Genomic DNA, 121,896 nt, shown 5'->3' on the forward strand with positions numbered 1-121,896 from the left:
GAAACTGGTATGACATGAAATTTCTGGGTGTGGCCATAGAAATAGCCCAGCAGTTAAGGTGCTTACTTTGCACACAGCTGACCCAAATTTGATCCCAGGTACCCCATATGGTCCCTTGAGCCCCAGCCAGGACTTTCATTTTTGAGTGCAGAGGAAGAGCTGTTTCCTTTGTAAGACTTTCAGGTCTCTAACTTGCAGAGGTCTTCTGTTATAACTGAGTACACAACTAACAAATGAAAACACACAGTCCCTGAAAACCTCTTCCTCTCTAATCAATGAATAGAGCACATTTATTCATTCATCAAAGGTGCTGCAGCTGGGCCAATGGTTACAAGAGCTGAACACCATCTCTTGATGTCGACTCACTCAGCCCCACAAGGCAGAGAAACACTCAACTAGACAGCACTCTCCTCAGCATGGCTGCGGTTGGATGTGAGAATTAGTTCTCACACCTCACTTTGAGGTAGTCACCTCTCTTCCTGCTTCTTACTAGACAAGTCAAGCTTCTAACAACCCGCATTTCCCAACTGCATGCAGTAGAAAAAAAATTAGCAACAATTGTTAACGATGCTTCTCTGACACTCTTCCTTTCCCATCCTTCATCACTTATGAACTTGCAGAAAGCGTTTCTTACCTGCAGGAGCCTGTGATGGGGTGCAGGAGGCCTGGGCTTCGTTTATGAATCTCACTTCAGCGTAAGTGATCTCTGTCGTCATATTGAGGAGAGACGCTCTGCTCTCTTCACACCAGCCTCCCTGTCACTCTGAGAGCAACTGAAAGCAGCTCTGCAGGACCACTGCGGTCCCACCAATCACACAGGCTCAGAAGAATCACATGACACCTAAAACCCTCAGCCAAAGGTGTGATCCCCAAGACCAAGACAGCAAAAGTCAGAGCCCTTAAACTCAGAAGAAAAATGTAATAAAATAGGAACTTGGAAATCAAGTAGAAGATACGGGAAGAAAAAGAAACGAGGAACTTTTTATATTTTGAATCATGGTTTTATTCCCCAACATTACATAAGTTGCAGCTCGGGCATTGGTGAAGACGGGGTGCAGTGGCTAGTGGGGTGTCCCCCACTGCCCTGAACACCCTCGGGAGGACAAGGGCTGTCCCCTGTGAGGACCCTCCACTTGCCCTCCTGTTGGTGGCGGGTGGAACCAGGTCCCTCCTTGGGGCTCCCACAGGCCACAGTCTTGTGTCTGGGCTGACACGAGGGGACACAGGAAACGGACACTTACGCGTCCCTGCAGAAGCCCTGGCACAGGGCCGCTGCGAGGTTCCTGCAGAGGGGCAGGGCTTGGGGAATACTTGGGGGGGGGGGCAGGCCACTGGTCTGTACCCACTGAGGACTCTGGAGACATTGGGACTAAAAATGGGGCTTGGGGTGCGAGGCCATAGGAAAACAGAAGAGTCAAGGGATCCCGGGGTCTTTCTTTTCTCATGGGCAGCCCCGAGGGTGCAGGTTCCGGCGGGCCTGTGCCAGCTGGGCCTTGGGGTCACTCCTGCCACTAGTCCAGCTGGCACCGGGCGCCGGACTCCGCATCTGGCTGTGCCGCTGCTCCAGCCACTCCTGCATCTGCAGCTGCAGCTGCTGGACCAGTTGCTGACCCGGCTGGAGGAGGCTGCGCAGGTGGTTCTGCCAGGGGCTGGGGTGGGGGTCCCCAGGGGTCGTCCGCTTGAGATGATGCAATATTTGCTGCTGGACTTGAGGGTTGTTCATGAGGTTGGATGTCATGAAAAAGGAAAAAGAAGAGGGTCTAAGAAATTTTCTCGGTGGATCACCCGTAGGAATTTGCATTTTAAAACTGAAGACCTGTCTGCCCAATAAAAATATGACCATAGACTTAAATCAATCACTGTGTCACTGTCATATTGTTGCTCATCGATTTGCTTGAGCGGGCACCAGTCAATACTTAAGTTTAAAATTATACTACACTGGAGGATTACATAGGTAAATCAGGAAAGACAAAACGCTCCCGAAGTATTCCATGTACTTAAACTTATAATTCACATTAGTAAATAGTTGTTACTGGTTGCATGGAAATTGCTGTTCTGGCTTGTACGTGTTCTGTGTCATATTTATAGAAGTAGCTATAAATACACTTTCAATAATATTTTTTTAAAATCAGATAGATTTTGTAAAAGTTCCAAAGTTCCATCAAAACCCTCCATGGAGGCTGGATCAATAGCACAAAATTAGGGTATTTGTCTTGCACTCCCTGGGTTCGATGCCAAACATCCTATATGGTCCCCTGAGCACCACCTGGGGTAATTCCTGAGTGCAGAGCCAAACGTAACCACTGTGCATTGCCAGGTTTCACCCTAGAAGAAATAAATAAAAACAACAAAACACAAATAAAAACACTCCAGGGGTTGGAGAGAGTAGTGGGTAGGGCCCTTGCCTTTAGGCATACAGGAGACCTGGATCCCATTTCCCGTGTCCTGTGAGATACCTAGAACACAGCCAGGAGACATTCCTGATACAGAGCCAGGAGAAAGCCCTGAGCACCAGTAGGTGTGGTCCAAAAACCAAATAAGTAACGCTCCAAGTTTTAAAAAGCATGAGTATTAAAAATATTTTAAATAGATATTTTCTATACTTATCTTTAAAGAACACTGTATTAAAGGTTATTATCAAGATAGTTGTGGTCAGGCATTTAAAATGTTTAAAATGTTTAGCATAATACAGTAATACAACTTGCAAAATTTAGGTGGTGTCAGGAAATAAATTCAAGTGTTTGAGAAATTTTGAAGACAAAAACGATCTCATTTAGCCCTTGATCTCTAAAAGCTACGGTGTTTGGGGCCAGAAGATGCTATAGTGGGTAGGGTGTTTGCCTTGCACAAGGCCAACCGGGGTTCTTTCCCCAGTATCCCATATGGTCCCCGTACTCCTGAGCACAGAGCCAAGATTAACTTCTGATCATGGCTTGGTGTGACCCCACCAAAAATAAAGCAAAGATAAAATAAAATAAAAAAGGAGGGTGTTTCTATGGAGGTCACCAGAGGAAAAGGGAAGGGAGAATGAACCGAATAAGCAGAGAGAGTCATTTGAATCGCATGGGGGCTCTAAACCTTGGTGGGTGTGTTAAAGTTCACACAAACATAGCGATGAGAAGCTCAATTTTAGAAATTTTAAATGATTGTGAACTACTTGTAAATCAATAACATTTTCATTTAGATAATGTAAAAAACTCAAGCATCTGTGGGTCTGTGCACCCAAACAAGTTGGAAGACCAACCCTTACACGTGCTTGTTGATGCTGTGTGCCCCTACCGTGTGTCACTCGTAAGAGAATAGAGGACCAAGAAGAAACAGCTACAGTCAACCTTTTTTCCTGCTTCTAATAGTCAGCATCCCTTCATGTACCCAGAACACAGATTTGAGATGAGATGGTTCTTTTTTCTCTTTTTTTGGCTTTTTGGGTCACACCCAGCAATGCTCAATGCTGACTCCTGGCTCTGCACTCAGGAATCACTCCTGGCGCTGCTCTGGGGACCATATGGGATGTTGGGAATCAAACCTGGGTCAGTGGTATGCAAGGCAAATGCCCTCCCCGCTGTGCTACACTCCAGCCCCGAGATCAGATGGCTCATGACACTGCTCCTCGGGGCCCATTTCACCCTTGAGTTGAACATTAACTTTATCATAAACCTTCTCTCACTTCCTAACTCTAAACTAACCCTAACCTGAACCCTAGCCCTAGACATGTCCATCATCTCCCAAAGGGAGCGTTCTCTCTCAGAGATTAGAGGAAGCGGCAACTCTAAATTTCCCTGCTCTCATCTCCAGCCTCCCCCACCAACCCACAACAGAAAATTATGTAGATTTTTTTCCAGAAAAATGTAATCCTCTCAGAATGGAGGAGGGCTGTCGAGATAGTCCATGTGCTAAGGGCATGCTTTGCAAGCAGGACACCCAGATTTCATATCTGGAACTACTGGGGGCCCCGACACAGACAACTGCAACCACCAAACACAGCCAGGAGTAGCCAGTGATAAAAGAAGAAAACTCAGAATGGAGAAGGAGATCAACTAATAGCTGCGTAGGAATTTTTTTCCCCCTAGGCCAGAAGGAAACATCAAAAATTTAATTCTCCATCTGGAATCTCTCCACAGTACACCCTAGATTTCACTCTTTCCAGATGTTTATTATTCAACTCCCACACTTACTACCTCCTTTCCTTTCATCAAACAAACGCACACATACACACATACACACAAGCACACACACATACCCCTCATTTCATTTTATATTTTAGTGTATTGAAAATTCAACAATGCCTCAACAATAATACCTTTAATTCCAATCAAACACAAAGATTTCATTCAAGTTTTCTCCCTTACTTCTCAGTCCCTTCTGTGATCAGTGCAATCTTGATTTTTAAAAAATTTTAATAGTGAATCAGTGTGAGGTACAGTTACAAACTTATGAACTTTCATGTTTGCATTTTGTTTACATCCCTCCACCAGTGCCCATTCTCCTCCACCAATGTTTCCAGTATCCCTCCCACACTCCCACTCCAACACCCACAACCCCACCCTGTCTCTGTGGCAAGGCATTCACTGTTGATCTCTCTCCTCTTGGATGTTGTAGTTTGCAATAGAGGTATTGAGTGGCCATCATGTTTGATCTATAGTCTACTTTTGGCACGCAGCTTTCAACCCGAGTGGGTACTCTCAACATTGTCTACTAAGGGTTCCCTTCTCTATCTGAGCTGCCTTTTCCCCCAGCATATGAGGCAAGATTGCAGGCTGTGGGTCAGACCTCCTGGTTCTTATCTCTGCTACTCTTGGGTGTTAGTCTCCCATTCTGCTACTTTATATTCCACAAATGAGTTTGATCTTTCTATGTATGTGTCTCTCTTTCTGACTCATTTCACTCAACATGATACTTTCCATGTTGATCCACTTATGTGCAAAGTTCATGACTTCATCTTTTCTAATAGCTGCATAGTATTCCATTGTTAGATGTACCAAAGTTTCTTTAAATATTCATCTGTTTTTGGCCACTCTGGGTTTTTCAAGATTTGGGCTATTGTAAACAGTGCTGCAATGAATATATAAATGCAGATGTCATTTCTACTATACCTTTTTGACTCTTGGGATATATTCCCAGGAGTGGTATTGTTAGGTCAAATGGGAGCTCAATTTCTAATTTTTTGAGAATCGTTCATATTGTTTTCCAAAAGGGCTGAACCAGTTGGCATTCCCACCAGCACTGAAGGAGAGTCCTTTTCTCCCCACAACCACGCCAACACTGGTTGCTTTTGATTTTTTGTGTGTGGGCCAGTCTCTGTCGTGTGAGATGATATCTCATTGTTGTTTTGATTTGCATCTCCCTGATGATTCGAGATGTAGACCTTTTACTTATATGTCTCTGAGCCATTCGGATTTCTTCTTTGAGACAGTTTCTGTTCATTTCATCACCCCAGTTTTTTATCCGGTTGCCAGTTTTCTTCTTGTAGAGTTCAACCAGTGCCTTGTATAACTTTGATACCAACCCCTTATCGGATGGGCATTGGATGAATATCCTTTCCCATTCTGCAAACTGTCTTTGTACTTTGGTGACTGTTTCTTTTGAGGTGCAGAAGCTTCTTAGTTTAAGATAGTCCCATTTGTTTATCTCTGTTTTCATTTTCTTGGCCAGCGGTGTGTCATCTTTGAAGATACCGTTGGCTTCAAACGTCATGGAGGATTTTGCCGACCTTGTCTTCAATGTACCTTATGAATTCCAGTCTGATGTTGAGATCTCTAATCCATTATTCTAAATACCACATGTAAATGCAATGTTTTAAGGGGGAAATGCCCAAATCAACCTTGGGCCAAGAGCACAGGGAACAGAAACACTGGAGGGGAGAGAAAGAATAGGCCAGAGGAGGAGATTAAGGTACAAAGGGGTGGTAAGGAATGACAGAGCCAAATATTGAAACCACGGGGTCAACCACACTAAAATCAATATTTCAACAACCAAAGTTAGAAAGGTGCCTGACAAGAGGGCAGGCTGGGGGTGCGGAGAGAGTATGGGAGTGAACGTGGGCACACTGGTTGAGGAGGGATGGAATTTGCCCCTGGTGGGAAATCGGTGCTGCTACACTGTATGTCTAAAACTCAACTATGAGTAACTTTGTAAATCACACTGTTTAATAAAATAAGGAGAAGGAAAAGAAAAGGTACTAATAAAGAACTTGATTGCCACCACTACCCCACAACAAAAAACCTCTGGTTTCTGATGCCTTTTGGGTAGAAATGTTCTGGTTTTAAAAGTCTTCCTTGACTTTCCCTGCCTGTTCTAGGACCCTTGTGGTGAGACCAACCAATCCCAGAAGCCCCTATTGCAGCTCAGGAACTATTTTCATTTCATCTCAGTCTTTATAACTGATATTTAAAAATAGCCTATGCTATAATAATACTAAAACAATAGTAAAATATCTGAGGAATACTAGTCTATCCATCACCCAAAATATGAATGGGTACTGGGTCAATCCTAAAGCTTTATTTCCATTGACATGCATTATTTTTCAAATGTTTCATCATGTGATTTCAGTCCCGAAAGGCCATGTACCTCAGAAAAAACAAAATCAACAGTTGGGATTATTTTTCTATTGATCAATCCATACAGAGAGCATTGAAGATAGTGAACTATAAAATGTAATCACAGTCAACTCCTGAGAAATTAGACAAAAGTTAGGAGACTCAAGTTCACTCCAATTGTCGATGAAAGGTTCTGCGATATGGAGTCTTCACTGAAAAGTGTTCAAAAATTGTTGATTTTTTAAAATTAATCAATGAAGATATAGGTACACTGATAAGTGAATACTGCTGAAGGCTTCTTGTAGATCCCTTATAAGAGATGCTCAAAAGTAAATTAGCTCTCCCATAAGGAACAAAGACAACTCTACCACAGGTTCATGGAGAATGTTCTATTCATAAATAGATCTTCAACATCTCACAAATTGAATACCAATGATGATCACAAGGGATATTATTCCAGCCCCAGTGGTACATGCGGTGATCAAAATACAACACAACATAATGATCATTGTCATTCCTGGGTTGACCTCGGCGCCAGAACCTGAAAAAGGAGAACAGGGTAAGTATGTCTCTCATACTGTCTTTGAAAAGAGACAGTGAAGCAAGTGCTGCCATAAAATGTTATGGAGGTCAGGTCAGAGACACACAAATCATTGCTTCCCCCCTCCTCACACATTGTACATCCATCTGTGCTGGCATTTCCCCTGAAAGTAGGGGTGCCATCACTCAAAGCTGCCCCATCGCATTGTGTCAGACACCCTCCCTGCAGACCTGCCTCTCTCTATCCATGCCTGCACACTGATTCCATGGGCTCCTATAGTGATCAAAAACTTTATCCTGCTCAGGTTGATAGTGTGGTATTTTTAATTAACCACTTTTGAGGAATGAGACCTGTTTAAAATATCTTTGATTCGATGCTTCTAGACTCTGCACAAGGCTGAGTCATCCAGGGCATCCCGGAGAGGCCTGTGTGAGGCCAGCGCCCACTCAGAGTCCCCGCAGCACTCTCCATGGTCATCACCATGATCCTGGCTGGACTCCACTACTCGGGTGAGCCTCATCCAGAAATGAGTCCACGGGAAGAGCTCAGGTCTGTAGATTATGTGACTGAAATCTCCAGGCTTTCATAGATTTGGGGATGGGTTATCTCCCCTCACCTCACTATTCCTCTGGAAGCCCTGGAAGTCACACACACATGGCCCAAACCTACTGCCCAGTTAAAAATATAACTCCAGCTGTATCACCCCATCAAAAATCTTGGATGTCCTGAAGTTCTTGTGGCTCTGCAACATCTCAAATTCTATTGCGCTGATAAACCAAGAGTAGCACACTAGATTGGATGGGATGTACTGTAGAAGGCAACCAATCTTGATGAATAAAATATAAAAAGGAGGCTTAACCTGAATCAGTTATCTCTTATACAAGTAATCTCTTATAGTAATCTCTTATACAATAACTTAATGGCTCCATGGTGAGATACAACAATCTTCACTAAATTTCTTCTAAGGAAATATTTATGAACATTCTGTTAGCAAGCTATGATAGCAAGCAATATAAAATGAATTATCAAGGGACTGCTTGCACGTTCCCCTGGAGATCTCTCCTGCCCGCGGAGAGACAACAGTGGAAAGCGCTCCTAATTGGGTGGATTCTGTGAGGGTCCCGACCTGAAATAAGACTAGTGAGGTTAGTAAACAGGGGGCCCAAGACGACACATGCCGATCAAGGGCAACTTTATTAACTGCCATGCTGGTTTTATACTTTTCTTAGCAGGGGGTTGGTACATGAGTTGTCAATCATCAGGGAAGTGTCTTCTCAGACCAAATAAGGAAAGGTTCGGGGTGTGTTAGGTGGGCTTACAACATTCTTCAAGAGTAGACTGAGAAATAGTGGGGAGAGGGAGGCAAGGGTTTATCTGGCAGGAGCATCTGGCAGGAGGAATGCACAAGGTTTTTAGTGTAGAGGAAGGTATTCTACTTTAGGGCTTTATGGTTTCTCTCAGTTAACTGCCCTGGGGTACTTTTACCTCTTGAGTTTGGCTATTTCCTTTGTCACAAGGGCACCTTTGCCTCAGGTCATGCAAAGCTGGTAATGGAATTTTCCGGTTTGTCCAGGGTAAACGTTTCTGGGTCCTCTTTCGTTCAGGGTCCTGAGTAGTCCCCAACAACCGCTAAGTAGCTGAAGGGTGGTTGGAAAAGTAGGAGTCAGTGGTGGAGGGCAAGTGTAACGGTGGTGGGATTGGTGTTGGAATATTAGTGCCCACAATAAAATCATCATAAACAATTTAGTATGCCAGAATGTTTATAGAAAGTTTATGAGAAAAAACAAAAATTTTCTCAAACAAATAAAATTCCATTTCTTAGAATAAATATTTCATATTCTACTATGAATTCTATTATGTATCTATCATCATCATTTTCACTGTCATCCCGTTGCTCATTGATTTGCTCGAGCAGGCACCAGTAACGTCTCCATTTGTGAGATTTGCTGTTACTGTTTTTGGCATATCAAATACTATTATCCAAGATTATTATATCTTCTTCTGTTCTTAATCTAAAAAAATTGAACTAGAGTCTATCCCTATACACTTCACATAGTTCCTATGAGTCTCTAAAGTATTAACTAATTTAATTGTACTTGAGGATCTAAGAGTAGATTGTTTTTGTTTTTGTTTTTGTTTTGCTTTTGGAGTCACACCCAGAATTGCTCAAGAGTTATTCCTGGCTTTTCCCTCAGGAATGATTCCTATAAGTGCTTGGGGGACCTTATGGGTTGCTAGGAATAGATCCAGGTTTTGTAGTAGGGAGGAAGTGTGCAAGTGTGCAAACACCCTATATGCTGTACTATCTCTCTGGACTAACAGTATTTTTAACTAAATAAATATAAGATACTTAGGACTATCAGAATTTAGCTTATTGCTTTAGGGCAGGGATTAAATTTTAAGAATGGCTTTGATTTTTCTTGACATGAACTCTATTATATTTGAGTATGTAAATTTCACAAGCACAGGCTTTCATATCAAATAGACCTGGGTTGGATGACCCTCATTGCCACTACAGAAAACCTTTCCTGTGTTATCTAAACTCTTTAAATTTAGTGCTCTCATTTCTATAAAGAGAAAGAGAAAATGATTCTCTATAGACCTCTTGAGGTGATTCGTAGCAGAATGCAAATTCCAACATGCAAACTAATGTCCAGAAGTCCTGAGTGAGCCCTACTGTTTGAAAAGCTGCTAGTGGGAGCACCCTCAAGTCCCTACAGTCTGCAGGACTCAGGATCCCCTTACCAAATTCAATAATTAATACTTACGTGGCACTGTGATTGTATGGAGTCTCATTAACCAATTCCCAGTGACCATTCTTCAGACTGACAGCCCCAAATAATAATCACGACCACTAACCACATTCTTGTTAATAAAGTCCTAGGAAAGAATAGAAGTGAGTGAGAGTTTATGTAGCATTCCCTTCGATTTGCATTCTTTAATGCCTTAGAGGAAAAAAGACCAAAATGAAAGGGTCCATGAAAAGGCACTCAGGGTCCGGCCTGGAGGTCTAGGTCTTCTGTGACTGAACAAAACAGGATCAAAGGCATCTCTTGGGAAGATGGTGTTTGTGTTAGGTGTTCAGGCCTCTCTATAGTGCTCTACAGACAGGGCAGTTTATAAACAACTGAAATAGTTATGCAGACTGATGTCCCTGATGAGAAGAACAGTATGATCAGGAAAAGAGCCTGTTCCCACTTGAAAACTAAAAGGAATTTGGAGCAAAGTCCATTAGAGAAATTCAATGCCCACTCATAGGGCAGAGATTTCTGTCCATGCTCACATGGACACCCATCCCCACTTCCTCAGTAGGAGATGAGAGTTTGCAAAGCTCTAGAGAAGAAATTTTTCATATAAATTCTCCTTCCTATGATAACTTCTAAAGTTATTTCACTTCGTCTTCGTCGCTATTTACTTCTTTCCTAGTTCCCTTCATGGCTGTTCTCAATTGATCATTTATTGCTTGTTTTCTCCTTCTGCTTGTTGTTATGACATTTTATTAGTGCTTGGAGACAATAAGAGCCAGGCCTCCCTACTCCACCAGCGGTTCTCAGGTGGCTACAAAATGCTGGAGGTCGAGCTTAAGGCTGGTGCACCAAAAGCAGGTCAGCTGACCGTAGATTAATCTCTCTGCTAGGAGCAACCTGGCACAGGGCACAGGGCACATGGCCAGAGATAGCCCCATTTAAACAGCAATAATTTATAAATTGTTTGTAGGTTCATATATTTAAGTGACAATTTATGTTCAAATATACCCATCTTCCCACTCAAGTCTCCACATTGAACTCTAAATACCCCACTGTATGGATGGGGGCGATTTAAATGGAACCAGAAGAAGGTGTACAATGCAAAGACTTAGATGTCCAATACCATCTATTGTATCCAAACCTTGTGCCTCGGCAGCAACACCCCCGACCATGAGAACTTCCTCCCAAGAAGGAGGGGGACAGCGCTGTCAGGACTGTGACTCCCACGTTGACCAGAAAGTACCTGCTCCTCCTTGCTGTCAACCACCAGCAGATGCGCCTGCATCCCCGCACAGTGCTTCTCGCTGTCAGTCCAGTTTGTTTTATCTCAGAAGAAAAGAAGTAGCAATTTGAGGGAAATACTTTCATTCTACGGGCAGCAGGTCCAGGATTTCCCTGTGTTGACACTTGGCCATATTAGTACAATATAAGACAGGATGTTTTTATAGTTTGGGGATCAAACCCGGCAGTTTTCAGGGGCTACTCCTAGTTCAGTGCTCAGGAGTGCACCTTGGTGGTCCTGAGCGGATGACACTTGCTGTCAGAAATAAAACTGTGGTTCACCACATACAAGTGCCATAACCACTGTACTCTCACCAAAGGCAAGTAATTTTAAAGAAGGTGCATTGTTTAAAGAGTGAAAAAGATCTTGTAGAATCACAGTACTTATGTATTCAGAATCTGTATCCATCACGCATCCTTAGGTTAAGCACACCTGCATCAGGCAGTAAGAAACATTTCCCCATGTCCTTGCTTGTGCGCAGCCAGTAAATATAGCTGTGATTAAAATATTCTTAATTAATTAAATAAGGATTAATTTTTAAATTAGTTAATCACCGTGAGCATACAGTTACAGATTTACATATTTTCGTGCTTGTGTTCCCTTCACACAATGTTCGAGGACACATCCATCCACCAGTGTCCATTCTCCAACAAGCATGAACCCAGTATCCCTCCACTCCCCAATCCTATTCCCCCCACCCTACCCCGCCTCTGTGGCAGGGTATTCCCTTTTGTTCTCTCTCTCCTTTTGGGTGTTGTGGTTTGCAATAGGGGGATTGAGTGGCCATCATGTTCGGTCTCTAGTCTACTTTCAGCACGCGTCTTCCTTCCCATTCGGGATTTCTGACCACATTTTACTCGGTGTTCCCTTCTCTATCAGAGCTGCCTTTTCCCCCAGCATGTGAGGCCAGCTTACAAACCATGGAGACAACCTCCTGGTACTTATTTCTACTATTCTTGGGTATTAGTCTCCTACTCTGGTATTTTATATTCCACAGATGAGTGCGATCTCTCTATGTCTATCTCTCTCTTTCTGACTCATCTCACTTAGCATGATATTTTCCATGTTGATCCACTTATATTTAAAGTTCATGACTTCATCTTTTCTAACAGTTGCATAGTATTCCATTGTATAGATGTACCAATTTTTTTAAGATGCACCAAAGTTTCTTTAACCAGTCATCTCTTCTCAGGCACTGTTTTTTTTTCCAGATTCTGAATATTGTGAACAGTACTGCAATGAAAATACAAGTGCAGATGTCCTTTCGACTATACTTTTTTGCTTCTCCAGGATATATTCCCAGCAGTGGTATTGCTGGGTCAAATGGGAGCTCAATTTCTAATTTTTTGAGAATCATACATATTGTTTGCCAAAAGGGCTGAATCGGTCGGCATTCCAACCAGCAGTGTAGAAGAGTCGCTTTCTCCCCACATCCTCTCCAACAGCAGTTGCTTTTGTGCTTTGGGTTGTGTGCCAGTCTCTGTGGTGTGAGGGGGTATCTTATGATTGTTTGGATCTGCATCTCCCTAATGATTAGTGACGCGGAGCATTTATTCATGTGCCATTTGGCCATTCGTACGACCAAAATATTTTTAAAAGGCCCGGACTTGGCAGCTAGGGAGAGTAGTACAGCAGGTAGGGTGTTTTCCTGTACTCGACGACACAAATTCAATGCTCAGTATCACAAGTGGTCTCCCAAGCCCCACCAGGAGTGATCCTAGAGTGTAGTGCCAGCAGAAGTCCTGAGAACCAGAGTCCGTGCACAGGGGGAAAAACATTAATAAAAAGAAAAAGAGATTCAGACTCTCAGAAGAAAATGAAGAAGTGTCCCATTTTCAGTGGAAAATTACTCTTCATACTAAGAACCGTGAAATCCTCAAAATTGCTATGGTTTTGTATTGTATTCCCTTAAAACACATATGCAAAAACTGTGATCCTTTTTGACTATGTTTGGGGGCAGAGCCATTAAAACATAATTTTGATTAAATAGAGTCAGAATAGAGCAGAGACTGGCAAGCTCCCCGTTGCGTATTCGATCGCCAAAAAACAGTAACAACGATGGGTCTCATTCCCCTGATTCTGAAAGAGCCTCCAATGTGGCACTAGTGGGAAGGACGAGTAAGGAGAGGCTGCTAAAATCTCAGGGCTAGGACGAATGGAGACGTTACTGGGATGAACAACGGGATGAGAGTGATACAGTGATACAGCATCAGAACAATGAGACCTTTTCACCCAGTAAAACTTTGACCTTTCAATAACAGAAACATACATCAAAAATGTTTCTTCCTCTCTTTCCTACCCTCACTCCCTCTTCTTGTCCCTCTCCCACTCTCCCTCCTTCTAGTTCTCGATTCCTCCATCTCCTTTTCCCTCTCTCCTCCTTCCTCTCTCTGACCTCCTTTTCCTCTTTTTCCTTTTCTCTTCTTTTTCCTCTCTCCCACTCTCCTTCTGCCCTCTCCCCACCTATGGAAAGATGAGAAGTCATTTAAAGGCAAGGCAAAAAAAAATCCAGCTATCTGAGAGCCCGAGACCCCTTCCTCAACAGAAACCAATCCTGCTGGCACCTTGACTTCAGTCTTCCAGCCTCCAAGATTAAAAGAAACAAATATCTATTGTTTAAGGTGTCAGGCTGGTGTCATTGCAACCCAAAATGACATTGTGTTCTCATTTTGGTACCTTCAAAAGTAGAAAAAACTAAAATGAAACGGTATATCAGAGCTTTCAACTCTATCCAATAAGTATGATGTGTATTCTCTAAGAAACCATTTGAATGCATGAAATCTTTGTGTTTTCTTAAAATACAACTGATTTTGATCTTTCTTGAGGAAGTCAGTTATAACAAATGTTGAGGGGTGAATTATAGTGAATATAGAGTACAGAGAGAAGTGAAGACTAAAGGAATCCAATGGAGTTATAGTACAATGGGCAGGCACTTGCCTTCCATGTGGCTGACTTGGGTTTTGCACATGACACCTTATAATATACTCAGAGAATCACCAAGGAGTATCCCTAAATGCAAAACCACGGTTAAGACTTGAGCACGGCCAGGTGTGGCAAAACAGAGAAGGAATCCAAAAGCTATCAATCACTTTTTCACAGATTAATTAAAAATATAGGCGCACAAAACAATTAAGGCCTGATATGGATGTATACTTAAAACTATTATGAAACAGCTCTTAAATATGCTATACCCATGAATCTTACTGGAACTATTGATATGTGTGGGAAATGTACACTGGTGAAGGGATGGGTGTTGGAATACTCTATAATGAAACTGGTCACGAACAATTTTGTCACTGTTTATTTCGCAATGATTTAATTCTTTAAAAATTTAATAAAAAACATGCTATGACAGTGGAAATAAGGGCCAGGAGAAATTCTCCATGGTTTCTGGCCAGAACATGGGTAGGCTCTAGAATAGTATAGTCCACAACTCAATTACACGCATATTTGTTCTTACCTAGTTTGGTCAGAAACTTATATAAATGATATATAGTTCCATATCATTAACAATTATTTTCATTTTTAATAACTATATGTACATTAGTTCTAGGAGTACAGTCATTGGTTCTACTAGTATAGTGAGCAATTCAATGATATGCATATTAGTTCTTACCTTTCATGGTCAAGCTTTCTTTCTTACATTCCAAAATTGCATGAGTCAGATCCTGTGTAAACTCTTCTTCTTGAACGAGTTTAGAATATTTTTGGAAAAAAACTAGAAAGAGAATAGCACCGGTCATTTTCCTGGTACTTCTAAGGCTTTTCTTTTTACTGTTACTTTCTTGAATGAAATCCATAGTACACAATTGCTCCAATAGAAGGATGCTAACTGTGGAACAAAATACCCCATTGCCCAGCATTCAACACATTCTACTCCTACACATGTTGAAGCTACAGACTTTTTTTTCAGAACGGGATGAAAGATGCTATAACAATTCTTGTAGAATATATCTGAAGGCAATTATCCAACCTCACCTTCAATGATCAGTGGGTAATATGTATGCAAATGCCAAATCTTGGATAACCAAGAGGTTAGAAATGATTAAACATTTCTATCTGAGGATGTAAAATCATATCTTTGGGGAAGTAAATCATCAATTCTGAGGTCTGGGTTACCTGTAGAAAGAGAACACTTTTCAAAAGAATCTAACAAGGAGGGAAGAGTATGTTTCTTTATCCTTTCCCTTCCTTCTGTCCCAACTGTCACTCCTCTGCACACCAGTACACTCAAGTCTCTCACAATTTGGGACAAAACTATTTCCCTCTCTAAGTGGTGAAGTTTCTTGTTTTCTTCCTCAACTCTCATTACATCCCTGATCAACCAATGCTAACTTCCACTTCCATCACTGCACTCTTGTAATGTCCCAAGCACAATCCTGGGACACTTCTAACAGCATTTTTCTTGGACCTCTTGCAATTCTTTTTTGGAATATAAAGCTGTTCACAATAACTTAATTACATTCAACATTCCAACACCATTCCCACAACCATTACACCTTCCCACCACCTTTATTTCAAATTTTCCCAACTACCACCCATGCCTGCTCCAAGAACAGGCTTGAAATATTTTATTTTGTATTGCTTGTTATGTCTAATGTTCGTGCCCAACCAGATCATGAAGATAAGTCCTTGGACGTGTCCTGCAAGCAGGAAGCAGATCCAGGACCTCACTTCGCACTAAGTGGGCGAGCCTAAGCTTGTGAGTCCGATTGATAAGGAAAAGGCCAACTGACCCTCTGTGGCCAGCAAGTTCTCGCAGCACAAAGAAGCAGCTTCCCCTTCTCACGTGTCTCAGACCTAGTCAACCTTTAGATGGAAACATCCTCTTCTGTTTCTCACCTCGGTGTGGAAGTCGTGAATTATAGAGCCTGGTGCTAGACCATGTTTTCCTCCTCAGAAATTGCATCAGATCATGTTTCCTTTACTGGAAACTCTGTTTGCCTCCTAAATGGGCAAAACAATGCATACTTTGATACACGCTAATCCTGTACCTCCGGTTCCTTGATTTGATTCTTCCTACTCTGTTGAATTATACTGGACGTGATTATAATAAACCAGAAAATGAAAGGAGGCTGAGAAGGCTACTCTTGGTCAGAAGATCTGAGCGGGTCCAGTGAGTCTACGTGAAAAATGATTTCTTTCGCTTTCCTTGTCTCAGCGCCTCAGGCTGCCTAACCGAACTTTCATCCAACAGTATAATTCGCTAATGAGAAAAAACGTTTCCTTAGAAAAAAGCATGTGAATATTGTTGTATCTCATCTTGGAGCCACTAAGCCCTTGTATAAAAGATTGCTCACATGTAGTTCCACAGGTTGAACCTTGTGTACTTTTTTTTAAAATTAATTTATTTTTTAATTAGTGAGTCACAGTGAGGGTACAGTTACAGATTCACAGATTTTTGTTCTTTTTTTTCCCTTATGCAATGTTTAAGAGCCCATCCCTCCACCAGTGTCCATTCTCCACGCACCTTCTGTGCTTTTATGTTTGTTTGTTTTGTTTTGTTTTATTGAGATTGGTTGCTTTCTACTTTATCGCCACCTAATGTGATGTGTTACTCCTGGTACAGCAATAGTACAGAGTATAAGATGTTGTGCAGCTCAGTTGCAGCCTCACACTCTAGGAATTCTAACATTTGGAAGAGGGTGATACAGCTAGAGTTACATTTTTAACTGGATGGGGACTTTGCATCTCTGCAAAGATGCAAAGAGATGACTAGAGGCATCTCTGCAGCTTGCTGATGATCTCTTCCAAAATTCAGTTGTGAGTGTCTGGATCATGGCCGATAATGAGGTTCTATGGCACCAGAGGCAGTTCGTGGGCATGACTGCCGGGTTCCCAGAAGAACAGGGAGATGGGAGAGGTCACCTATTCCCAATTCTGTGAGAGCCTGGATATTTCAGACTTATATCATTCTTGAACTCAGTTCCTTACACTTCATTCTCGGGACACCACTGTTTCCTGGCTTTGCCCCTCCTTCCTTTCTGATGACATCATTCTAATAACACCAAACATTGGCCAAGCGGCATGAATGCTGGCTGACTTTATCTGTGAGTGTGGAAAGATCGGACTGCAGCTGAATCTCACGAAGACAAAGTTTATGAAAAACGGACTAGTTCCTGACATTCCATTTGCTCTCAATGGAATGAACATCTCCAAATGCAGCAGTTTTGTGTACCTAGGTCAAAAACTCAACATTTTGAAATACTGGCACCTGAACTGCACAGGAGGAAGAGAGCAGCATGAAATGCCTTCAAGTGGGTCAAAGAAATAGCTAAGAGGTTGAAGAACATCTGGCTCCGGGCACATCTCTTCGATTCCCATTATTCCTCCTGCACTAAGATACATCTCAGAGACCTGGGCCCTATGAAAAGAGTATGAGGACGCTATTCATATCTCCCAAAGAGGAATCGAAAGAGCTATGCTTGGAGTATCACACTTCACTCAAGTGAGAGAAGGAATCTGGAGCTCGGACCTCTGTCAACAATTGAGAATCAGGGACGCTGTCTTGTTTGCCAAGGAGTTGAAAATCAGATGGGCAGGATACTTAATGCATGATTTGAAGACGACTGCTGGACTAGAGCTGTTACGAACTGGATTCCACAGGACATCAAAAGAACACGTGGCCACCCACCTACGAGATGGTCAGACTTCGTCAGACCTCGGATGGAGGATGGATGGTTTGTGTCTCTTCGTGTTCGTAGAGTGAGCTGACGCTATTGCACTACACTAGCACATGACAGGGATGATTGGAGACGTTACTGGTGCCCTCTTGAGTAAATGGATGAGTAACAGGAAGTCATGTGTCAAGTGACCAAGTGATCCTTCCTGATGCTTTTTCATCTAAATAGTCTTCTTGCCTCCTTTAAAAATTTAATATTCCTCACAATTCTTGCTGATGCTTCTTTAATTATTTTACACTCCTCTTTATCTATCCTTCTTTCAATTGTAAATTTCTTATCCTCCCTCTCATTGAAAGCCTCTCCATGTGTGATAGCATGAGTACCCACGGTTTCCTCTTTAATATAGAATCATTCCAAAATCCAGACTTCCTTTTCAAAATCTGGTCAATATGTCTCCCACGAGATTGGAACACATGATGTCCAAGAGTCAACAAAAATCAATGTACCCAAAATTTAAATCACCATCCTGACTGATAAACCTGCTACCTGTGAATATCTCCATTATTGAGTTATCAGGTGATAATACCTGAGCTGTGCAGTAGATAGACTGTCCCTTGAGACCCACCGGAGTGATCCCTGAGCACAGAGTGAGGGGTAAGCCCTAAACACTTCTGGGTGTGGCCCCGAAGATTTTTAAAAATTTTAAAGCCAGGATATGCATGTTGCAGATAGCAGGATATGGATGTCCACCTCTTTGCAACTGACTTTACAACATTTATGTTGATAGGGAAAAAAGGAATAAGGTAAAAATTCAATAGAAAACTCTGCCCGAAATATTTTTGCCCATTTTCTTTTCTTCATGGTCATTCCAAAGTATGTGCCTGCACTTTGAAAGGCCTGAACAACTCTAGTAAGGAGTACACATTTGTCCTCATTTACCCAAGCAGTCTAACGCAAACAGTGATGCCCTGTAAGTGTTACTTTAAAACACAAAATTGTGCATGTACATATATACTTTACTTTCTCCAAAGAAAGTTGGTGTCCTTATTTCACAACAGAGTAACTAAATTCAAATAAAGCACCATGTTTCCAATGGTGCCTGTGTGTACTGTTTCCCCTGGAGAAGACTTCAGCTTTTTGGTTAAATCCATTGTCTAAAGGATGCTATCTCTTCAGGTAAGGGAGATATTCCTTCCCGATTCTATTAACTACTTACTGATAACAGTGATTGAAAATGAGATTTTCAGGAGCAGAAGAATCACCAATGCAGCAAGAAGCAGTTTGAGGCACCCCGAGTTAGTTGGGGGAGGGCGAGTCTTCTCATTGGGAGCTGCACGAGAAATCAAATTAGGTTCATCAGTAATACAGTCAGGCCAGTCCTTCCTCTTCTCCCTTTTCGAGATTGGTGAATTAACACAGACAGTATGACATTAAAAAAAAAAAAGTTACTAATAGCATTCATTGTAGAAACCTAGGAAAACATGTAAGAGCATGAGTTCCTACCATTAAGGATTACTGTTTTTAATATATTGATATGAATAATTTAACATGAAATAGTTATACATTGTTTAAATGTAATATATTTAAATGTGTTATAACTGAAATATTTAATATTTAAATAATACATATTTTAATAGCAACATTTTATAAAATATCTGGATCACCATATATTATTTGACGACCTACTATTTTTAACACATGGTATGTAATTCTTATTTTTATTGATTCACAATACATAGAATTTCTGGGGATTCAAGGACAGTAGATACAAGGTGCAGGTAGATTGCCCCAGAGCTCGAAGCCTGCTTCATGAGTTGAGGGGAGAAGGCAGATGGACTAAACAAGGGATCACTAAGAAAATGATGGCTGGAGGAACCATTTGGAATGGGAGATGCATGCTGAAAGTAGATAATGGACAAAACATGATGACCTCTCAGTGTCTGTGTCTCAAGCCATAATGCCCCAATGTAGAGAGAGAGAGGGTATGGGGAATATTGTCTGCCATGGAGGCAGGGGGAGGGTGGAAAAGTGGGGGTAAACCCAGGGTATTGGTGGTGGGGAATGTGCACTGGTGGAGGGATGGGTGTTTGATCATTGTGAGATTGTAACCCAAACATGAAAGCTTGTAACTATCTCATGGTGATTCAATAAAATTTCTAATTTAAAATTTAAAAAAAATTAAAAAAAAGAATTTCCGGGGCTTGCTTTCACATTCCTATATGTGTATAAGTCTTGTCGTACCTACCACCAAAGTTCTACACTTTGCCAGAAAGATTCTTCTAACCTTTCCTCGCACCTCTGCAATTAATCAAGTTTCCAACAAGACTCTTCAAAGAGTTAGTTTTATTGTTGTATTTATTTATTTGTTTGTTTGTTTATTTATTTATTTATTGTGCGGTAGGTTTTGTTCCTTTCTTTCCCTTTGTTGTTGGTTGCTATAACAGGAAATGCCCACCTAGTTGCAATGCTACACACTTTCGCTGTGCTGCTCTCCAGGGGTTACACATGCCTGAAGAGCTGTAACACGCTTGGCGTTGGTACACAGACTCTTCTGTGGCACCACGAGTCATGAACAGTGATGCAGCCAGAATCACACTTGGCATGTGGGTCAGGGATGGGGATCGAACTCTTGACCTCATGCGTTCAAGGGAAGCACTCTACCACTGAATTAGCCCAGTCCCGGTTCTCTTGGGTTTTTTAAGTTCATTTGCTTTTATGATTTATATTCCACAAGTAAGTGCAATGGTCCAGTAAATGTATTTCAGTTTCTAATTTCACTTAGCATAATCACCTCAAGTTCTATTTGTTTTTGCCGAAAAATCAGGATTTTATCTTTTTTAACAACAATTTATATTGAGTTCATATACCACAATTTCATTATCCAACCATCTCTTGATCAGCATGTGTGCTGATCTCATGTTTTGGCTATTGTGGGTAATGCAATTATGAACACAGAGGTAAACATATTCTTTTCTTTGAGTGTTTCCCTGTTTTTCACATCAATTACTAGGAAAGTTATCATGGATCATAGATAATTTTCATGTTTCTTTTCCTTAGCATTTCTGCAGGGTACACCAATTTCATTTTCACCCAAAGTATGTCAGAGTTCCTTTTCCTCAAAATCCTTGCCAACACTGTTTCCAATATTTTTTTTTGTTTCCAATAATTTTAACATGGGCCATTCTCATTGGAGTGAGGTGATATTTCATTGTAGTTCTAATTTTAATCTCCCTTTCATTAGTGACACTGAACACTTTATGTATTTATAAGACATCTTTGTGTATCTTTTGGAACACGTGTCTATTCAAATATGTTGTCCACTTTTTGATTGGATTGCTTGCTCTTTTGGTGTTGAGTTGTAGGTGTTCTTTCCTTATGTTTTTTGGATATTTACTCTTATCAAAAACAATGTGTACAAACATTTCTCTAGGTTTTATACTGCTGTTTTGATTTATGGGATGATGTATTTGTGATTTACTGGACAAAAATATTTTAGTTGGATGCAGTCCCATTTGTTTATTCTGATTTTGTTTCCTTTCTTTTTTTTCTATTTTATTTCTTTAACATTAGAGTTAGTCCCCAGATAGAGTCCTAAAGTGTAGGCCGTGGAGTATTTCAATTTGTTTTCTTCTATGTAGTTTATGGTTTGAGGTCTAATATCCAAATTTTTTTGCATTTTGTCTTTTTTAAAATTTTTGCTTATGTTGTTAAGTAATGATCTAGTTTTATGTTTTTATTTTTATTTAATTTTATTTTTATTTATTTATTTTTTTTGCTTTTTGCGTCACACCCAGCGATGATCAGGGGTTACTCCTGGCTTTAAATTCAGGAACGACTCCTGGCGGTGCTTGGGGAACCATATGGGATGCCGGGGATCAAATCCAGGTCGGCCTCGTGCAAGGCAAACGCCCTCCTGCTGTGCTATCGCTCCTGCCCCTAGTTTTATGATTTTAGAATTGTTTTCCTGCACCTTGTTGAAGAGGCTTTACTTTATTGTATGGTCTTTGTTCTTTACCATAAATTTTATATCTCTGTACGTGTGAACTTATTCTGGGCCTGAAGATTTTAGTCACAAAAAAACCAGATTTGTCTCACAGATTTTTCAACAGATTATGTCTCAATGAGGTCTGTCCTGAGACTATGGAGTCAGGCCCAGATATGGCGGTGATTTTGGATTGTGGGAACAAGAGACTCCCAGGGACAATGCTGGGGTTGGTAGAGGCCAACGCCCGACATCCTCCGATTAACCCTCTCTGTTCAGCCTTGCGTGGATCTGAGCTTAACTGGACTTTTGATCTCTTTCGAGATTTATTGGTGGGTCTCTGAAGAGGGCCGGCAGAAGACTTGACAGAGTGGCACTGGGGTTGATTTGTGGGGGTGACTGCCAGTGCTTCCACAAATACTGGGATGCTGGGGGAGGGAGTCCACCCCCACTTTAGGAAAGCATGGAAATTTCAGCTTGATCCATTTTGGTACCAGCAGCTTTTCTTCAATACTCTCCTTTCTATTTGCACAGTATTTCTGTTTACAGGCAAATTGTTATCTGGATTTTGATACCTGCAAAATTGTGTCTGTTCTTCAAAAATGCCATAGCAGCTAAGCCTTAGAGTCAACCCTTGTCAAGTCTTGTAGTAAAATGTACTAAAATGTTTCTGAACATGCAATGACCCAAACTTACTTCCAAACCAACAACATAATGAAGGAGAGGTCTTTCTGGCAGCTTGTACCCACACTGCATTCCCCAGGAGAAGAGTTCTCAAGCAGGTAAGTTTTTTAAGCCCTGTTATTAACCAATATCACTTCAATGAAAGAATCCATTTGTCTGGAGATATGACCTAAAGAACTGAGCATATGCCTTGCATGCTGGAGGCCCCTGTGACCTTCTGCGAAAACATGATCCCCTAACCATCACTGGGAGGGACACCCCTCAAGGACCCAGCAGGAGCTCGTCAGTAGCTCTGATGTGGCCCACAAGCAAAAATTAATTAATTTTCTCAAACTTATGATATAGTCCCCAGTAAGGAGAAACCCCCTGTGTAATATATATTACAATTTCTATTTTACAAGAGAAATGCTTACAATTAATTAGATCTGGAGTTACATGCACTAAAATCTATCTTAGTAAGATAGATTTACTATCATCAAGTAGTATCTCTAGATGATAAAAATAAATATAATTTAAAGCTTATTTTTCCTATAATGAATACTTCAAATGTATATAAACTTCATATGCAGTTTTTGATACAGGAAGAAGAAAATTTCCTGAGAATTATTGATAGTTCCACTTTTTGAAAAACATAAACAATTAGGACCACACACGCAGTGTTTCTTAGTTCCTTATATGTTTTTTTTCTCTCTGTTATCCTCTCTTGCAAGATATCTTACATGCTACTCAAATGCCCTTGCTCCACTTCCAACACTGTATTTAATCCATCTTGGAAACTGGTATGACATGAAATTTCTGGGTGGGGCCGTAGAAATAGCCCCGCAGATAAGGTGCTTACTTTGCACACAGCTGACTCAGATTTGATCCCGGGTACCCCATATGGTCCCTTGAGCCCCAGCCAGGGCTTTGATTTTTGAGTGCAGAGGCAGATCTGTTTCCTTTGAGAAGTAGTCAACTGTCTTTGCAAGACTTTCTAGTTTTTAACCTGCAGAGGTCTTCTGTTATAACTGAGTACATAACTGACAAATGAACACACACAGTCCCTGAAAACCTCTTCCTCTCTAATCAATGAATAGAGCATATTTATTCATTCATCAAAGATGCTGCACCTGGGCCAGTGGTTACAAGAGCTGAACACCATCTCTTGACTGTCGACTCACTCAGCCCTACAAGGCAGAGAAACACTCAACTAGACAGCACTCTCCTTAGCATGGCTGCAGATGGATGTGAGAGTTAGTTCTCACACCTCGCTTTTGGGGTAGTCACCTCTCTTCCTGCTTCTTACTAGACAAGTCAAGCTACTAACAACCTGCATTACCCAACTGCATGCAGTAGAAAAAATTAGCAACTAATGTTACCTATGCTTCTCTGACACTCTTCCTTCCCCATCCCTCATCTCCTTATGAACTTGCAGAAAGCGTTTCTTACCTGCAGGAGCCTGTGATGGGGTGCAGGAGGCCTGGGCTTCGTTTCTGAATCTCACTTCGCCACACTTGCTCTCTGTCGTCATATTGAGGAGAGACGCTCTGCTCTCTTCACACCAGCCTCCCCGAGACTCTGAGAACAACCAAAGGCAGCACTGCAGGACCACTGTGGTCCTAGCACTCACACAGGCTCAGAGGAATCGCATGACAACTAAAACTCTCAGCCAGAGGTGTGATCCCCAAGACCAACAGAGCAAAAGTCAGAGTACTTAAACTCAGAAGAAAAATGTAATAAAATAGGACTTGGAAATCAAGTAGAAGATACGGGAAGGAAAAGAAAAGAGGAACTTTTTTTTTTTTGAATCACGATTTTATTCCCCAACATTACACAAGTAGCAGCTAGAGCATTGGTGAAGACGGGGTGCAGTGGCTAGTGGGGTGTCCTCCACTGCCCAGATCACCCTCGGGGGGACACAGGCTGTCCTCTGTGGGGACACTGCTCGCCTTCCTGGAGGTGTATAGTGGCACCAGGTCCCTCCTTGGGGCTCCCACAGGCCACAGTCATGTGTCTGGGCTGACCCGAGGGGACACAGGAAACGGACACCTACGCATCCCTGTGCAGAAGCCCTGGTACAGGGCCGCTGCGAGGTTCCTGCAGAGGGGCAGGGCTTGGGGAATGCGTGGGGAGAGGGGGGCAGGGCATTGATCTGTACCCAACTGGGGACTCTGGAGACCTTGGGACTAAACATAGGGTTTGGTGTGTGAGGCCAAAGGAAAACAGAAGAGTCAAGGGATCCCGGGGTCTTTCTTTTCACGTTGGCAGCCCCGAGGGTGCAGGTTCCGGCGGGCCTGTGCCAGTTGGACCTCGGGGTTACTCCTGCCGCTAGTCCGGCTGGCACCGGGCACCCAACTCTGCATCTGGCTGCGCCGCTGCTCCAGCCACTCCGGCGTGTGCGGCTGCAGCTACAGGGCCAGCTGCTGGCCCGCCTGGAGGAGGCTGCCCAGGTGGTTCTGCCAGGGGCTGGGGTGGGGGTCCCCATGAGTCTTCTGCTTGAGATGATGCAATATTTGCTGCTGGACTTGAGGATTGTTCATGAGGTTGGATGCGCGTTCCCCTGGAGATCTCTCCGGCCCACGGAGAGACAACAGTGGAAAGCGCTCCTAATTGGGTGGGTTCTATGAGCGGTCCCAATCTGAAATAAAACTAGTGAGGTTAGTAAACAGGGGCTCAAGACGAAACGTGCCAATCAAGAGCGTCTTTATTAACAGCCATGCTGGTTTTATACCTTTCTTAGCAGGGGGTTGGTACATGAGTTGTCAATCATCAGGGAAGTGTCTTCTCAGACCAAATAAAGAAAGGTTGGGGTGTATCTGGTGGGCTTACAACATTCTACAAGAGTAGGTTGAGAAATAGTGGGGAGAGGAAGGCAAGGGTTTATCTGGCAGGAGCATCTGTGAGGAGGAATGCACAAGGCTTTTAGTGTAGAGGAAGGCATTCTACTTTACTGGCTTTTTGGGGTCTCCTGGTTACCTGCCCTGGGCTACTTTTACTTCTTGAGTTTAGCTATTTCCTTTGTCACAAGGGCACCTGTACCTCAGGTTATGCAAAGCTGGTAATGGAATTTTCCGGTTTGTCCAGGGTAAAGGTTTCGGGGTCCTCTTTTGTTCAGGGTCCTGAACAGTCCCCAACAGTTGGATGTCAAGAAAAAGGAAAAAGAAGAGGGACTAAGAAATTTTCTCTGTGACTCACCCTTAGGAACTTGCATTTTAAAACTGAAGACCTGCTTGCCCAATAAAAATATGACCAGAGTCTCAAATCAATCACTGTGTCACTGTCATCCTGTTGCTCATCGATTTGCTTGAGCAGGCACCAGTCAATACTAAAGTTTAAAATCATACTTCACTGGAGGATTGCATAGGTAAATCAGGAAAGATAAAACGCTCCCGAAGTATTCCATGTACTTAAACCTATAATTCACATTAGTAAATTTTTGTTACTGATTGCATGGAAATTGCTGTGCTTTGCTTGTATGTGTTCTGTGTCATATTCATAGAAGTAGCTAAAAATACACTTTCAATTATCGTTTTTAAAAATCTAGATAGATTTTGTAAAAGTTCCACTGGTGCATTAAAAACACTCTAGTGGGGCTGGAGCAATAGCACAGCAGGTAGCGCATTTGCCTTGCATGCCCCGGGTTCCATTCCCAGCATCCCATATGGTCCCTGATCACTGCCAGAGATAAATCCTGAGTGTAGAGACAGAAGTAACCCCTGTGCATTTCCAGGTTCCACCCTAAGAGAAAAAATAAAACACAACAACAAAACAAATAAAAACACTCCAGGGGCTGGAGAGAGTATCGGGTAAGGCCCTTGCCTTTAGGCACACAGCAGACCTGGATCCCATTTCCCGTGTCCTATGAGATACCTAGAACACAGCCAGGAGACATTCCTGATACAGAGCCAGGAGAAAGCCCTGAGCACCTGTAGCTGTGGTCCAAAAACCAAATAAGTAATGCTCCAAGTTTTAAAAAGCATCAGTATTAAGAATATTTTAAATAGATATTTTCAATGTTTATCTTTAAAGAACACTATATTAAAGGTTATTTATCAAGAAAGTTGTGGTCAGGCATTTCAAATGTTTAAAATGTTTAGTATTAGACTAATATAGTAATACAACTTGCAAAATTTAGGTGGTGTCAGGAAACATATTTAAGGGTTTGAGAAATTATGAAGACAGAAAAGATCTCATTTAGCCCTTGATCTCTAAAAGCTACGGTGTTTGGGGCCAGGAGATACTACAGAGGGGCCCCAGCAGAGACAACTGCAACCACCAAACACAGCTGGGAGTAGCCACTGATAAAAGAAGAAAACTCAGAATGGAGAAGGAGATCAACTGATAGCTGCGTAGGAGTTTTTTCCCCCTAGGCCAGAAGGAAACATCAAAAATTTAATTCTCCATGTGGAATCTCTCCACAGTGCACCCTAGATTTCACTCTTCCCAGATGTTTATTATTCAACTCCCTCACTTACTACCTCCTTTCCTTGCATCAAACACACACACACAAACACACAAATACACACAAGCACACACAAATACCCCTCATTTCATTTTATATTTTAGTGTATTGAAAATTCAACAATGCCTCAACAATAATACCTTTAATTGCAATCAAACAGAAAGATTTCATTCAAGTTTTCTCCCTTATTTTTCAGTCCCTTCTGTGATTAGTGCAATCTTGATTTTTAAAAAATTTTTATTAGTGACTCACTGTGAGACACAGTTACAAACTTATGAACTTTCTTGTTTGCATTGCGTTTACATCCCTTCACCAGTGCCCATTCTCCTCCACCAATGTTCCTAGTATCCCTCCCACCACCCCCACCCCAACACCCACAACCCCACCCTGTCTCTGCAGCAGGGCATTCCCTGTTGATCTCTCTCCTCTTGGATGTTGTAGTTTGCAATAGAGGTAGGGAGTGGCCATCATGTTCAGTCTATAGTCTACTTTTGGCACGCAGCTTTCAACCCGAGTGGGTACTCTCAACATTGTCTACTATGTGTTCCCTTCTCTATCTGAGCTCCCTTTTCCCCCAGAATATGAGGCAAGATTCCAGGCTGTGGGGCAGACCTCCTGGTTCTTATCTCTGCTACTCTTGGGTGTTAGTCTCCCATTCTGCTACTTTATATTCCACAAATGAGTGCGATCTTTCTATGTCTGTGTCTTTCTTTCTGACTCATTTCACTCAACATGATACTTTCCATATAGATCCATTTATATGCACAGTTCATGACTTCATCTTTTCTAATAGCTGCATAGTATTCCATTGTTAGATGTACCAAAGTTTCTTTAAATATTCATCTGTTTTTGGGCACTCCGAATTTTTCCAGATTTTGGCTATTGTAAAGAGTGCTGCAATGAATATAGAAATGCAGATATCATTTCTGCTATACCTTTTTGCCTCTTGGGATATATTCTCAGGAGTGATATTGCTGGGTCAAATAGGAGCTCAATTTCTAATGTTTGGAGAATCGTTCATATTGTTTTCCAAAAGGGCTTAACCAGTTGGCATTCCCACCAGCACTGAAGAGGAGTCCCTTTCTCCCCACAACCACGCCAAAACTAGTTGCTTTTGATTTTTTGGATGTGGGCCAGTCTCTGTCGTGTGAGATGATATCTCATTGTTGTTTTGAGCTACATCTCCCTGATGATTAGAGATGTAGAGCATTTTCTCATATGTCTCTGAACCATTCGGATTTCTTCTTTGAGACAGTTTCTGTTCATTTCATCACCCCAGTTTTTTATCCGGTTGGCAGTTTTCTTCTTGTAGAGTTCAACCAGTGCCTTGTATAACCTTGTTATCAACCCCTTATTGGATGGGTATTGGGTGAATATCCTTTCCCATTCTGGAAACTGTCTTTGTACTTTGGTGACTGTTTCTTTTGAGGTGCAGAAGCCTCTTAGTTTAAGATAGTCCCATTTGTTTATTTCTGTTTTCACTTGCTTGGCAGCGGTGTGTCATCTTTGAAGATACCGTTGGCTTCAACCATCGTGGAGGGTTTTGCCAACCTTGTCTTCAATGTACCTTATGAATTCCGGTCTGATGTTGAGGTCTCTAATCCATTATTCTAAATACCACATGTAAATGCAATGTTTTAAGGGGGAAATGCCCAAATCAACCTTGGGCCAAGAGCACAGGGAGGAGAAAGACTGGAGGGGAGAGAAAGAATGGGCCAGAGGAGGAGATTAAGGTACAAAGGTGGTGGTAAGGAATGACAGAGCCAAATATCGAAACCACGGGTCAACCACACTAAAATCAGGACTTCAACAACCAAAGTTAGAAAGGTGCCTGACAAGAGGGCAGGCTGGGGGGTGGGGAGAGGGTATGGGAGGGAATATGGTCACACTGGTGGAGGGAGGGAATTTGCTACTGGTGGGAAATCGGTGCTGCTACACTGTATGTCTAAAACTCAACTATGAGTAACTTTGTAAATCACACTGTTTAATAAAATAAGGAGAAGGGAAAGAAAAGATACTAATAAAGAACTTGATTGCCACCACCACCCCACACCAAAAAAGCTCTGGTTTCCGATGCGTTGGGTGTAGAAAATGTTCCGGTCTTAAAAGTCTTCCTTGACTTTCCTGCCTGTTCTAGGACCCTTGTGGTGAGACCAACCAATCCCAGAAGCCCCTATTGCAGCTCAGGAACTATTTTCATTTCATCTCAGTCTTTATAACTGATATTAAAAAATATTCTATGCTATAATAACACTAAAACATAGTAAAATATCTGAGGAATACTAGTCTATTCATCACCCAAAATATGAATGGGTACTGGGTCAAACCTAAAGCTTTATTTCCATTGACATGCATTATTTTTCAAATGTTTCATCATGTGATTTCAGTCCTGAAAGGCCATGTACCTCAGAAAAAACAAAATCAACAGTTGGGATTATTTTCCTATTGATCAATCCATACAGAGAGCATTGGAGATAAGGAGCTATATAATGTAATCACAGTCAACTCCTGAGAAATTAGACAAAAGTTAGGAGACTCAAGTTTACTCCAGTGTCGATGAAAAGGTTCTGCGATATGGAGTCTTCACTGAAAAATGTTCAAATTTTGTTGATTTTTTAAATTAATAAATGAAGAAATAGGTACACTGATAAGTGTAGACTTCTGAAGGCTTATTGTAGATCCCTTATAAGAGATGCACAAAAGTAAATTAGCTCTCTCTGTAAGAAACAAATACAACTCTACTAAAGGTTCATGGAGAATGTTTTGTTCATAAATAGATCTTCAACATCTCACAAATTGAATACAAAGGATAATCACAAGAGTAATCATTCCAGCTCCCGTGGTTTGTGAGGTAATCAAGATACAACACAACACAATGATTATTGTCATTCCTGGGTTGACCTTGGCGCCAGAACCTGAAAAAGGAGAACAGGGTAAGTATGTCTCTCAAACTGTCTTTGAAAAGAGACAGTGAGGGGCTGGAGCGATTGCACAGTGGGTAGGGCGTTTGCCTTGCACGCGGCCGACCCGGGTTCGAATCCCAGCATCCCATATGGTCCCCTGAGCATGGCCAGGGGTGATTCCTGAGTGCAGAGCCAGGAGTAACCCCTGTGCATCGCCAGGTGTGACCCAAAAAGCAAAAAAAACCAAAAACAAAACAAAGCAAAAAAAAAATTAAAAAAAATTGAAAAGAGACAGTGAAGCAAGTGCTGCCATAAAATGTTATGGAGGTCAGGTCAGAGACACAAAAATCATTGCTTCCCCACTCCTCACACATGGCCCATCCATCTGTTGCTGCCATTTCCCCTGAAAATGGGGGTGCCATCACTCAAAGCTGCCCCATCGCATTGTTTCAGACACCCTCCCTGCAGACCTGCCACTCTCTATCCATGCCTGCGCACTGATTCCATGGGCTCCTTTAGTGATCAAAAATTTTATCCTGTTCAGGTTGATAGTGTGGGCTTTTTTATTAATCACTTCTGGAGAATGAGACCTTTTTAAAATATCTTTGATTCGATGCTTCTAGACTCTGCACAAGGCTGAGTCATCCAGGGCATCCCGGAGAGGGCCTTATGAGGCCAGCGCCCACTCAGAGTCCCCGCAGCACTCTCCATGGTCATCACCATGATCCTGGCTGGACTCCACTGCTCGGATGAGCCTCATCCAGAAATGAGTCCACGGGAAGAGCTCAGGTCTGTAGATTATGTGACTGAAATCACCAGGCTTTCACAGATTTGGGGATGGGCTATTTTCCCTCCCCTCTCTATTCTTCTGGAAGCCCTGGAAGTCACACACATGCCCCAAAGCTGCCACCCAGTTAAAAATTTAACTCCAGCTGAATCACCCCATCAAAAATTTGGGACTTCTTGAAGCTTTTGCAGTTGTGCAACATCTCAATCTCCATCACACTGATAAACCAAGAGGAGCATACAAGATTGGACGGGATATACTGTAGAAGGCAACCAATCTTGATGAATAAAATATAAAAAGGAGGCAAAACCTGTATCAACATCCTAGTAATCTCTTATACAAGAACTTAATGACTCCATGGTGAGATACAACAGTCTTCACTAAATTTCTTCTAGGGAAATATTTATGATCATTCTTTTAGCAAGAGATTGATAGCAAGTAATATAAAATAAATTATCAAGTGCCTGCTAAGAGGCTGAAGGGTGGTTGGAAAAGTAGGAGTCAGTGGTGGAGGGCAAGTGTAACGGTGGTGGGATTGGTGTTGGAATATTAGTCCCCACAAAAAAATCATCATGAACAATTTTGCATGCCAGAGTGTTTATAGAAAGTTTATGGAAAAAAACAAATTCTTTCAAACAAATAAAATTCCATTTCTTAGAATAAATATTTCGTATTCTACTACTATTATCTCTCATCATCATCATCACTGTCATCCTGTTGCTCATCGATTTGCTCGAGCAGGCACCAGTAACGTCTCCATTTGGGAGACTTGCTGTTACTGTTTTTGGCATATCAAATACTATTATGATTATTATATCTTATTCTGTTCTTAATCTAAAAATATTGAACTAGAGTCTATCCCTATACACTTCACATAGTTCCTATGAGTCTCTAAGGTATTAACTAATTTAATTGTACTTGAGGATCTAAGAGTAGATTGTTTTTGTTTTTGTTTTGCTTCTGGAGTCACACCCAGAATTGCTCAAGAGTTATTCCTGGCTTTTCCCTCAGGAATGACTCTTATAAGTGCTTGGGGGACCTTATGGGTTGCTAGGAATAGATCCAGGTTGTGTAGCGGGAAGGAAGTGTGCAAGTGTGCAAACACCCTACATGCTGTACTATCTCTCTGGACTAACAGTATTTTTTAACTAAATAAATATAAGATACTTAGGACTATCAGAATTTAGCTTATTGCTTTAGGGCATGGATTAAATTTTAAGAATGGCTTTGATTTTTCTTGACATGAACTCTATTATATTTGAGTATGTAAATTTCACAAGCAAAGGCTTTCATATCAAATAGACCTGAGTTGGAAGACCCTCATTGCCACTACAGAAAACCTTTCCTGTGTTATCGAAACTCTTTAAATTTAGTGCTCTCATTTCTATAAAGAGAAAGAGAAAATGATGCTCTATAGACCTCTTGAGGTGATTCGTAGCAGAATGCAAATTCCAACATGCAAACTAACGTCCAGAAGTCATGAGTGAGCTCTATTGTTTGAAAAGCTGCTAGTGGGAGCACCCTCAAGTCCCGACAGTCTTCAGGACTCAGGATCCCCTTACCAAATTCAATAATTAATACTTACGTGGCACTGTGATTGTATGGGGTCTCATTAACCCATTCCCAGTGACCATTCTTCAGATTCGACAGCCCCAAAAAATAATAACGACTACTAAGGACATTCTTGTTAATAAAGTCCTAGGAAAGAGTAGAAGTGAGTGAGTGTTTATGTAGCATTCCCTTCGATTTGCATTCTTTAAAGCCTTAGAGGAAAGAAGACCAAAATGAAAGGGTCCATGAAAAGGCACCCAGGGTCCAGCCTAGAGGTCTATGTCTTCTGTGACTGAATAAAACAGGATCAAAGGCATCTCTTGGGAAGATGGTGTTCAGGCCTCTCTATAGTGCTCTACAGACAGGGCAGTTTATAAACAACTGAAATAGTTATGCAGACTGATGTCCCTGATGAGAAGAAGAGTACGATCAGGAAAAGAGCGTGTTCCCACTTGAAAACTAATAGGAATTTGGAGCAAAGTCCATTAGAATACTTCAATGCTCACCCATAGGGCAGAGATTTCTGTCCATGCTCACATGGACACCCATCCCCACATCCTCTGTAGGAGATGAGAGTTTGCAAAACTCTAGAGAAGAAATTTTTCCTATAAATTCTCTTTCCTATGATAACTTCTTAAGTTATTTCACTTCGTCTTCTCGCTATTTACTTCTTTCCTAGTTCCCTTCATGGCTGTTCTCAATTGATCATTTATTGCTTGTTTTCTCCTTCTGCTTGTTGTTATGACAGTTGTTGTCGTTTTATTAGTGCTTGGAGACAATAAGAGCCAGGCCACCCTACTCCACCAGTAGTTCTCAGTTGGCTACAAAATGCTGGAGGTCAAGCTTAAGGGTGGCGCACCAAAAGCAGGTCAGCTGACAGTAGATTAAGCTCTCTGCTAGGAGCAACCTGGCACAGGGCATGGGACATAGGGCCAGAGATAGCCCCATTTAAACAGCAATAATTTATAAATTGTTTGTAGGTTCATATATTTAAGTGATAATTCACGTTCAAGTATACTCATCTTTCCAGTCAAGCCTCCACATTGAACTCTAAATAACCACTGTATTGATGGAGGGCGATTTAAATGGAATCAGAGGAAGGTGTAGAATGCAAAAACTTAATATCCAATCCCATCTATTGCATCCAAAGCCTTATGCCTCAGCAGCAACACCCCTGACCATGAGGACATCCTCCCAAGCAGGGGGTGGACAGAGCTGGCAGGACCGTGACTCCCACGTTGACCTGAAAGTACCTGCTCCTCCTTGCTGTCGACCACCAGCAGATGTGCCTGCATCCTTTCACAGTTCTTCTCACTGTCACTCCAATCTCTTGTCTCAGTATAAAAAAAGTAGCAACTTGAACCAAATGGCTTCCAATTCTTCGGGCAGCAGCTCCAGGATTTCCCTGTGTTGATACTTGGCCAAATTAGTACAATATAAGACAGATGATGTTTTTGTTTTTTGGGGATCACACCCAGCAGTGTTCAGGGGCTACTCCTGGTTCTGTGCTCAAGGCACGTAATTTTAAAGACGGTGTATGGTTTAATAGAAAGAGCGAAAGAGATTTTGTGGAATCACAGTACTCATGTTCACCGAAGAGTAACCAGGATCTGTATCCATCATGCATCCTTAGGTCAAGCACACCTGCACCAGGCAGTAACAAACATTTCCCCATTTCCTTGCCTGTGTGGAGCCAGTAAATATAGCTACGACCAAAATATTTTTTTAAATTTATTTATTTATTTATTTATTTATCTATTTATCTATTTATTTATTTATTTATTACTGAATCACCGTGAGGGTACAGTTACATATTTTTACATTTTCGTGCTTGTGTTCCCTCACACAATGTTCGAGAACTCATCCTTTCACCAGTGTCCATTCTCCACCAAGAATGAACCCAGTATCCCTCCTACCCTCCAATCCCATCCCCCCAAGCCCCCCACCCCTGTGGCAGGGCATTCCCTTTTGTTCTCTCTCTTCTTTGGGATGTTGTGGTTTTCAATAAGGGTGTTGAGTGGCCATACTGTTCAGTCTCTAGTCTACTTTCAGCACTCAACTAACTCCTTCCCAGGCAGGATTTCCGACCACATTTTACTTAGTGTTCCCTTCTCTACCAGAGCTGTCTTTTCCCCCAGCATGTGAGGCTGGTTTCAAAGCTATGGAGCCAACCTCCTGGTACTTATTTGTACTCCTCTTGGGTGTTGGTCTCTATTCTGTTATTTTATACTCAACAGATGAGTGCGATCTTTCTATGTCTGTTTCTCTCTTTCTGACTCATTTCACTTAGCTGAAATGTTAATCCACTTATATTCAAAGTTCATGACTTCATCTTTTCTAACAGCTGCATAGTATTCCATTGTACATATATACCATAGTAACTTTAAGATGCATCAAAGTTTCTTTAACCAGTCATCTGTTCTCGGGCACCCAGAATCTGTTTTTTTCCAGATTCTGGCTATTGTAAACAGTGCTGCGATGAACATAATGTGCCGATGTCATTGTGACTAGACTTTTTTGATTCTCAGGGATATATTCCAGCAGTGGTATTGCTGGGTCAAATGGGAGCTCAATTTCTAATTTTTTTAGAAGGGTCCATATTGCTTTCCAAAAGGGCTGAACCAGTCGGCATTCCCACCAGCAGCGTAGAAAGGTCCCTTTCTCCACACATCCTCTCCAACAGTGGTTGCTTTTTTGCATTTGAATGTGTGCAGTCTCTGTGGTGTGAGGTGGTATCTCATGCTTCTTTTGATCTGCATCTCCCTAAGGATTAGTGATGCAGAGCATTTGTTCATGTGCCTTTTGGCCAATCGTACAACCAAAATATTTTTAAAAGACCAGGATTTGGCAGGTAGGTTGAATAGTACAGCAGGTAGGGTTTTTGCCTGTACATGGCAGACACAAATTCAATGCTCAGTATCACAAATGGTCCCCAAGCCTCAACAGGAGTGATCCTAGAGTGTAGTTCCAGCAGTATCTCTGAGAACCAGAGGCCATGCACAGGGAGAAAAACATTAATAAAAAGAAAAAAAGAATTCAGACTCTCAGAAGAAAATGCAAAAATGTCCATTTTTAGTGGAAAATTATTCTGTATACCAAGAATCATGAAATCCTCAAAATTGCTATGGTTTTGTATTGTGTTCCCTTAAAACACATATGCTAAAACTGTGATGTTTGTGTGACTAAGTTTGGGGGCTGAGCCGTTAGAAGATAATTTTGATTAAATAGAGTCAGAACAGAACAGAGCCTGGCGAGCTCCTCCTGGCGTAATTGATACACCAAAAACAGAAACAATGAACAATGATGGGTCTCATTCCCCTGATCCTGAGAGAGCCTCCAATGTGGCACCGTTGGGAAGAACGACTAAGGAGAGGCTGCTAAAATCTCAGGGCTAGGATGAATGGAGATGTTACTGGGATGAACAACGGGATGAGAGTTATACAGTGACACAGCGTCAGAACAATGGGACCTTTCCACCCAGTAGAACTTCGACCTTTCAAAAAGAGAAACATACATCAAAAATGTTTCTCCCCCAAAAAAAAAAGTTTCTCCCTCTTTTTTCTACCTTCTCTCCCTCTTCTTGTCCCTCTCCCACTCTCCCTCCTTCTAGTTCTAGATTCCTCCATCTTCTTTTCCCTCTCTCCTCCTTCTTCTTGTGTCTCCTTTTCCTCTTTCCCCTTTTCTTTTCTTTTTTCTCTCTCCCACTCTCCTTCTACCCTCTCCCCACCTATGCAAAGATGAGAAGTCACTTAAAGACAGAGCAAAAAAAAACAGCTATGTGTGATCTAGAGAGCCCTTCCTCAACAGAAACCAATCCTGCTGGCACCTTGACCTCAGTCTTCCAGCCTCCAATATTAAAAGAAATAAATAAATATCTATTGTTTAAGGTGTCAGGCTGGTGTCATTGCAACCCAAAATGACATTGTGTTCTCATTTTGTTACCTTCAAAAGTAGAGAAAACTAAAATTAAACAGTATATCAGAATCCTCAACTCTTGCCAATAAGTATGATGTGTATTCTCTAAGAAACCATTTGAATGCATGAAATATTTGTGTTTTCTTAAAACACAACTGAATTTGATCTTTCTTGAGTAAGTCAGTTGTAACAAATGAGGGGGGGGAAATAAGAGTAAATATAAAGTACAGAGAGAAGTGAAGACTAAAGAAATCCAATGGAGCTATACTACAATGAGCAGGCACTTGCCTTCCATGTGGCTGACTTGAGTTTTGCACAGGACACCCTATAATATACTCAGAGCACCACCAAGGAGTATCCCTAAATGCAGAACAAAGATTAAGACTTGAACACCGCCAGGTGTGACAAAACAGAGAAGGAATCCAAAAGCTATCAATCACTTTTTCACAGATTAATTAAAAATATGCACACAAAATAATTAAGGCTTGATATTGATGCACACTTAAAACTGTTATGAAACAGCTCTTAAATATGCTATATCCATGAATATTACTGGAACTATCAAAATGTGTGGGAAATGTACACTGGTGAAGGGATGGTTGTGGGAACACTGTATAGTGAAACCTAGTCACGAACAACTTTGTAACTGTTTAGTTCACAGTGATTTAATTTTTTAAAAATTTAATAAAAAACATGGTATGAGAGTGGAAACAAGAATCAGGAGAAATGGCCCATGGCTGGAAGCTTGCCCGAAGAGGGGTAGGGTCTAGTATAATGTAGTCCACAACCCAATTATATGCATATTTTTTTTACCTAGTTTTGTCAGAAACTTATATAAATCTAAGATAGTTCCATATTAGTAACAATTATTTTGGTTTGTAATAACAATATGTACAGTAGTTCGACAAGTACAGTCATTAGTTCTACTAGTCACTGTCATCCCGTTGCTCGATTTGTTCGAGAGGGCACCAGTAATGTGTCTCATTGAGAGAGTTGTTACTGTTTTTGGCATATCCAGTACGCACGGGTAGCTTGCCAGGCTTTCAGTAATTCAATAATATGCATATTAGTTCTTACCTTTCATGGTCAACTTTTCTTTCTTACATTCCAACATTCTGTGAGTCAGATCTTGTGTAAACACTTCTTCTTGAACAAGTTTAGAATATTTTTGGAAAAAAACTAGAAAGAGAATAACACCAATCACTTTCCTGGTACTGCTAAGGCTTTTCTTTTTACTGTTACTTTCTTGAACGAAATCCGTAAGACACAGTTGATCCAAGTTAAGGACACTAACTGTGGAAAATATACCTCATTGCCCAGCATTCAACAGATTCTAATCTTACAAATGTTGAAACCACAGGTTCGTTTTCAGAACGGGATGAGAGATGCTATGACAATTCTTGTAGAATGTATCTGAAGGCAATTATCCAGCCTCACCTTCAATGATCAGTGGGTAATATGTATGCAAATGCCAAACCTTGGATAACCAAGAGGTGAGAAATGATTAAACATTTCTATCTGAGAATGTAAAATCATATCTTTGGGGAAGTAAATCATCAATTCTGAGGTCTGGGTTACCTGTAGAACGAGAACATTTTTTTTTATAGTTTATTTTTAATTAGTGAGTCAACGTGAGGGTACAGTTACAGATTTATACATTTTTGTGCTCATGTTTCTCCCTTACAGAGTTTGATAACCCATCCCTTCACCAGTGCCCATTCTCCACCACCAGTAAACCCAACATCCCACCCCCCCTTCCCAGTCCCGTCTCCCCCCACCCCACCCTGCCACTATGGCAGGGAATTCCCTTTTGTTCTCTCTCTCTGGTTAGGTGTTGTGGTTTGCAATAAAGGTGTTGAGTGGCCATTGCGTTCAGTCTCTAGTCTATATTTGGCCCGCATCATCTTTCCCCCACATGACCAACAACCACATTTTACTTGCTGTTCCCTTCTCTGAGTTGCCCAGAGTGAGAGAACAGCCTCCAAGCCATGGTGACAACCTCCTGGTACTTATTTCTACTATTGTTGGGTGTTCGTCTTATAGTCTATTATTCTATATTCCAGGGATGAGTGCAATCTTTCTATGTCTGTCTCTCTCTTTCTGACTCATTTCACTTAGCATGATACTTTCCATGTAGATCCACTTATATGCAAACGTCATGACCTCATTTTTTCTAACAGCTGCATAGTATTCCATTGTATATATGTACCAGAGTTTCTTCAACCAGTCATCTGTTCTAGGGCACTCGGGTTTTTTCCAGATTCTGGCTATTGTAAACAGTGCTGCGGTGAACATATAAGTGCATATGTCACTTCGACTATACTTTTTGGCTTTTCTGGGATATATTCCCAGCAGTGGTATTGCTGGGTCAAATGGGAGCTCAACCTCAAGTTTTTTGAGAGTCGTCCATACTGTTTTCCAAAAGGGCTGAACTAGCCGGCATTCCCACCAGCAGTATAGAAGGGTCCCTTTCTCCCCACATCCTCTCCAACAGCGGTTGCTTTTGTCTTTTGGATGTGTGCTAGTCTCTGTGGTGTGAGGTGGTATCTCATGGTTGTTTTGATCTGCATCTCTCTGACGATTAGTGATGTAGAGCACTTTTTCATGTGTCTTTTGGCCATTCGTATCTCTTCCTTGGTAAAGAACGAGAACATTTTTTAAAGAAATCTAACAAGGAGGGGAGAGCACGTTTCTTTATCCTTTCCCTTCCTTCTATCCCAACTGTCACTCCTCTGCACACCAGTATACTCAAGTCTCTCACATTTTGGGATAAAACTATTTCCCTCTCTAAATGGTGAAATTTCTCATTTTCTTCCTCAACTCTCATTACACCCCTGATCAACCAATGCTAACTTCCACTTCCACCACTGCACTCTTATAATGTCCCAAGCACAACCCTGGGACACTTCTAACAGCATTTTTCTTGGACCTCTTGCAATTCATTTTTGGAATATAAAGCTGTTCAATAACTTAATTACATTCAATATTCCAACACCACTCCCATAGCCGTTACACCTTCCCACCACCATTATTTCAAATTTTCCCAACCACCACCCATGCCTGCCCCAAAAACAGGCCTTAAATATTTTATTTTGTATTGCTTGTTATGTATAATGTTGGTGCCCAACCAGATCATGAAGATGAGTCTTTGCATGCCGCCCTGCAAACAGGAAGCAGAACCAGGACCCCACTTTGCACTAAGTGGGTGAGCCTAAGCTTGTGAGCCCGATTGATTAGAAAAAGCCCAAACTGACCCTCTGTGGCCAGCAAGTTCTCACAGCACAAAGAAGCAGCTTCCCCTTCTCACATGTCTCAGACCTAGCTAAGCTTTAGATGCAAACCTCCTCTTCTGTTTCTCACCTCGGTGTGAAAGTCGTGACTTATAGAGCCTGGTGCTAGACATGTTTTCCTCCTCAGAAATTTCAACAGATCATGTTTTCTTTCCTGGAAACTGCAACTGTTTGCCTCCTAAATGGGCAAAACAATGTATACTTTGATACACTCTAATCCTGTACCTCAGTTCCTTGATTTGATTCTTCCTACTCTGTTGAATTTCATTGGATGTGATTATAATAAACCAGCCAATGAAAGGAGGCTGAGAAGGCTACACTTGGTCAGAAGATCTGAGAGGGTCCAGTGAGTCTCCCTGAAAAATGATTTCTCTCGCGTTCCTTGTCTCAGCGCCTCAGGCTGCCTAACCGAGTGTTCTTGCAACAGTATAATTTGATACTGAACCAAAAAAGTTTCTTTAGAAAACAGTTTGTGAAGATTGTTGTATCTGACCCTGGAGCCACTAAGCCCTTGTATAAAAGATTGCTCACATATTGTTACAGGTTGAGCCTTGTGTGCTTTTGTGTGTGTTTGTTTTGTTTTGTTTTGTTTTATTGAGATTGGTTGCTTTCTACTTTATAGCCACCTAATGTGTTGTGCTACTCCTGGTACAGCAATGGTACAGAGTATGAGATGAGATGTTGTGCAGTTCATTTGCAACCACACACTCCAGAAATTCTAAAATTTTGAAGAGGGTGATACAGCTAGAGTTACATTTTTAACTGGATTGGGACTTGGGGTCTAGAGGCATCTCTGCAGCTTGCTGATGATCTCTTCTGAAATTTATCTGTGAGTGTCTGGATCATAACTGTTAATGAGGTTCTATGGCACCAGAGGCAGTTTGTGGGCATGACTGCCAGGTTCCTGGAAGAACAGGGAGATAGGGGAGGTCATCCATTTCCATCTCTGAGAGAGCCTGGATATTTCGGACTTATGCCATTTTTGAACTCAGTTCTTTACACTTCATTCTTGGGACACCATTGTTTTCTGGTTTTTCCCCTCCTTCCTTTCTGATGACATCGTTCTAGTGACACCAAACATTAGCCAAGCAGCATGAATGCTGGCTGACTTCGACTGTGAGTGTGGAAAGATCGGACTGCAGCTGAATCTCACGAAGACAATGTTCATGAAAAACGGACTGGTTCCTGACATTCCATTTGCCCTCAATGGAACGAACATTTCTGAATGCAGTAGTTATGTGTACCTAGATTGAGAACTCACATGACGAACGACCTGGCACCTGTGCTACACAGGAGGAAGAGTGCGGCGTGGAACGCCTTCAAGAGCATCGAAGAAGTGGTTAAGAGGATGAAGAACCTCTGGCTCCGGGTACATCTTTCCTATTCCACTGTTCTTCCTGCACTAACATACACCTCAGAGACCTGGGCCCTATGAAAACAGGATGAGAACGCTATTCGTGTCTCCCAAAGAGGAGTCGAAAGAGCTATGCTTGGAGTATCACACTTCACTCAAGTGAGAGAAGGAATCTGGAGTTCTGACTTCCTTTGACGATCGAGAATCTTGTCTCGTTTACAAAGGAGTTGAAATTCAGATGGTCCAGACACATAATGCGATTTGAATCTGACCACTGACTGGATTCCACAGGACGTCTAAAGAACACCTGGCCTCCCATCTTATGAGATGGTCAGACTTCTTCATCAAGACCCTGAAAGAATGGTTTGAGGCTCTTTGTGTTCCTAGAGCGAGCAGGCACCATTGGGCTACACTGGCACACAACAGGGATGAATGGAGACATTACTACTGCCCGCTAAATGGATGAGAAATGCCATGTCAAGTGTCAAGTGACCAAGTGATCCTTTCTGATGCTTCTTCATCTCAGTAGTCTTCTCTTTTAAAAATCTAATATTATTCACAATTCTTGCTGATGCTTCTTTAATTACTTTACACTCCTCTTTATCTACCCTTCTTTCAATTGTAAATTTCTTATCCTCCCTCTCATTGAAAACTCTCTCACTGGGTGATAGCATGAGTACCCATGGTTTGCTCTTCAATATGGAATAATTCCAAAATCCAGACTTCCTTTTCAAATTCTGGTCAATATGTCTCCCACTATACAGGTCCACATGAGGTTCAAGAGTCAACAAAATATCAATGTACCTGAAATTTAAATCACCATCCTCACTTTTACTTGTGAATATCTCCATTATTGAGTTATCGGGTGATAATACCTGAGCTGTGCAGTAGATAGACTCTCCGTTGAGACCCACCGGAGTAACCCCTGAGCACAGAGTGAGGAGTAAGCCCTAAACACTTCTGGATGTGTCCCTGAAGTTTTTTAAAATTTTGAAGCCAAACATATGCATGTTGCAGATAGCAGGATATGGATGTCTATCTCTTTGCAACTGACTTTTACAACATTTATGTTGATAGGGAAAAAAGGAATAAAGTAAAAATTCAATAGAAAACTCGGCCTAAATTTTTTTTCCCTTTCCTTTTCTGCTTGGTCATCCCAAACTATGTGCCTGCACTTTAAAAGGCCTGAAGAACACTAGTAAGGAATAGACATTTGTCCTCATTTACCCAAACAGTCTAATGTAGACAGTGATGCCCTGTAAGTGTCACTTTAAAACACAAACTTGTGCACGTACATATATACTTTACTTTCTCCAAAGAAAGTTGGTGTCATAATTTCACAAAAGAGTAACTAAATTCAAATAAAGCACCAAGTTTCCAATGACTGCCTTTTGTATTATTTTCCCTAGAGAAGACTTCAGCTTACTGCTTAAATCCATTGTTAAACTGCCAGTGTCAAAAGGATACTATCTTTTCACGTAGGGGAGATATTCCTTTCTGATTCTTTAGCTACTTACTGATAAAGGCGATTAAAAATGAGATTGTCAGCAGCAGAAGAATCAGCAATGCGGCAAGAAGTAGTTTGAGGCAACCAGAGTTACTTTGGGGAGGGCTAGTCTTTTTGAGGCACCCAGAGTTACTTTGGGGAGGGCTAGTCTTCTCTTCGGGAGCTGCAAGAGAAACCAAATGAGGTTCATCAGTAATACAGTCAGGCCAGTCCTTCCTCTTCTCCCTTTTCGTGATTGGTGCATTAATACAGACAATATGACATTAAGAAAAAAAGTAACTAAGAGCACTCATTGTAGAAGCCTAGGAAAACATGTGAGAGCATGAGTTCCTATCATTAAGGATTACTGTTATTAATATTTTTATATGAAAATAATTTAACAGGAAGAATTTGGGCCGCTCCAGCGGGCACTGTCAGCTGGAGATTGCTCTGGACCCCAGACCGGGCCAACAACACCGGGGGTCCAGACGGAGAAGGTACAGCTGGCACGCCCTCTCCTGATGGAGCCCCGGCGACACTGAGCAGCTACTAACATGGCTCTGGTGTGCGGGACTGGGACACCTCCAAACCTTTTCTGATATACAAAGTATATGCTCAGGAATGGCTCCGCCACCCCTGGGCATCCATTATCTCAGAGGCACAGTAACCAATCTCAGAACGCAGCGGCTGCTGGCAATTATAATCCTTTTGGTACCGGCAGCTCCTTGCAGAATGTCTCCAGACTGAGAACTAAGCCGTGGCCCCATGCCTGCCCTGGAGGGGAAAGGTTTTTCTCTCTCACCTTTTCCTTGCTGAGGGGGAAGGGCGTGGCAACCGCCATATTTTGAGGACCACTAATGAGAGATACAAGCTCACAATGATCCAATTTCTGGAAGAAATTTCCCTGGACTTAGTTGCTAAAATACAGAAATCCAAAACTGCGCGGCCACAATCACGGCCTCATATTTCTCCACAGCAGGTCTATATTTAGTGGAGAGCTCCTAATAATAACAGTGTGTTTTTTGTTGAAATATTGAATGCAACCAAAGTAAAGAGGAAGTAAAGTGAAATTTATCAGTTACCCAGGCAGGGGGCAGGGGGGTGAGGGGAGGATGGATGGGAGGTATACTGGGGTTTTTTTTTGTTGGTGGAGTATGGGCAGTGATGAAGGGATGGTTGTTTCAGCATTGTATAACTGAGACTTCAGCCTGAAAGCATTGTAATTTTCCACATGGTGATTCAATAATAAAATAAATAAATAAACAAATAAGTAAATAAAAAGAAAATAATTTAACATAGACTATTTATAAATCATGTAATTGCAATATATTTAAATGTGTTATAACTTATAACTCTATCACTGTCTTCCCATTTTTTGTCAATTTACTCGAGTGGGCACCAGTAACATCTCTATTACACTGAGCCCTGAGATATTAGCAGCCTCTCCTTACTCATCTTTCCCAACAATTGGAGGCTCTTTCAGGGTCAGGAAAATGAGACCTATCATTACTGCTTTTGACATGTCGAATATGCCACAGGTAGCTTGTCAGGCTCTGCCATTAATTAAATTTTTAATTAAATATTAATTATTAAATATTTAAATAAAATACTTTAATAGCAGCATTTTACTAAATATCGGGATCACCATATATTATTTGTTAAAACCTACTATTTTTAACACATGGAATGTAGGGTTTTTTTTTTTTGGGTCAAACCTGGCAATGCACAGGGGTTACTCCTGGCTCTGCACTCAGGAATCACCCCTGGCGGTGCTCAGAGGACCCTATGGGATGCTGGGAATCGAACCCGGGTCAGCCACATATAAGGCAAATGCCTTACCCACTGTACTATCACTCCAGCACCCTCGAATATTTTAAACATGGGCCATTTCATTGGTGCGAGGTGATATTTCATTGTGGTTCTGATTTTAATCTCCATTTAATTAGTGACATTGAACTCTTTTTCGTATATTCATAGGACATCTTTTGTATTTTTTGGAACACGTGTCTATTCAAATCTTTTGTCCACTTTTTATTGGCTTGCTTGCTATTTTGTTGTTGAGTTGTAGGTGTTCTTTTTAAATGTTTTTTGGATGTTTACCCCTTGTAAAACACAATGTGTGCAAACATTTCTCCAGGTTTTATGTTGCTGTTTTTATTTATGGGATGATTTGTTAATGATTTACTGGACAAAAAATTTTAATTTGATTCAGTCCCATTTGTTTATTCTGATTTTGTTTCCTTTTTTTTTTTTTGTATTTTATTTCCTTTACCATTAAAGTTGAGACTCCAAATAGAGCTCTGAAGTTTAGGTCCTGGAGTATTTCAATTTGTTTTCTTCTAGGTAGTTTATGGTTTCAGGCCTAATATCAAAACTTTAATGCATTTTGCCTTTTTTTTTACGGTGCTACTATTAGTAATATAATAATGTCATTTAATAATTAAATTGATACATATAAAACAGATATATTAGAATACATTTAATATGCTTCTATTTCATATATTCTCAAAAGTTATCCTATACATTAAACTTTGGGGGAAAATTTACATGATTGTTCCTGTCAAGAAACTTGAAGCTACAGTCAGTCCCCCGTAAGGGTACATTCCACATATTTATGATATATATCTTAAAGTTTAACATATGGAAGCAAAATTGTTTTGTGGATTAGGCCATCAAAAATGCTTCTTAATTATTTGTCCTTAATTGTTTTGAATTTTAGCTTCATGATTTTCTTGATTCAAAGGAGTTTATAAAAATGACAGAGTTTGGGTAGATGATATTTAAGGAGCTTTCCATTTTTCTTTTCTTTGGAGGGTTATGGGCTTCCATGCGGTACTGAGAGGGCCCAGGGACAACTCCCAGCAGTACTGGGCCAATTGGGCTGGACAGTTCAATGCTAGGGCCTGAGGATGTGATGAAAGTTTGTCCCTGCAGTCCTAGGGACCACCGGGACTGTCTCACCTTCCTGGGGCATCTAGATCACACCCGGAAGTGCTGTGGACCTCCAGAATAACACTGGGTGGTGCTTGGGGGCACCTCTGGGGTTTGTGGTGCATTCAGCCCGGCTCCTGCATATGCAAAGCATGCAGCTCTGAGTCATGTACTGTCTCCCCAACCCACCACTTCCATTCTTTTTTTTTTTTTTTTTTTGCGTCACACCTGGTAGTGCACAGGGGTTACTCCTCACTCTGCACTCAGGAATCACCCCTGGCGGTGCTTAGGGGACCATATAGAATGCTGGGAATCAAACCCGGGTCGGCCGAGTGCAAGGCAAATGCCCTACCTGCTGCATTTTGCCTTTTGAGTTCATTTTTGTTTATGTTGTTAAGTCATGGTCTAGTTTTATGTTTTATGTTTTTGCAGTTGTTTTCCTGCCACTTTGTTAAAGAGGCTTTACTTTATGGTTGGTCTTTGTTTTTTTTACCACAAATTTGATATCTCTATATGTGTGAACTTATTTATGGGCCTGGAGATTTCGGTCACAAAAAAAAAAAACAAAAACAAAAAACGCATACCAGAATTGTTAACAGATTATGTCTCCATGAGGTCTGTCCTGAGACAGCGGAGTCAGGCCCAGAAATGGGGGCAATTTTAAATTGTGGGAACAAGCGATTCTCGGGGCCAATGCTTGGGTGGGTCCAGGCCACCCCCCACCATCTTCTGATTAGCCTTGTCTGTTCAGCCTTGCGTGGGTCTGAGCTTAGCTGAGACTTTTGATCTATTTCGAGATTTATTTATGGGTCTCTAAAGCAAGGCCGGTAGAATTGTTGACAGGGGACACTGGAGTTGGTTTGTGGGAATGACTGCCAGTGCTTCCATGAGCACTGGGATGTCGGGGGAGGGAGTCCATCCCCACTCTGAGAAAGCATGGAAATTTCAGCTTGATCAGTTTTGGTACCAGCAGTTTTCCTTAAATACTCTCCTTTCTATTTGCATAGTATTTCATATTACTGGCAAATAGTTATCTGGATTTTGATACCTTCAAAATTTTGTCTATTCTTAAATAATGCCATAGCAGCAAAGTCTTAGAGTCAACCTTTATCAAGTCTTGTAGTAAAATGTATTCAAATGTTTCTGAACATGCAATGACCCAAACTTACTTCAAAACCAACCACATAATGAACTCAAGGTCTTTCTGACAACTTGCACCCACATTACATTCCCCGGGAGAAGAGTTCTCTAGATGTTTTTTAAGCCCTGTTATCAACCAATATTACTGCAATGAAAGAATTGCAGTAATTCTTGAATTGAATTACTCCAACTATTTGGCTGGAGATATAGCCTAAAGAACTGAGCATATTCCTTGCATGCTGGAGGCCCCTGTTACCTTCTGCCAACACATGACCCCCTAACCATCACTGGGAGGGACCACTCCCCTTGGACCAGGAGGAGCTCATGAGTAGCTCTGATGTGGCCCTCAAGAGAAAAAATAAATAAATTTTCTCAAACTTATGATATAGTCCCAAGTAAGGAAAAATCCCCTGAGTAATACATATTATAATATTTATTTTACAAAAGAAATGCTTCCATTAACTTAGATCTGGAGTTACATACACTAAAATCTATCTTTCTAGTATCTCTAGATGATAAGAATAAATATAATTTAAAGCTCATTTTTCCTATAATGAACACTTCAAATATATGTAAACTTTATATGCAGTTTATGTTACAGGAAGAAGAAATTTTCCTGAGAATTCTTCATAGTTCCACTTTTTGGAAAACATGAACAATTATGACCACACACACAGTGTTTCTTAGTTCCTTATATATATTTTTCTCTCTGTTTTCCTCTCTGTGCAAGATATCTTTTTTTTTTTTTTTTTGCTTTTTGGGTCACACCCGGCAATGCACAGGGGTCACTCCTGGCTCATGCACTGAGGAATTACTCCTGGTGGTGCTCGGGGGACCATATGGGATGCTGGGATTCGAACCCGGGTTGGCTGCATGCAAGGCAAACGCCCTACCCGCTGTGCTATCACTCCAGCCCCATGGGCAAGATATCTTATATGCTACTCAAATGACCTTGCTCCACTTCCAAAACTGTATTTAATCCATCTTGGAAACTGGTATGACATGAAATTTCTGGGTGGGGCCATAGAAATAGCCCAGCACATAAGGTGCTTACTTTGCACACAGCTGACCCAGATTTGATCCCCACAACCATTTGGTCCCTTGAGCCCCAGCCAGGGCTTTGATTTTTGAGTGCAGAGACAGGAATAACTACCAAGCATTGTCTCATGTGCCCCCACCACCATGAAAATAATTTTCTGGTGGCAGAGCTGTTTCCTTTGAGAAGTAGTCAACTGTCTTTGTAAGACTTTCTAGTCTTTAACCTGAAGAGGTTTTTTCTTATAACCGAGTACACAACTAACAAATGAACACACACAGTCCCTGAACACCTTTTCCTCTCTAATCAATTAATGGAGCCCATTTATTCATTCATCAAAGGTGCTGCACCTGGGCCAGTGGTTACAAGAGCTGAACACCATCTCTTGGCTGTCGACTCACTCAGCCCCACAAGGCAGAGCAACGCTCAACTAGACAGCACTCTCCTTAGCATGGCTGCGGTTGGATGTGAGAGTTAGTTCTCACACCTCACTTTGAGGTAGTCACCTCTCTTCCTGCTTCTTATTAGACAACTCAAGCTACTAACAACCTGCATTACCCAACTGCATCCAGTAGAAAAAAATTAGCAACTATTGTCACCTGTGCGTCTCTGTCACTCTTCCTTCCCCATCCCTCATCTCCTTATGAGCTTGCAGAAAGCGTTTCTTACCTGCAGGAGCCTCTGATGGGGCGGCCGAGGCCTGGGCTTCATTTTTGAATTTCACTTCAGCGTAAGTGATCTCTGTCGTCATATTGAGGAGAGACGCTCTGCTCTCTTCACACCAGCCTCCCCGTCACTCTGAGAACAACTGAAAGCAGCTCTGCAGGACCACCGGTGTCCCACCAATCACACAGGCTCAGAGGAATCGCATGACAACTAAAACCCTCAGCCAGAGATATGATCCTCAAGACCAACACAGTAAAAGTCAGAGCTCTTAAGCTCAGAAGAAAAATGTCATAAAATAGGAACTTGGAAACCAAGTAGAAGATACGGGAAGGAAAAGAAAAGAGGAACTTTTTTTTTTTAAATCACGAATTTATTCCCCACCATTACACAAGTTGCAGCTCGGGCACTGGTGGAGGCGGGGTGCAGTGGCTAGTGGGGTGTCCCCCATTGCCCTGACCACCCTCGAGCTGTCCTCTGTGGGATCCTCTGCTTGCCCTCCTGGAGGTGGCCAGTGGCACCAGGTCCCTCCGTGAGGCTCTCACAGGCCACAGACAGTGTCTGGGCTGACCCCAGGGGACGCAGGAACCAGACACCAACTGTCTCTCCAGTAGCCTTGGCACAGGGCCTCTGCAAGGTCCCTGCAGATAGTCAGGGCTTGGGGGGTGAGGGGCGACACCTGCCTGGTTAGTGGCGGGGCAGGGCACTGCTCCGTGCCTGCTGGAGACTCTGGGGGCCTTGGAACTGAATTAGGGGTTGGGGTGCGAGCCAAAGAGAAACAGAAAAATGAAGGAGCCCCAGGGTGTTTCTTTTCTCGTGGTCAGCCCCGAGGGCGCAGCTTCCGGCGGGCCTGTGCCAGCTTGGTCCCCGGGGTCACTCCTGCCGCTCGTCCTGGCTGGCACAGGGCGCCCGACTCCGCATCTGGCTGCGCCGCTGCTCCAGCCACACCAGCGTCTGCGGCTGCAGCTGTTGGACCAGCTGCGGACCTGCCTGGAGGAGGCTGCCCAGGTGGTTCTGCCCGGGGCTGGGTGGGAGTTCCCAGTGGGTGTCTCCTTGAGTTGATGCAATATTTGTTGCTGAACTTGGAGGTTGTTCATCAGGTTGGACGTCATGAAAAAAGAAAAAAAAAAAGGAGGAACTAAGAAATGTTCCCTGTGAATCAGCCTTAGGAACTTGCATTTTAAAACTGAAGAGTTGTACAAAAAATTAGAAATTGAGCTCCCATTTGACCCAGCAATACCACTGCTGGGAATATATCCCAGAGAGGCAAAAAAGTATAATCGAAATGGATGGCATATGCACATGTATGTTCATCGCAGCACTGTTTACAATAGCCAGAATCTGGAAAAAACCCGAATGCCCTAGAACGGATGACTGGTTGAGGAAACTTTGGTACATCTATACAATGGAATACTATGCAGCTGTTAGAAAAAAGGAGGTCACAAATTTTTTATTTAAGTGGATCGGCATGAAAAGTTTCATGCTAAGTGAAATGAGTCAGAAAGAGAGAGACAGACATAGAAAGATTGCACTCATCTATGACATATAGAATAACAGAGTGGGAGACTAACACCCAAGAATTGTAGAAACAACTACCAGGAGGTTGACTCCATGGCTAGGAGGCTGGCCTCACATTCTGGGGAAAGGGCAACTCAGAGAAGGGATCACCAACTATAATGTAGTCGAAGGCCATGTGGGAGAAGGGAGTTGCGGGCTGAATGAGGGCTAGAGACTGAGCACAGTGGCCACTCAACACCTTTATTGCAAACCACAATAGCTAATTAGAGGGAGAGAACAGAAGGGAATGCCCTGCCACAGTGACAGGGTGGGGTGGGGGGAGACGGGATTGGGGAGGATGGGAGGGATGCTGGGTTTACTGGTGGTGGAGTATGGGCACTGGTGAAGGATGGGTTCCCGAACTTTGTATGGGGGAAGCATAAGCACAGATGTGTATAAATCCGTAACTGTACCCTCATGGTGATTCATTAATTAAAAATAAATAAATTTATTAAAAAAAAACTGAAGAGTTGTTTTCCCAATCAGAATATAGCCATAGATTCAAATCAATACTGAAGCATAAAATCATATTACACTGGAGGAATCCATAGATAAATCAGGAAGGAGAAAACACTTCTGAAGTATTCCATACACCTGCAATTCTAATTTACATTAGTAAATTGTTGTTACTGGATGGATGGAAATTGTTGAGCTTTCCTTGTCTTATTTATAGAAGTGGCTGAAATATACCATCAATAATCATTTTTATTTTAATTTTTTGTGTTTTTGGGTCACACCCGGCGATGCACAGGGGTTACTCCTGGCTCAGGCACTGAGGAATCACTCCTGGCGGTGCTTGGGAGACCACGTGGGTTGCTGGGAATCGAACCCGGGTCAGCTGCATACAAGGCAAATGCCGACATCACTGTACTATTGCTCCAGCCCCTCAATAATCATTTAAAAAAATCTAGATAGCATTCATAAAAGTTTCAATGCTCCATTAAAAAACACTCCAGGGGCTGGAGAGAGTAGTGAGTAGAGCCCTTGCCTTTGGCACAAGGCAGACCTGGATTCCAGTTCTGGCATCCTATCTGACACCTAGAGCACAGCCAGGAGTAATTCCTGATACAGAGCCAGGAGAAAGCCTTGAGCACCAGTAGGTGTGGTCCTGAAAACAAATTAATAAATAACGCTCCAATTTTTTAAGAGCCTCAGTACTAAGAATATTTTAAACAGATATTTTCTATATTTTTCTTTAAAGAAACTATATTAAAGATTATTTATCAAAGAAGTTGTGGTCAGACATTTAAAATCTTTAACATTAGACTAATACAGTAACACAGCATGCAAAATTTGGGTGATGACAGGGGATAAATTCAAGAGTTTGAGAAATTTTGAAGACAGAAAAGATCTCATTTAGCCCTTGAACTCTAAAAACTATGGTGTTTGTATGGTGGTCACCAGAGGGAAAGGGAAGGGGAGTGAAATGAACAAACAGAGAGAATTATTTCAATAGCACGAGGGCTCTAAAACTTTGGTGGGGTGTGATAAAGTTCACACAAACCTAGAAACCAAAAAAGTAAAATTTTAGGGCGGAAGCAATAGCACAGCAGGGAGGGTGTTTGCCTTGCACTCGGCCAACCTTGTTTCGATTCCTGGCATCCCATACGGTCCCCTGAGCACTACCAGGAATAATTCCTGAGTGCAGAGCCAGGAGTAACCCTGAGCATAGCCGGGTGTGACCCCCAAAGCAAAAAACAAACAACAACAACAACAAAAACGCTCTGGTTTTTTCAACTCCTTGGGGATAGAAAGGGTTCAGGTTTTAAAAGTCTTCCTTGCTTTTCCTGCTGTTCTGGGGCCCTCATGGTGACACCAACCAATCCCAGAAGCCCCTTTTCCAGCCAGAGAAGATTTTCTATTTATCTCACCCTACATAACTGATATTTAAAACTAGACTATGTTACAATGACGCTAAAATAATATTAAAATACCTATGGAATATTATTTTATTCATCATCCAAAAAATGATTCAATATAGAGTGTGCTGGGTCAAATATGAAGCTTTCCTTCCATTAACGTGTATTATTTTTCCAATGTTTCATAACGTGATTTCAGTTCAGAATGGCCCATCTAGCTCAGAAAAACAAAATCAATGGTTAAGATTATTTGATTATTTTCCTATTGTTCAGTCCACAAAGAGAGCATTGGAGATAGGGAGCCACATCATGTAATCACGGCTAACCCCTGAGCAATTGGACAAAAATTAGGAGACTCGGGTTCCAGCAAATTTCTATGAAAAGGTTCTCGAATATGGTGTCTTCACTGGAAAATGTTCAATAATTGTTGGTTTTTTTCAACGAATAATAAAGAAACAGATACACTGATTCTCATAAGTGGCAGACTGCGGAAAGCTTCTTTGTGGATCCCTTATAAGAGATGCACAAAAGCAAATTAGCTCTCTCTGTAAGGAACAAGTGCATGGAGAATGTTTCATTCATAAGTAGATCAACCACAGGTGCATGGAGAATGTTTCATTCATAAGTAGATCTTCAACATCTCACAAATTGAATACTGACGCTGATCACAAGGGATGTCATTCCAGCCCCATTGCTGACGAAAATTTAACACAGCACAATGTTCATAATCAAAATTGGGTTCACCTGGGTGCCAAAACCTGAAAAAAGGAGAACAGGGTAAGGATGTTTCTCAAATTGTCTTTGAAAAGACACAATGAAGCAAGGGCTGCCATAGAATGTTATGGAAGTCAGGTCAGAGACACACAAATCATTGCTTCCCCACTTCTCACACATGGCCCATCTACCTCTTGCTGCCATTTTCCCTGAAAATGGTGCTGCCATCCCCCAGAGCTGCCCCATCCCATTGTGTCAGACATCCTCTCTGCAGACCTGCCTATCTCATCCCATGCTTGTGCCCTGATTCCATGGGCTCCTTTCAAATGAATCACGAATAACGAAATCCTGTTGATTGTCGATTTCTCAAGCGGGCTCAGTAACCTCTCCATTCATCCTATCCCTGAGATTTTAGAAGCCTCTCTCCATTTGGCCTTCCCAAAGATGCAGCATTGGAGGCTCTTTGGGTCAGGGGAATGAGATCCATCTCCTTACTGCCTTTATCATATGAATACACCATGGGAAGCTTGTGAGGCTGTCCTATGTAGGCAGGAAACTCTCAATAGCTTGCTAGTTTCTCCCAGAGGGTAAGCAGGTTATAAGATATCGAGCGGCCACTTTTCGCTTCTGGGAGCTTGCTTTTAAATCTCTGGATGTTTGCCGTTGATGGGATTATACACACCTGGGTTCCTCTGCTGGTACCTTCATGCGTGAGGCCTGTCTGAACTTGTGGAGAGGGGCCTTGAGCATGGCTGTGGCTAGGTTCTGGTGGTCTTCGGCCACCGGGAGCTCTGCTCGGGGTGGGGAGGGAAGCTGGAGTCCATCCCCTCCGAGGGGCCCCGGGGAAGACAGCCAGGCGTGAGGGCAAGAGACTCTCTTTGGGGCTCCTTTAGTGATAAAAAATTTTATCCTGATAATATCGCTAGCACGGGCTTTTTTATGTACTACTTTGGAGAATGAGGTTTGTTTAAAATACATTTGATTCGATGCTTCTAGACCCTGACAAGGCTGAGTCATTAAGGGCACCCCAGAGAAGAAAGGGTGAGCCTAGGGCCCACTCAAACAGAGCCCCGGCAGCACTCTCCACAATGACCACCATGTTCTTGCCAGACTCCAAGGCTCAGGATGAGCCTCACCCAAAAATGAATCTACCAGAAAAGCTCAGGTATGCAGAATTTGTGACTGAAATCTCCAGGCTTTCATAGAGTTGGGGATGGGTTACCTCCTCCCAACCCCTGTACTTTGAAGTCCCAGAAGTCACACACATGCCCCAAAGCTGCCTCCCAGTTCAAAATTTAACTCCAGCTGAATCACCCCATCAAAAATTTTGGACTTCCTGAAGGTTTTGTGGCTATCCACATCTCAAACTCTATTATGCTGATAAATCAGGAGTAGCCTACAAGATTGGATGGATGTAACATAGAAGGCAACCAATCTCGATGAATAAAATATAAAAAGAAGGCTTAACCTGTATCAACATCTTAGTAATCCCTTATAAAAGAACTTAATGGCTCTATGGTGAGATACAACAATCTTCACTAGCTTTCTTCTAGCAAGTATTTTATAACCATTCTGTTCATGAACAGAATTGATAACAAGTAATATAAAATAAATTATTGAGGACCTTCTATGACACTGAAGGGTGGTTGAAAAAGTTGGAGACTATCGTGGAGATAAGGTGTAATGGTAGTGAGACTGATATTGGAATATTGAATGCCTATAAAAAAAATCATCATGACCAACTTTGTATACCACAGTGTTTTATATAAAATTTAAGGGAAAAACCACAATTTTTTAAAATAAATATAATTACATATCTTAGAATAAATGGTCTGGAGTGATAGCACAGCGGTAGGGTGTTCACTTTGAACGTGGCCAACCCAGGTTTGATTCCTTCTCCCCTCTCAGAGAGCCCTGCAAGCTACCTAGAGTATTTCGCTCACATGGCAGAGCCTGGCAAGTTACCTGTGGCGTATTCAACATGCCAAAAAGCAGTAACAAACAAGTCTCACAATGGAGACGCTACTGGTGCCTGCTGAAACAAATCAATGAGCAAGGGGATGACAGTGATAGAATAAATATCTCTGGTTCTACTACTGTTACCAAAGATCATTACATCTTATTCTGTTCTTAATCTAAAAAAGTTGAAATAGAGACTATCCCTATACATTTCACATATTTCCTATGAGTCTCTAACTTACTAAATTGTACTAAAGGATCTAAGAATTGGGCTTTTTGTTTTTGTTTTCCCTTTTTGGTCACTCCCAGCATTGCTCAGGGGTTGCTCTTGGCTCTTCACTCAGGCATTACTCCTATAGGTGCTTGGGGAACCATACGGCTAAGAGATTGATCTGGGAGGTGGGTTGGAGCACATGCAAGGCAAACATCCTACATGCTGTGCTATCTCTCTATCTCTCTGGCCTAACAGGTTTTTTTTACTTAATAAATATAAGAAACTTTAGGACTATCAGAAGTTATCTTATTGCTTTAGGGCAGGGATTACATTTTAAGAATGGCTGTGATTTGGGGCTGGAGAGATAGCACAGCGGGGAGGGCGTTTGCTTTGCACGCAGCCAACCCGGGTTCAAATCCCAGCATCCCATATGGTCCCCTGAGCACCGCCAGGGGTAATTCCTGAGTGCAGAGCCAGGAGTAACCCCTGTGCATTGCCGGGTGTGACCCAAAAAAAAAAAAAGCAAATAAAAAAAAAAAGAATGGCTGTGATTTTTCTTGACATGAATTTTATTATCTTGAATATGCAAATTTAACAAGCACAGGCTTTCATATCAAATAAACTGGGGTTGAAAGATCATCACTGCCACTACAGAAACCTGTCCTGAGTTATCTAAACTCTTTAAATTCACTGTCCTCATTTCAACAAAGAGAAAGAGAAAAAGATGCTCTGTAGAATTCTTGTGGTGATTCATAGCAGAATACAAATTCAAACATGCAAACTAATGTTCAGAAATCATGAGTGAGCTCTATTGTTTTAAAAGCTGCTAGTTTGACCACCCTAAAGTTCCTACAGCCATATGACTAAGGATTCCCTTAACCAAATTCAATACTCACGTGACACTTTGATTGTATGGGGTCTCATTAACCCATTCCCAGTGACCATTCTTCAGATATGACAGCCCCAAATAATAATTATTATTGTTGTTCACATTCTTGTTAATAAAGTCCTAGGAAAGAATAGAAGTGAGTTAGAGTTCATGCAGCATTCCTCTAGATATCCGTTCTTTAAAGCCTTAGGAGAAATAACACCAAAATGAAAGGGTCCATGAAAAGGCACCCAGGGTCCAGCCCAGAGGTCTAGGCTGTGACTGAACAATACGGGATCAAAGGCATCTCTTGGGAAGATAGTGTTTGTCTTAGGTGTTCAGGCCTCTCTACAAAGCCCCACAGACAGGGCAGCTTATCAACGACTAAAGGAGTTGGTACACTGATGTCCCCAGATGAGAAAACAGTATGATCAGGAAAAGATCCTATTTCCTCCTCAAAATTGCTCTCATAGTGAGCTTATGTGGAGAGAAGGAAAAGAATTATGAGGGAGGTCTCCTTTCTGAGAACACTAACGCCATTCATAAAGGCTCCTGTCTCATACACAAGGATGTTCCACTGACACAATTTCCTATATCCCTTTGGTGATTAGGATTTTAATTCAGGAATTCTGAGCAGAGTCCATTAGAGAACTGCAGTGCCCAGCACACAGGGCAGAGATTTCTGTCCATACTCATGGGAATCACCATCTCACACTCACCCCCACCTCATCAGTAGGAGATGGGAGTCTGCAAAGCTCCGGAGAAGAAGTTTTTCACATGAATTCTCTTTCCTTTGATAACCTCTTAAGTTATTTCACTTCATCGCTATTTATTTCTTTCCTATTTCACTTCATGGCTTTTCTCAATTGATCATTTATTGCTTATTTCCTCCTTCTGCTTCTTGTTGTGACAGTTGTCATTTTATTAGTGCTCAGAGACCATAAGAGCCAGGCCTCCCTACCCCACAGCAGTTCTCAATTGGCTACAAAACGCTGGAGATAATGCTTAGGATGACACACAAAAAGCAGATCAGCTGCCAGTAGATTAACCTCTCTGCTAGGAACAGCCTCCAAGCATAGGGCCAGAGAGAGCCCCATAGAAACAACAATAATTTATAAAATGCATGTTGGTTCATATAATTAACTGATATTTCAGGTACAAATATACCCATCTTTCCACTCAAATCTCAACATAATACTCTAAATACCCCACTGTATTGATGAGGAGGATTTAAATGGAATCAGAAGAAGGTGTAGGATGCAAAGACCTAGATGTCCGATCCCATCTATTTTATCCAAAGCCTTGTGCCTCGGCAGCAACACCCCTGACCATGAGAACTTCCTCCCAAGCAAGAGGGGGTCAGAGCTGGCAGGACCGTGACTCCCACATTGACCGGAAAGTACCTGCTCCTCCTTGCTGTCGACCACCAGCAGATGTGCCTGCATCCCTGTACAGTTCTTCTTGCTGTCGGCCCAGTTTTTTTATCTCAGTAGAAAAAAAGTAGCAATTTGAGTCGAATGGCTTCCAATTCTTTGGGCAGCAGCTCCAGGATTTACCTGTTTTAATACCTGGCCACATTAATACAATATGAGACAAGTGGTGGCTTATTATTTTGGGATCACATCAGCAGTATTCAGTGGCTACTCCTGATTCCGTGCTCAGGAGTGCAACTTTATGGTCCTTAGGGGGTTATACTTGGTGTCAGAAATGAAAGTATGGACGACCACATACAAGACATGCGCCATAACCACTGTACTCTGGCCAAAGGCAAGTAATTTTGAAGTTGGTGTATTATTAAATTTAAAGAGCATAAGAGATTTTGTGGGATCACAGTACCCATGTTCACTGAACCGTAATCAGGATCTGTACCCATCATGCATCGTGTAGGTGAAGCCACCTGCATCAGGCAGTAACAAGCATTTCCCATTTCCTTGCCTTTGTGCAGCCAGTAAATATAGTGACGACCAAAATATTTTTAAAAGGCCCAGACTTGGTAACTAGGGAGATAGTATAGCAAGTAGGGTGTTTGCCTGTACACGGCAGACACAAATTCAATGCTCAGTATCACAAATGGTTCCCTGAGACCCACCACAACTGATCCTAGAGTGTAGTGCCAGGAGTTACCCTGATAACCACAGGATGTGCAAAGGGGGAAAACTTTAAAAAGAGACAGAGAGGGGCCGGAGTGATAGCACAGTGGGTAGGGCGTTTGCCTTGCACGCGGCCGACCCGGGTTCGATCCCTGGCATCCCATATGGTCCCCCGAGCACCGCCAGGAGTAATTCCTGAGTGTAAAGCCAGGAGTAACCCCTGAGCATCGCTGGGTTGTGACCCAAAAATAAAAAAAAAAGAGACAGAGAGATTCAAACTCTCAGAAGAAAATGTCAAAATGTCCCACTTTGTGGAATATAGTGGAATATTACTCTTTATGCCAAAAACCATAAAATTCTCAAAATTGTTGTTGTTGTATTATGTTCCCTTAAAAAAAATACACTAAAATTTTGATCCTTGAGCGACTATGTTTGGAGGCAGAGACTTTAGAAGATAGTTTTGATTTAAAAGAGTCAGAACAATGGAACCTTTTAACCTAGTAAAACTTAGATGCTTCAAGAAGAGAAACATACATCAAAAATGTTTCTTCCTCTAGGGGCTGGAGCAATAACATTTGCCTTGCATGTGGCCAACCCAGGGTTGATTCCCAGCATCCCATATAGTCCCCTGAGCACTTCCAGGAGTAATTCCTGAGTGCAGGAGCCAGGAGGAACCCCTGTGCATTGTCGGGTGTGACCCAAAACAAAACAAAATAAAAATGTTTCTCCCTCTCTTTCTACCCTCTCTCCCTTTTTTCTCTCCCTCACCCATAATCCCTCCACTCTATTTATCTCTTCCTCCATCTCTTTCTTTTGCTCTCTCTCCTCCTTCCCCTCTCTCCCCTTGTCTCTTCTTTTTCATCTCTCCCTCTCTGCTCCTCCTCTCTCCCCACCTATGGAAAGATGAGAAGTCATTTGAGGACACAGCAAAAAAACAGCTGTGAGCCAGCCCTTCCTCAACAGAAACCAATCCTGCTTCACCTGATCTCTGCCTTCCAGCCTTCAAGACTAGAAGAAATAAATATCTATTGTTTAAGGTGTCGTCATTGTAACCCAAAATGACATTGTGTTGTCATTTTGGTACCATCAAAGGAGAGGAAAATGAAACAAAATAGAATATCAGAGCCTTCAACTCTGTCTAATTAATATGTTGCATATTCTCTATGAACCATTTGAAGCATGATATATATGTTTTCTTAAAACAGAACTGAATTTGATCTCTCTGGAGTAAGTCAGTTTAACAGATATGTGGGGGAAATTAGAGTGAACATAAATTACAGAGAGAAGTGAAGACTAAAGAAATCCAATGGAGTAATTTCTGAGTGCATGAGCAAGGAGTGACCCCTGTGCATTGCCGGTTGTGACCCAAAAAGAAAAAAAAAAAAAGAAATCCAATGGAGTTATAGTACAATGGGCAGGCACATGCCTTCCTTGTAGCTGACTTGGGTTTCAAACCTGACACTCTATAATATACTCAGAGCACCACCAAGGAGTGATTCATAAATGCAGCGACCTGAAAATTGCCAGGTGTGCCAAAACAGAGAAGATATCCAGAAGCTATGCAATCACTTTTTCACAGATGAATTAAAAATATGCACACAGGGGCTGGAGTGATAGCACAGCGGGTAGGGCGTTTGCCTTGCACATGGCCGACCCGGGTTCAATTCCCAGCATCCCATATGGTCCCCTGAGCACCACCAGGGATAATTTCTGAGTGCAAAACCTGGAGTGAGCCTTGTGCATCAACAGGTGTGACCCAGAAAGAAAAAAAATGAGGCCTGATAGAGATGCACACTTAAAACTATTATGAAACAGCTCTTAAGTATGCTGAACTCATGAATCTTCTTTTTTTTTTTAATTTTATTGAATCACCATCAGATAGTTACAAGCTTTCATGTTTGGGTTACAATCTCACAATGATCAAACACCCATCCCTCCACCAGTGCACATTCCCCACCACCAATATCCCGGGTATAGACCCCCTTTCCCACCCTCCCCCTGCCTCCATGGCAGACAATATTCCCCATACCCTCTCTACTTTTGGGCATTATGGCTTGCAACAAGACACTGAGAGGTCATCATGTTTGGTCCATTATCTAATTTTGGCATGCATCTCCCATCCCAACTGGTTCCTCCAGCCATCATTTTCTTAGTGATCCCTTCTCTAGTCCATCTGCCTTCTCCCCTCCTCTCATCAAGCAGTCTCCAGCTATGGGGCAATCCCCCTGGCCCTTATATCTACTGTCCTTCGGTGTCAGCCTCATATGATTTTATTCTATACTCCACAAATGAGTGCAGTCCTTCTATGTCTGTCCCTCTCTTTCTGACTCATTTCACTTAGCGTGAGACTCTCCATGTCTATCGGTTTATAAGCAAATTTCATGACTTCATCTCTCCTAACAGCTGTATAGTATTCCATTGTGTAGATGTACCAAAGTTTCTTTAACAACTCATCTCTTTTAGGACACTTGGATTGTTTCCAGATTTGGGCTATTGTGAACAGTGCTGCAATGAACATATAGGTACAGATGCCATTTCTACTGTGCTTTTTTTCACCCTCATGATATATTCCAAGAAGTGGTATTGCTGGATCATATGGAAGCTTAATTTCTAGTTTTTGAAGAAACATCCATATTGTTTTCCAGGAAGGCTGGAGTAGTCGGCACTCCGACCAACAATGAAGGAGCATCCCTTTTTACCCACATCCACACCAGCACTGGTTGCTTTTGTTCTTTTGAATATGTGCCAGTCTCTGTGGTGTGAGATGATGTCTCATTATTGTTTTGATTTGCATGTCCCTGATGATTAGTGAAGTGGAGCATTTTATCATGTGCATTTTGGCCATTCGTATTTCTTTTTTGAGGAAACTTCTGTTCATTTCTTCTCCCCATCTTTTTTTGGGTGAACACATGAATCTTACTGGAAATCTTGATATGTGTTGGGAATGTACACTGGTGAAGGGATGGGTGTTGGAACATTGTATGATGAAACCCAGTCATAGACAACTTTGTAATTGTTTATTTCACAGTGATTTAATTTAAAAAAATTTTAATGAAAAACATAGTAGGACAGTGGAAACAGGACAGTGGAAACAAAGATCAGGAGGAATGGTCCATGGTTGGAAGCTTGCCACAGGGGGTAGGGTGTAGTATAGTGCAGTCCATGACTCAATTATATGAATATCTGTTCGTACCTAATATGGTCAGAAACTTATATAAATATATTAGTTCCAGGCACCGCTGGGAAGAACGAGTAAAGAGAGGCTGCTAAAATCTCAGGACTTGGACGAATAGAGATGTTACTGGTGCTCGATCAAGAAAATTGTTGATCAACGGGATGACAGTGATACAGTGAATAATTATATGTACATTAGTTCTACGAGTATAGTCATCGGTTCTACTAGTATAGTCACAATTTGATGATATGCATATTAGTTCTTACCTTTCATAGTCAAGTTTTCTTTCTTACATTCCAACATTGTGTGAGTCAGATCTTGTGCAATCTCTCCTTCTTGAAAAAGTTTAGAATATTTTTGGAAAAAAACTAGTAAGAGAATAATACCAATCATTTTCCTGGTACAGTGAAGGCTTTTCTTTTTACTGTTACTTTCTTGAAGGAAACCCATAATACACAGTTGCTCCAATAGAAGGATGCTAACTGTGGAAAATATACCTCATTGCCCAATTCAATAAATTCTAATCCTACAGATGTTGAAACCACAGGTTTGTTTTCAGAATGGGATGAAAGATGCTATGACAATTCTTGTAAAATGGATCAAAAGGAAATTATCCATCCTCGCCTTCAAAGATAAGTGGGTGATATGTGTACAAATGCTAAACCTTGGAGAAGGGAGAGGTGAGAAATGGTTAAACATTTCTAAGGATGTAAAATCATGTCTTTGGGGAAGAAAATCATCAATTCTGAGGTCTGGGTCAACTGTAGAAATGGAAAAAAAATCTAACCACGAGGGCCATAGCAGAGCCTGGCAAGCTACCCGTGGCTTATTCGATATGCCAAAAACAGTAACAATTATGGGCCTCATTCCCTGACTCTGAATGTCAGAGGAAGGAATGGATACATTACTAGTGCCCACTCCAGCAAATCAATAAGCAACAGACGGATGACAGTGATACAATGAACTAGGAGGGAAGAGTATTTGTTTTTTTATCCTTTTCCTTTCTTCTCACCCAACAGTCACTTCTATGCACACCAGTACACTCACGTCTCTCACATTTAAGGATAAAACTACTTCCCTCTGAAAATGATGAAATTTCTCTTTTTCTTCTTCACCTCTCATTGCCTCCCTGATCAACAAATGCTAACTTCCACTTCAACCACTGTGCTCTTGCAATGTCCCAACCACATCCACGGGACACTTCTAATATCTCTTTTCTCAGACCCATTGCAAATCTTTTTTGTAATATAAACTTAGAAGCAATTCTGATGAGTTCTATGCTGTGGTTTCAAGAAATTTCTCTGACATCCACTCTCATTCACGGAAACCTAAAAGCTGCCTTCCAAATAAACTCAGGCTTGTCTGGGGAGTGGTGGAATAAATGTGACCAAATTGCCCATGTCTTGCCAACCGACATCCTCTTCTTCAAACACTAAGTTGTCTGCAACTGGTACCTGACTGCTTGTGTGTGAATAATTTAAGTCAGATAAAAAGAACCTCCTACTTGATTGGTTAAAATTGCCAACTCACAGAATCAGGTGCTTGTTATTTTAACCACTAAGTAAAAAATGTTTGAGTCATCAGCAAAATGTAAGTGATTTGAAAAAACTGTTCTGGGGGTGGGGAGGGGCAGATTGGGCCTGGGAAATAGCTCCAAGGGTTGACTGTTTGCTTTGCTCACAGGTACTCTTAGTTCCATCATCAGCCCTCATGGAGCTACCCCCATGCTCTGAGTCAGTAGATATTAGCATCATGGAGTAAGACCCCAAATCAATCAAACACAAATTCTAGGCTATAAGTATTGTACCTAGCACTCTTCCTGCTCTGAGGACCATATTCCTTGCATCTACATCTTTACTTCTCACAGTTGCTTAACATCATATATTCCAGTTATTTATAATTATACTGCCCAGATTTTCCTACCTTACCTCTCTTACCTCTCTATTATTCTTAATACACACAGCTCTAGCAAACCCTTCCTTCAGGAAACCTCTCTGTCTCTTGTGCTTCTCACCCACACACTTCTATAGTGTTGAAAAACCACTGGTTGATTCAACAATTTTCCACTATTCTCTGAACTTCTTGAGACTATGGGAAAATTCTCTATGGCTCTTTTTTGCATTGTCCCAGTGGTGGAAAAAAAGAGAAAGGTCTGTAGTTATCATTGGACATTGAATGACCAAATTAGTGAATGAAATATACATCCAAATATGCACTGGTTTTTATACCTTTTAAAAATCTTTAAAATTCTTGAAGTCAGGGGTCGAAGAGATAGTACAGTAGATAGAAGGTCCCCTGAATCCCACTGGGGTGACCCCTGAGCACAGAGTGAGGAGTAAGCCCTAAACACCTCTGGGTATGGCCCCAAAGTTTTTCAAAATTCTGAAGCCAAAGATATGCATGTTGCAGATAGCAGGATATGGACGTCTACCTCTCTGCAACTGACTTTTACAACATCTTTGCTGATAGGGAAAAAAAGGTAAAAATTCACTAGAAAACTCTACCTGAAATATTATTTTCCCATTTCCTTTTCCTCTTGGTCATCCCTAACTATGTGCCTGCACTTTAAAAGGCCTGAACAACACTATGAAGGAATAGACATTTGTCTTCATTTACCTAACAGTCTAATGTAGAGAGTGATGCCCTATAGATTTCACTTTACAACACAAAGTCCACATACATATTTACTTTACTTTCTCCAAAGAAATTTGGTGTCATTATTTCATTTAAGAGTAACTAAATTCTAATACAGCACCAAGTTTCCAATGGGAGCCTACTTGTTCTGTTTCCTTTAGAGAAACCTTCAGCTTTCTGGTTAAATCCATTGTTAAATTGCCAGTGTCTAAAGGATGCTATCTCTTCAGGTAAGGGAGATATTCCTGTCTGGTTCTATTAGCTATGTACTGATAAAGGCGATTAAAAATGAGATTGTCAGCAGCAGAAGCATCAGCAATGCGGCAAGAAGTAGTTTGAGGCAACCAGAGTTACTTTGGGGAGGGCAAGTCTTCTCTTTGGGAGCTGCAAGAGAAATCAAATGAGGTTCATCAGTAATATAGACAGGCCAGTTCTTCTGCTTCTCCCTTTTCGTGATTGGCACATTAACACAGACTGTATGACATTTAAAAAAAATAACTAATAGTATTCATTGTAGACACCTAGGAAAACATGTAAGAGCATGAGTTCCTAGCATTAAGGATTACTGCTTTCATATTTTGATATGAAAATCATTTAATATTAAATATTTATACATTATTTAATTGTACTATATTTAAATGTTATCACTATATCACTATCAGACCATTGCTCATCGATTTGCTCGAGCAGGCACCAGTAACATCTCCATTGTGAGACCTGTTGTTACTGTTTTTGGCATATCAAATATGCCGTGGGGAGCTTGCCAGGCTCTGCTGTGCAGGCGAGATATTTTCAGTAGCTTGCCAGGCTCTGGGAGAGAAGTGGAAGAATCAAACCCAGGTCGGTCGTGTGCAAGGAAAATGCCTTACCCACTGTGCTTTCACTCCATTTTGTCCAAAAATCAGGATTTTATCTTTTTTAACAAAAATTTATATACCACAATTTCATTATCCAACTATCTCTTGAGGGCATGTATGTTGATCCCATGCTTTGGCTAATGTGAAAAATATAATTATGAACATAGAGTTAAACATATTCTTTTCTATGAGTGTTCTCCTGTTTTCACATAAATGACTAGGAAAGTTATTATGGATCATATAGGATTTTCATGTTTATTTTCCTTAGGAATATCCATAGCATTTTCTTCTCTCTTTTTTTTTTATTTTATTGAATCACTGTGAGACAGTTACAAGATTTCATGTTTGGGTTGCAATCTCACAATGATCAAACACCCATCCCTCCACCAGTGCACATTCCCCACCACCAATATCCCCAGTATACCCTCCCTTTCCCACCCTCCCCCTGCCTCCATGGCAGACAATATTCCCCATACTCTCTCCCTACTTCTGGGCATTATGGCTTTCAACACGGACACTGAATGATCATCGTGTTTGGTCCATTATCTACTTTCAGCACACATCTCCCATCCCAACTGATTCCTCCAGTGATCATTTTCTTAATGATCCCTTCTCTATCCCATCTGCCTTCCCTCCTCTGCTCATGAAACAGGCTTCCAGCTAGGAATCTCCATAGCATTTTCTAGAGTTTACACCAATTTCATTTTCACCAAAAATGTGTCAGATTTCCTTTTCCCCCAAATCCTTGCCAACACTGTTTCCAATATTTTTAACACAGGCCATTCGCATTGATGTGAGGTGATATTTCGTTGTAGTTCTGATCTTCATCTCCCTTTAATAAGTGACACTGAACAATTTTTTCATGTACTTATAGAACATCTTTGTGTATTTTTTAAAACACATATCTATTCAAATCTTTTGTCCACTTTTTAATTGACTTGGTTGTATTTTGATGTTGAGTTGTGGGTGGTTTTTTTATGTTTTTTGGATATTAGCCCCTTATCAAACACAATATGTACAATTTCTCTAGGTTTTATATTGCTGTTTTGATTTATGGGGTGATTTATTTCACTAGACAAAATCTTTTTAATTTGATGCAGTCCCATGTGTTTCTTCTGATTTTGTTTCCTTTACCATTAGGGTTGAGTCCCCAGATAGAGCTCCAAAGTTTAGGTCCTGAGGTATTTCAGTTTGTTTCTTTCTCATAGTTTAAGGTTTCAGGTCTAATATCCAAACCTTAATGCATTTTGCCTTTTGAGTTAATTTTTGATTATGTTGTTAAGTCATGATCTAGTTTTATGTTTTATGTTTTTACAGTTATTTTTCTCCACCTTGTTGAAGAGGCTTTACTTTATTGTAAGGTCTTTGTTTCTTTTTTTTTTTCTTTTTGGGTGACATCCAGAGATGCTCAGGGGTTACTCCTGGCTTTGCACTCAGGAATCACCCCTGGCAGTGCTCAGGGGACCATATGAGATGCTGGGAATCAAACCCGGGTCGCCCGTGTGCAAAGCAAATGCCCTACCCGCTGTGCTATTGCTCCAGCCCCCAGTCTTTATTCTTTTATCATAAAGTTTATATCTCTATATGTGTAAACTTATTTATGGGCATGGAGATTTCAGTCACAAAAAAACGCATACCAGAATTTTCAGCAGATTATGTTTCTATGAGGTCCGTTCTGAGACAGCAGAATCAGACACAGGGTATGGTAGCAATTTTGGATTGTGGAAGCAAGCGGCTGCCAGGGGCTCTGCTTTGGCAGTCACCAGGCTGGCCTGTCCCCTTCCAATTTACCCCAGTCTGTTCAGCCTTGTATAAGTCTGAGATTAACTTCAGCTTTTGATCTCTTTCGAGATTTATTTCTGGGTCTCTGGAGCAAGGCTGGTAGAAGAGCTTACATGGTGGTGCTGGCATTGGTTCATGGGAGTGACTGCCCAGAAGTATTGGGAAGTGTGGGGAGGTAGTCCACCCCACTCCGAGAAAGCCTGGAGATTTCAGCATGATCAATTTTTGTACCCGCAGCTTTTCTTCAATCTTCTCTTTTCTATTTGCATAGTATTTCAGTTGACAGGCAAATAGTAATCTGGATTTTTTTATTAATTCAAACATTTTTCTGTCCTTAATGCCATAGCAGCTAAGTCTTTGAGTCAACCCTTATCAAGTCTTGGAGTAAAATGTATTCAAATGTTTCTGAACATGCAATGACCCAAACTTACTTCAAAAGCAATCACATAATGAAGCTGAGGTCTTTCTGGAAACTTGTACCACATTGCATTCCCCAGGAAAAGAATTCTCAAGTAGATAAGTTTTTAAAGCCCTGTTATAAACCAATATTATTTCAATGAGAGAAACTGGATAAATAACTCAAAGAGCTGAGCGTATGACTTGCATGATGCAAGCTCCTTTTACCTTCCTGAAAACATGATCCCCTAAACATCATGGGAACAGACCCCCCTCAAGACCCAGGAGAAGCTCCTGAGTCTCTCAGTTGTGGCCCCCAGGTTAAAAATAAATTAATTTTCTCAAAATTATGATGTATTCCCAAGTAAAGAGAACCCTCTCAGTAATATACAATATGATTTCTATTTTACAGAAGAAATGCTTACATTTACTTACATCTGGAGTTACATGCACTAAAATCTAAAACACTAGTATCTCTAGATGATAAGATAAATAGAATTTAAACTTTATTTTTTCTATAATGAATACTTCAACATATGGTGAGGTTTATATACAGTTTATGTTACAGGAAGAAGAAATTTTCTTAAGAATTCTTCATATTTCCATGTTTTTGGAAAACATGAACAATTATGACCACACACATAGTGTTTCTTAGTTTCTTATACTGTATATGCTTTTCTCTCTCTGTTTTTCTCTCTGTGTAAGATGTATTACGTGCTACTCAGATCAGTTTGCTCCACTCTCCAAAACTGCATTAAATCCATCTTGGAAACTGGTGTAAAATAAAATTTCTGGGTAGGCCATAGAAATAGTACAGCAGATAAGGTGCTTACTTTGCACACAGCTGGCCCCGGTTTGATCCCTGGTACCCCACATGGTCCCTTGAGCCGTGTCAGGAGTGATTTTTGAGTGCACAGACAGGAATAACTCCCAAGTATTGTCTCATGTAAACCTCCTAAAAAAGAATTTTCTGAGGGTAGAGTTATTTCCTTTGAGAAGTAATAAACTATCTTTGTAAGACTTCCTAGTCTTTAACCTGCTGAGGTCTTTTGTTATCCCTGAGTACACAACTCACATATTTAACAAATGAACACACACAGTCCCTGAAAACGTCTTCCTCTATTCATTCATTAAAGGTTCTGCATCTGGGCCAGTGGTTACAAGAGCTGAACACCATCTCTTGACTGTGGACTCACTCAACCCTGAGAACAACGCTCAGCTTAACAGTCCTCCTCAGCATGACTGGGTGGGAGTGAGGGTTCATTCTCACACCTAGCTTTTGGGATATTCACACCTCTTCCTGCTTCATATTAGACAACTCAGGCTACTAACAATCCGCATTTCCCAACTGCATCCAGTTGAAAAAATTAACCACTAATGTTACCTATGCTTCTCTGACACTCTTCCTTTCCCATCCTTCATCTCCTTATGAGCTTGCAGAAAGCGTTTCTTACCTGCAGGAGCCTCTGATGGGGTGCCCGAGGCCTGGGCTTTGTTTATGAATTTCACTTCAGCGTAAGTGATCTCTGTCGTCATATTGAGGAGAGACGCTCTGCTCTCTTCACACCGGCCTCCCCGTCACTCTGAGAACAACTGAAAGCAGCTCTGCAGGACCACTGCGGTCCCACCAATCACACAGGCTCAGAGGGATCCCATGACAACTAAAACCCTCAGCCAGAGGTTTGATTCCCCAAGACCAACACAGCAGAAATCATAGCCCTTAAGCTCAGAAGAAAAATGTAATAAAATAAGAACTTGGAAACCAAGTAGAAGATATGGGAAGGGAAAGAAAAGAGGAACTATTTTTTTTAAGTCATGAATTTATTCCCCACCATTACACAAGTTGCAGCTCAGGCACTGGTGGAGACGGGGTGCAGTGGCTAGTGCGATGTCCCCCACTGTCCTGCCCACTCTGGGGGGGGGACATGGGCTGTCCTCATGGGAACACTCCACTCACCCTCCTGGGGGTGGCCGGTGGCACCAGGTCCCTCCGTGGGGCACCCCCACAGGCCACAATCAAGTGTCTGGGCTGACTGAGGGGACGCAGGAACCAGACACCAACATGTCCCCCCAGAAGCCCTGGCTCTAGAGACTGAACACAATGGCCACTCAATACCCCTAATGCAAACCACAACATCCAAAAGGAGAGAGAGAACAAAGAGAGTACCCTGGCACAGAGGCGGGGTTGGGAGGGGAGGGATGGAATTGGGGGATTGGAAGGGATACTGGGTTCATTGGTGGTGGAGAATGGCCACTGGTGGAGGGATGGGTGCTCGAATATTGTATGAGGGAGATACAAGCACGGAAATGTGTAAATCTGTAACTATACCCTCACGGTGATTGATTAATTAAAAATAAATTAAGTTTGAAAAAAGAAAAAGAAAACAGAAGAGTCAAGGGATCCCGGGGTCTATCTTTTCTCGTGGACAGCCCCCTGGGTGCAGGTTCCGGCGGGCCTGTTCCAGCTGGGCCCCAGGGGTCACTCCTGCCGCTAGTCCTGGCTGGCACTGGGTGCCAGACTCCGAATCTGGCAGCGCCGCTGCTCCAGCCACTCTGGCATATGCGGCTGCAGCTGCTGGACCAGCTGCTGGCCCGCCTGGAGGAAGTTGCCCAGGTGGTTCTGCCAGGGGCTAGGGAGGGACTTCCCAGTAGGTGTCTCCTTGAGTTGATGCAATATTTGCTGCTGACCTTGGAGGTTGTTCATGAGGTTGGACGTCATGAAAAACGAAAAATAAGGGGGAACTAAGAAATCTTCCCTGTGAATCAGCCTTAGGAACTTGCATTTTAAAACTGAAACTTGCTTCCCAATAAAAATATGACCGTAGATTCAAAAAGTAAGCAATCATATTACACTGGAGGGATACATAGGTAAATAGGGAAGGTCAAAACACTTCCAAAGTATTTCATACACCTGCAATTCCAATTTACATTAGTAAATTGTTGTTATTGGAAGGGTGGAAATTGTTGAGTTTTGCTGGTCATATTTATAGAAGTGGCTGAAATACACTATCAATAATTGTTTTTAAAAATCTAGATAGCATTCATAAAATTTCACTGCTCCATTAAAACACTCCAGGGGCTGGAGAGAGTAGTGGGTAAAGCCCTTGCCTTTGGCACACAGCAGACCTAGATTCCATTTCTGGCATCCTATCTGATACCTGGAGCACAGCCAGGAGTAATTTCTGATACAAACCCAGGAGAAAGCCTTGAGAACCAGTAGATGTGGTCCTGAAAACAAATAAATAAATAGCGCTCCAATTGTTAGAAAGCATCAGTATGAAGAATATTTTAAATAGATATTTTCTATATTTATCTTTAAAGAACATTATATTGTATTACTGTATCACTGTCATCCCGTTGCTCATCGATTTGCTTGAGCAGGCACTAGTAAGGTCTCCATTGTGAGACTTGTTACTATTTTTGGCATATCAAATATGCCACAGGGAGCTTGCCAGGCTCTGCCATGCAGGCAAGATACTCTCGGTAGCTTGCGGGCTCTCATCAGTAACAAATACAAGAAGAGTGATAAATGTGGTATTTCAACACCCATAACACTATATTAAAGATTATTTATCAAAGAAGTTGTGGTCAGACATTTAAATCTTTAACATTAGACTAATAACAGTAACACCACATGCAGATTTGGGTGATGACAGGGGATAAATTCAAGAGTTTGAGAAATTTTGAAGACAGAAAAGATCTCATTTAGCCCTTGAACTCTAAAGACTATGGTGTTTGTATAGTGATCACCAGAGGGAGAGGGAAGGGGGAGTGAAACGAAAAAGCAGAGAGAATTATTTCAATAGCACGAGGGCTCTAAAACTTTGGTGGGGTGTGATAAAGTTCACACAAATGTAGAAGCAAAAAATGTAAAATTTTAGGGGCTGGAGCGATAGCACAGTGGCTAGTGTCTTTTCCTTGCACGAGGCCAACCCGGGTTCGATTTCCGTATCCCATACTGTCCCCTGAGCACCGCCAGGGGTAATTTCTGAGAGCAGAGCCTGGAATAACCTCTGAGCATCACCAGGTGTGACCCAAAAAGAAAAAAAAAAGTAAAATTTTAAAAATAAATAAAAAGAACTACGTTACTATTTTTTTTAAAGTTCTGTCCATTGATTGTAATTCATCACTTACATATCACTTCTAGGGGCTAGAGTGATAGCACAGTGGGTAGGGCGTTTGCCTTGCACGCGGCCGACCTGGGTTCAAATCCCAGCATCCCATATGGTCCCCTGAGCACCGCCAGGGGTAATTCCTGAGTACATGAGCCAGGAATGACCCCTGTGCATTGCCGGGTGTGTCCCAAAAAGCAATATGTATATATATATATATATACATCACTTCTAAACACAAAGATATATATATATATATATATCACTTCTAAACACAAAGTTCAGATAGTCAGTGATATGAATGGAATTGTATAGTGGCTCTAGAGAAAATGAAAAGAAACAACTACTGACTTAGTCATGTTCATAAAAAGCAAGGTAGAAGAAAGAGAAATGTAGAAATGACGGACTATTGCTTTCTCACTGCCATTCATGCTCACACAACATTTCCACAAATAAATTACTTCCAAGGTTTTTAGTCTACCTTTATTTCACCCCCATTTTACTTAAATCACGGTTCCCTATTATTATTGTAAATAAACTTCCCTATTACCACAGAAAACAAATTGCTTTCTTGAAAGTAAACTGGCAAGTCCTTCATACCGTGGACATGTTCAGATATGAATAAAAGTGAATAGTCTTTAGATGAATTCAAAAATAGGGTGACAAGCACAATTACTTGACTGTATCAAGCACATAGCCTCAAGAGGCCACAGGATAATGGCAGATAGAATGAGATTCATCATGATCAATTACAATAATCCTAATAGGCAATACATTATAGGTTTTACTATAAATATTAGAAGATTTGCTCGGACCAAATGGCGACTGGCTATGAGATAGTAACACTCCCAGAATCAAAGATCACCCTCCACCCAGCTGGAGGACAGGACTTATAACCCACCTAGAAAGATACAAGACTGTGTTTCATCCTTCCTCACATCCGGACCCCCTACAGATGACAGAAGGCCAGGTCCAATGCATCCCACCGGTATTTGTACTTTTTCCAGCCCAAGACACTTAAAAGCCTCCTTAGTCTCTCCCACGTCAAAGGTCTAACCAAGCCACTTAAGGGGCCTTTGTAGAATCCTCCCAGGAATGCACTCCAATAAACTTATGTTCTTTCACTTTTCCTGTCTCTGTTACTATGTCTGTACCGAACAAGGGCCCCAGTCTATCAAATATGCTGCTTTATATTGTCCTCGGGCTGAAGCGATAGCCTTTCACGCGGCCAACCCGTGTTCGATTCCTCCACCCCTCTTGGAGAGCTTGGCAAGCTACTGAGAGTATGGACCCTACACGGCAGAGCCTGGCAAGCTCCCCATGCATATTGGATATCCCAAAAACAGTAACAATAAGTCTCTCAATGAGAGATGTTACTGGTGCCCGCTCGAACAAATCGATGAGCAAAGGGGTTAACAGTGACAGTGATATTGTCCTCAATCTATCACGTTTGCTGCTTTATATTGTAGCCTATTGTAAGAATTTTACTGTATCACTGTCATCCCCTTGTTCATCAATTTGCTTGAGCGGGCACCAGTAACATCTCCAGTGAGATTTGTTCATGTGTTTTGGCATACCGAATATGACACAGGTAGCTTACCAGTCTCTCCCGTATGGGCAAAATACTCTCGGTAGCTTGCCAGGCTCTCCAAGAGAGGCAGAGGAATCGAACCTGTGTTGGTTGCATGCAAGGCAAACACCCTACCCGCTGTGCTATCGCTCCACCCAAGAATTTCATACTAAAGAGAAAATTTAAATATACCTTTGAGCAAAATTCCACACAGAGCAAATATGACACTGAAACCAAAAATCACTGCCAAGACATCCTCATGGTAATGGGCTCTTCACAGGACATTCATAGGACAAGGACAAGGCACATAAAAACAGCTTTATTTCTCCTTGACAAGAGGAAATTTCTTTGGTGGGAATACCCAAAGTGCCTTGGTAGCAAACACAGGTCCAGAAACGAGCATTAGAGCTTTCTGGTTCTATACACAGGCCACAGCCTGAACACCTGGTTCTTACATCTGGGGGAGAGAGACAATTAAACCTTAAACGTTCTTTATCTGGTTATTCTAAACATCACATATAAATGCAATTTTTTAAAGATCAACCTTTGGCCAGAGTACAGGGAGGAGAAAAACTGGAGGGGGGGGAAGGAAGGGGCCAGATCAGGAGATTAAGGTACAAAGGTGGTGGTAAGGAATGATAGGGCCAAATATCCAAACCACTGGGTCAACCACACTGAAATCAAGACTGCAACAATCAAACTTAGCAAAGTGCATAACAAGAGAGCAAGCTGGGGGATGGGAAGAGGGTAATGGGAGAGAACATGGGCACTCTGATGGAGGAGAGAGGGAGGTTGGCACTGGTGCTATGATCGGTGCTGATATATGTATGTCTAAAATTCAGCAATGAATCACTTTGTAAATCACACTGCTTTCATAAAATAAGGAGAAGGAAAAGAAAAGGTACTAATAAAGAACTGGATTGCCACCACCCGCCCCCCCAACAAGAAAAGCTCTGGAGCTGGAGCAATAGCACAGCGGGTAGGGCGTTTGCCTTGCACGTGGCCAACCTGGGTTCGATTCCCAGCATCCCAGATGGTCCAATGAGCACCACCAGGAGTTTTTCCTGAGTGCAAGAGCCAGGAGTTAAGCCCTGTGCATCTCTGGGTGTGACCCCCAAAGCAAAAAACAAAACAACAACAATAACAAAAAAAAAAAAACTCTGATTTTTTTCAACTCCTTGGGGGTAGAAAGGGCTAGGGTATTAAAAGTCTTCCTTGACTTTTCCTGCTGTTCTGGGGCCCTCATGGTGACGCCAACCAATCCCAGAAGCCCCTATTCCAGCCAGAGAAGATTTTCATTTTATCTCAGCCTACATAGCTGATATTTAAAAATAGACTATGTTACAATGACACTAAAATAATATTAAAATACCTGTGGAATATTATTCTATTCATCACCCAAAAAATGATTCAACATAGAGTGTGCTGAGTCAAATATAAAGCTTTTCTCCCATTAACGTGTATTATTTTTCAAATGTTTCATAACGTGATTTCAGTTCAGAATGGCCCATCTCGCTCAGAAAAACCAAAATCAGTGGTTGGGATTATTTTCCTATTGATCATAGAGGAGCATTGGAGGTAGGGAGCCACATCATGTAATCACGGCTAACCCCTGAGCAATTGGACAAAAATTAGGAGACTCAGGTTCCAGGTAATGGTCGATGAAAAGGTTCTCCAATATGGTGTCTTCACTGGAAAATGTTCAATAAGCGTTTATTTGTTTTATTAATAATTTAAGAAATAGGTACACTGATTCATTATAAGTGGTAGACTGTGGAAAGCTTCTTTGTGGATATCATATAAGAGATGCACAAGAGCAAATGAGCTCTCTCTGTAAGGAACAAGGACAACTCTACCACAGGTGCATAGAGAATGTTCCATTCATAAGTAGATCATCAACATCTCACAAATTGAATACTGACGGTGATCACAAGGAATGTCATTCCAGCCCCATTGCTGACGAAAATTTAATATTACACAGTGTTCATTGCCATTACTGGGTTCTCCTGGGTGCCAGAACCTGAAAAAGGAGAACAGGGTAAGTAAGTTTCTCAAACTGTCTTTGAAAAGAGACAGTGAAGCAATAACTGCCATTGAACATTATGGAGGTCAGGTCAGAGACACACAAATCATTGCTTCCCCACTTCTCACACATGTCCCATCCATCTCTTGCTCGCATTTCCCCTGAAATGGGGCTGCCAACTCCCAGAGCTGCCCCATTTCATTGTGTCACAGACCCTCCCTGCAGACCTGCCTCTCTCTGTCCATGCCTGCGCACTGATTCCATGGGCTCCTTTAGTGATCAAAAATTTTATCCTGATCAGGTTGATAGTGTGGGATTTTTCATGTACTACTTTTTGAGAATGAGACTTGTTTAAAATATATTTGATTCGATGCTTCTAGACCCTGACAAGGCTGAGTCATCAAGGGCACCCCAGAGAGGACTGGGTGAGCCTAACACCCACTCAAACAGAGCCCCAGAAGCACACTCCACAATGACCACCATGCTCTTGCCAGACTCCAAGACTCAGGATGAGCCTCACCCAAAAATGAATCCACCAGAAAAGCTCAGGTATGCAGATTTTGTGACTGAAATCTCCAGGCTTTCATAGAGTTGGGGATGGGATTCCTCCCCACCGTTCTCCTGTACTTTGAAGCCCCAGAAGTCACACACACATGCCCCAAAGCTGCCACCCAGTTAAAAATTTAACTCTAGCCGAATCACCCCATCAAAAACTTTGGACTTTCTGAAGCTTGTTGTGGGTACGCCACATCTCAAACTCTATTACGCTGATAAACCAGGACTATCCTACAAGATTGGATGGGATATAATGTAGAAAGCAACCAATCTTGATGACTAGAATATATAAAGAAGGCTTAACCTGTATCAACATCTTAGTAATCTCTTATACAAGAACTTAATGGCTCTATGATGAGATACAACAATCTTCACTAGCTATCTTCTAGCAAATATTTTATTATCATTCTGTTTGTGAACTATTGATAACAAGCAATATAAAATAAATTATTGAGGACCTTCTATGACACTGAAGGGTGGTTGGAAAAGTTGGAGACTGTGGTGGAGAGAAGGTGTAATGGTGGTGGGATTGGTGTTGGGATATTGAGTGCCTATAAAAAAAATCATCATAACCAACTTTGTATACCACAGTGTTTTATATAAAGTTTAAGGGAAAAACAACAATTTTTAAAAATACATATAAATACATATCTTAGAATAAATATCTCTGATTCTACTACTGTTATCAAAGATCATTATATCTTATCCTGTTCTTAAACTAAAAAAGTTGAAATAGAGACTATCCCTATACATTTCACATATTTCCTATGAGTCTCTAACTTACTAAATTGTACTAAAGGATCTAATAATTGGGGCTTTTGCTTTTTCTTTCCCTTTTTTGTCACACCCAACATTTCTCAGGGGCTACTCCTGGCTCTTCACTCAGGAATTACTCCTTTAAGTACTTGGGGGACCATATGGATTGCTAGGGATTGATCCCAAAGGTCAGGGGGGAGCACATGAAAGGCAAACATCCTACATGCTGTACTATGTCTCTGGCCTAACAGGGTTTTTTTACAAAATACATGCAAAAAATATACATAGCTATAAGAGACTTTAGGACTATCAGAAGTTATCTTATTGCTTTAGGGCAGGGATTACATTTTAAGAATGGCTATGATTTTTCTTGACATGGATTTTATTATCTTGAATATGCAAATTTCACAAGCATAGGCTTTTATAGCAAATAAACTGGGGTTGGAAGATAATCATTGCCACTACAGAAACCTGTCCCGAGTTACCTGAACTCTTTAAATTCAGTTTTAATTCTCATTTCTACAGAGAAAAAGAGAAAATGATTCTTTTTTTTTTTTTTTTTTGCTTTTTGGGTCACACCCAGCAATGCTCAGGGGTTACTCCTGGCTTTTCACTCAGGAATTACTCCTGGCGGTGCTTGGGGGACCATATGGGATGCCGGGGATAGAACCCTGATCGGCCGCGTGCAAGGCAAACGCCCTACCCGCTGTGCTATCGCTCCGGCCCGAGAAAATGATTCTTTATAGACTTCTTGAGGTGACTTGAAGCAGAATGCAAATTCAAACATGCAAACTAATGTCCAGAAGTCCTGAATGAGCTCTATTGTTTGAAAAGCTGCTAGTTAGAGCACCCTAAAGTCCCTACAGTCTGCAGGACTCAGGATCCCCTTACCAAATTCAATACTCACGTGGCACTGTGATTGTATGGGGTCTCATTAACCCATTCCCAGTGACCATTCTTAAAATATGACAGCCCCAAATAATAAGCATGTTTCTTAATTACATTCTTGTTAATAAATTCCTAGGAAAGAATAGAAGTGAATTAGAGCTTATAGCCTTCACATAGATTTGAGTCCTTTATAACCATAGGGAAAAGAGAACACCAAAATGAAAGGGTTCATGGAAAGGTACCCAGGGTCTGGCCCAGAGGTCTAGGTCTTCTGTGACTGAACAATACAAGATCCAAGGCATCTCTTGGGACAATAGTGTTTTTTTAGGTGTCCAGGCCTCTCTATATTGCCCACAGACAGGGAAGCTTATAAACGACTGAAATAGTTAATACACTGATGTCCCCAGATCAGAAAACAGTATGATCAAGAAAAGACCCCCTTTCCTCTTCAAAATTGCTCTCATAGTGAGTTTATATGGAGAGAAGGAAAAGAAGTATGAGGGGTCTCCTTTCTTTTTTTTTTTTTTTATTAAATCACCATGAGAAAAGTTACAAAGCTTTCAGGCTTAAGTGTCAGTTATACAATGATCAAACACCCATCCCTTCACCAGTGCACATGTTCCACCACCAAGAACCCCAGTATATCTCCCATCCCACCTCCACTCCACCTGTGTGGCTGATGATTTTCACTTTACTCTCTCTTTACTTTGATTACATTCAATATTTCAACAGAAAACTCACTATTATTATTTGGAATTTTCCCTCAACAATTAGACCTGCCGAAAATGCATCATTTGATAGTTTGTTTTCCATTGCTGAGAATGAAGACCATATGATGTTGCGGCCACACCATTCTAGATTTCTGGTATTTTACTAATTAAGTCCAGAGAAATTTCTGCCAGAAGTCGCAACACTGTAAGCTCGTACCTCTGTTTAGTGGGCTCTAAAAGATGGCCGTCGCCACGTTGCTGCCTCCACCGAAAGGAAAGGCCTAGAGAGAAAAACCTTTCCCCTCCTGGGGTGGCATGGGGCTGTAGCTTAGTTCACAGTCTAGAGGCATTTCTGTAAGAAGCTGCTGAGTTCCGAAAGTAGTTAGTGGTCCTCTGGGATTGGGCATTCAAGAACGGACAAGCCGTTCATGTGGGGCACTTGGGGTCTCGTCTGGGTGGAAAGTGGCGAGGGGTCTCCTTTCTAAGAACACTAACGCCATTCATAAAGGCTGCTGTCTCATAGCTAACAATGCCCTGCTGGCAGAATTTCCTATATCTCTTTGGTGATTAGGATTTTAATTCCGGAATTCTGAGCAGAGTCCAATAGAGAACTGCAGTGCCCAGCACAGAGGGCAGAGATTTTTGTCCGTGCTTACGTGAATCACCATCTCACACCCACCCCCACCTCATCAGTAGGAGATGGGAGTCTGCAAAGCTCTGGAGAGGAAATTTTTCACATGAATTCTCTTTCCTTTGATAACTTCTTATGTTATTTCACTTCATCACTGTTTATTCCTTTCCTATTTCACTTCATGGCTTTTCTCAATTGATCATGTATTGCTTATTTCCTCTTTCTGCTTCTTGTTGTGACAGTTGTCATTTTATTAATGCTCGGAGACCATAAGATCCAGGCCTACATATCCCACCAGTAGTTCTAATTGGCTACAAAACGCTGTAGATCATGCTTAGGATGACACACAAAAAGCAGATCAGCTGCCAGTAGATTAACCTCTCTGCTAGGAACAGCCTCCAACCACAGGGCCAGAGAGAGCCCAATAGAAACAACAATAATTTATAAATGTATATAAGTTCATATAATTTACTGATATTTCAGGTACAAATATACCCATCTTTCCACTCAAGCCTCCATACAATACTCTAAATACGCCCTATATTGATGGGGAGGATTTAAATGGAATCAGAAGAAGGTGGAGAAGGTAAAGACTTGATGTCCAATTCCATCTATTGTATCCAAAGCCGTATGCCTCAGCAGCAACACCCCTGACCATGAGAACTTCCTCCCAAGCAGGAGAGGGGGACAGATCTGGCAGAACTGTGACTCTCACGTTGAACGGAAAGTACCTGCTCCTCCTTGCTGTCGACCACCAGCAGATGCGCCTGCATCCCTGTACAGTTCTTCTCACTGTCACGCCAATTTTTTTCCTCAGTATTAAAAAAGTAGCAATTTGAACCAAATGGCTTCCAATTCTTCGGGCAGCAGCTCCAGGATTTACCTGTGTTAATACTTGGCCATATTAGTACAATATAAGACAAGTGGTGGTTTTATTATTTTGGGATCACATCAGCAGTGTTTCTGATTCTGTGCAGTCGACTACGTTTGGAGGCAGAGCCTTTAGAAGATAGTCTTGATTAAAAAGAGTCAGAACAATGGGACCTTTTAATCTAGTAAAACTTTGATACTTGAAGAAGAGAAACATACATCAAAAATGTTTGTTCCTCTAGGGGCTGGAGCAATAACACAGCGGGTAGGGCATTTGCCTTGCATGTGGCCGACCCAGGGTTGATTCCCAGCATCCTATATGATCCCCTGAGCACTGCCAGGAGTAATTCCTGAGTGCAGGAGCCAGGAGGAACCCCTGTGCATTGCCGGGTGTGACCCAAAACAAAACAAAACAAAATAAATGTTTCTCCCTCTCTTTCTACCCTCTCTCCCTCTTTTTCTCGCTCACCCATAATCCCTCCTCTCTATCTTCCTCCATCTCTTTTTTGCTCTCTCTCCTCCTTCCTCTCTCTCCTCCTTCCCCTCTCTCCCCTTGTCTCTTCGTTTTCATCTCTCCCTCTCTGCTCCTACTCTCTCCCCACCTATGGAAAGATGAGAGGCCATTTGAGGACACAGCAAAAATACAGCTGTGAGCCAGACAGCCCTTCTTCAACAGAAACCAATCCTGCTTCACCTGATCTCTGCATTCCAGCCTTTAAGACTAGAAGAAATAAAAATCTATTGTTTAAGGTGTCAACCTGTGGCGTCATTGCAGCCCAAAATGACATTGTGTTGTCAAAAGGAGAGGAAAATGAAACAAAATAGAATATCAGAGCCTTCAACTCTATCCAATAAATATGTTGCATATTCTCTAAGAACCATTTGAAGCATGAAATACTTGTGTTCTCTTAAAACACAACTGAATTTGATCTCTCTGGAGTAAGTTGTTTAACAGATAGGAAATTAGAGTGAACATAAATTACAGAGAGAAATGAAGATTAAAGAAATCCAATGGACCTTTTAATCTAGTAAAACTTTAGTACAATGGGCAGGCACTTGCTTTCCTTGTGGCTGACTTGGGTTTCAAACCTGACATGCTATAATATACTCAGAGCACCGCCAAGAAGTGCTTCATAAATGCAGTGACCTGAAACTGCCAGATGTGGCAAAACAGAGAAGAAATCCAGAAGCTATGCAATCACTTTTTCACAGATTAATTAAAAATATGCACACAGGGGCTGGAGCAATAGCACAGCAGGTAGGGCATTTGCCTTGCACATGGCTGACCCGGGTTCGATTCCCAGCATCCCATATGGTCTCCTGAGCACAGCCAGGGATAATTTCTGAGTGCAAAACTAGGAGTGACCCCTGTGTATGGCTGGGTGTGAACCAAAAAGAAAAGAAAATATGCACACAAAATAGTTGAGGCCTGATAGAGATGCACACTTAAAACTACTATGAAACAGCTCTTAAGTATGCTGAACCCATGAATCTCACTGGAACTATTGATATCTGTGGGAAATGTACACTGGTGAAGGGATGGGTGTTGGAACATTGTATGATGAAAGCCAGTCATTGAGAACTTTGTAACTGTTTATTTCACGGTGATTTAATTTTAAAAATTTTAATGAAAAGCATAGTATGACAGTGGAAACAGGACAATGGAAACAAAGATCAGGAGGAATGGTCCATGGTTGGAAGCTTGCCACAGGGGGTAGGATGTAGCATAGTATAGTCCATGACTCAATTATATGCATATTTGTTCATACCTAATATGGTCAGAAACTTATATAAATATAAGTATATTAGTTCCAGGCACCGTTGGGAAGAACGAGTAAAGAGAGGCTGCTAAAATCTCAGGGCTAGGACGAATGGAGACGTTACTGGTGCTCGCTCAAGAAGATCGTTGATCCCAGATAAACCGGGAGCCGCTGAGCGTGAATCGGGCCCTCTGCGCTTAAAGACTTTGACTCCAAAGATGTAACACATTCGGGCATCCAGCGCAGCACCCGAGAGCAATGCATTGGGACACCAAACTGGGCTACAACTCGGTGCTGCTGGGGGTGGATTTTTTTTTCCTCCCCACCCTGTCTTCCTGCATGGAAAGCGGCGGGCTGGCGGCACCATGTGGCAGGCGCCATCTTCTGATTCCAGACCCACAGGTATTCGGATTTTACTTTGGGGGCTTCCAGGAACTCATGGGAAGGGGGCGTAACCGGCACGCCCTCGGCCCAGATAAACCCGGAGCCGCTGAGCGCGAATCGGACCCTCTGCGCCTAAAGACTTTGAATTCAGAGACTTCTTACAGCAATGCACTGGGACTGTGAGCTGGGCTATGTAATTTCTGGCAGAATTCTCCCTGGACTTTATACAGAAATCCAAAACCGCGCGGACGCTGCCGCGTCCGCATGACTTAACATTCATAATTGTCAGCAATGTGAATCGGTTCCATTTGAACAGGTCTGACTTGGGGGGGAAACTCCAAATAATAACAGTAAGTTTTTGTTGAAAATATTGAAGGTTTTTAATGTAGCAGCCACCTCTGGACTGTGAACTAAGCAAAAGACCCACGCTGGCCGACGTGGCGTGGCGTACACCATACTATGAGGCGCAGGAAGGGGGATGAGGGGGAAAAAGAAAAAAAAAAGGGAAAAGGAAAAAGAGAAAAAAAAAAGAGAGAGAGAGAGAGTTATGTCAACTATAGTGAGTTTTGTGTTGAATTATGGAATGTAATCAAGGTAAAGAAAAAATGAAGTGAAATTCATTAGTTATACAGTAGGGGGTAGGGGTGGGGGCGGGGGGTATACTGGGGTTTCTGGTGGTGGAATATGGGCACTGGTGAAGGGATGGGTGTTTGAATATTGTATAACTGACATATAAACCTGAGAACTTTGTAACTTTCCACATGGTGATTTAATAAAAATTAAAAAATAAATAAATAAAAAAATAAAAAAAAAGAAGATCGTTGATCAACGGGATGACAGTGATACAGTGATCATCTTCATCATCATCATCATCATCATCATCATCATCATCATCATCATCATCATCCCGTTAGTCATCGAATTTCTCGAGTGGTCTGAGGAACGTCTGCATTCGCCCAAGCCCTAAGATTTTAGAAGCCGCTCTCTACTCTTCCTTCCCAATTATGCTGTATTGGAGGCTCTTTCAGGGTCAGGGGAATGAGACCCAGCTTGTTACTGGTTTCGGCATATTAATACACCATGGGGACCTTTCGAGGCTCTCCCATGTGGGCAGGAAACTCCCAGTAGTTTGCCAGGTTCTCTCAGAGGGAGAAGTAGGCTATAAGATATTGTGTGGCTGCAAAGCAGCCTCGCGCTTCCAGGAGCTTGCTTTTAAGTCTCTGGATGCTGGCCATTGACGGGATCCGAGCAGGCTTGGAGGTCTCAGCCACGGGTCCCACACACCTGGGTTCCTCTGCCAGTACCTTCATGCGTGAGGCTCATTCGAATGTGTGGAGTAGGGCCTTGGGCAGGGCTGTGGCTAGGTTCCGGAGGTCTTTGGCCGCCAGGAGCTCTGCTCGGGGCGGGGAGGGAAACTGGAGCCCATCCTCTCCGAGGGGCCCCGGGGAAGACAGCCAGGCATGTGGGCAAGAGACTCTCAGATACAGTGATACAGTGATATAGTGATACAGTGAATAATTATATGTACATTAGTTCTACGAGTACAGTCATTAGTTCTACTAGTATAGTCAGCAATTCAATTATCTGCATATTCTTACCTTCCTTGGTCAAGTTTTCTTTCTTACATTCCAACATTGTGTGAGTCAGATCTTGTATAAACTCTTCTTCTTGAACAAGTTTAGAATATTTTTGGAAAAATACTAGAAAGAGAATAACACCGGTCATTTTCCTGGTACTGTTAGGCTTTTCTTTTTACTATTACTTTCTTGACCGAAACCCATAATACACAACTGCTCCAGTAGAAAGATGCTAACTGTGGAAAACAATGCCTCATTTCCCAGCATTAAACACATTCTAATCCTACAGATGTCGAAACCACAGGTTTGTTTGCAGAATGGGATGAAAGATGGTATGACAATTCTTGTCAAATGGATCGAAAGGAAATTATCCATCCTCGCCTTCAAATATAAGTGGGTGATATGTATGCCAATGCTAAACCGTGGAGAAGGGAGAGGTGATTCTATCTGAGGATGTAAAATCATGTATTTGGGGAAGAAAATCATCAATTCTGAGGTCTGGGTTAACTATAGAAAGAGGAAATTTTAAAAAATCTAACAAGGAGGGGCATAGCAGAGCATGGCAAGCTATCTGTGGCTTATTCAATATGCCAAAAACAATAACAATAATGGGCCTCATTCCACTGACTCTGAATGCAACAGGAACAAATGGAGACATTACTGGTGCCCACTCGAGCAAATCAATGAGCAACGGGCGGACGACAGTGATACAGTGAACAAGGAGGGAAGAGCATTTGTTTCTTTATCCTTTTCCTTTCTTCTAACCCAATTGTCACTCCTATGCACACCAGTACACTCAAGTCTCTTGCCATTTAAGGATAAAACTATTTCCCTTGCAAAATGACGAAACTTCTCTTTTTCTTCCTCACATCCCATTGGATCCCTGATCAACCAATGGTAACTTCCACTTCAACCACTGCACTCTTTTTTAAATTTTTATTAGTGAATCACTGTGAAGTACAGTTACAAACTTATGAACTTTCATGTTTGCATTTTGTTTACATCCCTCCACAAGTTCCCATTCTCCTCCACCAATGTTCCCAGTATCCCTCCCACCACCCCCACCCCATCCCCCACCCTGACTCTGCAGCAGGGCATTCCCTTTTATTCTCTCTCCTGTTGTATGTTGTAGTTTTCAATAGAGTCAACCACTGCACTCTTGCAATGTCCTAACCACATCCATGGAACACTGCTAACATCTCTTTTCTCAGACCCATTGCAATTATTTTTTGTAATATAAACTTGTTTACAATAACTCATTGCATTCAATATTCCAACACCAATCCCCCCACCATTACACCTCCCACCACCATTTCAAATTTTCCCAGCCATCACCCAAGCCTGCCCCAAGAGCAGGCCTGAAATATTTTATTTTGTCTTGATTATAATGTATAATTCTCTAATGAGCCAAAAATGTTTCTTTGGAAAAAAGTGTATGAAGATTGTTGTATCTCACCCTGAAGCCATTAAGCCCTTGCAGAATATATTAATCACACGCTGATACAAGTTGAGACTTGTGTGCTTTTATGTGTGTTTGTTTGGTTTGGTTTGGTTTTATCGAGATTGGTTGCTTTCTACTTTACAGCCATCCAGTGTGTTGTGCTACTCCTGGTACAGCAATAATACAGAGTATGAGATGTTGTGCAGCCCATTTGCAGCCTCACCCTCCACAAATTCTAAAATTTTGAAGAGGGTGATACAGCTAGAGTTACATTTTTAACTGGATGGGGACTTTGGGGTCCGGAGGCATCTCTGCAGCTTGCTGATGATCTCTTCTGAAATTTGTGAGTCCCTGGATTATGGCCGGTAATGAGCTTCTATAACACCAGAGGCAGTTTGTGAACATGACTGTCAGGCTCCCAGAAAAACGTGGAGATGGGGGGAGGTCACCCATTCCCTACTCTGTGAGAGCCTGGAGATTTCAGAACTATGCCATTTTTGAACTCAGTTCTTTTGACTGCATTCTCGGGACACCACTGTTTCCTGGTTTTGCCCCTCCTTTCTTCCTGACTTCTTAATCTCATTAGTCTTCTCACCTCTTTTTAAAAATCTAATATTCCTCACAACTCTTACTGATGCTTCTTTAATTACTTTAGGCTCCTCTTTATTCGTTCTCCTTTCAATTATAAATTTCTTATCCTCCCTCTCATTGGAAAGCCTCTCCTTGGGTGAAGCATGAGTACCCATGGTTTCCTCTGCAACATGAAATAATTCCAAAATCCAATCTTATTTTTCAAAATATGACCAATATGTCTTCCACTAGGCAGGTCCACTTGAGGTTGAAGAGTCAATAAGAATCAAATTGCCCCAAACTTAAGTCACCATCTTCACTCAAACCTGATACCTATGAATATCTCCATTGCAGTTATCAGGTAATAATACCTGAGCTATACTTGAGTTCTTTTAATACCTTATCTGTAGATCTCAATATTCATCAAGCCTCTACCTCCTTCTAGAGAAGGTTCTACCTTCTCATCATTATTCAAAGATTCCTCCTTTTCTCTTTACTACCACGAATCATGGATCAAGTTCTCACTATTTTGCAAATGGATAATAAACTGGCATTCTATTATCTATTATCAGCTATGTCCTGGCATATTCAGCTAACACAATTTACAAAAGTATATTTCAATTAAAGTACGTGTATTGCAATTAAGTGTATTTCAATTGTTTCAAATAGCAAACAACAAAAGTGTATTTCTGTCTGTCAAATTTGATTACAATATCTCCTCCATGTTTTAAATTCTACAGTGACTCTCAATAACTTATTATAAGAAAGTTCATGAGGGGCTGGAATGATAGCACAATGGGTAGGGCATTTGCCTTGCACACGGCCGACCCAGGTTCGATTCCCAGCATCCCATATGGTCCCCTGAGCACCGCTGGGAATAACCCAAGTGCATTGCCAGGTGTGATCCAAAAAGAAAAAAAAAATTGGCTCCTCAATACCCATCTTTGGGGGCTGGAGCGATAGCACAGCGGGTAGGGCGTTTGCCTTGCACGCGGCCAACCCGGGTTCTAATCCCAGCATCCCATATGGTCCCCTGAGCACCGCCAGGGGTAATTCCTGAGTGCAGAGCCAGGAATAACCCCTGTGCATCGTCGGGTGTGACCCAAAAACAAACAAAAAAAAAAGTTCATGATTTTTCATCTTTCCTGCCACACTTATTTATTTTTATTTTTGTTTTTGCTTCTTCAACCACACCCAGTGATGCTCAGGAGTTACTCATGGTTCTGAACTCAGGAATTACTCCTGGCAGTGCTTGGGGGACCATATAAAATGCCAGGGATTGAAACCGGGCAAGCCGTGTGCAAGGCAAACACCCTAGCTGCTCTACTCCCACACTCATTTTTAGTATTACTTTTAATACTTTTTAATACTTTTAATACTCCGGCCCCCACACTCATTTTTAGTATTACTTTTCAACAAGTGGTATCTAATTCTATTCCACTTCAACTTGAGACAACTTTATGACTTCCATTAGTTAGGTCTGGGGGATATTGATATCAATGGTAGAATGTTTCTGAGGCATGTGTGGGGACCTGCGTTCAATACCTTGCACCCCAACACGGGGGAAGTGGGAGAGGACAGGAAAACTGTGATGGTTTTAAGACTTCCTTAGCCATCAGAATGTACAGAAGCAATTTTGATGAGTTCTACGCTGTGGTTTCCAGAGATTTCTCTGACATCCACTCTCATTCACAGAAACCTAAAAGTTACCTTCCATATAAACTCAGGCTAGTCTGGGGAGTTGTGGAATAAATGTGACCAAATTTCCCATGTCTTGCCAACTGACATCCTCTTCTTCTTTAAACACGAAGTTGTCTGCAACTGGTACCTGGCTGCTTGTGTGTGAATAATTTAAGCCAGACAAAAAGAACCTCCTACTTGATTGGTTAAAATTGCCAACTCACAGAATCAAGTGATTGTTATTTTAACCACTAAGTGAAAAATGTTTTAGTCATCAGCAAAATGTAAGTGATTTGAAAAAAAAAAAAAAACCTTTCAGGGAGGGGAAAAACGGACTGGAGCTAGGAAATAGCTCCAAGGGTTGACCATGTGCTTTGCTTGCTCGCAGGTACTCTTAGCTCCATCCTCAGCCCTCATGGACCTGTCCCAAGCTCTGAGTCAGTAGACATTAGCATCATGGAGTAAGACCCCAAATCAATCAAACAAAAATTCTAGGCTATAAGTATTGTACATAACACTCTTCATGCTCTGAGGGCCATATTCCTTACATCTACAACTTTACTTCTCACAGTTCCTTAATATCATATGTTCCAGTAATTTATAATTATGCTGCCCAGATTTTCCTATCTTACCTCTCTAACCTCTCTGTTGTTCTTAATACACTCATCTATAACAAACCCTTCCTTCAGGAATCCTCTCTGTCTCCTGTCACCCACACACTTCTATAGTGTTGAAACCACTGGTTGATTCAACAATTTTCCACTATTCTCTGAATTTCTTGAGACTATGGGAAAATTCTCTATGGCTCTTTTTCTCATTGTCCCAGTGGTGGAAAAAAAGAAAGGTCTGTATTTATCACTGGACATTGAATGACCAAATTAGTGAATGAAATATACATCCAAATATGGACTGGCTTTCATACCTTCTAAAAATCTTAAAAATTATTAAAGTCAGGGGCGGAAGAGATAGTACAGTAGATAGAAGGTCCCCTGAGTCCCACTGGAGTGAATCCTGAGCACAGAGTGACCGGTAAGCCTAAACACTTCTGAGTATGGCCCCAAAGTTTTTCAAAATTCTGAAGCCAAAGATATGCATGTTGCAGATAGCAGGATATGGATGTCTACCTCTTTAAAATTGACTTTTACAACATCTATGTTGATCAGGAAAAAAGGTAAAAACTCAATAGAAAACTCTGCCTGAAATATCATTTTCCCATTTCCTTTTCCTCTTGGTCATCCCAAACTATGTGCCTACAGTTAAAAAGGCCTGAACAACACTAGTAAGGAATAGACATTTGTTTTCATTTACCCAACAGTCTAATGTAGAGAGTGATACCCTATAGGTTTCACTTTAAAACACAAACTTGTGCACATGCATATATACTTTACTTTCTCCAAAGAAATTTGGTGTCATTATTTCATTTAAGATTAACTAAATTCAAATAAAGCACCAAGTTTCCAATGGATGCCTACTTATTCTGTTTCCCCTAGAGAAGACTTCAGCTTTCTGGTAAAATCCAGTGTTAAACTGCCAGTGTCTAAAGGATGCTATCTCTTCAGGTAAGGGAAGTATTCCTTCCCAATTCTATTAGCTACTTACTGATAAAGGCAAGTAAGAATGAGATTGCCAGCAGCAAAAGAATCAGCAACACAGCAACAAGTAGTTTGAGGCAACGAGAGTTACTTGGGGGAGGGCTAGTCTTCTCTTTGGGAGCTGCAAGAGAAATCAAATGAGGTTCATCAGTAATACAGTCGGGCCAGTCCTTCCTCTTCTCTCTTTTCATGATTGGAGCATTAATACGGACAATATGACATTTAAAATAAAAGTAACTAACAGCACTCATTGTAGAAACTTAGGAATACATGTAAGAGCATGAGTTCCTACCATTAACGATTACTGCTTTCATATTTTGATAAGAAAATAATTTAATATTAAATATTTATCACTGTATCACTGTCATCCCATTGCTCATCAATTTGCTCAAGCGGACACCAGTAACGTCTCCATTGTGAGACTTGTTGTTACTGTTTTTGGCGTATCCAATACGCCACGGGTAACTTGCCAGGCTCTACCATGCGGGTGAGATACTCTCGGTGGCTTGCCAGGCTTCCAAGAGGGGTGGAGGAATATTACCTAGGTCGGCCACATGCAAGGCAAACGCCCTACCTACTGTGCTATCGCTACAGCCCATTAAATATTTATACGCTATTTAATTGTAATTTATTTAAATATGTTATAACTTAAATATTTAATTTTAAATAATAAATATTTTAATAGCAACATTTTACAAAATGTCTCCATCACCATATATTATTTGATAACCTACTGTTTTTAACACATGGTATGTAAATTCTTATTTTTAATTGATTTACAATATTATGGAATTTCCAGGGCTTGCTTTCACATTCCTATATGTGTGTAAGTCTTATCATACCTACCACCAAAGTTCTACTGCCATTACATTGCCAGAAAGATTCTTCTAACCTTTCCTCACACCTCTGCAATTAACAGAGTTTCCAACAAAATTCTTCTAAGATTTAGTTTTATTGCTTTTTATATTTATTTATTATTTATTTGGGCCGGTCTGGAGTGATAGCACAGCGGGTAAGGCATTTGCCTTGCACGTGGCTGACCTGGGTTTGATTCCTCTGTCCCTCTCAGAGAGCCTGGCAAGCTACCGACAGTATTTTGCTGGCAGGGCAGAACCTGGCAAGCTACCCATGGTGTATTCGATATGCCAGAAACAGTAATAACAAGTCTCACAATGGAGACGTTACTGGTACCCACTCAAGCAAATCGATGAACAACGGGATGATAGTGCTACAGTGACAGTGCTCTTTATTTGGGCCAGAGCTCGGCCGTCATGCACTGCAGGACGTGAGGCCTACTTGGTGGGGGTCTTTGAGGATACCAACTTTTACACCATCCACGCCAAGCGCGTCACTAGTATACCCAAGGTCATCCACCTGACGTGCTGCATACGTGGGGAGAGGGCATAAAGTTCTTGATGCTAGGGGCCGGGGAAATAGTACAGCGGGTAGGGCATTTGCCTTGCACAAAGGACCTGGGTTCAATTTTTGGCACCCCATAGGGTCTCCCAACACTGCCAGGAATAATTCCTGAGTGCAGAGCCAGGAGTAACCCCTGCGCATCGCTGAGTGTGAGCCAAAAAGAAAAAAAAAAGTTCACTATGCTAAAATCTCAGGGCAGGGACAAATGGAGACATTCCTGGTGCCCGCTTGAGTAAATCTATGATTAACAAGATGAGAATGTTACAGTGCTGCAGTTATTTGGGCCGAGGAGGGTTTGGTCCCTTTCTTTCCCTTTATCTATGTTTGCTGTGACAGGAAATACCCATCTACTTGCAATGCTACACACTTTCATGGTGGTGCTCACCAGAGATTTTATACACGTTGAAGAGCTGGAACACACTTGGTGGTGGGGCACAGACTCTTCTGTGGCACCACGAGTCATGAACATCGAGGCTGCCAGAATCACACTGGGCATGTGGGGCAGGGATGGGGATCGAACTCTAGACCTCATGCCTTCAAGGGAAGCACTCTACCACTGAATTAGCCACAGGCCCCGTTCTCTTGGGTTTTGTAAGTTCATTTCCTTCAGTGCTTTATATTCCACATATAAGTGCAATGGTCTAGTAAGTGTATTTCAGTTTCTTATTTCATTTAGCATACTCACTCAAGTTCTATCCATTTTGTCTGAAAAATCGGGATTTTATCTTTTTTAAACAAAAATTTGTATTGAGCTCATATACCACAATTTCATTATCCAACCATCTCTTGATGGGCATGTATGTTGATCCCATGTTTTGGCTAATGTGAATAATGTAATTATGAACAGAGAGGTAAACTTATTCTTTTCTATGTGTTTTTTCCTGTTTTCACGTAAATGACTAGGACAGTTATTATGGATCATACGGAATTTTCATGTTTATTTTCCGAAGGAATCTTCATAGCATTTTCTACAGGGTACACTAATTTTATTTTCACCAAAAGTATATGAGTTCCTTTTCCCCGAAAATCCTTGCCAACACTGTTTCCAATAATTTTAACATAGGCCATTTCCATTAGTTTGAGGTGATATTTCACTGTAGTTCTGATTTTAATCTCCCTTTAATAAGTGACACTGAACACTTTTTCATGTATTTATAGGACATCTTTGTGTATTTTTTGGAACACGTGTCTATTCAAATCTTTTGTCCACTTTTTGATTGGCTTGCTTGCTATTTTGTTTTTGAGTTGTGGGGGGTTTTTTTATGTTTTTTGGATATTAACCCCTTATCAAACACAATATGTGCAAACATTTCTCCAGGTTTTAGATTGCTGTTTTGATTTATGGGATGATTTATTTCACTAGACAAAATCTTTTTAATTTGATGCAGTCCCATGTGTTTCTTCTGATTTTGTTTCCTTTACCATTAGGGTTGAGTCCCCAGATAGAGCTCCAAAGTTTAGGTCCTGGAGTATTTCAGTTTGTTTCTTTCTCATAGTTTAAGGTTTCAGGTCTAATATCCAAACCTTAATGCATGATCTAGTTTTATGTTTTATGTTTTTGCAGTTACTTTTCTGCCACCTTGTTGAAAAGGCTTTACTTTATTTTAAGGTCTTTTTTTTTCTTTTTGGGTGACACCCACAGATGCTCAGGGGTTACTCCTGGCTCTGCACTCAGGAATCACCCCTGCCAGTGCTCAGGGGACCATATGGGATGCTGGGAATCAAACCCAGGTCAGCCGAGTGCAAAGCAAATGCCCTACCCATTCTGCTATTATTGCTCTAGCCCTGGTCTTTGTTCTTTTATCATAAAGTTTATATCTCTATATGTGTAAACTTATTTAAGGGCCTGGAGATTTCAGTCAGAAAAAAACACATACAGGAATTTTCAGCAGATTATGTTTCTGTGAGGTCCATTCTGAGACAGCAGAATCAGGCCCAGGGTATGATAGCAATTTTGGATTGTGGAAGCAAGCAGCTGCCAGGGGCTCTGCTTTGGCGGTCACCAGGCTGGCCTGTCCCCCTCTTCAATTTACCCCAGTCTGTTCAGCCTTGTATAAGTCTGAGATTAACTGCAGCTTTTGATCTCTTTTTAGATTTATTTCTGGGTCTCTGGAGCAAGGCTGGTAGAGAGCTTACATGGTGGCACTGGCGTTGGTTCGTGGGAGTGACTGCCCAGAAGTATTGGGAAGTGGGGGGAGGTAGTCCACCCCCACCGAGAAAGCCTGGAGATTTCAGCATGATCAATTTTTGTACCAGCTTCTCTTTTTCTATTTGCATAGTATTTCAGTTGCCAGGCAAATAGTAATCTGGATTTTTTTATTAATTCAAACATTTTTCTGTCCTTAAATAATGTCATAGCAGCTAAGTCTTTGAGTCAACCCTTATCAAGTCTTGGAGTAAAATGTATTAAAATGTTTCTGAACATGCAATGACCCAAACTTACTTCAAAAGCAATCACATAATGAAGCTGAGGTCTTTCTGGAAACTTGTACCCACACTGCATTCCCCAGGAGAAGCGTTTTCAAGTAGATAAGTTTTTAAAGCCCTTCTATAAACCAATATTACTTCAATGAAAGAAACTGGAGAAATAACTCAAAGAACTGAGCGTATGCCTCGCATGATGGAAGCCCATGTTACCTTCCTGACAACACATGATCCCCTAAATATCATGGGGACAGACCCCCCCCCTCATGACCCAGGAGAAGCTCCTGAGTTGCTCAGATGTGGTCCCCAGGTTAAAAATAAATTAATTTTCTCAAAGTTATGATGTATTCCCAAGTAAAGAGAAGCCCCCTCAGTAATATACATGATTTCTATTTGACAGAAGAAATGCTTCAATTTACTTACACTTGGAGTTACATGCACTAAATCTAAATTATTATTATCTCTAGATGATCCCGTTGCTCATCGATTTGTTCAAGCGGGCACCAGTAACGTCTCTCATTGAGAGACTTATTGTTACTGTTTTAAGAATAAATAGAATTTAAACTTTATTTTTTCTATAATGAATACTTCAACATATGGTAAGGTTTATATACAGTTTATGTTATAGGAAGAAGAAATTTTCTTAAGAATTCTTCATATTTCCATGTTTTTGGAAAACATGAACATTATGACCACACGCATAGTGTTTCTTAGTTTCTTATACTATATATGCTTTTCTCTCTCTGTTTTTCTCTCTGTGTAAGATGTATTACGTGCTACTCAGATCAGTTTGCTCCACTCTCCAAAACTGCATTAAATCCATCTTGGAAACTGGTGTAAAATAAAATTTCTGGGTAGGCCATAGAAATAGTACAGCAGATAAGGTGCTTACTTTGCACACAGCTGACCCAGGTTTGATCCTAGGTACCCCATGTGGTCCCTGGAGCCACATCAGGAGTGATTTTTGAGAGTACACACAGGAATAACTCCCAAGTATTGTCTCATGTAAACCCCCTAAAAAAGAATTTTCTGATGGCAGAGCTATTTTCCTTTGAGAAGTAATAAACTGTCTTTGTAAGACTTTCTAGTCTTTAATCTGCAGAGGTCTTTTGTTATCCCTGAGTACACAACTAACAAATGAAGACACACAGTCCCTGAAAACATCTTCCTCTCTAATCAATGAATGGAGCCCATTCATTCATTCATTCATTCATTCATTCATTCATTCATTCATCAAAGGTGCTACACCTGGGCCAATGGTTACAAGAGCTGAACACCATCTCTTGACTGTCGACTCACTCAGCCCTACAAGGCAGAGCAACGCTCAACTCAACAGCACTCTCCTTAGCATGGCTGGGTGGGAGTGAGGGTTCGTTCTCACACCTCACTTTTGGGGTAGTCACCTCTCTTCCTGCTTCATATTAGACAACTCAGGCTACTAACAACCCGCATTTCCCAACTGCATCCAGTAGAAAAAATTAGCAACTAATGTCACCTATGCTTCTCTGACACCCTTCCCCATCCCTCATCTCCTTATGAGCTTGCAGAAAGTGTTTCTTACCTGCAGGAGCCTGTGATGGGGCGGCCGAGGACTGGGCTTTGTTTTTGAATCTCACTTCAGCATAAGTGATCTCTGTCGTCATATTGAGGAGAGACGCTCTGCTCTCTTCACACCAGCCTCCCCATCACTCTGAGAGCAACTCAAAGCAGCTCTGCAGGACCACTGCGGTCCCACCAATCACACAGGCTCAGAGGGATCGCATGAGAACTAAACACCTCAGCCAGAGGTTTGATTCCTCAAGACCAACAGAGCAAAAGTCATAGCGCTTAAACTCAGAAGAAAAGTGTAATAAAATAGGAACTTGGAGACCAAGTAGAAGATAGGGGAAGGAAAATAAAAGAGGAACTATTTTTTTTTTTTTTGAGTCACGAATTTATTCCTCACCATTACTCAAGTTCCAGCTCGGGCACCTCTGGGGGCGGGGTGTGGTGGCTAGTGGGGTGTCCCCCACTGCTCTGTTCACATTCGGGGGTGAGGGTGTCCCCTGTGGGGACCCTCTCCTCGCCCTCCTGGAGGTGGTGGGTGACACCAGGTCCCTCCGTGGGGCTCCCACAGGCTACAAACAGGTGCCTGGACTGTCCGCAGAAACCGGACACCAACGCGTCCCTCCAGAAGTCCTGGCACAGGGCCACTGCGAGGTCCCTGCAGAGGGCCAGGGCTTGGGGGGCGCAGGGCCACACCTGCCTGGTTAGGGGCAGGGCAGGGCACTGGTCTGTACCCACTGAGGACACTGGAGACCTTGGGACTAAAAATATGGGTTGGGGTGCGAGGCCAAAGGGAAACAAGAATCAAGGGATCCCGGGGTCTTTCTTCTCTCGTGGGCAGCCCTGAGGGGGATTATGCCAGCTGGACCCTGGGGTCATTCCTGCCGCTTGTCCTGGCTGGCACCGGGCGCTCGACTCCGCATCTGGCTGTGCCGCTGCTCCAGCCACTCCGGCGTCTGCGGCTGCAGCTGCTGGTCCAGCTGCTGGCCCGTCTGGAGGAGGCTGCCAAGGTGGTTCTGCCCGGGGCTGGGGCTAGGATTCCCCAGGGGGTGTAGTCCTCTGAGATGATGCAATATTTGCCCCGGACTTGAGGGTTGTTCATGAGGTTGGACGTCATGAAAAAAGGGGGAAAGGAGGAACTAAGAAATGTTCCCTGTGAATCACTCTTAAGAACTTGCGTTTTAAAACTGAAGGCTTGGGGCTGGAGCGATATAGCACAGCGGGGAGGGCATTTGCCTTGCACGCTGCCGACCCGGGTTCGATTCCCAGCATCCCATTGGGTCCCCCAAGTACCGCCAGGAGTGATTCCTGAGTACATGAGTCAAGAGTAACCCCTGAGCATTGCCGGGTGTGACCCATAAAAGCAAAAAAAAAAAAAAAAAAACCCGAAAGACTTGCTTGCCCAATAAAAATATTATCACTGATGCAAATCAATACTAAAGTATGAAATCATATTACACTAGAGGAATACATATATATGCATATATATATACATATATATATATCAGGAAGGACAAAATAGTTTCGAAGTTTTCTATATACTTACAATTCTAATTCACATTAGTAAATTGTTGTTACTGAATGGATGGAAATTGTTGTGCTTTGCTTGTCATATTTATAGAAGTGGTTGAAAGTATACTATCAATAATCATTTTTAAAAATCTAGATAGCATTCATAAAAGTTCCACAACTCCATTAAAAACAGTCCAGGGGCTGGAGAGAGTAATGGGTAGGGCCCTTGCCTTTAGGCACAGAGCAGACCCGGATTCCATTTCCGGCATCCTATAAGATACCTAGAGCACAGCCAGGAGTAATTCTGATACAGAGCCAGGAGAAAGCCCTAAGCACCAGTCAGTGCAGTCTAGAAAGCAAATAAATAAATAACACTTGATCATGATCACGATCATGAAATCCCGTTAATCACCGATTTCTCAGGCAGGCTCAGTAACCTCTCATTTTGTCCTTTCCCTGAGATCTTAGAAGTCTCTCTCGACTCGGCCCTCCTAACGATGTCAATGTTGCACTGGGGGCCCTTCAGGGTCAGGGGAATGAGATCCAGCTTGTTACTGGATTTTGCATATGAATACACCATGGGAAGCTTGAAGGCTGTCCCATGGGGGCAGGAAACTCTCAGAAGCTTGCTAGTTTCTCCCAGAGGGAGAAGTAGGCTAAAGATATCGCTTCTGGGAGCTTGCTTTTAAGTCTCTCTCTGGATGTTGGCCGTTGATGGGATTACACACACCTGGGTTCCTCTGCCGATACCTTCATGCATGAGGCCTGTCCGAACATGTGGAGAGGGGCCTCAGGCATGGCTGTAGCTAGGTTCCGGTGGTCTTTGGCCGTCTGGAGCTCTGCTTAGTGGGGGGAGGGAAGCTAGAGCCCATCCCCTCCGAGGGGCCCCGGGGAAGACAGTCAGGCATGTGGGCAAGAGACTCTGTGCAATAACGCTCCAATTTTTAAAAATGCATAAGTATTAAAACTATTTTAAATAGATATTTTCTATATTTGTTTTTAAAGGACACTATAGTAAAGGTTTATTTGTCAAACAGTTGTGGTCCAGTGTTTAAAATGTTTAACATTAGACTAATACAGTAGCACGATTTGCAACATATTGGTGGTATCAGGAAATAAACTCATGAGTTTGGGAAATTTTGAAGACAGAAAAGATCTCATTTAGCCCTTGAACTCTAAAAACTATGGACTACGGTGTTTGTATGGTGGTCACCAGAGGAAAAGGGAAGGGGGAGTGGAAGGAACAGCAGAGAGAGTCAGTTGACTCGCACGAGGACTCTAAAACTTTGGTGGGATGTGATAAAATTCACACAAACATAACGATGAAAAGCTTAATTCCAGAAACTTTAAATTAGAAATTAATTTAATTTAGAAAATGGAAAAATCTCAAGCATGTGTAATCTCCAGGCGGCTGAGGTTCGGTGGTTTTAGGCCACTTCCCCATCAGGGTTGGCCAATGCCATGGCATGGGTGGACGAAGGAGGAAATGAGGCCATCAGGCTGGTTGATGACCAGTTGCCGTTTATTCCATTCTCCCCACGCGCTTGTTTCAGTCTCACTAAGCTCCCCATTCTAGTCGCACACTGTCCCTGATCCCTGTCTCCCCCTGTCTCCCATGCTAGCCTCTCTGCGCACTAACTAGCTGCCTTGGTTTCTCTCACCAACTCCCTGCACTGGGGGGAGCCGCCATACCCCATCGGGTAGCACAATGAACATATCAAAAGTCCTTCCTGACTACCAATCAGGCTCAAGGGCGGGAATACCACCTTGGGGTGTTTCTCCTCTCCTTAGTCCAATAACTTAACTAATATGTTAATTAGCATCTTAATTCTACTTCTTAATATTAGTTATTTTGTATGGACACAGTAAGAGAGACATTGAGCTTGTAGGGTGGCTCTCCTGGGGACATCTCACTATAGATCTCAGGCTACAGTGCTCAGGCCAGATTAATCTTTCCTAACCCTAGCAGGATCCTAATCCATCTGTTACTTTTTGGATCATGGCAGAATTTGTCCATGACCAAGCTCTTGACTTATAGTTAAGTATTATGGTGCTTTGGCCTGGCCCATTTCGATGCCAAGGTAGCTCACTGCTTGCCCTGGGTCTATCCAGTCCCTCCTCGAGACCCTGCATTTGGGGTGCTAGGAAGTAAGGGCAACTGAGGCTTAAGTCGATAGAACAGATGCCTAGGAGTTAATATCATTTGGAGTCAAATAACTCCCAAGTTACAAAAGCATAGCACTACCTGTCTTCCCAGGTCCATACAAAAATTACAATGCTCTGAATTAACTATACAACAGACTTAAGGAGAAAAGAAATTACCATTTACAAGTAAATAGTGTCTGATTAGGAGATCATGGTAATTGACCAGTTGGGGAAGCAGAGCACAAAGAAAGAGGTTACGAGTAAACACAGAGGAATGGGAGCACTGTGATGGGAGTAAGCCAATAAACCTAAACTCCCTGCGGCAAGGCAGGAAGGACAAACCAATGTTATCCTACACAAGCATCTGTGGGTCTATGGACCCAAACATGAGTGAAGACCAACCCTGGGCACATGCTTGTTGATGCTGCGTGCCCCTCACCATGTGTGACTCATCAGGGAAATGAAGACCAAGATTAACAGCTCACAGTCATGCTTCTTTCCTGCTTCTAACAGTCAGCACCCCTTCATGTACCAGTAAGGCAGATTTGAGATCAGATAGTACTTGACACTGCTCCTCGGGGCTCCTTAGCCCCTGGAGTTGGGCATTAACTTTATCATAAACCTTCTCTCACTTCCTAACTCTAAACTAACCCTAACCCTAACCCTAACCCTAGACATGTCCTCCGTCTCCCAAAGTCAGCGTTCTCTCTCAGAGATTAGAGGAACGGGCAACTCTAAATTTCCCTGCTCTCATCTCCAGCCTCCCCCACCAGCCCCCAACAGAATATTACGTAGAGTTATATATTACTTTTTTCAGAAAAATGTAATGCCATCAGAATGGAGAAAGAGGCCGGAGAGATAGTCTCTTGTGCTAAGGGCATGCTTTGCAAGCAGGACACCCAGATTCTATACCTGTGCCACTGGGTGTCCCAGCACAGACAACTGCAACCCCCAAACACAGCGGGGAGTAGCCACTGATAAAAGAAAAAAAATCAAATTGAGAAGGAGATCGACTAAAAGTTACATAGGAATGTTTTTCTCTTGGGCCAGAAGGATACATCAACAATTAAATTCTCCATGTGGAATCTTTTAGAGTACACCCTAGATTTAACTCTTACCAAATGTTTATTTTTCAAGTCCCTTGTAGGATTATATAGCCTCAGGTAGTTTAGGTTTATTGGGTTACTCCCATCACAGTGCTCTCATTCCTCTGTGTTTATTTGTCGCTTCTTTCTTAGTGTTCTGTTGACTTGTAAATATTGTTTTTCTCTTCTCCTTGAGTCCTTTGCATAGTTTATTCAGAGCCATGTCCTTTTTGTATGGACACAGGAAGACTTAGCAAATGCTATGCTTTTGTAAACTGGGAGTCATTTGAATCTACATGATATTTTCCTCCTGGGCATCTGTTCTCTCGACCTAAGCCTCAGCTGCCCTTACTTCCTAGCACCCCCAAAAGCAGGGTCCCGACGATGGAGGAGACGCCTGGCCAAAGTGCCTAATGCTTAACTATGAGTTAAAAGCTTGATCATGGACAAATGGCTGTCATGATCCAAACAGTGATAACTAGATTCGGACCCTGCTAGGGTTAGGAATGATTAACCTGGCCTGAGTGCTGTAGTCTGAGTCTGTGGCAAGATGTTGCCAGGAGAGCTGCCTTGCAAGCCTCAATGTATCTCTTGCTCTGTCCATACAAAAATAACTAGTATTAAGATGTTAATATGTGTTTTGGACTAAGGAAAGGAGAAAAACACTTTAAGAGCCTGGAAGGGCTTTGGAATGCCCCTAGGTTGTGTTCCCTTTGAAACTGACAGCCCTCAGGAAGGGCTTTCTTATGTTGATTTTACTACCTGGCTGTGTGTAACCTAGGGGCAAGGGCCAGAGAGGAAAAAGGGAGAAGATAAGAGAAGGCTGGAGTAGATCCAGAGAGAGGACAGAGCTGGGAGTGCGGGAGATGAGAAAGATGGAAGATTGAATAAACGATAACTAATCAGCAACCAGCTTGGTCCTTGTTCTTTCTTTCTTCACCTGTCCTTGGCCAATGGCCGTCCCAATCCAGCCCATACACAGCGGTTCCAGAGCACCAAAGGCGGCGGGGAGACAGAGCCACCCAGAGAGCCTGTGAGTGCTCACGCCCCTCGGCGTGCCTTAGTTTTTTACAGTCACTTATTTCCTTCTTTCCTTGCTTCACACACACACACCCCCACACCCACACCCACCCACCCACACACACACACACACACACACACACACAGACCTCATTCCATTTTATAGTTTAATGTATTGAAAATTCAACAATGCCTCAACAAGGATACCTTGAATTCCAATCTAACACAAAGATTTCATTCAAGTTTTCTCCCTTATTTCTCAGTCCCTTCTGTGATTGGAACCAACTTGCTTTTGATTGCAGACCAATATTACAGCTGCAAGATGCTTGCCTTGCATGCAGCCGACTGAGTTCCATCTCAGCATCCCGTGAGGTCCCCAAACACCACCAGGAGTAATTGCTGAGTGCAGAGCCAGGAGGAACCTCTTAGCATGTCTGGCTGTGACCCCAAAACAAAACCAAACACAATAAATCTTTTTAAAGATCTCTCATATGTGGGATAGAAAAAAACAGTAAAGGAGTAACAAAGGACCAAAGTCATCAGAAGTGAAGTTTTTGTCCATAAAACTGTCCCGTGAGGAGAAGGGACGCTGGGAGTGGTCAAGGGATACTGGTGGAGAGAAGCAGGTACTCTGTGATGGGCGGCATATTTAAACAATGTATGCCTGGGGTTGGAGCGATAGCACAGCAGGTAGGGCGTTTGCCTTGCACGCTGCCAACCCGGGTTCGAATCCCAACATCCCATTTGGTCCCCTGAGCACTGCCACGGGTAATTCCTGAGTGCAGAGCCAGGAGTAACCCCTGTGCATCGCCGGGTGTGACCCAAAAAGCAAAATAAATAAATAAATAAATAAATAATGTATGCCTGAGTACATGCCTAAATAACACATAGAGTGTTGCTAATCTTAGAACCTCAATAAAACTGGTATTGTTCTAAAAATTAGCATCACTGCATGCAAAGCAAGCACCTTAACCACTCTGTTGTCTATCTGACCCTGCTAAACAGAACTTTTTTTTTTACTCTGTGTGTGTGTGTGTGTGTGTACTGTGGGTAAAGGGTGTGTGTGTATAAGAAAGTTTTTAATTAATTTTATTTTATTTTTATTCAATTCCTCCGCCCGTCTCAGAGAGGGACAGGACTTAAAAAACCCACCTAAAAAGCTCCGAGGCTGCATTCCATGCTTCCTCACATCAGGACCCCCTACAGATGACAGAAGGCTGGGTTCAATGCATTCCACTAGTGTTTGCACCTTTTTCCACCCAAGACACTTAAAATCTCCCTTTTTAAGTCTCCCCCAGGTCAAAGCTCTAACCCAGCCACTCCAGGAGCCAATATAGAGTCCATCCAGGAACCACCCCCATAAACTTATATTTTTTCACTTTTACTCTCTCTGTCCCTATGTCTGCAGTGGACAGGGGCCCCAGTCTATCAACTATACTGATATTGCTTATATTGTCCAAAATCTATGAAATATGTCCCCCATATATCTTGTCTCCAATCTATTAAGCATATTGTCCCCAATCTATTAAATATGCTGTTCTATACTGTGGCATATTGTAAAAAGTTTACTAAAAAGAAAATATAAATATACTATTTAAGTAGAAATCCACACAGAGCAAGTATGAAAAAGGAAAAAGAAAGGTTCTAATCAAGACTTGACTGCCTCCACGTGATTCCCCCCCCAAAAAAGGTCTAGTTTCCAATGCCTTGGGGTTAAGAAGAATGGTTTCAGGTTTTAAAAGTCTTCCTTGACTTTTCCTGCCTGTTCTAGGGCTCTCATGGTGAAGCCAAACAATTCTGGAAGCCCTTATTCCCCAGAAAATATTTTTATTTTATCTCAGTCTTCATAACTGATATTTAAAAATAGCCTATGCTATAATAACACTAAAATAATATCATAATACCTGCGAAATACTAATCTGTTCATCATCCAACAAATAATTAAACATAGAATGTACTGGGTCAAAACTAAAGCTTTTCTTTCATTAACATGTATTGATTTCCAAATGTTTCATAATGAGAATTCAGTTCAGAATGACCTATCTAGCTCAGAAAAAAATCAATAGTTGGGATTATTTTTCTATTGATCAATCCATAAAGAGAACATTGAAAATAGGGAGACCCCTAATGTAATCACAGCTAACCCCTGAGCAATTAGACAAAAATTAGGAGACTCAGGTTCCCTCTAGTTGTTGATGAAAAGGTTCTCTGATACGGTGTCTTCGTTGTAAAATGTTCAATAATTCTTGATTTTTTTTTCATTTTTTTTAATGAATCACCATAAGGTACAGTTACAAACTTACAAACTTTCATGCTTACGTTTCAGTTAAACAATGATCGAGTACCCATCCCTCCACCAGTGCCCATTCTCCACCACCAATGATCCCAGTATAGCTCCCCCCACCCCCATCCCATCCCCCACCCCACTCTGCTTCTGTGGCAGGCGTTTTCCCTTTTGCTATCTCTCTCCTTTTGGGTGTTGTGGTTTGCAATAGAGATATTAAGTGGCCATCATGTTCGGTCTATAGTCTACTTATAGCACGCATCTCCCATCCTGAGAGGGCCCTCCAAGCACCCTTTATTTGGTGGTCCCTTCTCTATATGAGCTGTCTTTTCCCCCCATCATATGGGGCTTCCGAGCCATGGACTAATCCTCCTGGTACTTATCTCTACTATTCTTGGGTATTAGTCTCCTATTCTGTTACTTTATAATCCACAAATAAGTGCAATCTTTCTATATCTATTCCTCTTTTTCTGACTCATTTCACTGAACATGATACTTTCCATGTTGATCCACTTATATGCAAATTTCATCACTTCATCTTTTCTAACAGCTGCATAATATTCCATTGTGTAGATGTACCAAAGTTCCTTTAACCAGTCATCTGTTCTTGGGCAGTCGGGTTTTTTCCAGATTCTGGTTATTGCAAACAGTGCTGCGATGAATATACAAGTGCAGATGTCATTTCGATTATACTTTTTTGCATCTCTGGGATATATTCCCAGAAGTGGTATTTCTGGGTCAAATAGGAGCTCAATTTCTAATTTTTTGAGAAACAATTATTGATTTTTTTAAATGAATAAATGAAGAAATAGGTACACTGATTCATCATAAGTGGTCGACTACTGAAAGCTTCTTTGTGGATTCCTTATAAGAGATCCACAAAAGCAACGGAGCTCTCTCTGTAATCAACAAGAACAACTCTACCACAGGATCAGGGAGAATGTTCCATTCATAAGTAGATCTTCAGCATCTCACAAATTGAATCCAGAGGCTCATTACAAGTAACGTCATTCCAGCCCCAGTTCTGTATGGGACGAAAATTTAACATAACACAATGTTCATAATCAAAACTGGGTTCACCTGGGTGCCAGAACCTGAAAAAGGAGAACAGGGTAAGTATGTTTCTTTAACTGTCTTTGAAAAGAGACAGTGAAGCAAGTGCTGCCATACAACGTTATGGAGTTCAGGTCAGAGACACACAAATCATTGCATCCCCTCTCCTCACACACGGCCCATCCATCTGTCGCTGGCATTTCCCCTGAAAATGGGGCTGCCATCCTCCAGAGCTGCCCCATCCCTTATGTCAGACACCCTCCCTGCAGACCTGCCTCTCTCAGCCCATGCTTGTACCCTGATTCCATGGGCTCCCTTTGGTGATCAAAAATTTTATCCTGCTCATATTGATAGCGTGGGCTTTTTTATGTACTACTTTTGGAGAATGAGACTTGTTTAAAATATCTTTGATTTGATGCTTCTAGACCCCCTCGCAAGGTTGAGTCATCAAGGGTACCCCAGAGAGGGCTGAGTGAGCCTAGCGCCCTCTCAAACTGACACCCAGCACCACACTCCACAATCACCACCATGATCCTGGCTGGACTCCATGCTCAGATGAGCCTCAACCAGAAATGGATCCACGAGAAAAGCTCAGGGATGCAAAAAGTAGACAGAGAGTATGGGGGAAATTGTCTGCCATAGAGGCAGGCGGAGGGTTGGAATGGGTCGGGGGGGGGGGGGACAGTTACTGGGGACATTGGTAGTAGAAAATGTACACTGGTGGAGGGATGGGTGGTGGATCCTTGTATAACTGAAACTCAAAATGAAAGCTTTGTAACTGTATCTCATGGTGATTCAATTTTTTAAAAGGGGGAAAAATGCTCAAGCATGCAGATTTTGTGACTGAAATCTCTAGGCTTTCACAGATTTGGGAATGGTCTACCTCCCCCTATCCCTCTGTACTCCAGAAGCCCTTTTAGTGTCACACACATATGCCCCAAAACTATCACCCAGTTAAAAATTTAACTCCAGGGCTGGAGTGATAGTACAGCGGATAGAGCATTTGCCTTACACGCAGTCGACCTAGGTTTGACTCCTAGCATCCCATATGGTCCACTGAGCACCACCAGGAGTAATTCCTGAGTGCAGAGCCAGAAGTAAACTCTGTGCATGGCCAGGTGTGACCCAAAAAGCAAAAAAAAAAAATTAATTCCAGCAATATCACCCCATCAAAATTTTGGACTTCCTGAAACATTGGTGAGTGTGTAACATCTAAAATTCTGTAATACTGAGTAGCATGCCAGATTGAATGAGATGTAATGTAGAAAGCAACAAATCTCAATAAAAAATATATAGAAGGAAGGCTTAACCTGTATTCAACACCTTAGTAATCTCTTATACACGAACTTATGGATCAATGGTGAGATATGACAATCTTCACTAGGTTTCTTCTAGGAAATATTTTATGATCATTCTGTTAGCAAACTATTGATAACAAGCAATATAAAATAAATTATTAAGAGCCTGCTATGAGACTGAAGGGCTGGTTGGGAAAGTTGGAGACAATGGTGGAGGGAAGATGTAATGGTGGTTGGATTGATGTTAGAATATTGAGTGCCTTGGGGCTGGAGTGATAGCACAGCAGGTAGGGCGTTTGCCTTGCATATGGCAGACCCAGGTTCGAATCCCAGCATCCCATATGGTCCCCCGAACACCGCCAGGAGTAATTCCTGAGTGCATGAGCCAGGAGTAACCCCTGTGCATCGCCAGGTGTGACCCAAAAACCAAAAAAAAAAAAAAAAAGAATATTGAGTGCCTGTAAGACAAATCATCATGAACAACTTTGTATACATCAATGTTTATGTAAATTTTAGGGGAAAATAACAATTTTAAATAAATAAATAAAATTACATTTCTTAGAATAAATATCTCTGATTCTTCTACTGTTTTCTAAGATCATCAGATCTTATTCTGTTCTTAATCTAAAATAATCATACTAGAGTCTATACCTATATATTTCAAATAGTTCCTATAAGCCTCTAAGATCTGTTTACATTGTTGACCAATGCAAAATACTTAAAAAAAAACCAACTAATGGCATCTCAGTATTTGTTTGAAATACTCAAGACCTGCAAGAATTCCTAGCATGGGTCATCTATATTTTAACCAGCTTCTGTTTTAGAAGTTTCCAGGACTGGAGTAGTTTTCTCTGAAAGAATTGTCAACAGGTTTTCCAAGTGCAACAGATAATTCAAAGGACAATAATGTACTTTTAGATGGTTTCTATTGGGGCTGGAGCAATAGCACAGCAGGTAGGGTGTTTGCCTTGCACGCGGCTGACCTGGGTTCTATTCTCAGCATCCCATATGGTCCCCTGAGCATTGCCAGGGGCAATTCCTGAGTGCAGAGCCAGGAGCCCTGGGTCTATTTTCCAGTAGTTTGGCAGCCACGCCCACAAACTGCCCATGTAATCCCATGAGTGGCCAAGATCCAGAGACTATAAAACAACGCTCCCAGAAGCACGCTTGGCGCATTTGCAGCCACATGACCTCTTATAGCCTAATTCTCCCTCTCAGGGAACCTGGCAAGGTACCGAAAGCATCGTGTCCACACGACAAGTCCATGATATGCCAAATACAGTAACAATGATGGGTCTCATTCCCCTGACCCTGAAAGAGCCTCCAATGCGGCACCACTGGGAAGAATGAGTAAAGAGAGGCTGCTAAAATCTCAGGGTTAGGACAAATGGAGATGTTATTGGTGCCCGCTCGAGTAAATCGATGATCAATGGGATGACAGTGATACAGTGAAGGCTCTAAGATATCCACTTACTAAATTGTACTAAGAGTTGGTTTTTTGTGGGGTTTTTTGTTGTTGTTGTTTTGCTTTTTGGGCCACACCCAGCATTTCTCAGGGGGGACTCCTGGCTCTTCACTCAGGAATTACTCCTATAAGTGCTTGGGGGACCATATGGGCTGCTAGGGATAGAGCCGGGGCAAGGGGGAGGGCATGCAAGGCAAACACCCCAGCTGCTGTACTATCGCTCTGGACTAGGAGGTTTTTATTCATGGACATAAATGTAAGTTAGAACTTTCAGAATTTAGCTTACTGCTTTATTTCAGGGCCTTCCATTTTTGAGAATGGCTATGATTTTTCTTGACATGAATGTTGTTATCTTGAATTATATAAATTTCAAAGGCACAGACTTTCATATCAAATACACCTGGGCTGGGAGATAATCACTGCCACCACAGAAAACTTTTCCTGAGTGATCTAAATTCAGAGTCCTCATTTCAACAATGACAAAAAGAAAATTATGCTTTGCTGACTTCTTGAGGTGATTAGCAGTGGAATGCAAATTAAAATATAAAAATTAATGCCCAGAAATCATGCTGGAGCTATGTTATTTTAAAGCTGCTATTTGGAGCACCCTAAAGTCCCTACAGACTGCGAACTCACGATTCCCTCACCAAATTCAATACTCACGTGACACTGTGATTGTATGGGGTCTCATTAACCCATTCCCAGTGACCATTCTTCAGATCTGACAGCCCCAAGTAATAACCACTGGACCGCTTCACATTGTTGTTAATAAAGTCCTACCAAAAGAATAAAAGTGAGTGAGAATTTATGTAACTTCCTCTGGATTTGCATTCTTTAAAAACTTAAGAGAAAGAACACCAAAATGAGAGGGTCCATGAAAAGGTAAACAAAGTCTGGCCCAGAGGTCTAGGTCTTCTGTGACTGAATAATACAGGATCCAAGGCATCTCTTGTGGTGATGTGTTTGTCTCAGGTTTTCAGATCTTTCTAAAAAGCCCCACAGACAGGACAGCTTACAAAAACTGAAAGAGTTATGCAGACTGATTTCCCCAGATCAGAGCAACAGACTTATCAGGAAAAGATCCTATACCCTCTTCAAAATTGCTCTCATAATGAGCTTATATGTAGAGAAGGAAAAGAAGTATGAGGGGTCTCCTTTCTAAGAACATGAATGCCATTTATGAAGGCTCCTGTCTCATAAGTAAGGATGCTCAACTAACATAATTTCCTATATCCCTTTGGCGATTGGGATTTTAATTTAGGAATTCTGAGCAGAGTCCATTAGAGAACTGCAGTGCCCAGCACACAGGACAGAGATTTCTGTCCATGCTCACGTGAATCTTCATCTCACACCCACCCTCACTTCATCAGTAGGAGATGGGATTCTGCAAAGCTCTAGAGAGGAAATTTTTTTTATTAATTTATTCTTTTATTGAATCACCATGTGGAAAGTTACAAAGCTTTCAGGTTTAAGTCTCAGTTATACAATGCTCGAACACCCATCCCTTCACCAGTGCACATATTCCACCACCAAGAATCACAGTATACCTGAGAGGAAATTTTTGACATGAATTCTCTTTCCTTTGATAACTTCTTAAGTTATTTCACTTCATTGCTGTTTATTCCTTTCCTGTTTCACTTCAGGGCTATTGTCCATTGACCATTTACTGCTTATTTCCTCTTTCTGCTTGTTGTTGTAGCAGTTTTCATGCTATTAGTGCTTGGAGACCGTAAGAGCCAGGTCACCCTACCCCACAGCAGTTCTCAATCGATTACAAAAAGCTGGAGGTCAAGCTTAGGGCTGACGCACAAAAAGCAGATCAGCTGCCAGTAGATTAACCTCTCTGCTAGAAGCAACCTCCAAGCACAGGGCCAGAGAGAGCCCCATTAAGACTGTCATAATTTATAAAATGTATGTGGGTTCATATAACTAACTGATATTTCAAGTTCAAATATACCCATCTTTCCACTCAAGCCTCCATACCGTTTTCTAAATATGCCCTGTATTGATGGGGAGGATTTAAATGGAATCAGAAGAAGGTGGAGAAGGTAAAGACTTGATGTCCAATTCCATCTATTGTATCCAAAGCCTTGTGCCTCAGCAGCAACACCCCTGACCATGAGAACTTCCTCCCAAGCAGGAGAGGGGGACAGATCTGGCAGAACTGTGACTCTCACGTTGACCGGAAAGTACCTGCTCCTCCTTGCTGTCGACCACCAGCAGATGCGCCTGCATCCCTGTACAGTTCTTCTCACTGTCAGTCCAGTTTTTTGTCTCAGAAGAAAAAAAGTAGCAAGTTGAACCAAATGGCTTCCAATTCTTTGGGCAGCAGCTCCAGGATTTCCCTGTGTTGATACTTGGCCATTTAGTACAATATAAGACAGGAGATGTTTTTGCTATCACACCCAGCAGTGTTCAAAGGCTACTCTGATTCTGTGCTCAGGAGTGCACCTTGGTGGTCCGTAGGGGATCATACTTGGTGTCAGAAATAAAACCATGGTTGACCACATACAAGACAAGTGCCATAACCAATGTACTCTGGCCCAAGGCAAGTAATTTTAAAGTAGGTGTATTGTTAGATTTAAAGAGCAAAAGAGATCTTGTGGAATTACAATGCCCATGTTCACCGAATAGTAATAGGATCCTTATCCATCATGCATCGTGTAGGTCAAGCCACCTGCATCAGGAAGTAACAAATACTTCTCGTTTCCTTGCCTGTGTGCAGTCAGTCAAGGTAGCTGGAACCAAAAGGCCCAGACTTAGCAGCTAGGGCGATAGTACCACAGGTAGGATGCTTGCCTGTACATGGCAGACACAAATTCAATGTCAGTATCACAAATGGTCCATGAGCCCCACCAGGATTTATTCTAGAATATAGTGCCAGGAGTAGCCCTGAGAACCACAGGATTTGCAAAGAGGGGAAAACTTAAAAAAAAAAAAAAAAGATTCAGACTCTCAAAAGAAAATGCAAAAATGTCCCATTTTCAGTGGGAAATTACTCTTTATGCAGAGAACCATTAAATTCTCAAAATTGTAATGGTTTTGTATTGTGTTCCCTTAAAACAGATATGCTAAAGTTGTGATTCTTAAGTGACTATGTTTGGAGGCAGAGCCTTTAGAAGAAAATTTTGATTAAGTAGAGTCAGAACAATGGGACCTTTTAACCCAATAAAACTCTTACCTTTCAAAAAGAGAAAGATTATGGTGTATTTGGGGTCTCTTCAGGGTCAGGGGAATGAGGACCATCCTTGTTACTGTTTTTGGCATAGTGAGTACACCACAGATAGCTTGTCAGGCTCTGCCATGTGGGCGGGATAATCTCGGTAGCTTTCCGGGCTCTCCAAGAGGGATGGAGGCTTTTGGGACCACCTCTAATCGCCTTTATAGGTGTTTTGGGACCACCTCTAATCATCTTTACAGGTGTTCCCAGTCAGATATATATATGATATATGTATACATATATATATTTCTTATACATATATAAGATATGTGTATACATATATATTTTTTCCTCTGTGATTTGTTGCCTACTGTCTGAACCCCATCTAATATGGTGTGGTAATTATGAAAAGTGAGTAGAGAGTGTCTTATGATGTTTCATGTAGCCACTTTCGTGGACGCAAGATCAAGGAGTATGTTTACTCATATGTGAGGCTCAGCCCGAGCGTATGGGAGCAGCCTTGACCATGGTGGCGTTTGGGTTGTGAGGTTTTTGGCTGCTAGAGCTGGGTCCCTTGGGGCGGGGAGGGCTCTCACCCACCCCCCTCTGGGGCGCCCCTGTGAAGACAGCCTGGCGCGGATTAGGACATTCTGCGGTGCTCTCTTTTGGGAGTTTTAGTTTATAGTCCCTGGGTCCTGACCGTTGACGAGATTACATGGCGCCGTTGGTGTGGGTGTGATCATTATAATTAGTAATAATTATATTACATTATTTCTATGAGGATAGTCATTATTTCCACTAGTATAGTCAGCAATTCAATTATATGCTTATTAGTTCTTACCTTTCATGGTCAAATTTTCTTTCTTACATTCCAACACTGTGTGAGTCAGATCTTGTGTAAATTCTTCTTCTTGAACAAGTTTAGAATATTTTTGGAAAAAAACTAGAAAGAGAATAACACCAGTCATTTTCCTGGTGCTGCAAAGGCTTTTATTTTTACTGTTACTTTCTTGAACAAAATCCGTAATACACAGTTGCTCCAATAGAAGGATGTTAACTGTGAAAAAAATACCTAATTGCCCAGCATTCAATACATTCTACTCCTACAGCTGTTGAAACCACAGGTTTGTTTGCAGAATGGGATGAAAGAGGCTATGACAATTCTTGTAAAATGGATCTAAGGCAATTATCCATCCTTGCCTTCAAAGATAAGTGGGTGATATATATGCAAATACTAAGCCTTGGAGAAGGGAGAGGTGAGAAATGGTTAAACCTTTCTATCTGAGGATGTAAAATCATGTCTTTGGGAAGAAAATCATCAATTCTGAAGTTTGGGTTACTTGTAGAGAGTGAAAATTTTTTAAAAATCTAATAAGGAGGGAAGAGCATTTGTTTCTTTATCCTTTCCCTTTTGTCTATCCCAACTGTCACTCCTCTGCACATCGGTACACTCAAGTCGCTCCCATTTTAAAATAAATCTACTTCCCTCTCTAAATGGCGAAATTTCTCTTTTTCTTCCTCACCTCCCATTACCTCTCTGATCAACCAATGCTAACTTTCACTTCAACCTCTGCACTCTTGCACTGTCCCAACCACATCTGTGGGACACTTCTAGTAGCTCTTATCTTGAAACTCTTGCGATTCTTTTTTGTAAAATAAAGTTGTTCACAATAATTTATTACATTCACTATCCCAACACCAATCTCTCCACCATTACACCTTCCCACCACGATTATTTCAAATTTTCCCAACCATCACCCAAGCCTTACCCAAAAGCATGCCTGAAATATTTTATTTTGTATTGCTTGTTATGTATAACTTGCTAAAAATGATCCCAAAAAGTTTCTTTAGAAAAAAAAATGTGTGGAGACTGCTATATCTCCCCCTGGAGCCATTAAGCCCTTGTAGAGGAGATTACTCACACGTTACAGGTTGAGACATGTGCTTTTATGTGTGTTTGTTTTGTTTTGTTTTGTTTTATGGAGATTGGTTGCTTTCTACTTTACAGCCATCCAGTGTGTTGTGCTACTCCTGGTACAGCAATGGTACAGAATATGAGATGTTGTACAGCTCATTTGCAGCCTCACACTCCAGGAATTCTAACATTTTGAAGACGGTGATACAGGTAGAGTTACCTTCTTAACTGCATGGGGACTTTGGGGCCCGGAGGCATCTCTGCAGCTTGCTGATGATCTCTTCCGAAATTTATTTGTGAGTCCCTGGATCATGGCCGTTAATGAGATTCTATGGCACCAGCGGCAGTTTGTGAACATGACTGTCAGGCTCCCAGAAAAACAGGGAAATGGGGGAGGTCACCCATTCCCTACTCTGTGAGAGCCTGGAGATTTCAGAACTATGCCATTCTTTTTTTTTTTTTTTTTCAGCAATGTCTTTTATTACTTGTGAATTTTTAACATCATTTTCTCATTCCACAGACAGGCAAAACTAAGCATATTAATAATTAAAACATTGGAACTTGCAAGCTTATGTTGCCCAGAGAACGTAAACTATGCCTGAAATGTGCTTAACCAGGAGGCCAGTTCATCTGCCGACCTCCGAGAACATGAAGATGAATATGATAGACAGTCTGTCCTCCATCTGAACCGTCATTCACCACCATCCGGTAACCCTTCTTTAGACCCTGCTCAGCAGCACATTTCTTGCCAACAATCATTAAATGTCCAAGAAGCTTTTCATCTTCATCTTCTGCTGCAGAAATCTGGGTTATTGGTTTCTTGGGTATCACCAGAAAATGTATTGGTGCTTGAGGGGAAATGTCGTGGAAGGCAAGACACTGGTCATCCTCATAAATGATTTTGGCCGGGATTTCCTTGCGGATGATCTTCCCGAAGATGGTGTCGCCGCCCGGGTGGGCGACCTGAGCCTTGGCGATCTCATCTGCCATCTCTGCCTCTCGCCCGCGCGGCCGCCGGGGAGAAGCTCGCGAGGAGGGAGGAGCCGGGGCAAGCGGCCGAGGGCGGGAGCGCGGGGCCCAGCCAGCCTATGCCATTCTTGAACTCAGTTCTTTTCACTTCATTCTCAGGACACCACTGTTGCCTGTTTTTACCCCTCCTTTCTGATGCTTTTTAATCTTAAAAACCTTCTCACCTCTTTTAAAAATCCAATATTCCTTACATTTCTTGCTGATGCTTCTTTAATTACTTTACACTCCTCTTTATCCGTCCTTCTTTCAACTGTAAATTTCTTATCCTCCCTCTCATTGGAAAGCTTCTCCCTGGGTGATAGCATGAGTACTCACAGTTTCCTCTGCAATATGGAATAGTTCCAAACTCCAGACTTCTTTTCCAAAATCTGACCAATGTATCTCCCACTAGACTCCCACTAGAGGTTCAAGAGTCAACAAGAATCAATGTGCCCCAAACAAATCACCATCTTCGCTCAAACCTGCTACTGTGAATATCTCCATTATTGAGTTATCAGGTGAATAACCTGATCTATGCTAGAGTTTTTATAATACCTTACATTTATATCTCAGTATTCATCAAGCCTCTACCTCCTTGGTTCTACCTTCTCATTATTATTCAAAGATTCCCCCTTTTCTCTTTACTACCACAAACCTTCTAACTATTTTGCAAATTGATAATTAGCTGACATACTATTATCTGTTACAAACTTTGTCCTGGAATATTCAGTTCACACAACTTACAAAAGTATATTTCAATTGAAGCACATGTATCACAATTAAGTGTATTTCAATTGTCAATTTCAAATAACTGCGAACTAAAGTGTGCTTTTTCTTTGTTTTTTTCTTTTTGGGTCACAATCGGCAATGCACAGAGGTTACTCCTGGCTCTGCACTCAGTAATTACTCCTAGCAGTGTTCAGGGGGCCATATAGGATGCTGGGAATCGAACCTAGGTCAGCCATGTGCAAGGTACTCTACCCACTGTGCTATCACCCCAGCCCCCCAAAGTCTATATGTCAAATTTAATTACAATACCTCCTCCATTTTTTAAATTCTACAGTGACTCTCAATAACTGTTATTATCAGAAAGTTCACAATTTTCCATCTTTCCTGTAACCACACTCATTTTATTTATTTATTTTTTGCTTTTTCGGTCACACCCAGTGATGCACAGGGGTTACTCCTGGCTCTGCACTCAGGAATTATCCCTGGAAGTGCTCAGGGGAACATATGGGATGCTGGGAATCGAACCCGGGTCGGCCACATGCAAGACAAATGCCTTACCCGATGTACTATCGCTCCAGCCCTAACCACACTCATTTTAAATATTACTTCTCAACAAGTGAAATCTAATTCTACATCACTTCAACTTGAGATAACTATGACTTCCTTTAGTTTGGTCTGAAGGATGTTTATATCAATGATAGAAAATGTGTCTGTGGCATATGTGGGGACCTGGGTTCAATACCTTGCACCCCAAGACTGGGGAGATGGGAGAGGACAGGAAAACTGTGATGGTTTTTAGACTTCCTTAGCCATCAGAATGTATAGAAGCAATTCTGATGAGTTCAATGCTGTGGTTTCCAGAGATTTCTCTGACATCCACTCTCATTCTCGGAAACCTAAAAGTTACCTTCCAAACAAACTCAGGCTAGTCTGGGGAGTTGTGGAATAAATGTGACCAAATTTCCTATGTCTTGCCAACTGACATCCTTTTCTTCCAACACTAAGTTGTCTGCAACTGGTACCTGGCTGCTTGTGTGTGAATAATTTAAGCCAGACAAAAAAAACCTCCTACTTGATTGGTTAAAATTGCCAACTCACAGAATCAGGTGCTTGTTATTTTAACCACTAAGTGAAAACTGAGTGTTTTTATCATCAGCAGAAGATAAGTGATTTGAAAAAACCCTTCAGGGGAAAAACAGACTGGGCCTGGGAAATAGCTCCAAGGGTTGACTGTGTGCTTTGCTCACAGGTATCTTAGCTCCATCCTCAGCCCTCATGGACCTGCCCCAAGCTCTGAGTCAGTAGACATTAGCATCATGGAGTAAGACTCCAAAACAATCAAACAAAAATTCTAGGCTATTAGTACTGTACATAACACTCTTCATGCTCTGAGAGCCATATTCCTTACATCTACAACTTTACTTCTCACAGTTCCTTAACATCATTTGTTCCAGCTATTTATAATTATGCTGCCCAGATTTTCCTATGCTCTCTTACCTCTCTGTTGTTGTTAATACACACAGCTCTAGCAAACCCTTCCTTCAGGAAACCTCTCTGTCTCCTGTGCTCCTCACCCACACACTTATATAATGTTGAAACCACTGGTTGATTCGACAATTTTCCACTATTCTCTGAACTTCTTGTGACTATGGGAAAATTCTCTATGGCTCTATTTTGCATTGTCCCAGTGGTAAAAAAAAAAAGTCTGTAATTATCATTGCACATTGAATGACCAAATTAGTGAATGAAATATATATCCAAATATGCACTGGTTTTCATACCTTTTAAAAATCTTAAAAATTCTTAAAGCCAGGGGCTGAAGAGATAGTACAATAGATATATAGTTTCCTGAGTCCCACTGGAGTTATTCCTAAGCACGGTGTGAGGGGTAAGCCCTAAACACTTCTGGGTATGGCTCTGAAGTTTTTCAAAATTCTTAATCCAAAGATATGCATGTTTCAGATAGCAGGATATGGATATCTACTTCTTGGCAACTGACTTTTACAACATCTATGTTGATAGGGATAAAGGTAAAAAATTCACTAGAAAACTCTGCCTGAAATATTTTTTTCTCGTTTCCTTTTCTCTTTGGTTATCCCAAACTACGTGACTGCACTTTAAAACACCTAAACAACACTAGTAAGTAGTAGACATTTTTTCTATTCCTTGGTTTACCCAAACAGTCTAATGTACATAGTGATGCACCATAACTTTCACTTTAAAATACAAACTTGTGCACATACATATATATTTTACTTTCTCCAAAGAAAATTGGTCTCAATATTTCACAGAAAAGTTACTAAATTCAAATAAAGCACCAAGTTTCCAATGGGTGCCTGTTTGTTCTGTACCCCTTAGAGAAGACTTCAGCTTTTCTGGTTAAATCCAGTGTTAAATTGCCAGTGTCTAAAGCATGCTATCTTTTCAGGTAAGGGAGATATTCCTTCCTTATTCTATTAGATACTTACTGATAAAGGCGATTAAAAATGAGATTGTCAGCAGCAGAAGAATCAGCAATGCGGCAAGAAGTAGTTTGAGGCAACCAGAGTTACTTTGGGGAGGGCAAGTCTTCTCTTTGGGAACTGCAAGAGAAATCAAATTCTCTTGATTCATCAATAATACAGTCCTTCTTCTTCTCCCTTTTCATGATTGGTGCTTTAATATAGACAGTATGACATTCAAAAGAAAACTAACTAACAGCACTCATTGTAGAAACCTAGGACAATATGTAAAAGCATGAGTTCCTACCATTAAGGAACACTGTTTATAATATTTTGATATGAAAATAATTTAATATTAAATATTTATACGTAACTTAATTGCAATATATTTAAATATGTTGTAACTTAAATATTTTTGTATTTAGATGTTAAGTATTTTAATAGAAACATTTTACAAAATGTCTGGATCACCATATATTATTTGATAACCTTCTATTTTTAACACATAGTATGGAATTATTATTTTTAATTAATTTTTTTATTAAATCACCATGAGAATAGTTGCAAAGTTTTTAGGTTTAAGTCTCAGTCGTACAATGATCAAACACTCATCCTTTCACTAGTTCACATGTTCCACCACCAAGAACCCCAGTGTACTCCCCATCCCAACCCCCAACCTGCCTGTGTGGCATATGATTTCCACTTTACTCTCTCTTTACTTTGATTACATTCAATATTTTGACAGAAAACCCACTATTATTATTTGGAATTTTCCCCCAACAATCAGATCTGCCGAAAAGGCACCATTTGATAATTTGTTTTTTATTCCTGATAATAAAGAGCATATGATGTTGCTGCCCCGCGGTTTTGGATTTCTGGTATTTTAGTAATTAAGCCCACAGGGATTTCTTTCAGCAGCCACTGGTTTCCAAAATTTGTTTTTGTGCCTCTGGGATCATGGCCGTTCAGGAGCGGGGGAGCCATTCGTGGGCCGCCACTTGGGGGTCTCGTCTGGGCGGGGAGCAGTGCCAGTTCCCGTAATTCTTATTTTAATTGATTTACAATATTATGGAATTTACGGCGGTTGCTTTCACATTCCTGGTTTGTTTTACTTGTTTGTTTGTTTGCTTGCTTTTTGGGTCAAACCTGGGAGATGCACATGGATTATTCCTGGCTCATGCACTCGGGAATTACTCCTGGCTGTGCTCAGGGGACCATATGGAATGCTGGGAATCAAACCTGGGTCGGCTGCATGCAAGGCAAACACCCTACCCGCTGTGCTATTGCTCCAGCCCCATCTTTTACATTCCTATATGTGTATAAGTCTTATCATACCTACCACCAAAGTTCTACTGCCATTACATTGCCAGAAAGACCCTTCTCACCTTTCCTCATGCCTCTGCAACTAATAGAGTTTCCAACAAAACTCTTCTGAGAGTTAGTTTTATTGCTTTTTATATTTATTTATTTATTTATTGGGCTGAGGGTTTTGTCCCTTTCTTTTCCTTTTTCGTTGGTTGCTATGACAGGAAATACCCACCTAGCTGCAATGCTACACACTTTCGTGGTGGTGCTCACCAGAGGTTTCACACGTGGTTGAAGAGCTGGAACATACTTGATGGTGGGGCACAGACTCTTCTGTGGTACCACGAGTCATGAACAGGGAGGCTGCCAGAATCACATTTGGCATGTAGGGCAGGGATGGGGATCAAACTCTTGACTTTGTGTTTTCAAAGTAAGCACTCTACCACTGAATTAGCCCCAGGCCCGTTTTCTTGGGTTTTGTGAGTTAATTTGCTTTAGTGATTTATAGTCCATATACAAATGCAGTGGTCTAGTAAATGTATTTCATTTTCTTATTTCACTTAGCATAATCACCTCAAGTTCCATCCATTTTGTCCTAAGACTCAGGATTTTATCTTTTTTTTTTAACAAAATTTGTATTGAGCTCATATACCACAATTTCATTATCCAATCATCTCTTGATGGGCATGTGTGTTGATTCCATGCTTTGGCTAATGTGAATAATGCAATTATGAACATAAAGGTAAACATATTCTTTTCTATGTGTTTTTTCCCGTTTTCACATAAATGACTAAGAAACTTATTATGGATCATATGTAATTTTTATGTTTATTTTTCCAAGGAACCTCCATAGCATTTTCTACAGGGTACCCCAATTTCATTTTCTCCAAAAGTAGTCAGAGTTCCTTTTCCCCAAAATCCTTGCCAACACTGTTTTCAATATTTTTAACATGGGCCATTCTCATTGGTGGAGGTGATATTTCACTGTAGTTCTGATTTTAATCTCCCTTTCGTTAGTGACGCTGAACACTTTTTCGTACATTCACAGAACATATTTGTGTATTTCTTGGAACACGTGTCTATTTAAATCTTTTGTCCCCTTTTTACTGGCTTGCTTGCTATTTTGTTGTTGAGTTGTAGGTGCTCTTTTTTAATGTTTTTCGGATATTTACCCCTTATCAAGCACAATGTGTGCAAACATTTCTCCAGGTTTTATATTGCTGTTTTGATTTATGGAATGATTTATTTAACTGGACAAAAACTTTTTAATTTGATGCAGTCCCAAATTGTTTATTTGATTTTGTTTCTTTACCATTAGGATTGAATCCCCAAATAGAGCTCCAAAGTTTAGGTCCTGGAGGATTTCAATTTGTTATCTTCTATGTAGTTTATGATTTAAGATCTAATATCCAAACTTAAATGAATTTTGCCTTTTGAGTTGAATTTTGATTATATTGTTAAGTCATGATCTAGTTTTATGTTTTTGCAGTTGTTTTCTTACCACCTTGTTGAAGAGGCTTTACTTTATTATATAGTCTTTGTTCTTTTACCATAAATTTTATATCTCTATGTGTGTAAACTTATTTATGAACTTTCTGTTCTTTTCCATTCATTAGTATGCTTGCTTTTCTTCTAAGATCAAAATGTTTTAGTAACTATTGCTTTAAAATATAGTATAAAATATAGTATAGGCGGCCCCGCGCGAGATCGACCCCGGAGGCAACTGAACCACTTTGGACACGAGCGGCGCCCCCAAAATGCCTCCAAACTGTGTGCTGGGAGCTTCTGGCCCAGGCGCTGCCGGCAGGGTATGGTCTTTTCTCTCTCAACTCTTTCTTTTTGAACGCAGCGAGGCTATAGCCGGTTTTTAGACTCTACAGGAAGCCCGGGATAGCCGATGGGCGGGACTCCCGGATCCGCCCTGTGCTGGCCGACATTTAAGCTTCTGGCCCAGGCGCTGCCAGCAAGTGATGCAATTACCAAAAGAATTTTCCTTGGACTTCATATAGAAATCCAAAACCTAATATCTCTTGATTGTCAACAACGTGTAAATGTTCCTTTTTGGCAGGGCTTAACGTGGGGGGAAACTCCAAACAATAGTACTAAGTTTTTTGTTGAAGGGTAAAAGATTGTAGCGATAGAATTTTAGGCAGAATTTTCCCTGGACTTTATATAGAAACCCAAAACCGCGCGGCCGCGGCAGCCTAATGTCATCTAATCATCAGCAATATGAAATGGTTCCTTTGCAATGGGTTGGACTTTGGGGGGGACCATAATAGGGTTAAAGTTTGTAGCGATGTGTAATTTCTGGCTGTACTTTCCCTGGACTTTATACAGAAATTCAAAGCCGCGAGGCTGCTGCCATGGCCGCGCAACCTATTGTCATTTAATCATCACCAATATGAAATGGTTCCCTTTTAATGGGTCGGACTTTGGTGGGAAATCCTAACAAGAATAGTAAGTCTTTTGCTGAAATATTGAAGGCCACCAAAGTGGTAGCCATCTCTATAGACTGAACTAAGCCATATCCCCACGCTGGCTGAGAAGAAATATCCTTCTTTCTCGGGAAGAAACTCGGCGTGGCGTTAACCATAGTATGATGTCCATTAAGCTGACACGGACCTGGTGGCGTGGGAATCGGATACAAGGGAATAAATTATTATGTACTTGAACAGCGGGACGCTGGTGGAATCTCGAGCCGGGGCCGATACCAGCGTATTACTTTTGGTTCCAGAAACTGCTTGCAGACATTCTACCAGACTATCAACTAAGCCAGAGCCCCACGCCGGCTGATGACGAGAAATAACCATCTCTTTTGATTTGTTTTCCCTTTGTCAGGCAGCATGGTGATTACTAAACAGGCGTGATCTCGGTGGCGCGGGACGAGGGGGAAAAAAATAGAAAAGTTATGTAACAAACAGCGGGACTTAATATCTCTACATTCTCAGCAATGAAGAGCCATCAAATGCTTCCTTGACAGTGGGACTGTCTTCTCTTTTTGGGGGGGAAACCCTAGCAACAATAGTGAATTATGTGTTGAAACATGGACTGTAACCAAGATAAAGCGTAAACAAAGTGAAACTTATCACTTACAAGAGCGGGGACTGGGGGGGCGGGAGGGGGCGGGAGGTATAATGGGGTGGTTGGTGATGGAATATGGGCACGGGTGAAGGGAAGGGTGTTTGAGTACTGTATAACTGACATAATCCTGAGAACTCTGTAACCCTCCACATGGTGATTCAATAAAATTTAAATTAAAAAAAATAATAAAAAATAAAATATAGTATAAAGTTGGGGAGCATAATGGCACTACTTTCTTCTTTTCTCTCTAACTCCTCAGGTTTTAGTTCCATATGACAATTTTTTTGTAATCCCATACAAATTTTAGAATTGCCTCTTATATTTCTTTAAAAATGTCTATGAACATTGGTATCATGATAGAAACTACATTGAATTCTCAGAATTATTTAAAGTAAGATGATCACTAACAATGTGTAATTCCTTAATCTCCTGATTAATGAACACAGACTCTAGTCAAATATTTTCTTGTATGATTTATCGTGTTCATTTTTTAAATGTAGAGTACCGCTATTTATTCAGCCATTGATTAAGCTGATTGAAGTGGGCATGAACTGCACATTACTTCTTAAAATTTTTTAATTGAATATTCATGAAATAGACCATTACAAAGCTATTCATAATTGGGTTTCAGTCATACAATGATCCAGCACCCATCCCTCCACCATTGTACATTTCCCACCACCAATGTTCCTGTTTTCCTCCCATCATCCCCCAACACCCCACCCCTCACCCCCAGCCTCCCTCTATGGGAGGCACTTTCCTTCTCGCTCTCTCTCTCTCCTTTCCCTCTTTCCCTTTTTTGCACTATGGTTCGAAATACAGGTATTAAGAGGTCATGGTGTTTGTTCAGGGCATTCAGTATTTTTATCAGGATTGTAAGGCTGGTGTAGTTTGTTAACTGGGTGGCAGTGTTGAGGTGTGGATGTGACTACCAAGGATTCCAGAAGTACAGGGAGGTAGGGGGAGGTAGCCCATTCTGACCCCAAGAAAATGGGAGATTTACCAAAAAAAAATGCATACCAGAGTTTTCAGCAGATTAAATAATGCTATATATAGCAGCTAAGTCAACCTTATCAAGTCTGGCAGTAAAATGTATTAAAATGTTTTCAAACATGCAGTGACCCAAACTTAATTCAAAAGCAATCACATAATGAAGCAGGTGTTTGGGACGCATGCACCCACATTGCATTCCCCAGGAGAAGAATTCTCAAGTAGGTAAAGTTTTCTTTGTTTTTGTTTTTGTTTTTTTGCTTTTTGGGTCACACCTGGCAATGCTCAGGGGACACTCCTGGCGGTGCTCAGGGAACCATATGGGATGCTGAGAATCAAACCCGGATCGGCCAAGTGCAAGGCAAATGCCCTACCCGATGTACTATCGCTCCAGCCGCTAGGGCTGGAGCAATAGCACAACGGTTGGACGTTCACCTTTCACATGGCCGACCCGAGTTCGATTCCTCCACCCCTCTTGGAGAGCCCGGCAAGCTACCGAGAGTACCGAGCTCTCGCAGCAGAGCCTGGAAAGCTACCCCGTGAGTATTGGATATGCCAAAAACAGTAACAATAAGTCTCTCAATGAGAGACGTTACTGGTGCCCGCTCGAACAAATCGATGTGCAACGGGATGACAGTGACAGTTATAAACCAATATTACCTCAATGAAAGAAATTTCTTGGATGGGGAAATAACTCAAAAGACTGAGCATGTGCCTTGCATGTTGGAGGCCCTGTTACCTTCCTGACAACAGATGATCCCCTAACCACCACTGGGAGGGACTCCCCTCATGCACCAGGAGGAGCTCATGAGTAGCTCAGATGTGGCCCCCAAGCAAAAAATAAATTAATTTTCTCAAAGTTATGATATTCCCAAGTAAGATGAAACCCCCTCAGTAATATATAATATGACTTCAATTTTATAAAAGAAATGCTTCCATTTACTTACATCTGGAGTTACATGCACTAACATCTATATTACTAGTATCTCTAGATGATAAGAATAAATAGAATGTGAACTTTATTTTTTATGATGAATACTTCAACATATGGTAAATTTAACATACAGTTTACGTTACAGGAAGAAGAAATTTTCTTGAGAATTCTTCATATTTCCATGATTTTGGAAAACATGAACAATTATGACCACACACATAGTGTTTCTTACTTTCTTACACGATATATGGTTTTTTTCTCTGTTTTTCTCTCTGTGTAAGGTATATTACATGCTACTCAAATCACCTTGCTCCACTTTCCAAAACCGCATTTAATCCATCTTAGAAACTGGTATACAGGAGGTTGACTCCATAGCTTGGAAGTTGGCCTCACACGCTGGAGGAAAGTTATACCAAATGGAGAAGGGAACACCAGGTAAAATGTGATTGGAGATCCCGCGTGGTAAGGGAAATGCATACTGAAAGTGGACTAGTGTCCGAACATGATGGCCACTCAATACCCCTATTGCAGACCACAACACCCAAAATGAGAGAGAGAGAGAACAAATTGGAATGCCCTGCCACAGAGGCAGGGTGGGGTAGGGGGAATGGGATTGGGGGATGGGAGGGATACTGGGTTCATTGGTGGTAGAGAATGGACACTGGTGGAGGGATGGGCTCCCGAACACTGCATGAGGGAAAAACAAGCACAAAATGTTTGAATCTGTAACTGTACCCTCACTGTGACTCACTAATTAAAAAAATTTTTTTAATTAAAAAAAAGAAGAAACTGGTATAAAATAAAATTTCTGGGTGGGGCCATAGAAATAGTGCAGCAGATAAGGTGCTTACTTCGCACATAGCTGACCCAGGTCTGAGCCCGGTACCCCACATGGTCCCTTGAGCCTCATCAAAGGCTTCGATTTTTGAGTGCACAGACAGGAATAACTCCCAAGCTTTGTCTCATGTGCCCCCACCAAGAAAAAAATTTTCTGATGGCAGAGCCATTTCCTTTGAGAAGTAATAAACTGTCTTTCTAAGACTTTCTATCTTTAACCTGCAGAGATCTTTTGTTATCCCTGAGTACACAACTCACAAATGAACAGACACAGTCCTTGAAAACCCCTTTCTCTCTAACTTAACAAGGAATGGAGCCCATTCATTCATTCATTCATTCATCAAAGGTGCTGCATCTGGGCCAATGGTTACGAGAGCTGAACACCAATCTCTTGACTGTCGACTCACAACCCCACAAGACAGAACAACGCTCCACTTAACAGCCCTTCCCTTACCATGACTGGCATGAGGGTGAGGGTTAGTTCTCAAACCTCACTTTTGGGATAGTCACACCTCCTCCTGCTTTTTATTAGACAACTCAAGCTACTGACAACCTGAATTTCCTAATTGCATCCAATCTAAAATAAAATAGCAACTGATATCACCTCTGCTTCGCTGACACTCTTCCTTCCCCATCCTTCTTCTCATAATGAACTTGCAGAAAACGTTTCTTACCTGCAGGAGCCTCTGACGGGGCGGCCGAGGACTGGGCTTCGTTTATGAATCTCACTTCAGCGTAAGTGATCTCTGTCATCATATTGAGGAGAGACGCTCTGCTCTCTTCACACCAGCCTCGCTGTCACTCTGAGAACAACTTAGAGCAGCTCTGCAGGATCCCCGCGGTCCCACCAATCACACAGGCTCAGAGGAATTGCATGAGACTAAAACCCTCGCCAGAGGTTTGACCCTCAAGACCAACACAGCTAAAATCATAGCCCTTAAACTCAGAAGGAAAAAAATGCAATAAAAATAGAAACCTGGAAACCAATTAAAAGATGTGGGAAGGCAAACAAAAAGAGGAACTTTTTATTTTTGGAGTCACAAATTTATTCCCCAACATTTACAAGTTGCGCTCGGGCACTGGTGGAGACAGGGTGCAGTGGCTTATGAGATGCTCCCCACTTCTCTGCT

At 41.7% G+C, this 121,896-nt stretch overlaps 5 protein-coding genes across 5 annotated transcripts; all 5 read right to left on the minus strand.

Annotated features, from left to right (window-relative positions):
* Positions 1-30,653: 30,653 nt before the first annotated feature.
* LOC101549196 (C-type lectin domain family 4 member A-like) lies at positions 30,654-47,998 on the minus strand. Its single transcript, XM_055143602.1, has 6 exons — positions 47,903-47,998; positions 42,154-42,295; positions 37,070-37,171; positions 33,331-33,482; positions 32,112-32,224; positions 30,654-30,744 (listed from the first exon to the last, which is right to left on the minus strand). Exons 1-6 carry the CDS (start codon positions 47,978-47,980, stop codon positions 30,654-30,656), a joined length of 678 nt encoding a protein of 225 aa, XP_054999577.1. The 5' UTR covers positions 47,981-47,998.
* Positions 47,999-48,765: 767 nt separating this feature from the next.
* On the minus strand, positions 48,766-68,716 carry LOC101549470 (C-type lectin domain family 4 member A-like). The gene is given in 9 exon segments (XM_055143603.1): positions 48,766-48,968; positions 51,954-52,066; positions 55,092-55,204; positions 56,467-56,544; positions 56,546-56,619; positions 60,595-60,696; positions 63,233-63,346; positions 67,452-67,556; positions 68,518-68,716. Coding segments are annotated over 9 exon segments (1,101 nt in total).
* Positions 68,717-73,560: 4,844 nt separating this feature from the next.
* LOC101549732 (C-type lectin domain family 4 member A-like) lies at positions 73,561-95,713 on the minus strand. The gene is made up of 8 exons (XM_004610643.2): positions 95,678-95,713; positions 93,645-93,657; positions 92,521-92,625; positions 87,124-87,237; positions 81,855-81,956; positions 77,974-78,125; positions 75,921-76,033; positions 73,561-73,699 (listed from the first exon to the last, which is right to left on the minus strand). Exons 1-8 carry the CDS (start codon positions 95,711-95,713, stop codon positions 73,561-73,563), a joined length of 774 nt encoding a protein of 257 aa, XP_004610700.2.
* Positions 95,714-101,499: 5,786 nt separating this feature from the next.
* Positions 101,500-121,522, minus strand: LOC101549989 (C-type lectin domain family 4 member A-like). The gene is made up of 5 exons (XM_055142615.1): positions 121,441-121,522; positions 113,647-113,760; positions 106,560-106,711; positions 105,030-105,142; positions 101,500-101,644 (listed from the first exon to the last, which is right to left on the minus strand). The coding sequence occupies exons 1-5, from the start codon at positions 121,520-121,522 to the stop codon at positions 101,500-101,502; spliced, it is 606 nt and encodes a 201-aa protein (XP_054998590.1).
* LOC101550856 (adenosine 5'-monophosphoramidase HINT1) lies at positions 109,899-110,521 on the minus strand. The gene has a single exon (XM_004610478.2). The coding sequence runs from the start codon at positions 110,429-110,431 to the stop codon at positions 110,051-110,053; it is 381 nt and encodes a 126-aa protein (XP_004610535.1). The 5' UTR covers positions 110,432-110,521; the 3' UTR covers positions 109,899-110,050.
* Positions 121,523-121,896: the final 374 nt, after the last annotated feature.

This window comes from Sorex araneus, chromosome 6 (genome assembly GCF_027595985.1).
Source record: "Sorex araneus isolate mSorAra2 chromosome 6, mSorAra2.pri, whole genome shotgun sequence".
Lineage (NCBI taxonomy): Eukaryota > Metazoa > Chordata > Mammalia > Eulipotyphla > Soricidae > Sorex > Sorex araneus.

Coding starts and splice junctions, on each gene's coding strand:
- LOC101550856 (XM_004610478.2), bottom strand. CDS start 110,431: ATGGCAGATGAGATCGCCAAGGCTCAGGTCGCCCACCCGGGCGGCGAC.
- LOC101549196 (XM_055143602.1), bottom strand. CDS start 47,980: ATGACGACAGAGATCACTTACGCTGAAGTGAAATTCAAAAATGAAGCC. Junction 42,296..47,902: donor CCGCCCCATCAGAGGCTCCT/GCAGGTAAGAAA, acceptor GCTCCCGAAGAG/AAGACTAGCCCTCCCCAAAG. Junction 33,483..37,069: donor AGAAAAGTTGACCATGAAAG/GTAAGAACTAAT, acceptor GTATCAACACAG/GGAAATCCTGGAGCTGCTGC.
- LOC101549989 (XM_055142615.1), bottom strand. CDS start 121,522: ATGATGACAGAGATCACTTACGCTGAAGTGAGATTCATAAACGAAGCC. Junction 106,712..113,646: donor ATTTTTAATCGCCTTTATCA/GTAAGTATCTAA, acceptor GTATCAACACAG/GGAAATCCTGGAGCTGCTGC. Junction 101,645..105,029: donor CCATACAATCACAGTGTCAC/GTGAGTATTGAA, acceptor CTCCTTTTTCAG/GTTCTGGCACCCAGGTGAAC.
- LOC101549732 (XM_004610643.2), bottom strand. CDS start 95,713: ATGGGGTATGGCGGCTCCCCCCAGTGCAGGGAGTTG. Junction 81,957..87,123: donor ATTCTTACTTGCCTTTATCA/GTAAGTAGCTAA, acceptor TTCTCTTTCTAG/TATTTTTCCAAAAATATTCT. Junction 73,700..75,920: donor CCATACAATCACAGTGCCAC/GTGAGTATTGAA, acceptor CTCCTTTTTCAG/GTTCTGGCACCCAGGAGAAC.